The sequence below is a fragment of the Colias philodice genome, chromosome 21 (genome assembly GCF_061535455.1).
Source record: "Colias philodice isolate Cphi_HAF_F1 chromosome 21, ilColPhil1 Martin Lab GWU primary, whole genome shotgun sequence".
Classification (NCBI taxonomy): Eukaryota; Metazoa; Arthropoda; class Insecta; order Lepidoptera; family Pieridae; genus Colias; species Colias philodice.
In genome coordinates this window covers 913043-1057221 of record NC_143106.1, presented here as the reverse complement: position 1 = coordinate 1057221, position 144179 = coordinate 913043, and the positions used below count along the sequence as shown (strand labels likewise).

Here is a 144179-nt window from a genome sequence, read left to right as displayed (position 1 = left end):
CTTACCAGATTTTTTTTAAATAATCCCGCTGTTGCTCAATGCAAGTGCGACATCACCGTAAAAAGTTGTCTTTTAAATGTCTGAATGCCCTTTTATCATTTTTATTATTTCCGGGTTATTTCTTCCAAATTGTGGCATTCTCTCAAGTAGCCGAGGTCTTTTTGGTATAGGTTTAGGTTGAGGGACCGTGGAGGCCAGGCTTTAAGGCAGGCGTCACCGGCGCATGCGCAGGCTGCAACGACCAATCCATCTTTCAAGATATCTTTGCCCTTTAGCCTGGCCTCCACGGTCCCCGGACATAAACCCTATTGATTTTTTTCCGTGGGGATACTACAAAGACGAGAGACTGCCACAATTTGGACGAAATAACCCGGAAATTCATAGTAGCAGAAGAAACCATTAGAAACGATAAAAGGGCATTCAGACATTTAAAAGACAACTTTTTACGGTGATGTCGCACTTGCACTGAGCAACAGCGGCGTCATTTTAAAAATTTCTGGTAATTAAACACCTTTTTATTGGTTTTAATTTGTTTTTATTAATCATCATGTTAATTCAATTTTTGCACTTACCAAATTTAGATTTCAATTTTTCGATTGAAGCCTTCTGAATAAAAAAATTAAATTTTCAGGGTAGCTACCTGATAGATAGAGCAAGTTTTTAAAAGCCAAACGGAAAACTTTTTTTATGTGATTTTATTTTTTTACGGGCCCTTGAAGTGGTGAACATACTGGGTAATTTTATCTTTCTTGGAATTTAATTCTTTTTTTATTCCATTCAAAGATCTAACGATAGTAAATGTTGCCATACTGAATTGGCCTATCTTTCAGCTTAGCACACAAAAAAAATCAAGCATCTTTCGCAATAATTGACGTCACCATAAATAAAAATCTCATCGTACTCAGCGATAGATGAAAAATTGAAAAAAATGTCATAACTCCGAAAATACGAAAAATCGCATAACATACATGGGGGTGATTCGGATAGCCCTCTAGGTCCTCTACCTCCTAGCTTCAGTATATCACTACTTTTTGGGACACCCTGTATATTTATACATAGAAAGATTTACCAAATTAACAAATACAGAGATGATAAATTTTAAAATTGATGTTTGCGGCTTTTCCTAAGGCTAAAATCTTTAATTAAAGCACAATAATCCAACGAATGAGCTACGTCACTTTCGATTGAAAGAATAGCAAGGGCTGAAAGCCGATCTTGTGTCATCGAATTCCTCAAATATGTTTTAATAATTTTAAGCCTCGAAAAACTCCTTTCAGCAGACGCAACTGTCACAGGTGTGGTGGCAATAATTCTCAGGGCTATTTCGATAGTGGGGTAAACTTCAGTTAATTTGTTTTCTATTATGTATTTCAGCACCGAGATAATATCGTCGTTTCCTTCATACACACGCATGAACATACTCAGTACACGCACACATTTTCATTTTTTTAAATTTGCTTGGGTGGTTGCTTGTTGCGCGAGGCCCCTGCAAGAGCGAGGCCCCGGGCGATTGCCCCGTTCGCCACCCCCTAAGGCCGCCTCTGAGCAGGACGATGAGCACGACGAGTGGCATGACGAGTAACGTGGCCACACTACGTCCCTGCCTACTTCCCTCGTCACTTCCCATACCACTCGTCGAGTCGTGTGGCTGGGGCATTAAGTATAAATTATTATAATACTTAAGTAAAAAAATTGGATTTACGTAAGTACATAGGTAAAAAATGTATATTGTAACGATGGAAATTTAATATTTAAATAACTTTACAGCTGTAGGCATGTACTTAGTCGCATTTTAGTTATAGGAGGCTATTCTACTGTTTATGATAAGCCAGCTTTGATAACAAAAAATATTGTGTTAAAAATATATTGTTAAACTGTTCGTATATGCAATTGTTTATGTTGGTATTATTAATACAACCTCTTTCACTTCTTTCTTGGATTTTTTTTATTTTTTTAATAAGCAAGGAATTTTTACATGACGTCCAGTAAAAACTGATAGCCAAGGTGCAAGGTGTCGGCATTGAGGATCATCTTTCATAGTGACCCGAGTAGTGACCTCTCACGGTCATACACTTGGTAGCGGCCATGTTGGAGTGATGCATTTTGGCGCGAAAAGTTCCGTAGGTTAATTTTTTTATTTTTACTTACCTATTGAATATTATTAATTCATGTGATTGTACAATTGTATTTGAGTGTGAAAAGAAAGGACTTTACAACATATAAGTACACGAATATTTATTTTTATTAAGTTTTTTTTTTCGTAAAATAAATGTATAATCGTAAGTAGGTAGGCCAATGCCTATTCATTCTATTCTGGAGTGAGATGTATTGACATCTCACTCCAGAATAGAATGCAGCAACAAAAAGTAGATAATTACGCGATATATTTAAATCAAAAGATTCGTTTAAAAAATAACAATTGAAAAAGCAAATATCTTAGAATTATATTTTAAAACAAACCCTAGAAATTCCACAGATTATATCATAAAAAGAGTATTTAAAATACATACAAATAGAAAAGTAACAAATGACACACGCTATAAAAACAAAGAACGGACGCTGTACCACAATCTTCAATGCGTTAATTTTATTTATCTGCCAAGGAACTCTAATAGCTACGTTTATGGGGACTCGTACAAGTAAATAGTATTTTATTTGTAAATTCAAGGATGGTACATTTCCAGGGTCATCAGGATGGAGGCAGACATGTTTTTAGGAAGAAAGTTTTTTTCTTCTATTATATTGTTGCTGTCGTTAAGTTGAATTGTTGCTGGTAAAAACGAACCATGCTGCTTTATCGTTAAAATAATTAAAAAAAATGTCATAAAGTCCTATAAACAATTAGTCGTTAACAAACCCACTGTATGAAAGCATTGTACTTACATAAATAGGTAATAATAAAAATATATGTAGCTTTATCAAAGGGATAAGTGTACAATCATAGAGGAAGCGCGCCAGAAAACATGTCAAATCGGTTCAAATTTTTACAGATTGACTTTTTTTTTGTGTAGTGTCGCTGTTAACCTTGAAGGGCTTCTACAGCCTAACCGAACTTTTTCGAACATGTGTTGCAGCCTAAGGTTGCGGCTAAGTTTGCGGCGGGCCTAATGCCTCCTGTGCACATAGAGTGTGCTGTCCTCATAGAGAGACAAACATACATAATAATGCAAATAACGATTCTTTGCTATTTTTGTTAATTTTCGTACGCATTTAATATAAATATTCATATTTCATAGTCAGATTCATGAATATAGTATTATGTGATTATACCTACTTAATCTATATCTACTAACTAGTTAGTTATTATTAAATAATAATCATAAATTAAAATATCGCAGAGCTAACCCTAGCAATCTTGAAGTGAATCCATTTGTTTCCCAGACCAAGCTTAGTAAAAGCTAAAATTAGATCTAAAACTTGCATTCCATTATTAGCTACATACCTATTTAAATTACAGACCTTTACTCGAAAACCCACTTGGAAATAATCTTTTTGAGCTGTAGTGTGAGTTAGTGCGTAGTAGGTATCGAAATGAATGAATGCATTTTATTGGGTTCATTATTCTTGTATTTATTTTATTAAAATGTATCGAATCGTCTACGAGTAGATTAAATTAAATATTTTGTAGCAGTTTTCATTTTGTACAAGTAGTAGGTGAGCGTTGGTACAGGATTTTTGGAAATAAAACAATAAATGATAAAAACTAAATAGTGAGGAGCTCAATCGACCCGTCAATTTGAATCCGAACACTTCGAGTCTTGGGCAAAAAGGTAACTATATTACAATTATTATTTATAACAAAAAACCGATTTAAATTAATTATAAAAGATTTGTGAGTGTAGAGATTATATGAGTAACTTAAATTATTATTGGACAAGACAGGTCTTTTCTATTATTTATGTACCCAATTGACAAAATTTTACATCTTGTATTTCTGTACTACAAATGATGAGTTCAACATTCTTAAATACATAACTATTTGTACTTATATAATACATATAGTGTAACGTGTGAATTTATTTCACTTAATCTATGTTTGTTTTTTTAAACGGGCTAATCTCAGGAACTACTGGTCCGATTTGAAAAATTCTTTCGGTGTTAGATAGCCCATTTATCGAGGAAGGCTATAGGCTTTATATAATCACGCTAAGACCAATAGAAGCGGAGCCATGCGGTTGAAACCGCGGAGCGCAGCTAGTATTTAATATAGAACTACCTAACTAATAACCAGGATATTCTGTGTGTGGTGTTTGTAATTTGTATATATAGACTTTGGAATTGTAGTAGGATATGAAAACATTAGTAAATGCGGTCTATTTTTTGTGAATAAATAAACGAAACTTTTTCAATCCTTTTTTTCACCTACCAACATGAATAATTTACAAAACTACACGAAAAACTATAAATTAGAATATGTTTTGTTTATTACCAACATCCTCACGTGTCTAGTAAAAAAGCATATATTGATAACATTTTATTAGGTACTTAAAAAAAATACTTGATCCTGTACTAATAAATACAAATAAGTAAAAAAAGGAGTTCAATATAGTTAACGACTAAAAGCTTGTGCAAAAATCAGTTATGATACAATGATATTATATATAGAAACAAGAGGTAGATACGTCATCAACGCACCAAAACTGATTCCGTGAATTGGTCCTATTTGGGACCAATGCAATCAGTCAGATTGTCACTGGTCCCAGTGAGCGCATGTGCCGATGGGTACATTAAAGTTGTCGAAAATGCCTTCCTGTGTGTTCAGAAAGTGCACGTATTCGTGCAAAAAATAAAGAAAGATAAAGGAATATCATATCACAGCAAAATATATTAAATTATTACAGTTTAAGAGTAAAAATAACAATTTACAATTCTTTATGAATGACACTTGCTTGACACGTGTATTGAAATAATGAAAGGGATAAAACATTGCTTCAATCACTAGTGTGACAAAGCTAGCGTACAGTGTGTTCAAAGATTATCATGTAGATACGATTATTGAAAATAGAACGGTTATTTTATTAATTTCGATTTGGGTAAATACTTGATTATTTTTATATTTAAATCCACACAGTGCATATAATTAACAAATATATCTATTTATTATAAACAATGAAATCGTGATGGCAAAAATGTTTGTTTGCAAAAATGAAGTTGAATATACGTATACATTAAAGAAAAGATTATCGCTACTGACGAAAAATGCTATTTGCTTTTCTGTAAATAGCTATTGAACATAAATTTTATTTGTGTTTTAGATAAAAAAGGCTTATACTTCATCCTTTCTTTTATTTCATCCTTTTTTTTCATCTAGGCACCACTATTATTATAAGGGTAGCAATAAAACGAGTGACTGTAAATTACAGTTCTAAGTGTCAAAATTAATTAATTTGGGTTATAGAATTACTAAGTGAGCGACTGACTTCGAGTGACGAGAAATCAACAGAACAGCAACTTACAAACATTAATTTGAGTTACTTAAAATACAAAATGAGCAGCTTCATAATATTTGAGCGACCTAATATTTGTTTGAGTGTCAACGTTACGTCCTGCATTTTTTTCAATATTTGGCAAATGTATTTTTTATACTGAGCGGCATTTTATCTTAAATGAAGTGTTTCGAATACATAAACCACTTTGAAAAATACACTAATGAGCAGAGTATAATGAGCTCACATTTAAAAAATAAAAATAATATGAAATAACTATTTGAAGAAACACTATTCTATTAGTTGAGCAATTTTATTATTGAAATATAAGGGTAATTAAATAAAACAATGAACTCCGTAAAAATAAAGTAATATGCATGCACGAAATGCGACCATTTTTGTTTGTTTTTTAAAAGCGATTCGCTTCTGGCACTCGCCGGCCGCTGCCGCGGCACGCTCGCTTTGCTCGCTCGGCTCGTGCGTTGTTTATTAAAGTCTAACCTAACCTAACCTAACTGTTTTCTATTGAAAAAAACATTCGCTTCTGGTATTCGCCGGCGCTACCGCGGCACTAACTTAAAATATTCTGAATTTTTAATGTTTTATGGACTCTCTAAGATATTTTATACGATCTGGCCAAATGTCGATGACCAAATCGACGATCAAACTATGTTGGCCATTTCATGAAATGAGCAAATCTACGATATGGCCACGACACATACATATCTATTGAAAAATTCGGGACAGTCGCACGATCCTTTTTGCCAGTCGATTCGTCGCCCCGCGCCCATTCGAATTCGCGCGCATTTAAAAATCTGTAGTTTTCATTAAAAAAGCGTATCAAAATAAAAAACATAAGCCCTCAAATAGAATATCAGTAACCAATAATCATTAATAAAGCAGCTTACAAAACTTTGCTCAAAGTGAATTTTTTAGTAGTTCGCTAAGTATAACCTCACTTAGAAAAATCGAATCTATCTTAATATTGAAGTTGCCCTCTCTGTATTTCCAGTCGCTCACTTAGTAATGAAGTCGCTCGGATAAAATTTTAATATCTGAAATGGATTTATCACAATCCACTTTTTGTAAGCTCGTTCTGGATTTTATTATAAATCAATATTCGTTGTCAGTTTAGTTAATTTTTCGCTTAGTCAAATTCATACCGCTCAAGTTATTAAAACAGTATGTCATCATCAGTCGCAAAGTTTTTTTTTGTTCGCTCGTTTTATAATTCCCCTTATTATAATTATCCTACAAGTTGGAGTGATGACCTTGTACGGGTTTCGGGAACTGCCTTGAAACGAATAGCGTAAGATCGGTCCTTATGGAGTTCTTTAAGGAGCCAAGGAGGACTATGCAGTATGCTCAACAGTGGGTGTTTATCGGGTGAAATGATGATGACTGAAAACGAACACCACAGCTAGTAATAAATACTTAATACAGTTATATCTCCAAAAAAGTTTTTTTTTCATTTTAATACGACATCATAATAATCATAAAATAGTAAATGAAATTGTCACATTTATTTACTTGTGCAGGAAACCTAACATCTATAACATTGAACCTTCTGTGTCGTTAGTCTATGCCAATTACCATGGCAACTATTTGTTTATTTATATTTAATTGGTGAATTCTTATGACTTTTGCTTACACCTGCGCGGAAGTGACAAACTATCTTTGTCTTTTTTGTTTATATCATTTTATTAAAGCCATCTCTCTTATACAGTCTGTCAATGTAATAAATTAAGTAAAATGAAAATTGTATTTGTGTGTGCCTGACACTGCATATGAAGCATTTTTTTTGGATATATTGTGAGTATATAACGTATCTATACATAAAATATCATTGTTATGATATGTCACTTATTCGTGTGTCTATGTTTCTAATTGATTATTTAAATTACTTTAAATTCAAAGTTACCAATTAATTATTAATCAGTACATACATGGTAGATTCTTTAATATTTAATAGATACGTTTATTTCTTTGCATATAATAAACAGATAAAAAATAATTAATAACAACATCAGTGGAAATACTAAAAACATTTTAAATTTTTAATCAACGTCGCACCTGCGGTCATTGACCAATTTTCTCCCTGGCCTTGTAACGATTACAAATTTATTGGTCAGGATGCCAACAACTGGTATGTATGTATGTATGTGTATGTTTTTCGTTTTATAAGTAGCATAATTTATTTTAAAACAACTTGCTTTTATTTGCTGGAAGCTTGTCAAAGGAGCTTACTTAAGCTTAGCTTGTCAGTTATAGGATTATATTTTTAAATCAAGGAGTGTTCAAAATAAGATGTAGGTTCAATGAATTATAGATCTTCATAATTAATACATGGGTACCACTCACAGGTACCACTAGAAGAGAGATATCTGGTCCTTTGGAAGGCTTACGTGGGGAATGGGGATACAGGTCCAAAACGCAGAGGCTCTTTCTAAAATTTGAATGTGTTGTGTTGGCAACCTTTTACTATCTGTTGTAGTCCTTAGTCCTACATGATACATTACAATATGCATGTAAAGTGAAGAAAGCCTGAGGCCAGAGCAAGTGTGCCATAAATCTCTTAATAAATATAATAGTTACTATAAATCAGAAACCCGTTAAAATTGACGCGAAAATTACAGAATGCATTTGGTATTCAGATAATTTATGGTATGGAATGGAATAACAAATAGGTTTTATTTTTTCATCTCGTGCGAGCATAGCCGCAGGTTGAAAGTAATCTATACTAATATTATAAAGCTGAAGAGTTTGTTTGTTTGTTTGTTTGTTTGTTTGAACGCGCTAATCTCGGGAACTACTGGTCCGATTTGAAAAATTATTTCGGTGTTAGATAGCCCATTTATCGAGGAAGGTTATAGGCTATATATCATCACGCTACGACCAACAGGGGTGGAGCCACGGGGGTGAAACCGCACGGAGCAGCTAGTTTAAGATAATTAATGAAGAACTGTATGCATTTATCTATGTATGTAAGTACGTATTACGAACATTAACTACTGGCCAATTACCCCGGTTTGACCTGGTATAAAAAAATAGACAATCTAACTATTTTTTTCTCCAGTTTCATCTTTTTAATCCAGTTTTCATACAAATTTAATATTCAATCACACATAATGCAACTCTATGAGTAAAATGATTTTCGAAATAATTTTTTTACGAGTTCGACTTTCCAAAACTACGATAAAATATCCAACTTACCAAACTATACTTAATTCTACTCATCTATGTGTGTACGTAAGGATCTTCGAAACGCATAGAAATACGAAGAGAAAATTAAAATTATAAAGATCTCAAATTCAATTAAAAATATGGTTCTACTAGTTAAATTGTTAGGAATATGTTTTCAAATCATTATGTATGTATGTATGTATGTAATCGTTATGTATAAAATAATAATTGTACATGGCAGGAATGGTTATAAGTATTCTCTAGTTCATAACACAATAAAAAATCTTAAAGATGCACTCAACTGTTAACGAAGTCAAGGATATTTATATAATTTTATAAGATTATACTAAATTTTCATTTTCCGAGATAAGAAAATAATTATTTCAGTAATTATTAAACTATTGTTTCATTCTTTTGTTCAAATAATTTATTGGAGCGCCAAATAAAAAAATAATCGAATTTCTTCTACTCTTTCTAGTTTTATGTACGTATACTCCACGCCATCTATTGAGATGATTAACAACCATTCCATCTAAATATGAAACATTATTTCGATTTATCGATGGAACGCGGCCGGCGGCGTCTGTAAGGTGAGTCAGTAGTCACAGGTCCGAATCCAGCTGGAGTGTCATGATTATTTTTTTGAAGTGAAACTTCTTTATCGGGGTTGGACAAAAATTTAGTGTAACATTTTTGCGTTACGCCGTACGCGTGACATTTTTGCGTTACGCCGTACGCGTGACATTTTTGCGTTACGCCGTACGCGTGACATTTTTGCGTTACGCCATACTCGTGACATTTTTAAGGTCATAAAGAAGTTTCACTTCTTACGTGTGTACTCTAGTACTCGCATACATTTTTTTCTTTATATGTAAGTAGTTTTTAAAATGATGTCAATATGTTGAGCTTAGATATATTTTAATCACGATTCGTATTAAACATATTTGTATGTATTAGCACAGACTAATAATAATATACTACGTATACAAGTATTAGCATTCCGTTATTCTTCGATGAACTATCCCGTTTTACTTGGATTAGGCCCAAAATAACTGTTACAGCTTATAAATCTAGAATTGTTTGTAAGGAGAAAGTTAATGCTGAATTTGAACTAATATAATACTGTAAAAATAATATACCTATAAAGGAAACGAATAAGAAAAAGTCGTGCCAAATTACTGAATTAGGTGAATAAAATTAATAAAAGTAATTTTATTCACAAATTTCGGCGTACAGTTTAAGGTGCTTTTCCACCAATAATGTGCGAGGATGTGTAGCTACTAGCTTCATTTAGTTTGGAGTTTGAACATTGAGATATACATATGGAGACGACACCACCTACATAACTTATGTTCCACTCAACATAAGCCATATGGCTTTCCTCACTGGTGGAAAAAATCTACTCTATTTTTCTATCATAAGTAACCCTTTACAAGGGCCCTTACTTATTAGAAGAGATGGGTAATTTATGAACCTGAGGTTAGATTGCATATTCAGAATATCTCGAAAGTCGACGGGAAGTCCTTATATAGAAGATAATAATTAATAATTATAATATATATGTATTATTCATTATCTCTAATTATTATAATTCTTTAAATCTTCACCTATCGCTTATGAGAATGCGAGATATGCTCATCCTACATAATAAGAGCAGAAACACATCTTATTTATTAGATACTACAATATAATATCTACTATAGTATTATCACAGACTAATAATAATATACTACGTATACAAGTACATATTATATTATCTGTGAATAATACCTACTTAATCTTTTTCCTAGTCGGAGGTAGCAGTATGTAAAAGGTTTTATGCATGAAGGAGAGTAGATTTTTTAATACTTAACTGATATTTATAGATATTACAGATGAAAAAAAATAAAAATAAAGATGCCTTATTTGTATAATATATGAAATTCAATTAAAATTAGGATTGAGGCACGCAAAAGTTCGTCATATTGTTGTTTACTTCGTAGCCATACTGTTGTGCATGAGCACACAATTCACGTATGGTAAATAAACCATGTTAGTCAAATAAGTGCTAGTTAAATATGAAAGTTGGATGTTATGAGTTATTCACAACACAAGACTAAATGAAGAACTCATGTCAGTTTCAACTTACATGCGTATTAAAATATATACTAGCTGCGCTTCGTGGTTTCACCCGCGTGGCTCACTCCTGTTGGTCGACTTAGCTGATATACCTATAGCCTATACTCTATAGTTTTCCTCGATAAATGGGCTATCTAACACCGAAAGAATTTTTCAAATCGGTTATCGGACCAGTAATCCCTGAGATTAGCGCGTTCAAACAGGTATAGATTTAATGACAAAGTTGTTAGAGAAATATAATACGATAGTGTAAGGTGTTAACACTTAATATTGACATTGGTGTGTTTCCTACAGTAACATGATCCTGGCAACCCTGCGACGAGTAAGGACATGACTTGTAACGTAATTATAATAATACAAGCTTCATGCCCTGGCTACGCCTGGGTTGACGTGGAATTAAAGCTCTATACCAGTAGGTATCACTTAGGATTAAGGAATAATCTAGGTATTTAAGTCTTAGGAATAAGCCATTAGGAAAACACGTATTTATGGAGAAATTTTTATTGAATATAAACATACTTATAGTAGGTATGTATAGAAGTCATATGTAAGAAAAATGAAAAACTCTCGTGTTCTACTAGAGTCAATAAATCCTATGGCGAGATTTTTAATCATAAATGTCCTCGAACATAATGAATATTTTTCGTTTTACTAAAATATACATCTATAATGTATTCCTTTCGTAAACAAATAACTAAGCAGTCAGCCAATAGCTGTTTACGCAATTTTTTTAAAGTTCGCGTTCAAATGCTGCGTCTAGACAACACATAGTATACTCAGTCGTGTAGTAGTAGTTCGTGTGGACTCGTCGTTTTCTTATTCGTCTAGGTTTATAAAAGCTGGATTGGCACCCCCGCAAGTTTATTTACGTTTGCGCGCGAAGATAACCAAGTCGCCATGTACCGGTTAGTGTATTTTTTTTTCAAGTTCATGACCAAGGAACCGGGTTGTGAATATTTAGTGTTTCCTGTGTAAAAATTTAAATTGATTGCGGATTTATTCATTATCTTTTCGTAATTAGATGTGATAAACGGTTAAATAGAATTTGTTACAGATATTTTAATAATTAAATGGGTGAAGAGTGTAAGATATGTGTTCAAGTTATTTAAAAAATAAGGACATTTTTAATCATGAGTAGAATTTTTAATTTTTAATATTTTTATTACATAGAAGATCAGGTTTTATGAGCTTTGATCTTATTTTTTTTAACTCCTACTGGACATGGGCAAACATTTTATTTAAATGATATGTAAATGCAAATGAAAAATAAATATTTCGCCTTTATTGTTTTATGATTTTTAAGCGTAGAGCATATTTTTAGTCATTAAGCCTTCAAATAATAATAACGTGCTTTAAAATTTTTAGGTACCTACCTAAGTAGACTAAACTACGTACCTATTAACAAATTTACAATCTAAATACTTAACAAATCTTATTAAAAACTCAGGGTATAGTACTAGAGTGTTGTTCTGTGCTTCATGTAATAAAACAGTAATTAAATTGTAAGTAGTTAAAAGTTATAACCTACAATAATAACATAAATTTTGTAATTATTATAACCTGGAAATAAACTTTTCTTAGTAGAAAAGTTTCTTTCCAGGCTTTATTTTAAAGTTACGCTATCTCAGAAAGTTCTACATATCACACTTTAGAAGTTTTTTTTAATACAAGTTTACAATTTGCAAAACATAATATTTAATTATAATTACCTAAATGTGCAATTAACTGCGAAACGTGTATAATTAGTAGCGTATGCGTTAAATTAGAATAAAACTCAGTTCCCGTGGCGGCGGCTTTGTTAACAAAACAATGACAATTTTTTCCCAATCTTGTGTTTATCTTACCGGTAGAAGCTATAATATCGTAAAATTATTTAATTATCTATTTAACATACAATTTTTGAATGGCAACTCGCTAACTACCAATGTCAAGGCCGACCAGATAGAAAGCGCGCGAAATATCGCCAAAATATTTACGCGGAATATAACGTAAACAATATTTAAATTAATGATTTATGTTAGACAAATATGCTAATAAGTCATTAATTTTTTAATTAAATATCTCTCAGTTTAAACTTTAAACGAATAACACAATCGTAGCTTCGAAATAATAATAATTCTAATAATTATTATTTTAAGTGAACCTAGGTAATTTTCGAAAATAATAATTGTATAACGCAAGCATTTAGGAACAAATATAATGAATGTCAAACATACTTAAAATTATATCACACGGAAAATCTGTAAATATACAAAAGTTATAACTTATACTTATAATAGTTTACTGAATTGCGTGAATTGTTTAATTAAAAAGAAACAAGGCGTAAGAACGCTATTGTTATTGTGTACAATACTAGCGTCTACCATGACATTAAAAATTAATGATTAGGTACATAATTAATATCCTCTTTTGTATAAAGGATGCTTAAAAACGAAGTTAGAGCTGCTATTTTTTTGTAATCGATTCGAAACTTTAATTTCAAATTTTACCGATAAATAAAAAAAATGTATTTTATTAACTCCATTTTGACCATTTTGAATTTAATGAGTTTTCGATCTACGTCGTCGATATTGAAATAATAATTAATGTAGAGTTTTAATTGTAATTTATGTAAATCTATTCATATGATGGGTATCGTCTTTCTTTTTCAAATTTGAAACTTAAGACGGATGTAGGTCATTTGGCTGGTGGAAATTTTTTGGATTTAATATATCTTTATTAATTGATGATCTAGAAATTAGTATGCATTTCGTCTACTTTCCACCCAAAGAGACAGTAACCAAAAGCTCGAGATAAAAACTAAATTGAAAGCTTCCAGAAATGCAAATAATAAAGAAGAAAGATGGATATAAAACCGGCTCTACAATATTTTGAACCAGCTGCGCTTCGCGGTTTCACCCGAGGGCCTCCGCTCTGTTGATCTTAGCGTAATTATATGTAATATTATGTATATAGCCTAGCCTTCCTCGACGAATGGGCTATCTAACACCGAAAGAATTTTTCAAATCGGACCAGTAGTTCCTGAGATTAGCGCGTTCAAACAAACAAACACTTCAGGTTTATAATATTAGAAGGTACACCTATAGATAAATATTCCGATGTCCAGGAATAAAAGTTTAATCCAGTGTTGCGTGTTAAAAAAATCGTTTAAAAATTCGACGTGTAGAAATTTATTGGGTGCACGTACACGCATGATTTCATTCGATTTGTTCATTTCCTTGAGGAAATAACTCTTAACATATTATGCTGAGGTGTTATGTTGTAACTAATTTTTGAATAACTAACCGTAATGCAGTTTTATTACGAATTTAGGAGTAATTATCAATTATAGATACGGATTAATACGGAGTGATGTAATTTCTTACCGCGACTGGCGTTAGCTCAATTAATAACTAAATTATAAATTAATACATAATGCTGTCGGGTAAGAATACCTACATGCAGACATCCGTGATTTTTGTCATGATATAAAAATGTTAGCCATGATTCCTAAGTATAATAAACTAGCGGTCCGCCCCGGCTTCGCCCGTGGTACATATTTACGTTTTCTCTACATAAAAACCATCCTCGTACTTCAAGGAATATAATAAAAAAAGAATTATCGAAATCGGTTCAGCCGTTCTCGAGTTATGCGCTTACCAACACATTTTGCGATTCATTTTTATATATAAGAAAGATAATAATAGAGCATACATATTCGTCAATTATGCAAATTTTCTTCTAATTATGCAAAGATACGCAGACTCAACGTGATAAATGATTATTATTTGCAATAGACTACTAATGATTTTAATTTATGACCACATTTTTCAAAAACATTTGGTCACAGCCATTATTATTTATTACACACAGGTCATTATGTACCTAACTACTTTTCCCAATGGAAAATGATGGTGGGTAGGTATAGTCAGAGCCTCAAATAAATAAATAAATATATTAAAGGACATTATTACACAAATCGACCTAGTCCCACAGTAAGCTCAATTAAGGCTTTTGTTGTGGGTACTAGGCGACGATAAATATAATCTTATATATAAAAATGAATCGCAAAATGTGTTGGTAAGCGCATAACTCGAGAACGGCCGAACCGATTTCGATAATTCTTTTTTTATTATATTCCTTGAAGTACGAGGATGGTTTTTATGTAGAGAAAACGTAAATATATGTACCACGGGCGAAGCCGGGGCGGACCGCTAGTATTTTATAAATACATATATAACACCCAGACCCAAGAACAAATAATTCAGTTCATCACACAAATATTTGAAAGCCTCAAAGAACGAAATTAACGAATCTTTCAACACAGTATTTAGGTATCTGGTTTCGAAAATAATCTGCTGTATTCAAGTTCTTGCGATGAAATGTCTATAGTTTGTGTCTACAGTATTGGGTTGTCTAATTTCTCTATACTACTCTATATAAATCGCTAAATATCATTTATCTTCAATAATAAGTAATCCTTTTATCATTTCAGGTTATTACTCCCGGTGTTTCTGACATTGAACGCTGTGTCGTCAGCGCCTCAGGATGTTACAGAAAACTCCAACGTTACGTATGTGCAAATACAACCACTAGTCACAAACAACACGCAAGACTCGCCCATACAAGAATCCAGAATCGAAAAAATACCGCTCACAATTCCGGGAGCCGTTGCAGTTGCAATCGAAAATAACGTTTCCCGCCAAAGCAACATTATCACAACAGAGATCGACCAATCAGAAACGACAACGATTACACCGGAAACAACTACGCGATTTATTCCGGTCAGACGAACAACTACTGAAAAAATTACAAGTCCAACAGAAGTTCCAACTACATTATTACCTATAAAACCATCTTTTATCAAACCGAAACCGAAATTTGTGTCCAAATTAAGTTATTACAACAAAGCGAGTTCATTTGATGTTATTGCGGCAAAAAATTTAGTTGAACGCGTCGGTAAAAGGAAGTACAAAACTACATGTAGATGTGAGAAAATTTGGAACTGTCCGAAATTACAAATAACTATACCGAGATGTCCAGATGAATATTTTCTATGTTGCTTATAAATAAGAAGTAATTAGATAGAATATACATTTACGATTTTCCTACAATATAGGTGACATGATTATAAAATAAATTAATAGTCTCGTCCAACCACTCATAATTAATTAATTTAACGTTTAATGCCAAGCAACTTACTATAAAAAAGCTTATAAGGAAAAAGTACTAAGTTCACAGGGTCATCTAAAGAATATAGCAATATTTTTGAAGTGAAACTTCATTGTAAAAATTTAGTGTAACATTTTGCGTTACGCCGTACGCGTGACATTTTTGCGTTACGCCGTACGCGTGACATTTTTGCGTTACGCCATACTCGTGACATTTTTAAGGTCATAAAGAAGTTTCACTTCTTACGTGTGTACACTAGTACACGCACACATTTTTTATTAATTACAATTTTTAGTTAATTTGAATATATAAAATCAATTTGTAGCCTATAAAAAATTGCCTAATTCTTTTATTTTTACAAATTAACATTTTTAAAGCATTTTTATTTACCAATATTAGCTTTTAAGTCGGTCAATACTGTATACTGTAGAGTGTAGAACCATAGTCAGACTTTTGTTTACATTTCATTGAATAATTTCTACAATTCTAGATTTTTTTTCAATATTTTATCGCTTCGTAGAGTATGTCATTGGTTTGAACAAGCGACATATTAATTAATGAGATAATATTTTATTAAAATTTACATTTAACTTATAAGGCACATTATTAATGTTAGTAAATCTTTGTGTACTTTTTATTAGGAATACTATTAAGTATTGAGTAGATACTCTATTTATTTACGGCAGCTATATGTAATCACTTTATTATGTTATAAAATCTCAATCAAAAGAATTGAGCGATGTTAAACGTTATAGTTAGTTATTTAATAATTATTTTCTCGTAACGTAATCGCTCGTTTCTGCAAGTGTTAATAAAAATTTAATAAGTGGGCGCAGTATATTATTTCCACAATTACTTGTATCTACAATATTCGCAATTAATTATTGTAAAAACATAATCCGATAGTTAGAATAAAGTAAATAATTTGTAAAATTGCGTAATTTTCGTCATAAACAACTTTTTTATCTGTAATTGTAACTGTACATGATTGATATAATTTAAAGTATTTATTTTAATAGTTTATCCTCCTGAACGAATTTATAATCAGCAAATACCAACGAGGGCTAGTGTACTGCGAATTTATATTATAGTACACTCCCTAGTCTATACTCTATGGTCCAACAGATTTTCAAATGAATGGAAGATCGCTTCTTGTTTTCAAAAATGTATTGTCTATGTATATAAACGCACATTTTAACTTAATATATCCAATATTATTAGTTTTGATACTTAACCAGGCGAAGCAATATGAGATATGATACAGTTATATAAACATTGCATGATATTGTATAACTTTTGTAAAAACTGTTCCCACCGTGAGTGTCTTTAGTGTTACATTAATTATGTAAGAATTTATTGGAAGACAACAAACTGTATATAATTAGCTTGAATTAATTATAGATTGATGTTTAATATTGTTGTTTTATTTCATGCATTTTTTCGTAGTAGTGTTAATCCTGTGGCTCTGGAGGATGAACGTTGCGAATTCAGGGAAGTAAAAAAGACTGAATTAGAATTCATTATTTTCATATTATATTCACTTGATTGATTCTCACTTATGGCTGGTTTGCACGTATTAAGTAGTAAATTTTAAGTGATTAATTCCCCTCTTTAATCTCTTCTAAAACCTCACTAATAACAAATTTAAGGAATTTACGACTTCTTCGCGTTGTTGATCGTCCATCCTGAGTTAACTAATGAACTTAACTACTAAATACGTTTGGACAGCTACTTAAAGTTTAAACATAAGTCACTTAAAATTTAGTTACCTACTTATCAACTTAATACGTGTAAACCAGCCATTAATGCGTGTGATGACAAGTATTATATTATATGTTTATTGTTTAATCGATAGACGATTAACAAACACAGTTGTGTATGCTGTTACACCTCATATTTCATGGTAGCTTCAATAATTTAAATTTTAATTACAATAAAACAACTTGAAAATACTTAATTCCTTTATTGGCTCATAAAATAGACATTTAACTAAAACAATTCCATTACACATTTATAAACAAAAAATAGGCATTTAACATTTCAATTTACACAACTAAACAAGCAAAATAAATTCTTATAGCTAAGCATTAAGTGATGCATTAAATTGCAATAACATTAGATTATAGAACGAGAGTAAATATTTAGTATCTGTATTTTTAATCTGTACACAGTATGATATGTTACAATAATTATTAATGGCGCGAAAATCAATGGCGAAAATCAATAATTCAGTATACAGTTTCACACTGATAAATATAATTTATTAGAATACGGTAGTAGAACATTTTTTTTTTCCTTGGCACGTAAACATCTATATTATACGGTATTCTTAAATTATTTTTACACAAATAATAACATCTATTTTCTTGTATACAAGGAAGAAAATATATATGTACGCATTTACAAGTAAATAGGAAGATACATTTTTGAAAAAAAAAGAGTAGTTCTTAAGGAAATGTAAGGGTATTAACATTAATTTGTATATAGGAAGAATATATAGATTCGAAAACTAGACATTTAAGATAGAAATTAGTTTTGAGCGTGTTTCCTTCAATATTCTAGTGTAAATTTTTAGTAAACACCTATTAGTCTACATATTTGTATAGAAAAAAATAGAACAGTCTTTAGAAGAGAGGAATCCTAATGTTATTGTCGTAATATTATCAACAAAAAAAAATAAAAATTATTTACTCATATGTGCATTTTGCCCCTTTTGTCATTAATAAAAACGATCAAATCGAATTGTTTTATTTCTTACAATCGCTTTTTAACGAAATTGTTTATAACAATTTAAATATAAAAGAAAAACTATAGATAAACAATAATAAACACAAGGAAGAACACACCAATAGCAATTTGAGATTTCTTCTCTAATACATATAAAAGTTTTTACTGGAACTTTTCAAGAGATTTTTTTTTGGTCTTAAAATTGTGATGACTTTAATATAAGATTTATTTACAAATAAGCTAACATCTTTATTGATGTAAAAACATCCTGCCAACTTATCTTAATATTACCTATTTCTCTAGTAGTTGAGTATTTAATTCCTCTTATCCACCATGACTACTTAGAAGGTATACTACATTAAAATATCCTCTGTTGAAATCTCGTTTTAAACGGATCCCACCAATAATACGGGAAACCGCTTAAGTTATACTTCAAAATTAGGACAATTTAAATTTAGAGCACTAGTATGTTTTGATATGGGCTTCAATTAAATAGTCCCTTAAAATCTAAGTTATATGTATATAGACACAAATTTAATTACTTCTCTTGACTTGATTTTGTCAAATACTACCGCTAGAAAGCTGAAACATAGGTTTTTTTAGCTTTTTGTTAATGTAGAGCCAAGATAATATTGTCATTAGTTGAGTCTTGAGAAATATAACGACTAAGTCGTGTGTAAGAACTAGTACCTATAACAAATAATTTTACACAAAATACACCAAATAAATTACCCTAAAACCGGCCAATTTCGTACCAGCGAAACATTGAGATTTTTTTTATTTAAATATACAGATTACAGACTAATAATTCGAACACGTGCATTTATAAGTTAAAATAGCTTCAGATTCTGATATGAGGTTTTTAATCAGCGAATAGCAGATTCGATTCTCGGCCACAGCGTTCCTGCAAGAAAAGTTTTAACGAATTATAAAAATAATTAAATTGAACTTGACTTTGATGATCAGGCTGAACGAGCTGAATTATGAATGATTTGGGTACGTTTCTAGCGTCTCATTCCTTCGTCGACTTCAAACAGTTTATGGGGCTTGACATGTGAGTTTATATACGAGTGAGTGATGAGTATCGACGAAGAAGTAATGAACGAATGATTGAATGATCTACATTGTACAGGAGTGAACGATAAATAGTGGGAATGACTGAATGAACTGAAGTACAACTGCGTTAATGGCCTGTAATGTAAATAATCAATAGATTGGACTGGTGTATTTCATATTATGCTCATTAATCAAGTGCACAGGTGCAACTTCAACTGCTTCAAGTGCGCAGAACTCACACGGTATGACTAGTTCGACAAGTGAGTTTATAAGCGAATGATTTATTAGAGTAAATGAGTTAAAGATCAGTAGCGTGAATGAATGAAAGAGCTGAATAAGTGATTGAAAAGTATTGTTATTGATTTTGATTTTATTTAATTTGTCTCTGATTTTTTTTTTCGTGTCGTGTTACTGTAAATGGAAGACACAGGCTCCTGAAAAACAGTTCTTACTATCTTAGGAGCCTGGGTCGCTCTAATTTGTTAAATGTTTTAAGTGAAATAAATGATTATTTATTTATTTAATGAGTGCAAGACGAAGTAGTGTGAATGATGAAGAGTGAATGATAAATAGTGTGAATTACTGAATGAATTGAAGTATAAATATAGTGTAAAGCACTGCAATACAATATTATATGTATAAGTTCCATACCTGATGCTCGCTAATCAAGTACACAGGCAGGGATCTCGCGCAGAACTCGCACGGTATGACCGTTTCGGCTGGAGGGCTCGCACTGCGGGGGGCAGCTTGTGCGATGTTACCGCCATATTGGTCGGGGGGGGGACTGGCGCTGCGGGACCGCGGGGGGACACGGGCCAGGTCGGGGCGACAACCCGTCTGGAATTATTATTTATCATCTAAAACAGTGCTAGAAGCGATCCAAAAAATTGTTGAATTAGCCATATATAGCGCCGGTTCGTAGATATTGAAAGTAACAAATACAATAACATTTTATAAAAAAGTGGCACAAGTAAATAAATTTTCAGTCTCAAATATACAATAAAATTCAGTATTACCTCATGCTGCACCAGAACATCTAGAGGCACAGCCTCTCCACAGAACTCGCACGGCAGCCTTACTTCCTCTGGGGACCTGCAGTTGCGGCTGAAATTTTATTAAATTTATAAGTTTTTCATTAGTTAATTGATAATTGTAATAACTCTAAGAAAATCATTTTTGGTAACAAGAAAGTTAACTTTTAACAGAGAAAGTGGCGTGTGTATTTGCACGTATATGTGTGCGTGTATAACCTGATTTTCAATAAAATAAGAAAAAATATTCACTCACTTTTGATTCACATCAGCACTGGCATTATTCGCATTATATGGAGCTGTTACCTGAAATATTATTGACATATAGTAATTAGTCTATACAGTTGACACGTATTTTTATTCATCTCAACTTGACATAGATTCACCAAGTTGAAGTAACAAACCCGAAATTGGTATATTTACCTCATTCAAGTCCCGTCTTAGTACCTTCAGTGACGATTTAATCTGACTAAACCGGTCACCGTTCTTCCTCTGATTTGGCTCCTTCAGTTGCAGTTCATTGAACCGCTCCATAAACTCCTCTGGCGTCATTGGTTTGAGATTCTTGAATTCCTTCTTCCTCCTCTCAACCTCCAGGTCTATTTGCTCTTGTTCTGTATTTCTAGAACTTTCTCCAGAACCAAGCACGTGGCCGGACGGTATGTCTGGCGCCATCCAGATGCGACCGTTGAGACGATTCTTGTAACTTTGGTCGTCTATTTCGCGGTTGTGTAGCGCGTCCATCTTTCTAAGTTTCTCTAGTTTCTCGAGCGGAGTCAGGACTGGTGGAAGACCTAAGATATCATGGTATATTTTAGAATTTAAAAAACGAATGAATGAATATATGTTTAATTTGTTCACTACTTATTTGATCAACACAATATTAATGAAAATAACACAAATAGCATAGCATCCTTTGACTTACTCTAGTCTTTAACCAAATATAACTTAATAGAAGTGATCTTAAATTTGCACTATCTCGCCACTTAGCCATGATAAGTTCTGCACATTCAACTCCAATATGCTTCGCTACTCCCTATAATTAACTTCAAGCAGTGGCTTGTGTTCTGCCACATTTTTTTTTTATTAAAGATAGCCAGGCATTTGACTGCATCCTACCTGATGGTCTCCAGTGTATTAGATATAAGCTTCTTGGGCACATGCATTGAACCAGTTTCTGTAACCGACTCACCCTTGGCCAAGTTCTCCGCGTTCTTCTCCCGCAATGCACGCTGCTCCTCCTGCTGGCGTTGCAGCGCGCGGCGGTAGGGCAGCTCGCGGAGCGGGTCCGCGGGGGGCTTGGGGGCCGGACGCTTCTTTATAGCGCCACGGGACATTGGCCTAACATGAATTAATTTTACTAAATGTCTCTCTGTACCATGTTTTAAGCGAATAAATATTATTTATTTATATTTATTTATTTTAAGAAACGCAAATTATAGTGAGGAGAGAATGAATGAAAGAATAATTTAACTTTCCAAGAGATTAAAAAAGACGTGTTGCACTCGGGGACTGCCGCGGTAAAGCTATTGGATAGTGTGCCTTCAAACCACACCTCCGTGCCCGTCCCCGTGGGGAGCGTGAGGTTTTTTTTCGTTATGGAATTTCTGGATTCGGTCCCCGCGCTCAAGGCCCGCGATGGAAGCTATGCAAAAGCTTAACAAAAGTCTTAACTATAATACTGACATGATAATTGTTTCAATTCAAATAATAAGATGATTACGATAACATAAAGAAGCATTTTATGTATTATTATGATGGTGTCATAACAATTTTATTTATTGGACACACAATAGAACCAGAAAAGAGAGCGAACATAGAAGCGAGTTTATGCCTAAATTACAAACAAATCATGCTACCAAAACAACTAAGAACTTAAGAAGGTACTCAATATCTATAGTGAATAAAGAAAAAACTCACATATTCTTATTAACTTTGTTCGTAGGCGCCACATTGGTATTGATCTGTGGCTGATCATTCGTTCTCTTCGGTCTTGGTACAGCACCGTTAGAACCAGACGCTCTCGGCTCTACATTCGTTTCCTTTATTTGATTCACTGTTCTTTGTTTAACTTCATTCACAGGTCTATGATTCATTTCATTCACTGGTCTATTTTTATTTTCATTCACAATTCTTTGAATCATTTCATTCACTTGTCTTTGTTTATTTTCGTTCACAGGTCTTCGAATCATTTCATTCACTGGTCTCTGATTCTTGGTCCCATTGGAAGATGTACTGGGTTGAAAGTAACGTATCTCGGTCGGTCTCGGTACATTAATGTCTTTAATAATGTCCGGCTTCTTGATCCCGTTCGCTGGTTTCGCCCAGTCGTTGAATATCTTGTTGGGCTTGTCCTTTCTGAACGGTGGCGGATCTGGAATTCGAAGATTAAATGTTTTGTAAAAATAAAATTTAGTATTTTGTGATGGATTCATTTAGATAGTGATGAACATCAATTCAAATTCCAAATTCCATTTTTTTTTTAATTCAAAATTTGTTTATTTATCATATTCATCGTCATAAATCGACATCGGTTTGTAAAGAGCCGAAATTTTTTTTTACCCTTATCCAGAGTTAAAATGCCATTTAGACTTAGGGCCGATTTTTCAATGCTTGGATAAAACTTATTCGTCGAATAATGTATAAAACTACCATTTTAAAAATGTATTCTTTGGCCGAATTTGACAGTTTACGGGTGAAATTTTAATATTATCGTGTAATACTTTATTGGGTGGATAAGTTTTAACCATGGATTGAAAAATCGGCCCTTAAAAGAATATTGTTTCAGTACGGTTCAGAGCAGTAGGTATATATTCAGCTTGAGTTGGCATGACACTTAACCTACTTTTTACCCAGTTATCTAACTATTATTATACCATACCACCTTTCATCCTAGTTCTCCCGTGGAAGTTCCACCAAGGATCACTTACCATCATCCAGCCTCAAGAAGCCATGGTTGGAATCCAGATGCAGTTGCCTGTATCTCATCATGACCCATTCGCCACACTGCTCGCACTGTTCTGTGCGCGCGCCGCAGTAGCGCTCGTGTGCGGGGAGTTCGCCCCGACGGAGCTCCAGGGTACAATACCTATATGTACAAAATAAGAACTATGTATACCACATAATATAGTACAAATGCATAAGTAAAATTGAAATTCACATAAAAAAATTAGTTGTCTGTAAAGTCGGTTTACTGACGATAGTTGAACGTGACAACGTCCGATTGTGCTTCATTGTCGCTCGTTCCGCGCTCTCGCTTGCACTTCAAGGCTTGAACGCCTCAGAGCGAGGTAACGCCGCATGAGTCATGTTTTTTCGTACGTGCAGCCGGCTCTATCGAATTATAAGACGTTGTCACGTCAAAAATTTAGGATAATTTTCTGATGAATACACAATTTGAAACTAAGGTTGCAACATTTTATTACATTTTTTAAATTCAACTATGTGTGTGCATAGCTCTTACTTGCAAGTCTGCATGGTGTGTGCGCACGAGTCCCTAATGTGGTCCTCCAAGTCCGTCCCGCAGACGCTCTCGCCGCATTGCTTGCACGGCACTAGAGGCATAATAAATGAATGATAATTGAAAATATTTTTTTTATCTTTATTTAATAATTTAAATTATAAAAATTATTGGAAATTGCCTAGATCGAAAATAAGTTTATGTCACAGTAGAAAATATTTTTTGTTATCAATATACTGTACTAGCTGCGTCTCGCGGTTTCACCCGCGTGGCTCAGCACCTGTCGATCTTAGTGTAATAATACCTATACCCTTCCTCGATAAATCAGCTATCTAACACCGAAACAATTTTTCAAATTGGACCAGTAGTTCCTGAGATTAGCGTTTTCAATCAAACAAACTCTTCAGTTTTATAATATTACTAGCTTACCGCCCGCGGCTTCGCCCGCTTTGTCTAAAACCTTATAAATTATATATTAAAAGTTAAAACCTTCCGCTTGAATCACTCTATCTATCAAAAAAACCGCATCAAAATCCGTTCCGTAGTTTTAAAGATATATATACATAGGGACAGAGAAAGCGACTTTGTTTTATACTATGTAGTGATAGTATCAATAAAAAAATCCCTGAATACATACATAATTTATGCATCTTCTCATGATGTTCCTGTAGCTCCGCGTGAGGGAATGGCTCCTTGCACACAGGACACATCCGGATGTTTCTAGCACAGTGGATGCTGTGGATCGTGAAGTTGTCTGCCGGGATGTCCCGCTTGCTGTGTGTGAAAGTTAATAATAGTAAATTTATGGAATTAACTGTTTAAATTGACTGTCTGGCTGTTTTTTGTTAGTTTAAAGACATAAATACAACAAAAAAATCATAAAAATTAATTTTTATGAGATATTACTTTTTGATTTATACGTTGAGGAAAATTTCCTCATGTTAATAACAATATATTGTGGAAAGAACACAACTTTTTACATTGTTAAGAATAAAGTTAATCAACTAAAGAAAGTGTGACATAGTAAAAATTCAATGTATGTTGTATTGTTGCATGTGAACTATGTCCCTTGCTAATAACACTAGTGTTGGTCTGAAGTATTCATCTATCAGAAAGTTTTATGGCATGACACTTGTTTTGCTGATAATTTTTTATAAATTCAGATTTAGATGTTTCACATGTTCATACACAGTATACCATTAAGCCCATTATCACAATTACTAAGTTCCATTTATTACATTTCTTATGAGAGAAACTGAACAATAAAGTCCACATTTCAAAAAGCAAAAGCGATACACCTCTTTACCTAAGTATATAAAAAGGCAAAACATTGTTCTTATTGATTTAATTTGTTTTATTTAAATAAACTTGCTCAGTTATTTTGTTGATAAAACATTATTTCATGCTGTATAAATAAGTTTATTGATTAAAATATTTATATAATTCAACAGTACAAAGGTATCTTGCCTTGGAATTACAGATTTGGCAACAGATCTTAATCCCAAATGTATGCAATTATCAAATTGTTGCATAAATACCAACTTTTCCTGTAAAACTGTAGATATTTCTAGTCTATTATATTTACCGTTACAGTACGAAGCAGGGCTTATAATGGAATGACGGTAGTTAGAAAAATCGAACGAACAATTTACGGGAAATCATTTCACAATAAAAAACAACGCAAGAAATCACCGGTTATTACTTCAAATTCGGTTAAAAGGTAAACAACCGAGTAAACGTCCAACACATGTAAGATTTGCTCCAATTGTCCAAAAATAAACTAACAACGTAGGATTACCAAAATAGAAATTATATTGACACAACATCAGCCACCTTTGTGACCAAACTTACCAGTTCTCGCACGTCTTCGTCTCGACCTCGTCCATTTTCCCAGAGGATTTACGATAAATTAAATAATATTACGGGATATGAACTTCCACCGTATATAAAAAGGAAGCCAGTTTATATGTGGGTAGTATAATTACAAACTAAGACTACCAAGCATTCATTACTGTTTGACCTTATCACTTCATGGAACACTTTGTATGGTTGTAATTGTTTATGAAAATTATTACTTTTGTTTATAATTCAGTAAATCCCCGTTTATAATAAATAGAGCAATTGTTTTGTGTAGGTACCTAGCTAGATGACATTAGAAGAAATCAGCTGAAGTATTGAGCTGTCAAACGTCACATTTCGATTGAAATTGTATGGAATTTAATATTGGACGCGTTCTTTATATTATGTACAACTTAAATAAATACAAGTAATGCGGTCTAGTATTTATATTAATTTAAACGTAACAACTATATTTTTAGCCTTCTAGCGGTTCGCCCGTGGTGCATGTTTACGTTTTCTCTCCAAGAGAACCATCCTCGTAGGTACTTCAAGGAATATTATAAAAAAGAATGAACGAAATCGGTTCAGCCGTCCTCGAGATTTTAGCAACACATTTAGCGTTTCATTTTTATATTATAGAGAACACTGAATAATGTAGGTTTAACTTGGTAAAAGATTTTTTTTAATTGTCTCAGTAGATCCAAAAATTACTCCTTACGTCACAAACTGTGGTCACAAACTTTAACTCTATGCCGCTTAGCGCTTGTAATTAATGATTCATGCTATAAATTTTCATCAAGCTAAAATGTACCTACTAGCAGTCAATTATCGAAAAAAGGCAAAAGTAAATTGAATACCTATTCTATTCGTCGTTTAATAGAAACAGTTCGTTTTTTTATAATATTGCTTCGGTATAAATAAAAAACAACAATCGCTTGGCAATAATAACTTTATTCAGATAAACAAAAAAGTAGTAATCACTGCATACAATTACAAAATACAACTCTTACTCTTAGACTACAGGCCCATGTTGAAAAAATTATGGGTCATTTGACCCACCACCTGACTTATCTAGAATGATATAAGAGCATAAAATAAAAAGATTCAGCACTATGACGTCACTTGTAAGCTGTCCACCTGAGTGCAGATGAGAATTCGAAGGTTCAGGTAGAGATTTTCTCCCCTTGTCTCCATGATTTTTGTACGGCGTTGCGGAATAATGGTTTAAAAGCAGTATAGAAATAGTATGACACAGATGCCGTACAAAAATGGTGGTCCACAAAGTCGGAATTTATTTTTATTTTTCGACAGTTGCCGGGGTAAATTTGGTCATTTGATTTTGTACGGCATCTGTGTCATACTATTTCTATACTTCTTTTAATCAATTATTCCGCAACGCCGTACAAAAATCATGGAGACAAGGGGAGAAAATCTCTACCTGAACCTTCGAATTCTCATCTGCACTCAGGTGGACAGCTTACAAGTGACGTCATAGTGCTGAATCTTATTATTTTATGCTCTTATATCATTCTAGATAGGTCAGGTGGTGGGTCAAATGACCCATAATTTTTTCAACACGGGCCTGTAGTCTATCTAACTTAACCTAAGTTAATTATTAATAAACACAATGCTTACTACTTTTTAATTTGATAATTATCACACAGCCCCTATAGCTTCATTACAGAGTTCATATAGGTAAAAAAATACATAACATAAACCACCAAAACTCAAATGTTCACTGTAATAATTCCAAATAATAGTTAAAAGTTTATTTTTCACATTTCATAAATACCAAAGAAACATTCCAATAATTACTGTTATACTGTTACTGCCCTTTGAGATACAGGTAATTACCTAGTTCAGGGGCCGTATCGCACTGACTGGCAAATTCATATTATGATCGCAATAACCAGCCATGGTTAATCATGGTATTATATGAATTTGCCAGTCAGTTAAATTCACGGCGTTAACTGTCGTAAGAGGTCGTAATACGGCCCCAGAAGGCAGAGCAATATTGTAATCTTATATTTGAAGTTGCTGATAAATTTTTTATTTTTATTTTACACATTTTATTGTATGCTTGTATTACAATAATTTTTTTAAAACTAAGGATTGTTAAAAGCATTTTAATTCTTGAAAAATAAATATTTACAAGATAATTCATTACCAATTATCATTAGTTTATTTTTTATTTTTGAATCTCTTTATAGACCGGGAGATACTGACACAAAATTTCGAGTCATTTGTAACAAGGATGGCGGTTCTACAGGGGTCTTAGTACGCAATGACAAAAAGAAAAATGATGGTGTGAACGCTGGTACCGGTGGCTTAGTCGCGTGGGCGTTTGTCGAACTCGTCGGAAAAATAGCGAAAGTCAAACGATTTGTAACACAAAAATTTTAGAATTTACCGATAGCCCATAAAAAAGTAGTAGGCGGTAGTGTCATGCCATACTTTTCCGGTGTGACTTACAGCCCGCCATACCGACGCGAATGTGTTGATTTAAATAAAACAATCATTCAACCATTTGTACCAGGCTAACTTTTGCACAGGTAACTATCGTCGTGCAGCCATTTACGAAAATCGCCATGCCATACTTTTCGGACGATTCCAAATGGTCGCCATACCGCCGAAAATCTGCAAAAAAATTTTATTTCGCCAAACTTTTTGTACCAGTATTGCATTTGGATTTTTGGAGAGTATTTGATAAAATGTGACCATTATTATATTTGCCATACTTCTAGTAGGGGGAAAAAGTGCTGTCATACTTGAAAACTTAATTTATTATTAATTTATATAAGTGAAGATTTCCAACACATAGATCTTTGAAATTTTGTATTTATATTTGTTGATCCTCAAACTTACAGGAAAAATAAGTGCCATACTGTTACAAATCGTTTGACTTTCGCTATTTTCCGACGAGTTCGACTAACGCCCACGCGACTAAGCCGCCGGTACCAGCGTTCACGCCATCGTTTTTCTTTTTGTCATTGCGTACTAAGACCCCTGTAGAACCGCCATCCTGTTACAAATGACTCGAAATTTTGTGTCAGTATCTCCCGGTCTATTAGTTGATGTTTGCAACAATTTTTTTTCAATTTGAGAGAAAATAATACACATACATGCAATATGTATACAATATGACAAATCCCTTCACTACATACAATTCATGTTATTTATATTATAATCAACACTAAACACTGCACAGTCCATAGCATATTATATTAATTCAACACAAAACCCTATCTTAATAAAAATGGAAGTGCAATTGACTAAATTTACTTCATCATAGGAAAATACTAGATTCTAATTTTTTAGTCATATTCTTAAAACTTCATTACCAGACAAAGGCCGGAATTTATAATATACAATAGATACTATACAATAGGTATTCTTCTTATTATTTACCTCTTTTTTATGACACAGCTGTTCATCTTACTAAGATATCAAGATCTTCTAGCCCTCCATCATAAAGAATATAAAGCAGTATTTCAAAGGACATATTTTCTTCTTTCATAACACTCACTTGTTAGCTTAGTGTTTCATAAATAAGACCTCTTCCGCTTTTTAGTTCATCACTTATTTAGACTTCAGTATATTATCTATTTTGCAATACAATCCTGCCCTTTTTATTCCCCCAACAAGCCTCAGCAGACCTTGTTTCCCGGTATTTATTGTGATGTAGTGGCCACAAGGTGTCCTCACTGCCCAGTGTATAGAACTGTAGCCAACTTAAACCTGCCCCCACTAGCTCCCACTGCCAATAGCCTTTTGAAGTGAAAACTTCTTTAGCGGCGTTGAGCACTTTTTCTGTAATGGGTATAAAATCTTAAACTCGCGTCAGAACACGTGACCTGATCGAAAAAGCGTAAGACGGATACCATTCCAAAATATCAAACATGCTCAACGTTAATAATCAAGTTTTCACTTCTGCCGACACTCCCGGAGTGCAACCCGTCTTTTTTAGTGCATGTAGTGCATAAATAACTTATATGTCTGCGGAAATTGGTTTATTTTATTGCACAATACACACTTTAAGTCTTCCACACTGTCCTCCTTGAAAACCAAGGCTCACACCACACTTTAAGTCTTCTAAACTGTCCCCTTTTGGAAACCAAGGCTCACATCACACTTTAATGTCTTCAGAACTGTCCTCCTTCGAAACCAAGGCTCATACAGCACTTTAATGTCTTCAGAACTGTCCCCGCTGAAAACCAAGCCCTACACCACGCATGGTGTGTGTAGTGGCTCTCGCCACTTCGTATTGCGCTTGCATCGCTTTGAACAATTCCTCTTGTTTCTGGTTCGGATCTGCACCTTCTGCCGCTGGGCTCTTTACTGCATCTGTGGAACAAGTATTAGTTGTTATGCTATGTGTAAAGTTTTAATGCAATTGCTGTTTCTAAATCAAAATAGAAATAGTACTAAGGTTATATTATTATAAGATATTTTTTGTATAATGTGTAGTAGTTTAATCTATATCAGTAGGTTTTATGCAAGATAATTCACTTAAAAATCACATCAATATTGACGATTTAAAAAATCTTTTGTTCCAGCATCCAAACATTTTTGACCAAACTACTTCCTATGTAACTTTATTAGTGTTTTAGCTTGTTCTATGTCCACCTTAAAACCTTCATCAGACTAATTTTTGTTGTCAATGGCAAGTTTGTTAGATAAGTTACAACTATGTATAGTAATAGAAACACACAATTCACTAGTTCCACTTTATTTATATTTTTAGTACAATAAACTACGACACGTTGCAATGATGTTTCGATCCCCAGGTGGATACCATGGATGGATGATGTTTCGAAACCGGTCGTAGTTTATTGTAATAATAATAATAGTTTAAAAAAACTAAAAAACACGCTTTTTTATAGAAAACCGAACTAAAAAATAGAAAATTTTTATCAAATTAGATTAAATTTTTATTGTCATCGGTCCTCAATAAATCTACAAAGTTTGAACGAAATCTGGCCGTTTAAAGTGGGTCAAAATCGCGCCCAAAGAAGTCGGTTACAAACATACAGGTGAAGCTAATATAAAGCGTGTAAAAATATAAATAAAGTGGCACTAGTGAATTGTGTGTTTCTATTACTATAAAATGCAGTTCCATCAAGAAGTAACAATACAAAGTATAAACTCAAACTCAAACATTCATTTATTCAATTAGACTACTATTTAGTAGCACTTTCGAATCATCATTACATAAGTATTTTTAACATTTACCAACACCTCTTTTTTAACATCTACCTAAATAAACAACTAACCGGGGTCCCGTATGCCCATGAGCCGCATGAACTTGGACACCTGTCGGCCGTCATTGTCCTGCGCGAACCGAGCTCCACTCCACTTGGCCGCCTCTTCTTCTGCCGGTTTGCCCTTGTTCGCCCACAGGAGTTTGCGCTTCTGCACCTGGAATAACAAATATTTTATTACATGTAGTTTATTTATGTTTTATGATAAATCAAATTACTGGATAGTTCATTACTAGACAACTCGGCAGCAGATTCCAGCTACTCACCTACCTGCAGCAGGGGCAATAGAATTGGACCCTAAATCGGCTCCTTAATTGTGATGTGTATAAGCAAGCAGGGGCAATTTAGAGAATAGTTAAAATTGCTCCGACCGCCGTGCAACCGAGATTGTTCCAATATTGCACCTGCAGCAGGTTTGTGAGTAGCCGGCTTTAATTGAATAATAGTCGAATGACAGAATCAAAGAAAAACATGAAATACAGCCAGATCGTCATTGATAAATTGGTCTTTGATGCTATAGATTGACTGCTTCGGTATGATTGTAACATCATACCGAAGCAGTCAATCTATACAGGGTGTCCCACTGTTGGTATACTAAGCTCAAAGGAGGTTATAGTTTTGCATACGCTGAGTATGTAAAAAATACTTAAAAAAATCCAGACGCATTTTTTTTTTCAAATAGATGAATTCTTAAAACTCTATGTGTACACCCATAACAAGCAACCCACCCATTTTTGCCACTAGCACGTGAGCTATCGTTTAAGATTATGTTTTCATAGACAAAATGCTCACATTAGAGAAGCGGTATATGACGGCTGCGCGAAGCTAGAGAAGAAAACATGGATTTTCAGGAAAAAATTATCAAAAAAAATTTAACGTAATTTCGTTGTTTATGTATTTTTTACGTGATCAGTGTATGCAAAACTACAAGTTCCTTCGCGCTTAGTATACCAATAGCGGGACACCCTGTATATCTTCTTCTTCTTATATATAAAAATGAATCGCAAAATGTGTTGGTAAGCGCATAACTTGAGAACGGCTGAACCGATTTCGATAATTCTTTTTTTATTATATTCCTTGAAGTACAAGGATGGTTCTTATGTAGAGAAAACGTAAATATGTTCCACGGGCGAAGCCGGGGCGGACCGCTAGTTATATATAGATATTTTGCAATTTTTTAATCAGTTGACGAATTAAGATGAATAATTACAAATATTAATGAAATAACTTATCTTCTTATCATTAGCTTATTTTAATTTAATTAAACTAAACTAGATGCGCGGTTTTACCTGAGTGCAAAAGCGATTATTTCTATAACTTATGTGTTATTCCCATACATAAGCTACATCATCACTGCCAAGTATCATCAAATAACTTTCTTTGATTTTGCCGTGAAAGAGTAACATCCATACATTGTTAAGAACCGTTTATAAAATTAGTAGGATAATTAAAGTTTTACCTGATCAAGTATCTTAGAAGCGTGTAGCGAGCCTGAACAGTAATTTGGCAAACCGGACGGATTCTCGCCGGCAGCCGCTCGTAACTGCTGTGCTGTGGCCATAGACCCGTCTGGGGTTTTTATTTGGAGACCTGCAAAATTATATATTTGTTGGAGTAATTTTATTGATACAAATGGAATTATATCTTAAATTTTAAATTTATAAGGTAAAGGTGAATTATTTCGTGTAGTCAGTGCAGTTATCATTAAATATGAAAATTAGTTTTTATTCAATTCATCTGCAAAAAAATACAATGTAATGTGTGTGTTTGTTTGCGTAGTAAAAATTTAAGGTTAAAATTAAGTTACAATAACAATAAGATAAATGTCTTTGTTAAAAATATTTTACAATATTAAAGTATAAGTTTTTGTAGTAAATTTTTATTTTAAACCCCAAGAAACTAACTACTTATACATTAAGAATAGCCTATATAAAGCTAGTGAAACTTACCCATTTTTTCCATAACTTCCAATTTCTTGTTTACTTTATATGAGGACGGTCTGTACTCTCCCGATGTGGGCGATCTCTTTTCTCTCTCATTTGTCCTATAAATAAAAACATTTATTATAAGTTGTATCAATAATTTTATACGAGTAAATAATATCTACTTCAGAAAATGTTATTGACGTGACAACGTCTTATAATTCGATAGCGCCGGCTGCACGCACGAAAAAACATGAGTCATGCGGCGTTACCTCGCTCTGAGGCGTTCCATAAGCTCCGGCTTGAAGTGCAAGCGAGAGCGCGGAACGAGCGACAAAGAAGCACAATCGAACGTTGTCACGTTCAACTATTTTTCACACACAACCAATTTTTTTTTTCAACAATTACTGTACATGATATTCATATGCATATTCTAATAGACTAGCTGATTACGCACGGCTTCGCTCGCATTGACACAATGATAAATATAGCTGAAAAGCTTATTTTACTCCATAATAAGCAGTTCTCTAATAGCACATGAATTTTTAAAATCGATTGAGTAGTTTATGAGCAGATAAAATATTTTCATTCTTATTTATAAGTAAACTAGCGGTCCGCCCCGGCTTCGCCCGTGGTACCTACATGTTTAAACTATCCTATCTCTCAAGTTGGATCGAACTGCACATGGTGTGCGAATTTTATTATAATCGGTTAAGTGGTTTAGGAGTCCATTGAGGACAAACATTGTGACACGAGATTTATATACAGGGTGTCCCACTATTGGTATACTAAGCGCGAAGGGACTTATAGTTTTGTATACACTGATCACGTAAAAAATACTTAAACAACAAAATAACGGCAAAAAAATTTTGCTAAATTTTTCCTGAAAATTCATGTTTTCTTCTCTAGCTTAGCGCAGCCGGCATATACCGTTTCTCTGGTATGAGCATTTTGTCTATGAAAACATAATCTTAAACGATAGCTCACGTGCGGGTGGCAAAGTTGGGCGGGGAGCTTGTTATGGGTGTACAACATAGTGTTTTAAAAATACATCTATTTGAAAAAAAATGCGTCTGGAATTTTATAAGTATTTTTTACGTACTCAGCGTATGCAAAACTATAACCTCCTTTGAGCTTAGTATACCAACAGTGGGACACCCTGTATATTAAAATATAAGTAACTCACATTGTGTGTGGTGGTGGATAGGCGTGACCACGAGATCTTGATCTTTCATTGCCTCGCTCGCGACCAGATGATCTGTTAAGATAAAAAATAACCTATAAAAGCTTTGACTACGATAATAAGCTTCAATTAACATCTTATACATTATTTTGAAGTGTGAGTAAGTAGGATATTTTATAAACATTATAAATTACAGATTTCTACAAGTAATTTAAAATGTTAAATAATTTCTATTGTATAGCATAACAAACCTCCTATCTTCAGATCGCCTGTTGGGTCGGTTGTCGCGATCTCTCTCACGATCACGGTCATTGTCACGACCACGGTCATTGTCACGACCACGGTCACGGTCATTATCACGGCCACGGTCACGGTCATTGTCACGGCCACGGTCCTGGTCGCGGTCGCGGTCTCGGTCACGGTCGCGACGATCCCGGTCTACAAATCTGAAAATAATACACATATAAGTTATGATATTTAGGGCCGATTTTTCAATGCCCAGATAAACAGCTAGATAGACTTTATTCTTCAGTTAACAAAATATTCAATTTTTCAATAGACGAATAGGACTTATCTATCGAATAACTACGTTATTTGAGGAATAAATCTATTTGCCGCTCCAACGGCCAGATAGCGCGCTATTCGACGGTTAGGCGTTTGAGTTGACAACTGATTGAAACTGAAATAATTTTATTCAATAAAATGAAGAAATATATCGAAACAATTTTAATTAATGAATGTCTATTGTTTATTATGATCAACAAGCCGATCCCCGCGGTTTTACACGCATTGCTCCGCTCTTATTGCTCTAAGCTCTATAGCCTTCCTCAATAAGTATAAAAAAAAATTGTTACACTTTATTTCATGCATATTGTAAACTAGCTTCCCACCCACAGCTTCGCCCGCGCAGTCAAAGAAAAACCCGCATAGTTCCCGTTCCCGTGGGATTTCCGGGATAAAACCTATCCTATTTCCCGGGGTAAAAAGTAGCCTATGTCCTTTCTCGGGTATCAAAATATCTCTTTACCAAATTTCATGCAAATTGGTTCAGTAGTTAAGGCGTGATTGAGTAACAGACAGACAGACAGAGTTACTTTCGTATTTATAATATTATTATGGATGTAAAATAACATACCTAGGTGACACAGCGTCTCTTGCATCTTGTGACTTCAGTGGCAACGGCGGGACATCTCCGCCAAATGGTTTCAAATCCATAAGCGCAGGCATCTGAAATTAGTTTAAGTTTTTAGAAAAGAGAATTACATTAATATTTATTATATTAATCATTCTGTAATATTTTTATCTAAATAGGGCAATTTGGAATAATTTTTCTTTAATAAATCTCAAATAATTTTGAAAGTAAACAAATTTAAGTTATTGTGGTAAATGATACCCATTGATTACGACAATATAAAACGCTCTTATGGAAGTTTTAAAAGTTACTTAGGGCCGATTTTTCAATGCTTGGACAAAACTTATCCGTCCAATAAAGTATTACACGATAATATTAAAATGTCACATAAACTGTCAAATACGGGCAATTAGAATACGTTTTTAAAATGGTAGTTTTATACATAATTCGATGAATAAGTTTTAACCAAGCATTGAAAAATCAGCCCTAAATCGAGTTTCGTGTACCTTGCTATCAGTGGAGGGTCGTCTATCATCAGGCCTGTCTCCGAGCAGGCCTCGACGCGGCGGCTCGCGGTGACGATCGCTACGTTCTGGCCTGTAAATTATTACAATATACAGATTAATAACTCAGGCCCCGGAATCACAGACACAACAGAAAATCTCCTAGTGTGGAGATTAGTGCATTGTATTATCTACAAAATGTTTATGCAACAATAAAGATTTTTGTATTTTTGTATTTTTTTTGTATCTATTGTGTTGTGGACCGATCGGGCCGTTCGGGGCTCAATAGGTTAATATCCAATTAGACGGTTATATTTGCAACACAATGAATTGCTTATGGAATTATAAATGCTATGTTAGAAAAAAGCCTGCAAAATTCAGATAGTGTGCAATTTTTAAAGAACATTGAATATTTGTGTACTAAAGTTTTTGAATAAAATTACAATAATTATTAATTGACATACTCGCCAATTTACTCATTTATACCTTGTGTATATGTTTGTCACTAAACTACTTTTAAAAGGCTGTACCGATTTTGGTTGAGGTGGATTCAAGAATTATTTAGACTTTACATTTACAATTCAAACACAAGTGAAGCGAAATTTTCACATTTATATGTTTTGACATAAATATTTGTTCATCTATCTAACAAGAACTTCAAAAGTGATTGAATTTCAACACCATTGCAAGCTGGCAAGTTAATCCCATAAAAAAAAATTGGTTGTCTGTAAAGTTGGTTTACTGACGATAGTTGAATGTGACAACGTCTTAAGGCCGATTGTGCTTCTTTGTCGCTCGTTCTGCGCTCTCGCTTGCACTTCAAGGCTTACATGGAACGCCTCAGAGCGAGGTAACGCCGCATGAGTCATGTTTTTTCGTGCGTGCAGCTGGCTCTATCGAATTATAAGACGTTGTCACGTCAAAAACCAGTAATATACCTGTGTCTTTCATCCCTCCGTGGTGATCGACGGTCCCTGTCCCTGCGCGGTGAGTCACGCCGTTTGTCCCGCTTGTCGTCACGGTCACGGTCGCGATCACGTTGGCGGTCACGGTCACGATCGCGGTCACGGTCGCGATCTTTGCCGCTGTCACGGGCGCGCTCGTGTTCACGGCTGTCATCTAAAAATATTTAAGTATTAAATTAGTGAAGCAAGTAACAATGTATGAAAAATGTATTAAATGTATAAAATATGGCTTCAAGCTAAACCCTTTAGCACTTAAATGTTTCTAACATACCCACTTTTAACCACTATAAAATGGAAAATATTAATTATGTGAATATTAAATATTTGAGATATTACTTATTAGTGATTAAAGTGTATGATCAATTATTTTTAATAGTTGTATGGAATAGTCACGACATTAACCTTTTGGTTTGTGTCACTATTATTAATCTAAATCACAAAAACTACATACTTGAGCTTCGCCGATCCTCCTTAGACGTGTGTCGCGAACTGTAGGTCTCCGCCTGCGGCAGCTCCGGCTCCGACTCGCCTTGAGATTCCTGCGACAAACATTCACTCGTCAATTATTATATGTATTGTATCAGCTTCTTAAGCATTGCTTAGATGTTTGGATTTAATATTTGCAAAATGAACCATATTTATAATACAGTTACCTCAACCAACTACTATTGTCGAGCCAATTTAATAGGCAACATTTGACGTCTATCAATTTTATCTTCGAAGAGAGGTAACCTGCTTAAAAACATCGATTAAAGTGAATTAATCGATACGGACTTGAAACATTTGTCAATCGAACTTGAAACACATTTATTAATTTATGATGATTTTTATTCACAAGTAATCAATGCATTCGATTCTAGATGTCAAATTTCGATTTTTAGAGTAACGTCTCTGGTATTTAAAAAGAAAAAAAGTTTATTGACACAAAATTGTAGTGACGTCAGTTCTTTAATTCAGAAATTGTTTATTAAGTTTAAAATGGTTTATCAGTAAAATGAAATCTTAAAATTACTTGTATCGGTCATTATTATTATAAATATGTAATCGTAATTGAAAAAAGTTATGCAAATGTGCAGTTCAAACAAAACGAAATATCATGTTATTCTATGTCGTCGTTACTAGGTTACATTGTTGAATTTTGTTGAACTGTCAAATGTTGCCTATTAAAATGGCTCTACTACTTATAGAACTTACGAATTATGATGTCATTGAAAATGCCAACATCAGTAATATTTAAAATAATTCTTTCTTTCTTTAATATTACGAAACTTTTTTTTTTTACATTTTTTCTTCAAACTATACATTTAATCTATATAATTATATCACTCTTATCATTTACCATTCCCCTGAATTGTATGAATCATAATTTCGTAAAATTACTCAACATTGCAAATTATCCGAATTAGTACTATTTTGTTCACAAATACCTTACAATGTTTTCAATAACATCATTTCATATACATTAGACAATATTCAGTGTATATTACCTTTCACCACTGTTAAAAGTAAATGCAAAGATGGGCTTATCTCTTATTTCTATGTACTTACATGTTACAGTTGTAAGGGGAAAGCCAAACTGGGAGTCATCTTGAGGCCACGCAGATCGTTTTTGACTTTTTTTGTCAATTTACAAATGGGTAACATATAAAATAATAAAAGTGTTAATATCATCGCTGACAAGATTTCAATAGATGACATACTAACAATGAGTTTGGAAAAACTATCATGATTGTGTATTTTTAATTTTATGTATAATGCTTTGAGGAAATAGTAAGAATACTCTATCTATGTGTAGATAAAAGATGCTTTTTGTTTAAAAATTATTTTTGACCAATACAATTAAACCTTATATTGTCCAACAAATAATTTGAAGGAAAAGTTTTAGTACAAATTCAATATATTATTTTAAGTACCTACTAAATTCTACTTTATTATGACACTAGCAATATATAATGTGAATTTATAATGTTTTACATAGACTAAGTTAGAGAAAGGTTAAAAAGTTGATACCAACCTCGCTCAAGTCCATGTTGACCTGGTCGTAGTTTGTGTCATCTTCTTTCTTGCGGCTCCCACTCGCCACCACCTATAATATCAGTCTATTGTCAAGCAGAGAAATAAATTAATATCAAATTCTTTCAAATGTAACATAATATGTAGGGAATTTATTTTTAATTGTACATAATTAAGATAAGCAGATGTAGCCTCGTGACTGTTAGGAACAGTCAATTAATTTAATAAATTTCATCATATACTATGTAACATAGGCCTACACATATGTCAATTGCATGTTAAAAATTATCCCGATTGTGAAAAAAATCCAAGGCAAGCACTAATGATTAGTTACTACCGTTAAACTTCATCAGTGAGATTAAATAAAAAATAAACATATTGTTATTTTTAGAAGAAACAGTATGTGCTAATTTTTCTCATTTATTGATATAAAATCAAAATGGACATTACCCAAGGACACTTACCAATGGCTGTTGTCCGTATCGTTCAGATTCATTATCGTCATCACTTTCATAACCAACGAGGGAATCCATTATGAATATTTGATTTTCACAATCCTAATTCTTTGTAGAATTAATTTAATCTAAATTTAAATCAAATATCTGTGGTAGAAATTTCGATGCTTGACTTTTAAAACAATATGGCCGCCGGCATGAAAACGATAACGAAAAAGATAATAAAAATCGAATCAATCGAGTCTTGATCGACTTTTAAAAAGTTTTGATGAGACCATAGACAATTAAAATTATATTTTTCATTTTTATTTATATTTATTAAATATTACATTATAGTTGAGCCCAAGAAGCTTATATCTAATACACTGGAGATTGCACTATGACCATTAACTTGTCACAAGAAAATATAACCTTGAATGACGTCAGTGTTGTTTTTTGTCTCTTTCTGTGGGTGACCACACTGGTTTGTATATTCAGGATTTTTCGAAATAAAAAAAACTAAAAATCATGGTCTATAAATAATAACGACATACATATATTTTTAACAGTATTTATAATTTATATTATAATACTAGTGGTCCGCCCCGGCTTCGCCCGTGGTACCTACATGTTTAAACTATCCTATCTCTCAAGTTGGATCGAACTGCACATGGTGTGCGAATTTTATTATAATCGGTTATGTGGTTTAGGAGTCCATTGAGGACAAACATTGTGACACGAGATTTATATACATATATTAAACTAGCGGTCCGCCCCGGCTTCGCCCGTGGTACATAATATTTACGTTTTCTCTACATAAGAACCATCCTTGTACTTCAAGGAATATAATAAAAAAAGAATTATCGAAATCGGTTCAGCCGTTCTCGAGTTATGCGCTTACCAACACATTTTGCGATTCATTTTTATATATAAGAAGATTACTGGTCAACTTACATGAATAATTATCATCTTTATAGGTACATACCATTTTAATTGGTAGAGAATGATAGTTTTAAATAACGCTTGATAACTTTTGATCTCATACTACGATTTTTTAATTAAAATGAGTGCTACATATATTAAAACATCGTTTTGGTTACTCAAGCTTCAGTCTAAAACTTTTCAATATTCCAAAGGGAGAGTTGCATCGCTAGTGTTGATGTGTGGTAACGAACAGTTCTCAGAAATTCGTATGTCTTTCAGGAGCTGTACTTACGGTTACTAATGGTTTCATGGTGGTTAATTATAATATAATTAAAATTACTTTATCAGTTGAGACGCAGTAACAAGAATGTGGTAAATAAAAAGGTATAGCACTTTTCAAAAGGTATTTTTTTTCTGGACCGTAATCCTCAGGCTTAAAATGCAAACTGCATATTCTGGCATGTTGATAAATTTTACCCTTGATAGGCACTATGGACAGCCATTTATTTCTTTTTATTTCATTTTTGGAAAGCTGAAATACGTAAAACAAAAAAATATTAGGTTAAAAAGTATAAATTTCAATGTAAAAAAAAAATGTTGTGTGGTTTTATGAAACCATGGTAAAAGTGAAACTGTTCGAATGGTTCCGAACACTGCTTTGTGTAGCGCATGTCGCGTGACGGTCGGCTGCCGAGTAGGTATACCTACTCGGCAGCCGCGATACACGCGACATGCGCTACACAGACCAAAAAGTTTGAGACGATGTAATAAAAGTTTCACTTTAAAAGAACAAACCACAATATGTGAGTGCAATACCGATGTCGTGTGTTGTTTCATTACTAGTATAAAAAAATTTAAAATGGTGTTCTAAATGTTCATCATAATATTGTTTAGCAATATATTATCGTCGCTATCCGTAAAAACCCATCATCATGGTTACCTTACTTGTTAAATTTGTTTGTTGAAAACTTGTTGAAAAATGATGAAAGTATTAGGAAAAGAACTTATTTAACATGATTGCTTAGTAAAATGATGATAAATTTGACGATTTTTGCCATTAAAATGATTCTAAACAGGTAAATGCATGAGTATTGAGGAATATTGTAAATAACGTAAATATACACTTGCCTGTGAAATTATAGGCCAGAATTTGGTGTCCAAAAACTTCTGCAATTTTTCACAATGCAATACATTATTAATATTCGGAAAATATTTATTAAATACGCAACAATATTAACTTAAATATTCGAAGCGACGCAATTTTTTTGACACTTATGTCATATTGTCAAAGTGAGAGTTGCTACAAATTTATTATGGTAACTACCCATAATCAGGGAATATCGCTTTTTAATAATTCGTTCAGATACTCATTTTATTTAGCATAAATAATAATTGTCTCATCCAACAATGCTTCTGAATGACGTTGTTGGCAATTTATCAACAAACTCATGTACAAAAACTAACCTTTTGCACAGAATATTACAGCATACATAGTAGCCTTGGGAAAACTTCGTATTAACAGTGGCAATACCAAGTTAGGTGTGAAAGTGATAGAACACAACAATTTTCTTGTTACACGTCAAATGTTCATACCGAAATCTCCAGTGTATTAGATATAAGCTTCAATACTATCTTGGAAAAGTTCAATAGTAAATAGATCGTTCGGTCTTAAATTGGAATTTAGTTAATGCAAACCAGGACACTTAGAAACACACATTTGTACATTGATCTACTATTACTACGTTTTAGTATTATTATTTTAGCTCAATGCATTTGTAAGTTTAAACTTTAATCATGACTTTAAAAGATATGTAATGTAAGATATGTATTTCGCATTTATATTAATTAGAAATTATTGCGGTGACTAATTAATTTCTAAAAAATTTGTTTATCGATTAAAGCGTCTTATTTACGGTCCATCTTGACGTACGTCCCGCCAAGGTCATACACGATGCACGACGCAAAACGACAGTGAATAGCGTTGACGTACGTCAATAATTATTATTATTATCTTGCTGGATGTGCACGACCAACTTTTCATCCAGCAAGCACCCCCACCACCGCGAACGTCGTGCAGATGGACAGTGAATAGCGCGGACGTACAGCAGATTAGTGTTGCCAACAGAAATTAATGTAAACGTAGTGATTATATCCTCTTTGGTAAATACTTGGAAACGTGGCCTATTGATATGATTTTTTTGTGATAACTTATGCGCTGATTACACCTAACAAGTACAGTGGCGAGTCAGTAAATACGCTCTCGGCCGAGACAGTTGCCGAACCGAGTGGGTGTTTACACGTATTTCACTAGTGGCGAGTCAGTTCAGTTTTGATCACGACGCGGACGTCTGCAATGGATCGAAAAAAAAAAAAGAATTTAAACGGGTTTTAAATCGGCTGTTTCCAGATATTATTAACGAATTGTGGGATTTATTAGAAATAATAAATAAAAATAATAATTCTTTGAAAAAATACAATGACGAAACGAACGAGTGGCGAGTGGCCGAGTGACGCGACGAGTGCGTGTTTATACCTGCCGAGCGGGATAGCGAGTGGGTACTCGGCCGAGTAAACAAATTGGGATTCTAGTGACTGTCTCGCCGCTCTTCTCGGCCGAGTACTCGGCCGAGCACTCGTTGAAGTGTTTATACCAACCGAGCACTCGGCCGAGGACACTGACTCGCCACTGTACTCGTTAGGTGTAATCAGCGCATTAGTGAGTACATGAGCAAGCAAGAAACGGTTATTTTTGATTTTTATGTACACAGGAAATCCCAATTATCATTACTTTTGGATCAACCTTGTACACATGGACAGTTTATATTCAGAAGTTATTATTTTAAAAGAACTCCAAGGCGAATTGTTGAATAACACAGATTTTATGCAAAAGTCCACTGCAGAAAAATGGCAATTTATTTAAAAAAAATATCTTGACGAATTTGTTTGTTTAAAAAAAAATGATTAACTATATACTCTCTGTTCCCGCCACTTTAGCATTTACTGAAAGAGTCTTTTCGGTCATGAATGTGAAGTGGCGGGAAGAGAGAAACCGAGCTTCATTAAAAATTAATTAAAAATGAGCTCTTGAAATATATAAATTTAGATTTGGAATGTTTGGATTCATATACATTCATTTAAAAATAATGAAAAATTCTTAGTTACTGCAAAAAGTACAAAAAAATACATTTTTTAAAATATTTATTTACTCTTTATTTACCTCCTTTAAAATCAGATATACTTTATTTCTTCAAATAAAAGTTGGCAACCCTAGCCATGCTTGATGCGCGCACGATCGTCAGTAGGATACATCCAGCACCGCGGCCTTGAGCCGACGTACGTCGGGGATTGACCGTGAATAAGACGCTTAAGAAAAATGTATATCGATTTTACGTTCGGATACGTAAAGGGACAAGTAGTAAGTTTCTGTTACATTTAAGAATAAAAGTGAACATAGTTTCTATTTCCAAGAAAAATTGCTTTTTAATAAATATTGAATGCTTTCAAATATTTACGTGAATAGTAGAAAATTATAATAATTGAAAGTTTTTCAATGATAACACTGCAATCTTCGCTGTATCCGAACGTCCAACTGTACAAAATTCTTTTATCTTTGACAAATTTTTAATATGGCGGAAGCATTGACCGCCGTCAGGTCGTCTGGTTTTTAAAACGTGTGAATTGACGAATTTTTACGTGTTTATTTCGCGCGAGTGATTTAATAAAAAAGTTTATATTTTGTATACGATCTGTTATCAGAAAAAAATCTTATTAGACGAGCTACATCCAATTAAATCCAAAATAAAAATGGTAATGATAGTTTTTTGTTTTGATACTTTTTTACGAACTTTACTTTGTTCCCTAAACATGACTTTTGTATAATTTTGGTGTTTTGAAAGTGATTTATAGATAAAAATATAGTTAGAATATTTAACGACCTCGTGAAGAATTCAAAAGTAGCATTTTTTAATAATTTTTTCCTTGTTTTTAAGGTTTATAACCAAAAAAATGTGTCATGAGGTAATGGATGTTTCTCATGTGTTAAAATTTCAAGTGATTCCTCTTAAATTTTAGTGAATCTAAGTACGCGACGCATTAATTATGCAAGTTGGGTGTGGCTGTATTGATTTTCTTGGAAGGTTCTAGGTCTAGCATTAGAATACATCCTAATAACTGCACTCAAGACTTGTGCAAAGTACAATAGTGCAATGCGGTATAGACTCACTGAAGCGATGTTTTCTTTGATTTAGCACATTCGGTTTTACTATTCGACGAAGAAAGATTAAAATGCTATTCGAGAATTGCATAAAAATCTACGAATGCAAATATTTTTGACATTGTTTCTTGAGACATGTGCATTAAGGTGCAATTTCATAGTTTTGATTAAAAATTCATTTTTCGATAAGTAGTAGATTGAAATGGTAGTTAAATTGAGTCTTAAACCTTCGTTATCAGTTATATAAGTGTTCACGAGAATTGTTCTCATGCCAGATTCAGAAATGTTGAAATTACATGTGTGCCAAGATAGTTTTTTGTTGTTACGATTTTATGAATCATAAAAAATATATCAAATGGAAATGTTTTTACTTTTACTATATTGTATGAATGTTAGCATTTGTCTTGAATAGTTTTTTAAAGCTTGGAATAATTTGTTTCATCTAAAGCATAATAAAACACATTCAAAAATGAATGATAGTGAATCAATTTGAGAATTTCGAAGTTGCACATTAAAACATTGCTATGAACACTGAAATACTGCTACATTGTTGATGTTAATTTAAATGTAAGAGAAGTGATATCAGTATGATAAAATGAACCGATGGAATGTACAATAAGTACCCAGTAATATGGTGTAACAATGAAACCTTGTTATGCAAAAATATTATCATTATTATCAATTTAAAATAAAATATGGTGTCCTATGGATTTCATGAATGAACAAACAAATTCTAACTCCCACATGGTCTTATCACATGTCCATGCGGAAAAAATATTAGAAAAATAGGATGAATAATTATTTTTAGTAATAAATGATAATAGAAATTACTTATAAGTAAAATAAATGATAAAATTGTTTATGACTACTTTTGACCATTTTTGACTTCGTTAGTCATTTATAAGTGTAATATGTTTGAAAGGTATACTGAAAGATATTTTCTTTGTGTTCATAATTATTGTTGTTTATCTAAATAGATAGAGAATTGTAAAAATAAATATTTTACATAGATTATAATTTTGTCATTATTAATAAAATTGCTAGGAATGAAGAAAAGCCCTTGTAAATAACAAATATTACATTTTTATAGTATGTGAATAATTCAAGTAATTTTTATAGTTAATTTTAATTTAAAACACCATGTTAAATTGTTTTTCCAACTTTGCAGTCAAAACGTAATGGTGATAATCCACCCTCAGATGATGATTCCGATTTCGATGATGATGAGGATCCAGACAATTTGGAAGTGCCAGGTATGATTAACTACCATATTTGGTTAATATTTTCGGAGTATTATATCTGTAGAACGACCGGCTCTGCTGTATTGTAAACAATTTGAATAGGTAACTGTATCCACATCTGGCACGGTATAATAGTCAATGGCTATTATCGTAAAAGTAATCAAAGTTTAGGGTCTTTTGTAATTCTTAGAAACAAAGCACATGCATGCAGTAGCCTGAAGGCCTGCTTCGTCATATCTCTTTCTCTTAAGTCAGTTTGTTACTTATCTTTTCACAAGGCACACCAAAACATATTGTTGAGTTAACTGTGAAAATTGTAACATGTCGCAAAAAAGAAAACAATATCGAAGAAAAATCGCGTATTAATTCAAAGCTACCTGGCAAAAGAATATAGTGTATCACACTCGACAATTTTAACCGTTTGGAAAGAAAGGGAGAAAATTCAAATCCGGTTGTTACAACTATCGGTTTTTACGACTCAATATGACTAGTCCCTTCGGTGTTGTTATAACAGATTTTGACTGTATTACTACATGATATTGTCATTTTGTTTGTAATCTGATTATTGGAGTTATATTGTGCAAAAGTGAGATCCACTTTTCCAATATCACATTTAAATGGGATAGATTACATAAAGCCATCTTTTATCACTGAAAACAAAAGACTAAACAATCAGTGTTTACATCAAAACAATGATAAAAAATAGATAAAATATTTAGTGCCTCAATAGTGGTGAACTATAGACATTCATTTACTGCTGTACACGGACTGCTCGAGCAGTCGCAACCTAACACTGAAATAATTTTTCAAACCGGACAATCGAATAGTTCCTGTAGGGTGTTAAATCAAACTAACTTTTCTGTTTTATAATGTTTGTATAGATAAAATTAAAAATTAATAGAAAAATTGTCTTTTTGATTTACAGTTAGTAGATATGGTCACTTACTACAAAAAACTGGTTATGAAATCTAGTCAATTGATTAATACGATTACGAATAGCATAATTTGTATATGAGGAAATAATATTTTTAGGCGGCGGAAAGACGTTGGCTGCAGCGGCGCGTCTGGGCGACAAGAAACCGGCCCCACCCCCTGCTACTGTTAAACCTACCACTAATCCTTTTGCAGGTAATATTATGTTTTCAAAATTTATCTCAGGAATTTGGTGTAGCACAGAATAGAATAGAAGAAAATTGAATTAAAAGATGAACTTTTTAGTAATAAAGTAAAATATTACCACTCTAGTAAGATTTTATGTAATAAAAACTTATATAAAATCGATTTCAAAATATTCGTTGTATTAAGATTTAGTTTAGAAATGAAGGATTGAAAAAAAAATAAGTAAGGTAAGTTGTAGGTAGTAGAAAATACCTATTATCAAATCGCTCATTTGTATATGCTTTAATATCCAATAGCATACTAACATTATTAATCTTTATTACAGCGCCGCTAGGTGTCGCTTTCGGTCACGCGTCAAATGTGAAGCCCATTAGGATACCCGCCAGCTCGCTAACAAAACCAGTCAGTCTTGGGCTGGGCAGAGGAGGTAGGATATCTATTATCTATATTAGTTGCATAAAATAGGAAAAACTATCTTTCGATTGTGAAAAAAACATGGATATATTGCAAATTTCAAGATAATTGTAATAAATTTTAAGTAGTTGTGATTAAAAGGAAACTGGATCATTTTAAAAGTTATACAACAAGTTTTTACTTAATCACAAACAAAAAAATAATAATGTAATGTACGATCCAATTAATAATAGGAATTTCAATGATCACTATGTGAAGTATAATTTAGTTTGAATGAACTTGTCACAATATGGCGCAGAATCGATCTTATTCGTTGCTCTCTATCTTAGTTGGATCGTAAAATACACCCACACTTATTATTATCCACAAGTATAATTGTTTAGTTTTTAATATCATTAAAATCAACTTTAAAATATATGAGAATGGTATTAAAACATAATGTTGTTAGCGGCCGGGATGCCCGGCACCTCCGCGCTCAACACCGCCTCGCTTCTCGCGCAGAGTGAGTAGCCTGTACCCTATGTGTAGATACATACTTATATGTTATATCGCTGTAGATACTAATTTTAAGGAATAATTCTTAAAAAAAATGTTCAATAAAGATCCCTGTGTAGATGGAATGTTTTATATGTTATAGCGATGTAGATACTAATTTTAAGGAAGAATTCCAAAATTTGTTCAAATTGGTCGCTATTGTTTGGTAGAAAAAGAGTAAAATTGCATTCATTTACAGATTATTAGACTTTTACGGGTTTAGAATCTTGATTTATTCAATTTTTGAAGTGAAAACTTCTTTAGCGGCGTTGAGCACTTATTCTGCAATGGGTATAAAATCTTAAACTCGCGTCAGGACACGTGACCTGATCGAAAAAGCGTAAGACGGATACCATTCCAAAATATCAAACATGCTCAACGTTAATAATCAAGTTTTCACTTCTGCCGGCACTCCCGGAGTGCAACCCGTCTTTTTTGTTGATACATTTTCTTTAGACAGTGTGGAAAAATAAACACACAAGTATCAGATTCTAATGAGAATTATTAAAAAAACAATCTTCGTGGCATGTGCGTACGTGCATGCGTGCGCACACGCAATAGTGTAACGTGCAAATGAATATAAGTTTGTGTTTCGAGAAATTCTATTAAATTAAATATTGTAGATTTATAATTATAAAAAATTGGGGTTATAATACTGGATTTATAGAAAATTGTAAAATTTATGACAAAAGTTCTCTAACAAATAGGATATGTTCTAAAATATTCACATTTATTTCAATGTAACTACACTTATAGCAAATATTATTAATTTTCATGACTCTAATAATCATGCATTTTTTTTATAAAGAATAGAGATATGACGTCTTTGACGTCTCATAAAGTATTTTAGTTTTAAATGTACCCTTTGTTATATGCAGATATGGCAACAGGTACATTTTAGAGAAAACCTCTAAAATTAGCAGCTTTTTTTCCTTAGTTTAAAGCTTTTCATATAAACGCATGCGTGCACCCTCCAATGTACACAGCCTTAAAGACCCCCTTTATATTGATTAATGTACTTATTAACAAAAAACAAAGCAAAAAACATTAATTATACAACCATTAACAGTGGAAATGGTGGGCATCCAAGGCATGAACTCGTACCTGCTGCAGAATCTGAATCAAATACTAGCGTCCGGTATGGGCGGGCCGTTAGCCGGTATGCTCGGACAGTTTGCGCAACTACCGGCGTGGCAGAATAAGGCCATGTGGCAGCAAGAGAAGGTAGGATATTACTATTATGAAGATTTTGTTTGTGTTTTTTTCTTTGTGGAAAATAGTAACTAGTGTAATATTTTTTTGGGGCTCTACTAAGGACTTAAATTTAAACTGTTAAAGAGTAATGTAAGAAACATTTCATTCGTCAAATTCATATATCTCACAGATTAATGTTTTTACTTAGGTTACGAAATAGCACATTTTTCCGTCTCGAAGGACCAAAATTCATAAAAGGACATTAAATATTTGAGCATTTGGTTTTGAACGAGAAATAAATAATAATATATTCATTATTATTACAGGGACCTGGTGATGAGGAAGAAGTGGATGACGAGGAAATGGGTGTAGCTGAGACATACGCAGATTATATGCCTACTAAATGTAAGTGACAATAGTTTAATACACAATCTTCTCATTTTGAAAAATATCGCACTTAAAATCTGATGCTCTTGTTCAAAAAGCATTATGCACTTGTTAAAAATATTAAATTGTACATGAGTCAGTTTTCATCCATCTCAAAAGACCACAGTAGAACTGCAGTAAAATTAGCAGTTAAAAACTATTAAGTTATTATACACCAGATTAATTTAGTTCCATTACTTCATGTTGACCATTACTTATTAGCACAAATCCGACTCGAAGGACCACATAACTAATTTCTAAACATACATAAATATAAACAGACTAGATTGCCTATCTCATCTATCCTGGTACTTGTAAATAAGCCATCAATAAGCCAATTTGTTACTAACAAGTGGACCAATGATGATGTTACAATAAATAAATTAATTATCTTAATATATATAAATTTCGTGTCACAATGTTTGTCCTGATTGGACTCCTAAACCACTTAACCGATTATAATAAAATTCGCACACCATGTGCAGTTCGATCCAACTTGAGAGATAGGATAGTTTAAACATGTAGGTACCACGGGCGAAGCCGGGGCGGACCACTAGTAAATATTATAAAACCATATTCACCTAACCCTCTACTTGCAGTGAAACTCGGCCGCAAGCACCCGGACCCAGTGGTAGAAACAGCCTCTCTATCCTCCGTAGAACCGGTCGATGTTTCATATCAGATCGCACTACCTGATGAAACAGTCCGAGGAGGGTTATTGTCAGCTTTGCAGCTAGAGGCAGTCGTGTATGCGTCGCAGGCGCATGGACATATGCTGCCTGATGGCACGAGAGCTGGGTTCCTTATTGGTAAGTAAAAGGGGAGAAAGGGGGGGTGAAACTTGCTTTGGCATAAGCAAGCATGAAGCATGAAGGCAGAAGGTGTGATAAATTATACAGCTGTGTGCACTTGTAACAATATTGTAGATTTATATATTATAATAAGGAAATCTGAAATCTTAACAATTCGACAGCACATTCATAGAAAAGTAATTTCAATCGCAGTCAGCTATTGTTATTAGAAAAAGTAGTAATTAACAGTCAGTTAGTAATTGTTAACTACTTTTTCTGATTATCAAATATAAATTAAAACATATATCTGCGCATTTTCTTAACATAAAAGAAATCGAATAAAATACTTGTAAATAATTATATAAATAGATTATAAAACTATATTATTTCGCAGGTGACGGTGCCGGTGTAGGCAAAGGCCGAACAATAGCGGGTATAATATTCGAGAACTTTCTGCGCGGACGCAAACGGGCCATCTGGGTGTCTGTGTCCAACGACCTCAAGTATGACGCGGAACGGGATCTGAGGGATATTGGAGCGTCGTATATTGAAGTGCACTCTTTGAGTAAGGTGTGTATTGTGTATGTTTTGTTGTGTATGCTATCAATTTTGTGAAATAATTTGAAATTATTACATAAAAAATCCTATCTAGACCAGAAATCAGAAATAAACATATTACGGTATTGGGTAATGATGTAGGATTTTAATAAGAATTTTAAAAGCGATCGAGAAGTTTGTTTGAATCAAATCGTAACAAAAAAAGAAAAAACAAACAAGCCTAAAATCCGTAGCCTTTTTAATTATTCTTATTAATACATATTATAAAATATACAAAATTGTCTGTGTGTTTTTAAAAAGTGTTTTTATTTATTTGTTTTACGTTACCTCGCAATAAACCGATTTTATGAGCTTTGATCTTTGACTAGTTAAACTATTTTTGCGATTTATTTGACGATAGTAAAATAACCTTATTTCCAGTTCAAATATGCGAAAATCTCCTCCGCCATAAACGGCAACGTCAAAAAGGGCGTGGTCTTCTGCACGTACTCGGCGCTGATTGGCGAAACACACGCAAATACCAAATATAGGACAAGACTGAAGCAGCTGCTGCAGTGGTGTGGGGAGGACTTTGACGGACTTGTATCCTTTTTTGTGTAAAAATATAGGTCTACTGTAGTATACTGAGGTGAAAAAATACGTGTGTGGAAAGTATTTGTGGAAAAGCTATGTGTGCGTGCGTGTATGTGTGCGTATGTGCGTGCGTATGTGCGTGCCTTAATATATGATACCTGTCAAAAGCGCTAAAACGTCCAAATAGTGTAAAATTTTTTGACAACCTACTAATATTATAAATGCGAAGTTTGTATGTTGGATTAAAACATAGGGTATTTTTTTATCCCAAGAACTATACAGGTTTTTATTTGACTACGCGGGTGAAGCTGCTGGCGAAGAGTTAGTGATTTTACTAAATTATAGTATATTTATTAGGAGTATATTAAAAATATAGAAATTCAGACAATCCACGAGACCACAATTAAAATTAGAAATATGAGTACTATAAAGAACCACGTAATTTTTACCTATTTCGTCATTTATTTCAACACTAGCACGATTCCCCTAACTCGCAACCCAGATCGTGTTCGACGAGTGTCACAAAGCCAAGAACCTTTGCCCGGTCGGGTCGGGCAAAGCAACGAAAACTGGACTCACTGCCCTCGAGTTACAGAACAAATTGCCTAAAGCGCGTGTTGTGTACGCCTCAGCTACCGGGGCTTCGGAGCCGAGGAACATGGCGTATATGGTGCGGCTCGGGATATGGGGGGAGGGCACACCGTTCCCGACGTTCATGGATTTTATCAATGCTGTGGAGAAGCGGTGAGATATTTATAATTTTGGAGAATCAAGCCTTGCTTGGAAATATTTTTTAATTAATATGAACTAGACCGATTGATCGCCCTCATAATCACGTGCATTTTACATTTTGAATACATGACAAAGTATGATGCTAAATTACAACCAGAAACTATCCAGCCAATCAACATCCATATTACATTTGTCTTAAAAGGTGTAGATAGATTATTAGCGCTCCATGATTGGCACGTCAAAATATGGCTAATTAGTTCACATTTTACTACTGTTTTCTTTTTTTTGCTCACAATAGTTGAATCCAGTAATTTTTTTTATTATTTGTTTTATTTAGTTAAATCAAGCCGTCTCACTTTGCGTGCGTAAAGACAAAAACACACACTTAACGATTAATCTGATATAATAATATAATATTATTTTCCCAGTGGTGTGGGAGCGATGGAAATAGTGGCGATGGACATGAAACTCCGCGGCATGTACATAGCGCGCCAGCTGTCGTTCCACGGCGTCAGCTTCAAGATCGAGGAGGTGCCGCTCAGTGACGCGTTCCGGGATACATACGATAAGGCGGTAGCGCTGGTGGGTATTTACCTTTATATAATTTTAAAAAGAAAAGTAAATTTAGCCTATGCCTTAAGATTTCTGTATCTGTCCTTAGGTGAAAGAATTTTTCGTATTGTATTAGTTTATCTATTATAACCTTATGTTGGCTTATTTAATTAAACGAACGATGATCACCACCTAGGCTATTATACATATAGGTGTATAATAGGTAACAATATAATAGGTATATTGTATGTATACTTTAGAATAAAGCACGGTTCTGCCAGCGGATAAATCTGCGGGCAAAATCAAGTACATATGTAGTTCATGTGTTATTCTTATGTATAACTTATATTTACTGTAAAGTTTATTTTTTGGCTCAAAACCAACCATGGCTGGACATTGCGATCATAATATGAATTTGCCAGTCAGTCCAATTTACGGCGTAAACTGACTGGAAACAAGAGGTCATAATACGGCCCCTGTACTGTTTGAGCCAATTCGTTAAAAAAATAAACACGTATATATCTTTATTTTTTTATTATATTAGTATGTATTATGTATCCTTAGTTACTAATAAAGTTAACGATTACATAACACTAATAAAGATTTTACATGCATCATTTAGGGCCCATTTTTCAATGCTTGGATAAAACTTATTCGTCGAATAATGTATAAAACTACAATTTTAAAAACGTATTCTTATTGCCCGTATTTGACAGTTTACGTGACATTTTAATATTATCGTGTAATACTTTATTGGACGGATAAGTTTTATCCAAGCATTAAAAATTCGGCCTTTAGTAGTTTAAAACTTTATTAAAAAATTTTTGAGTTAAACTACACTTATAAATTTTTTTCGAGTGTATTTTCAAAGTTTATATTGTCCGTAGTGGGTGGAAGCCATGCAGCGTTTCACGGAAGCGGCCGAGCTGATCGACGCGGAGGCGCGCATGCGCAAGACCATGTGGGGGCAGTTCTGGTCCGCGCACCAGAGGTTCTTCAAGTATTTGTGCATTGCTTCCAAGGTGAGGACGGGGTTTGGTGGTATTTGATGGGTTTTAGGCAGGAAAAATGTGTGGTGTCCTCTTGCTTTGGCGTCGACTGACTGGAGGCAGAACGGTGGAAGCGAACAGCCCGCGTGCAATTATTTGCTCATAATTTATAATATATTATTTATTTTTGAATTACTGATATTTTAATTGAAAAATCTACTCCCATACGTCCCTCAAGAATTTAATGTTGCATACGTGGGTAAAGTTTCATTTATATTACTTCAATATTGTCCAAATAAAATTGATTCTCCGTTTAATTTTTAGGCAACTTCACAACGTTTTTCTATCGAGGCAAATTTTCTCAATCGTGTTTCGGTTCCCAAACGTCGCTAAACAAACTCTTTAATTGAATAAATCGATAAATAAAAAAAAACAAAATTGGTAGTTATGAAGAAAAAAATTGAATTGAATTCACCTTAATTTGTAACCACTTAAATGTATTTTCAATTAGTAGAAAAGTGTCGTTATTTTTGTATTCGATAGAAGCCAAGCGCTGTACAAGTGTCAAGTTTATCGTAGCCAAGTGGAACGTTAGTGAATCTATTTTTTTATAGGCCAGTCAATGATGCTATAAAAATTCACTATTGCTATGTCCATTTTAGTTTTTGTGAGTCTATTTGTTCAATGGCCAGTCAATGATGCTATAAAAATTCTCAATTGCCATGTCCATTTTAGTTCAGCCAAGTGGCACTTTTATGAGTCTATTTTTTCATAGACCAGTCATTGGTGCTATAAAAATTCGCTATTGTCATGTCCATTTTAGTTCAGCCAAGTTGCACTTTTGTGAGTCTATTTGTTCATAGGCCAGTCAATGATGCTATAAATATTCTCTATCGCCATGTCTATTATTGTTTAGGTGAATCACGCGGTGGTGACGGCCCGCGAGGCTGTGAAGTGCGGCAAGTGCGTGGTGATCGGTCTGCAGTCCACGGGCGAGGCGCGCACGCTGGAGCAGCTCGAGCGGGACGACGGCGAGCTGAGCGACTTCGTGTCCACCGCCAAGTGAGTGCTGCACCACTACACCACACTACACCACACTACACCACACTACAAGTGCGTGGTGATCGGTCTGCAGTCCACGGGCGAGGCGCGCACGCTGGAGCAGCTCGAGCGGGACGACGGCGAGCTGAGCGACTTCGTGTCCACCGCCAAGTGAGTGCTGCACCACTACACCACACTACACCACACTACACCACACTACAAGTGCGTGGTGATCGGTCTGCAGTCCACGGGCGAGGCGCGCACGCTGGAGCAGCTCGAGCGGGACGACGGCGAGCTGAGCGACTTCGTGTCCACCGCCAAGTGAGTGCTGCACCACTACACCACACTACACCACACTACAAGTGCGTGGTGATCGGGCTGCAGTCCACGGGCGAGGCGCGCACGCTGGAGCAGCTCGAGCGGGACGACGGCGAGCTGAGCGACTTCGTGTCCACCGCCAAGTGAGTGCTGCACCACTACACCACACTACACCACACTACACCACACTACAAGTGCGTGGTGATCGGTCTGCAGTCCACGGGCGAGGCGCGCACGCTGGAGCAGCTCGAGCGGGACGACGGCGAGCTGAGCGACTTCGTGTCCACCGCCAAGTGAGTGCTGCACCACTACACCACACTACACCACACTACACCACACTACAAGTGCGTGGTGATCGGTCTGCAGTCCACGGGCGAGGCGCGCACGCTGGAGCAGCTCGAGCGGGACGACGGCGAGCTGAGCGACTTCGTGTCCACCGCCAAGTGAGTGCTGCACCACTACACCACACTACACCACACTACACCACACTACAAGTGCGTGGTGATCGGTCTGCAGTCCACGGGCGAGGCGCGCACGCTGGAGCAGCTCGAGCGGGACGACGGCGAGCTGAGCGACTTCGTGTCCACCGCCAAGTGAGTGCTGCACCACTACACCACACTACACCACACTACACCACACTACAAGTGCGTGGTGATCGGTCTGCAGTCCACGGGCGAGGCGCGCACGCTGGAGCAGCTCGAGCGGGACGACGGCGAGCTGAGCGACTTCGTGTCCACCGCCAAGTGAGTGCTGCACCACTACACCACACTACACCACACTACACCACACTACAAGTGCGTGGTGATCGGTCTGCAGTCCACGGGCGAGGCGCGCACGCTGGAGCAGCTCGAGCGGGACGACGGCGAGCTGAGCGACTTCGTGTCCACCGCCAAGTGAGTGCTGCACCACTACACCACACTACACCACACTACACCACACTACAAGTGCGTGGTGATCGGTCTGCAGTCCACGGGCGAGGCGCGCACGCTGGAGCAGCTCGAGCGGGACGACGGCGAGCTGAGCGACTTCGTGTCCACCGCCAAGTGAGTGCTGCACCACTACACCACACTACACCACACTACACCACACTACAAGTGCGTGGTGATCGGTCTGCAGTCCACGGGCGAGGCGCGCACGCTGGAGCAGCTCGAGCGGGACGACGGCGAGCTGAGCGACTTCGTGTCCACCGCCAAGTGAGTGCTGCACCACTACACCACACTACACCACACTACACCACACTACAAGTGCGTGGTGATCGGTCTGCAGTCCACGGGCGAGGCGCGCACGCTGGAGCAGCTCGAGCGGGACGACGGCGAGCTGAGCGACTTCGTGTCCACCGCCAAGTGAGTGCTGCACCACTACACCACACTACACCACACTACACCACACTACAAGTGCGTGGTGATCGGTCTGCAGTCCACGGGCGAGGCGCGCACGCTGGAGCAGCTCGAGCGGGACGACGGCGAGCTGAGCGACTTCGTGTCCACCGCCAAGTGAGTGCTGCACCACTACACCACACTACACCACACTACACCACACTACAAGTGCGTGGTGATCGGTCTGCAGTCCACGGGCGAGGCGCGCACGCTGGAGCAGCTCGAGCGGGACGACGGCGAGCTGAGCGACTTCGTGTCCACCGCCAAGTGAGTGCTGCACCACTACACCACACTACACCACACTACACCACACTACAAGTGCGTGGTGATCGGTCTGCAGTCCACGGGCGAGGCGCGCACGCTGGAGCAGCTCGAGCGGGACGACGGCGAGCTGAGCGACTTCGTGTCCACCGCCAAGTGAGTGCTGCACCACTACACCACACTACACCACACTACACCACACTACAAGTGCGTGGTGATCGGTCTGCAGTCCACGGGCGAGGCGCGCACGCTGGAGCAGCTCGAGCGGGACGACGGCGAGCTGAGCGACTTCGTGTCCACCGCCAAGTGAGTGCTGCACCACTACACCACACTACACCACACTACACCACACTACAAGTGCGTGGTGATCGGTCTGCAGTCCACGGGCGAGGCGCGCACGCTGGAGCAGCTCGAGCGGGACGACGGCGAGCTGAGCGACTTCGTGTCCACCGCCAAGTGAGTGCTGCACCACTACACCACACTACACCACACTACACCACACTACAAGTGCGTGGTGATCGGGCTGCAGTCCACGGGCGAGGCGCGCACGCTGGAGCAGCTCGAGCGGGACGACGGCGAGCTGAGCGACTTCGTGTCCACCGCCAAGTGAGTGCTGCACCACTACACCACACTACACCACACTACACCACACTACAAGTGCGTGGTGATCGGGCTGCAGTCCACGGGCGAGGCGCGCACGCTGGAGCAGCTCGAGCGGGACGACGGCGAGCTGAGCGACTTCGTGTCCACCGCCAAGTGAGTGCTGCACCACTACACCACACTACACCACACTACACCACACTACAAGTGCGTGGTGATCGGTCTGCAGTCCACGGGCGAGGCGCGCACGCTGGAGCAGCTCGAGCGGGACGACGGCGAGCTGAGCGACTTCGTGTCCACCGCCAAGTGAGTGCTGCACCACTACACCACACTACACCACACTACACCACACTACAAGTGCGTGGTGATCGGTCTGCAGTCCACGGGCGAGGCGCGCACGCTGGAGCAGCTCGAGCGGGACGACGGCGAGCTGAGCGACTTCGTGTCCACCGCCAAGTGAGTGCTGCACCACTACACCACACTACACCACACTACACCACACTACAAGTGCGTGGTGATCGGTCTGCAGTCCACGGGCGAGGCGCGCACGCTGGAGCAGCTCGAGCGGGACGACGGCGAGCTGAGCGACTTCGTGTCCACCGCCAAGTGAGTGCTGCACCACTACACCACACTACACCACACTACACCACACTACAAGTGCGTGGTGATCGGTCTGCAGTCCACGGGCGAGGCGCGCACGCTGGAGCAGCTCGAGCGGGACGACGGCGAGCTGAGCGACTTCGTGTCCACCGCCAAGTGAGTGCTGCACCACTACACCACACTACACCACACTACACCACACTACAAGTGCGTGGTGATCGGTCTGCAGTCCACGGGCGAGGCGCGCACGCTGGAGCAGCTCGAGCGGGACGACGGCGAGCTGAGCGACTTCGTGTCCACCGCCAAGTGAGTGCCGCGCCGTGTGACGTCACGCCGTGTGACGTCACGCCGTGTGACGTCACGCCGTGTGACGTCACGCCATGCCTTGTCACGCTACACACTGCAGTATACCACACTACACTAGACTACACCACACTGCTCTACACAGTACACTACGCCGTTACTTTCTGTCCTAGGCATCATACGCTATCATACAGTATCACACACCTTGACACGCAGCCACACGCGACCACACGCTTCCACACGCTTCCACACGCATCCACACGCCATCACACGCCACCATACGTCATCACACGCCACAACACGCCACCACACGCTACCACACGCCACGAACGTCAAAGACATTATAAAAAAAAATACGAAAACTTCAAAGACATATTATTATGTCAAAATCAGTTTTATCTTGCAGCTAGGCAGGTAAGCAGGTAAGTTTGTTATGTAAAATCCTGCAAAATTGTCATTGGCTTGGAGAATAAGGGATGTGAGTTAGAGTCTAACCGTTAGACGTTAATCATACCAACAGCTATAGTATAACTGATCTGTATAATGAAGTAGCGGTGGTTAAAAACGTAACAAGTCAGATTTTTTCGTAATAACATCTATCCTTCTTATAAGTAAGTACTGACGGGCCTAATACACCCGTCCGATTAGGGCCCTTCTGGCCTCCTCCACTCAAGCGACAGCTCAAGCCGAGGTTCGTGGTCCCCGTGGCGGGGGGACGCCCTTGTGCATGTCGCTACCAGGGTGAACCTTCAGTTCACCCCCGCGTCCGCGTTCAAATGTAGAAGCCCTTCTGGCTAACATTGAGAGACACCACACAAAAAAAAAAGGGCCTAATACATTAAAATTTAATTCTACTACTAGCTAGTACATTAGATATTTTTACCAAGTTGACGAATTGATCTGCCATCAGATATAGAAATAATTGAATGATGAAATGAGCTCTTTCAGTGATGTGCGTATAAAAATCACAATTCAAATGTGTGGTAGTAAAGGTAAGTTACATTTTGTGTATATTTTAAGGTTTTCTTGTTACAAAAAATTTCATTATACGATGTGTTAAATTCGAAGGAAGAAATTATACACGGTATAAGCGTGAGCATAGCGTAAGCATTACTTCATTTTATGTTTAAGGCTGCAGTCTAGCAAAATTGCGTTTTCAACAAGTTATTTGACAATTTTCTCCCGGCTAATGAAATGATAAACTGAATTTTTTTTTCTTGTTTATCAATTAGTGTTATATACGCAATGCGCGTGAATTTTTTCACATTTATAAAGTTACTTTATGTTACCTTAATCAGGCCTTAAAGATAAGTCTCTTTCCCCCAAAGACATTTCGAGCTAAGTTTGTGCACTCACTACGTTGCAACCGATTACAATTTACACAATCTGATCAGCGCATTATTATCCTTATATAGTCGTTATTAAAAACTGCTGAATACAATTGCCGAAAAACTTATGATTTTCTTAATTAGGACGTTATAAATTCATTAAATTTCCCATTTTTTGCCTTACAAAATCGATTGATAAATACTGCTAAAAGTTATTTTTTCCATTAATTTATTCAAGTTGGTTGAAGACCAATGAGTATTAATCCTTTAAAAATTTTTTTTTTTTGAATTTTGATAATTCTTTAAATATTAAAAAAATATTTAAAATAATAAGTAAAAATCCTAGCGAATTTCTTTAGTCGCGCTCCTTGGGCCGGAGCGTTCTGACGTGTGCTCTACGCTCGATTTTCCTTCATACCGAAGTGAAAGTTGCTCTACTTCATTAAATTTAATATTTTTGTTAATTGATTATTTTTATCTTAGTTTTGTGCAAATATTCGTATTTTTAAACATTTGATTTCGATATGGAAAATAAACGAAAAAAATACGCGTGTAACTACTAGAAAAAAAATTATCTTCGAACATAAAGTTAATGAAACCAAATAGATTGCAAAGGTGATTGGCAACAATTTCTTTATTTTACGGGGTGTCAGTAAAGGGATGTATATTTCTTTAAAACTAAAGTAAGCTCATAAATTTTCTTATAATATAATTTTTTTGAAGTTCCAAAAATGTTTATTTTTCGTTTGAGAAATACGAAATATAATATAAACTTGTATTGAGAACTTGAACTTCCCAAGTTCATCCGGGGAAATCCCCATACGGGGAAAATGATTTGTTTACTCCAAAATTGATCCGAGGTGTTTTAATTTTTTCTTCTAGTCATTTTCAACGTAGCGGCATGTTGTTTGATTATTAATTTTGTAACTTAAATACAGGATGTTGGTTTTATATTCTGATCTTACAGACGCGCTGACAAATTTAGTCCACCATTTCTAGTTTAGTCTACCAACTCTAAGTACCAATATTAAAACGAATGGATTATCATCACATCATCAAAACTCAGATGTAATGGAAGATCACAATAACATAGAAAATTCAGTGGGGTTGAGAACTAAACAAACAGAAGTAACAGAGACGCGAAGAATAAAAAAAGAGGACGAAAACGATAATTCGTTGATGCTTTCCCTTTTCGACGTATTGTTAGGGTACATCACCAATCTGCAAAAAACAAAACTGATAATTCCCAATTGCTGATTAAAAATGAAAAACAAATAATCGACAACAGTGGTGAAAATTTGCTGATCACAATGAAACATCCTTCAGTGGTAGCAGATTTACTCATTTAAAATGTATCGGTGAACAGCGTAAAGGAGAGGAGGACAGGAAAACATTATGAATGTGGATGGTGGATTGTATACAGGGTGTAATCGATAAGTATGTGCAGGCGATTATGACGTTATTATTGCAGGTATCAAAAAACTTAAAACTGATATCGAAATTACTTTACCTAATGAGCAAAATGACAATAATAACTTTTTAAAAGTATATCGAGAAATATCTAAAAAATTTACTTTATACACTCCCATATCAAAAAGGGAAAATGGGACTAGTAGAAGTTAAATGTCTAATTCCGGCAAAAGACATGAATGCGGAAGATGCGGTTAAAAAAATTTAATATTTGAAATACAATGCAAAAAATAACACTTTTGTCATAGATAAGAATCATGACTATTTTTTCAAATTCAGTCACAACTAAACGTTGCAGAAGCAGAAGTCTGCTTATTTGCTGTTTGGACTGGAGTGAATCATTCGTTAAAAATAGAATATATAAAAAAGTATGTAACGTTTAGGCAAAATAAAATGATGGACCATTATCAAGATTTTACATAAATTGCCTACTGTCAGAATTGATTGATTCGAGACTTCAGCATTCGATGCCCATCAAGGACCCATCCTATATCATTCAAGCGATTGAAAAAAAAGAGATTAATCCAGTGCAACCGATAAAGCATCAGAATGCTAGCAAAAGATTTATTAGGTTTATCAATATTAATCTATATATTATACATAATATAATAAATCTGTAGAAGACGCGAAGACTGACATCCGCGCGGACGGAGTCGCGGGCGGAAGCTAGTCAGTAATAAATATCTTTTGTTTTCATTTGCGTATTTTTCTGTTTTATAATTTTTAACACAAACATTACATTTTTTTTATTAAATACAAAATTTGTTTATCCGTTTTATTAGTTAAACTGAATAACTTTCACTAAGAAACTTAGGTCGAAAAAAATGGATAGAGTTATGCATTTTGTATGGAAAGCTTATTTTTTTATATTTCGTCCAAATTTCTTTGTAAAAGTTGATCAGTTATATAAACATGAAGTTGAAGATATCAATAGAAAGTATACGCAAATTTTGTGTACTGATAAAAAAATAAAAACCGGCCAAGTGCGAGTCGGACTCGCGCACCGAGGGTTCCGTATGTGATGTAACTAAAAATTTATGGTTTTCGTAATTTTTCCTTTATCTATGCTATAAGACGTTGCTTCGTACCAAATTTCAAGATTCTTAGTTCACGGGAAGCACCCTGTAGGTTTTGATTCCCTTGCAAGTGTCGAAAATTTGCGGCATAAACGGCTGTATCTTTTGATTGCGTTGGCTTAGAAGTTTGATTTTTTCACAGCTTCAAGGGACAGTAGACCTGAGTAATTGATATAAATTTCAGCTTCATACCTCCACGCGTTCCTGAGAAAATGGGTCTTGACAGACGGACGGACGGACGGACGGACAGACGGACAACAAAGTGATCCTATAAGGGTTCCGTTTTTTGCTTTTGAGGTACGGAACCCTAAAAATCACCCGGTGTAATTTTCACGAAAATTGTTTCAAATTGTCATTTTTGGTACTTATTACGAATATTAAATTATACGAATGATTTAATTTTTAAAAATTAAGTGGAGCAACTTTCCCTTAGTACATTTGTATTATTTACATATAGGATGACAGGATGCATTTGTTTGCACTACTAGACCAAGCCCTTAACGCTTAAAAATTATAATATGTTTATATGGACTCTTTAACATGATATTGCTGGTTCTATTTTTCAAATTTATTATAGTAGAGCCATTTTAATAGGCAACATTTGACAGTTCAACAAAATTCAACAACGTAACCTAGTAACGACGACATAGAATAACATGATATTTCGTTTTGTTAGAATTGCACATTTGCTTAACTCTTTTCAATTACGATTACATATTTATAATAATAATGACCGATACAAGTAATTTGAGGATTTGATTTTACTGATAAACCATTCTAAACATAATAAACAATTTCTGATTTAAAGAACTGACGTCGCTACAATTTTGTGCCAATAAACCTTTTTTCTTTTTAAATAAAAATCGAAATCTGACATCTAGAATCGAATGCATTGATTACTTGTGAATAAAAAGCATCATAAATTAATAAATGCGTTGTGTTTTTTTTAATTATGTATTTATTATACTTGTCTTGTTTTGCTCCTTAAATTTACGAAAGAAAGTATATTACTGGGACAGGGATTCGCCTGATGAATTTTAAAATTGACATGTGTTTCAAGTTCGATTGGCAAATGTTTCAAGTCCGTATCGATTAATTCACTTTAATCGATGTTTTTAAGCAGGTTCCCTCTCTTCGAAGATAAAATTGATAGACCTCAAATGTTGCCTATTAAATTGGCTCGCCTATAAAAATCGAAGATCCTTTAATATAAGCATACAAAAACCACAAAAATTTCACAAGAACGCTCACTATGTTGTTCGTATTTTTGGGCATATGTACACAAGGTCTTATAACATAATATCTTAGTGGAACTCTTCGTTTTGGATGAACAGCTTAAGAGGGGTAATGTTTCCTTAAAAACATTGTGTGCTGATATTTCCCAATGAAGAAGGTTCTAACATAAGGTGATATCGTTTATATCTGGTACGAAATGTTTATATTCAAGGACAATTTTTCGAGCTGACTTGGAGTGTAAAAATACGAAAACAACCAAAAGAAATAAGTTAACTTAAAAAAAACATATAGAAATGTATTTTACATTCCGCATTACAATAAGAATATATCGTTTTATCCAAAAATCAAACTTTTTTTTAAATTTGACAATTTAAATTATATTTAAGATACGAATTATTATAATTGCATTGCGAATGTTAAATATATTTCATCGATGTTTATTTTGCGAATGTGTTTTATAAATTTCTGAATTCGCCCAGCACTTATACTGCGTATTACTGTTAAATCGGCCATGATTAAAATGTAGGTCAATCAATATGCTCCTTTTAAATTTTGTTGATCTAAAGATTTAAACACATTGATAAGTTTTGGTAGCAAATCCTTATTATTCAGTATAATATGTATATTGGGTAGAGAGAATAGATCTATTTTTATACATCTATTTCTTGATATTATGTCAAGCAACCTTCACTAGGTCAGTGAATTTTCTATAAAATTTTAATTACATTCCCTATACAATCAATAGCTTGTCGAAGTGAACTTTACTGTTCTGGGGATATGATGTCTTAAAGCAGTATTATTTCCAGTGTGGGAAACGTCAGAGTAAAACGTTTTTATAATGTCTTGAGTGTTAAATAAATTGATAGTTATGGTTATTTTAACAAAAGTTACAAGACATCATATATTGGAAAAGAAACCTAATATAAATATCATATTATTTCTCAAATGAATCAAACTTTAAATGTTTAGACCTAACTTATTATGTACATACATTTATACTTCGTTATTATCTAGAGGTATTATTATGTATATTAAAATGATTAAATAAAAAATCGCATTGCAAATTTGTTTGTTAAATTATTAAAATCAAATTGCATCAAATCGCTTTGCACATAATGTAATAAAAAATGGCTTTATTTATATGCCACGTGAAATATCTTTTTTTTACATTTGCGGTAACCTTTATCTTTAAATTTAAATTATTAAATCCTTAAGAGTAATAGGGTTTTAATCCTAATTAAAAAGGGATATAAAATAAAACACGGATGACACATTTATAATATTTATTTCCATTCAAAATTCGTAATACAACATTTAACACCGATATTTTTAAGACTTACGTACAAATGTCCTTTGGAGGACGGTTCACAACACATAGTGAGAAAAATAGTTACAAATATTAGAGAAGCGATCACATAAATAAGTTACAGTCACATGTATACAATAACAAGAATATACTTAGTTTTTCATTATTTTATATTATCTACGTAGTTGGAAAATACATCTGCAAAAAATACAATAAAACATCAATTATCATTATCTATCCAGTACTAACAGGTAACTCATTTTTTGTTCTTTTTCTTTAATTCTTCGGTTTTCTTGTATGGGGTCATAAAGGATGAATACATTTTCTTGAAATTATTTGCCAGTTCCTTTATAAGAACCAAGTTGGTACTATTCGGATTCATGAGGAAATTTGTGTGCAGTTTTTGGAAGCGGGTGCTCATTGTAAGGAATTTCTTCTTCACCTCCTTGGAGAGCATGCGTTCTGCGCCAGTATTACGCACTGATGCACTGCAAGTGCCCGGAGCTGTTTTGCGTAAAACGCTTATAATTATCCCAGGGCTTTCGTCCTCGCTCAATAATTCACATTTATCTTTATACTCATGCATACGTCCAGATATCTTCATTAAAAGTTCTATTTCCGGCTTGTTCAACAGAGGCACTACGAGCACCTTTGTCAAGTTCTTGCTGAACATAAGGCCGAGATGGTCGCACAGTATTCCCTCTTTTGCCGAAGTACAGCCGCAGTAAACGGTATCGGTCTGTAGGTAGTACAAATTGGGCGTATTATTGCATTGCACCACGTACGCGTTCACTTTTATTCGGAACGAGTTGTCGTCGAGGCGATTCGTGTCAGATTTGTGAAATATATTCGTATAGCTGGATATTATTGGCATTCCATCGATATATTTTGAAATTAAATTCTTCTGGTAGTCTTCCAACAACTTAGTTACGACGTCAATCATCATGGTGACATCGAAGTTCCTGCATTTACGCATAAAGAACTCCTTGAGGAGGCAAATCCAAGGTTCGGTTAGATCGTGTATTCTGATATCCCTATTCAAGTGCCACTCGTGCGATCTTCGCCACAGAACATCGAGATAGTTGCGCAATTCCGGCTTGGAGATGAACGCTTGGCTTTCGCTCAATTTCTCATAGAACGCCCGCAGATTTTCCGGACGCTTGTACACGAATGTCTTGAATACATACATCAGGCGGTAACGGCGCTGGCTCTCCAGACCGAGCTCGTCACTGCAGAGCCAAGACCATATGTCGCAGCAAATGGACCAGCGCGATATATTTATCTTCGAATACGGAAAGTTTACGGATATAGCTTTCTTCTGGTTCGGAAGATCATTGATGATCAACGTTTTCGGATTGAAATTGGAGTGTACGGTTTCAATTGTGGACTTCAATTCTCGAAAGACAATTTTTAAATTAGTTTTGGTGTCTTCGGTATGAACTGCGCAAGCGACTGGCAGCACTCCAATTTTGTTGGACACATACAAGTATGTTATCACCAGGCCCATCCTTATTACGGTGGTATCTACGAACACGCATTCCATGTTATTGTGAGTTATGACATTTTTCATTAGTGGAGAAATAATCACTATAATTTCGGGACAGCTGGAATATGTCAGAACTCCTCCGCAGGTTCTTATGTAGGCCTTCTTAGCTTCCATAATATCAGTAAAACTGCGTTGGATATCCTTGCTTTGCATTTGATTCCGTAGAAATGTTATGTGTTCTATTGTCGGATTAATAGTAGGATCCTCGAGGCAATGACTTCCATATTTTCCTTGTAATGTTAGTTCGTGGAAAATCTTAGCTGTTTTTATGTCGAATCCGTTATCAAAATACTCAAAAAACAAATTGTCGACATCGGAGTAAGACATAACAGAGGACGGTGCGGGGGAAGAGACGTTGTGAGAATGTTGAGACGTTATAGCAATAAATAAATTAAGATCAGAATTGTCGTTAATAAGTTTAACTTTAAATTCGATTTGGGCCTTACATTTCAACTGTCCGCGGTCCGCGACCCCTTTGCCGGCGAATTGGCAAACGAAAACTTTCTGCAGAAGCAATGTTTTGATTTTCACGCATCGACATTGCGCGATCCACGCGGTGGCGGTAAACTGGGAGAAGTTCATGATCCAATTGTCTATATAGGTGCTGTAAAACTCCAAGGGCTTGTCTTGTTCGATGTCGCATCTTATCTGGGCGATAAAGTTTTCGGCGGATGAAAATTCGAATTTGAGAAACTCGCCGTTGCCGGTGATGTTCATCAGGTAGTTTTTGATTTGCTCTTCGGTAAACATGTTGGGCGATGATAAGTTTTATTTTAGTCAAAAAAAATTAATCACTGATGCGTTGTAATACGGACGGGGTTCGCGTGCGTTTCGCGGCGCGTCTGCTCACGGAGTGCAGCTGTAATGTAACATCGATGCAAACAAAGCAACTGCAATCGATCATAACATGATGCCTTGCATAGCGCATGTCCTGTGCCTAAACACCTCAGCCCGGGAAAACGTATCCGTGAACTATATAACCTATCAGCCCCGCCTCCCAACAAGGACTTACCTACGGAAGCTGTGTTCGAAAATTTTAATTGACGAATTATAAAATGTTGCACATAAACTTCTGTTTTTATAATTAGGCGTTTTAGTTATGTTATTATAAGAATGAAATCAATCGTATAGAAAATAGACCAATAAATTATGAATAGAATATTATAATAGACCACTTACTAAACATTTATTTTCAGCTTCTTAGATATGAATATTTTTTTAGTATTTAGATATTTTTTTAAGACTTACTTCTTACCGATAATTAATTTGAATTGTAACATTTCATTGTGTAACAAGGATATTTTCTTTCGTTAGCTACGCAATTTTGGAAAGTTAATGGAAACGTTTTTTTTTCTTATCTTGCGCGATCTTGTTTATTAAGTAAATAAGAAAGGTTTCCACGAAGCGAATAAATCTTTACGACAATATTTCACAATGAAAACCGAAATTCGAGAAAAAATTGTTAATTAACAAAGTTGAAAGATTTACTTTATGATAAATTTCCAACGGGAACGTTTCGAATACAAAATAATTTTTAATATTTTTCAATAAGTACTTAATATCTATTATTTTTTTTATATTTTATTCATTAAATAAAATATTGACCGCGTTAAGCTTAATTTAAATAATAAATAGTAGAGATAGTACCCCGACAGGTTGTTTTGTTTTGTCCTCTTAAAGAATTTTTGTAGGTATATTTCCGGACAGAATGAGCTTTCGCGAATATTTTTTTACCATTTTCAACTTAATGCTTATACAATAGAATCTATGAAACATGTGGTTCTATTTTTAAGACGTGTTAACGGGTTAAAAATATTTTTTTATGTTTTTGCCGTAAAAAAGTATGCAATGAACATACCGCGTTTAAAATACCTTAAAATGTTTTATTTCTTAATGTTATAATACTCGTCTAAACGAACAGCAAAATACTTTGTATATATCACTAGCTGTGCCCCGCGATTTTACCCGCATTGTTCCGGTCCTGTTACATAGTATAAAACAAAGTCGCGCTCGCTCTACTTCCTTACTTTTTACAAGCGACTTTAGTAATGTGAATTTCCTTTCACCACGCGAAGCTGTGTGTACCAGCTAGTTACTATTTTAACAGGATTTTATATTAAACTAGCGGCCCGCCCCGGCTTCGCCCGTGGTACATATGAAAAATAGATGTTGGCCGATTCTCAGACTTACCCGATATGCACAGAAAATTTCATGAGAATCGGTCCACCCGTTTCGGAGGAGTATGCAGACTAACATTGTGACACGAGAATTTTATATATAAGATTAGCTTCACCTGTAAGTTTTTTATGTAACCGATTCCTTAAGACTCGTTTTTTTCCCACTTCAAACTGAAAAATTCAAACTGTACACTTTTCCATAGTCGGTGACTACAATTCATGAGTTTAGTTTATTATTATTACAATTATTTGCTATCTTCCACCAGGGGCGTGTTCCAAACGCTAGTAGAGAAGCACTTCCCAGCGCCGGACAGGGAGCGAATCAATCGGCTGCTCGGTTTGGAGCCGAAGAGCAAACCGTTGTCCATATTACCGCCGATAGTGAATGGAAAGAACGGCACGGATGATGATGCGAACACTTCTAAGAGGAAATGTGAGTGTTTGGATGTATTATGTGTGTATGTGTTTGATGTATTTATAGTAGTAATTTTTAATAGGCAACATTTGACAGTTCAATAAAATTCAACAACGTAACCTAGTAAAGACGGCATAATTTTTGTTTATATGTTATTTCGTTTTGTTAATATTGCACATTTGCTTACCTTTTTTTCATTTACGATTACATATTTATAATAATGACCGATACGAGTAACTTTAGGATTTGATTTAACTAATAAACCATTCTAAACATAATAAACAATTTCTGATTTAAACAACTAACGACGTTACAATGTTGTGTCAGTTAACCTTTATTATTTTTAAATACTAGACATGTTACTCTTAAAATTTGATTGACTATCTTCATGTCATTTGGAATCGGTTATGATGTTTAGGCATGAATACAGTCCTTACTTATACTAACATCACTTCAAGCCCCAAGCGGCCCGATCGGTCCACGACACAATAGATTTTCTATTGTGTCTGTGGTTCCGGGGCCTGAGTTATTAATCACGCAACATAATATATTATATCTTTATTATTAAAAATTGTATGTGCAGTAACATCACGGCAACAAGCCAACATAGCAGCGAAGCGTTTACGCGGCGGCTCGTCGAGCGACGAGTTCGTGCGCGGCTCCGACGATGAGCTCGACGCGGAGATCGACTCGGAGGAGGAGAGACGGAGTGACTCTGATATGAGCGACTCGAATCCCTTCCGCAGTGGCAGTGATTGTGATGACGGTGAGAGAAATGTTAACACGATAGTAACGTCACTAGCACTAACAACAATAGCACTGACAACACTTACACTGAAGCCGATACAGTGACATCAAAGTACAATCATAGACACCACAGTACTAGTGGCAGACACCAACGAAACTACAACTAATAAAATTGTTACTGACACCATCATCACTTGCATTGACACTAACAACACTAGTACTGACACTACAGCACTGACTATAAAACACAAGTTATGACACTTACAACACTAACAGTGATCACAAATAATACTAGCAGTGACACCAACACTAGCCTTTTGTACATATTACATTAAAACTAGCTGAAATCACCAACACAACCGACAACACTCAAACTATCACCAATGCAAGATTAATATCAAAAGTGACACTTCCCCACATCTATCACAATTATTTACAGAAAAACTAACGACGACATAACAGGTAACGACCATTAATAACACTGAAACCGATAGTTAAACCATTATTATCGTCACCAGATACGGAAAAGAGCCACCAATTATTACAATTTACGGACATTTTCAGTAAACAGTTCTTAATTACTTCATATTTAATTAATTAAAAAAATGTTATAATGTGAACTTATATTATGCTGAAAATAGCTGACCATGTCAGTTATTGCATGTACCAAAGAAGCATACATGAATTTCATCCAATGCTGAAATGTAATCATGCCCGTAACATAATATCCTCTTTCAATGGAAATCTTATTTCGCATAACAAATTGAAAATATCACTGACTACCTGTATCCCGCGGTTTTACTAGCTCACAAAATTTCAGCAAAAACTTTCCCTTATTCAAATCTTAAGGTTGATTTTTAACAAAAAAATTGTCTATTCTGTGATTTTCACCTACTTTCTTTAAACATTTTATGCAAAACGTTCGTTTGTTTTAACCGCGAAAGCTTGACAGACAGACTTGAATTGAATTAAAAGCTTAACGAACAGACGGACAAGACGGACATCAATAATATTAATATGTTGATATATTTATGAAATGCTCGCTAAATAAGCCCCGGGCCGTGGGTGGTGCGTAGGGGCCGTCCGGGGGCCGATATCAGATCGATACGGGCTGGAGCTTGTGAATTCAATGTCTGTAACTATGATATTAAATCGAGGTCTCGTTCCATGATATAATAATTTGTAGGACAGATTGGTTTCTTTTGAAATGTGATATGCGGTTTATATTTAGTTGGGAATACCTTTTCTTGGTATATTAAATGTTAATATGCTGTTGAAAAGTAGTTTTCGGTCGGTTTCATAATTTTTTTTTGAAGATTTGATTTAAACTGTTTTTTTTTCTATAAAAACTGTTTATTTATAAGGATATTTCATTTTTACCTCGTTCTTAATATTTTTCTTTCATGCTCTAGCGATCTCTTAAATATAAATTTTTAGGCAAATTGTAATTTTCTATGTTACCCTCTACTTCTGACACTTAATGGCTGATATATTAATTTTACCCTCCATTCACAGAACCGTGGGTAAACCGCAAGAAGAAGCAGGCGAAAAAGAAGAAGGTGGCCAAGAAGAAAGCGGCGACCACACAAGATAAGATCGAGACGATGTTCGAAAAGAAAAATAGTAATGTGCCGGCCACGCCCACGGTCACAGTGACCACGCCCACGGGCCGATCGCTTACGGGCACACCCGTGGGAACTAATGGACTGTATCTAGGTGAGATGACACACAAACATACACTGTTACATGCACATTATGACGTAGAAACTTCATAGTATCACATACGATCTGACTGCACACTTACAAGTCGCTTCGTCACATAGTAAAACTACTACATTACCGCATTGTCATGTAGCAATCAATTGTGTACGTTGATGGTCATCAGTCATCACACACAATCACAAAACATTGAAGACTAACATGAAACGCCATCACACGCCATCACACGCCATCACACGCTACCACACGCCATCACACGCCCTCACACGCCATCACACGCCATCACACACCATCACACACCATCACACGCCATCACACGCCATCACACGTCATCACACGTCATCACACGTCATCACACGTAATAACACGCGATCATACGCTACCGCACACCACCACATACCGCTACTACATATGCACGGCGCTACATACTCGTACACATTCATTCAAATAATTATAATTGTTTGATTTTACGCAGACACTAAAGTATAACATAATAACAACAGATATTTTCTATATAAATAATAAAACGATTACCCCACTTTATCTACACGCTCTTCAATATAATCTCGTATCATACAACAAAGTGGCGAGACGAATAATAATGATCTCCCGCCCCTCGTTCGCTACTTACACAGTAGCTAGCAACAGGTGTCTCGGCTGTGTTGACAAAACAACCGCTTTATAAGCGCTTAAAATTTTCTACATTGTAACTTTAATGCGAAATAATATATTCATTCGAAGTGTTTTTTAATAAGCTTTTTTTATCTTTTAAATCTTAGTGATTATTATTGTATTGACTTTCATTTGTATCTCTTACTGTTCAAATATATGTATATAAGACTAACAAATCGAACTCAAGGTTCCAAGATACAAGTTTTTCGCTTAGTTTGGGATTCACAGTCGTACTTTAATTGTAAATCATATTTCTGGGCAAATACATTTTTATTACATTACATTTCTACTACCTGTATAAGCTAATAAAGAACATGCAAATATAGAATGGTTCAGTGAAATACGATATTCGCAGAAATCCTTTGTGAACGCTTCAAAGGGAAATTCAATTTTCCCTCTATATTAACAAGTATTTCGAGAACGAATACCTAGAATCTGTATAGCGGCTGCACGAATCAATAAGGATGTACCGGGAGGCAAATTGTGCCACGTGCAGGGTTGCTAGGGCTGCCACCGTGTTGCTATGGGGATGCTCGCTTTGATTTGTGTCCTTTGTTTGGTTATGTATTGTGTTGCGAATTGAGGATTACTAGCGGTAATATGACATGGTAATGATGTGTTCGTACATTTAGAATATACGTGTCAAAGAAATAATACAAACGACGTATAATTTAAATACAAACGATGATGTTTTATAAAACTAACCTCTCCTACATAGAATAATGTAAGATAACAAATATAACTTTGAAACTTAAAATGGCCAAAATACCAATTGGTTACTTTAATTTACAATGAAATTAAGATTAAATAAAAGAGCATATTGTGTGCCGAGCATACGTGTGAGAAGTGAAACTTCAACTTTTTGAAGTGAAAAAATCAAAAAAACCGTCATAGCTCAATAACCATCCATTTTTGACCCCTGGTTAACTGGACTTAATTTGTTGCAAATGACCTCTAGTATACCCCCTTTGAAGAATCATGTCGAATTTCCAGTCACCCTGTATAGTGACCCTAAAGTGGTGGTTACATAACATTAAACAAGCGTGTGGCAACCCTACCGCTGGATCGATGCAGCTCGCCCGGGATCTCACCTGTCCGCTCCGATAGCGGACAGTGCATTAATTCGTTTTCACTGGACGCCGAATTGATGCGAATTCAATATATATTAATTATAGGCTTTATGAGATTTTAGTTTGGTTTTGATTATGAATATCTGTTTGTGTGGAGAAATGTTAGTGGTAGGAAGATATGTACTGAAAATTGTTGGAACAATGTTTGAATACGAAATAGATTTGTTTGTTTTATTTAATTAAATTCTAGCTATGTAACCCGGCTCCGCTTAGGTAGATATGCTATTAATTATAAATATATAATTATAGCCTATGTTACCTCGGGATGAATTAGCTTTCTAACGGTGAAAGATTTTTCGAGTTTTTTTTTTTTTTAATTAGGATAGGTAGACATTTGGCCACAGTCCCACCTGATGGAAAGCGGTGATGCGATCTATGGTGGTAAATCATGTCTACCTAGAAAATGCCTATTTATTCGCCTCTTGAAGGAACCCATATTGTAGTTCTCGGCAAAGACAGACGCTGGCAGGGAGTTCCACTCCTTGGCGGTTCGCACTAAGAATGACGACGCAAAGCGTGAAGGTCCAGTAGTTTCGGAGCCTCTCAATTATACAATTAACCGCATCTTATAAGTACCAGACTAAATATACCTTCTTTTCTTTTTGTGTTCGTTCAGTAAACAAGACATTTATTACGGTCTCAAATAAGCACAAATTGTTTATTTTCCCGTTGGCGCTACCTGTACAATAGGAAGGATTACGCCTCCGCTCGACCCCGAGATGTTTACAAAACAACCTACATGCGCCCTCAATAGATTATTTTTCATTTTAATGATCAGTTCATTAGTGATATCGTTAAAAATACAAAAATAAGCCGAAGAGGGAGTAATTGATTTCTCCGTAGCGTCGTTGTGTTGGCGTTTTTATGGAGTTGTTTATAAAATGAAATTTTCAAACTCAATTATTTATATACGCATAACGCAATAAGATTTTGTTAAAAGCGTCATTTCAATTGTTTTATTTAGTTTTTTTAGAGATTAGCCTTTTTAGTAACATCCATCGACGCAAGTTCGTTTTCGTGATGATCAGATTGACAAAATGAGTATATCATGTTTTCGTTGAGTAGTTACTTGGTTAATCAGTTTAATTGATTTATGTATTGACTTTATTTATATGTTTATGCAGTATTTCAATAATTTTAAGGATTCAGTGTAAAGTTTTGGGTCTGGAAGAAATTGCTGCCAAGCGATTTAACTGCCAGTGCAGTGAGATGAGATGTTTTTTTTTGTGTATTTTTATTAAAAATATGTAAATATGAGATTGAGTTTTTACTATGAAAATTTATCTTTTCCACGCTGTACATTGAATATTTTTTAAATAATACTTGGGTGTTATCTATAATAGATACCGAAGCAAAAAATACAGTTTTTAGAATTCTTCTCTGTCTGTTTATCTGTATGTATGTCCGGGCTAATCTCAAAAAGTACTGCATGGACTTACTTCAAATTTGGAACATAGATAGCTTGAGACCTGAGGAAGGACATAGGATAGGTTTTATCCCGGAAATACCACGGGAACGGGAACTATGCGTATATCTAAACTATAAACGCACCTCTTGCCCATTAACTTTTACTTCCACTGTTTTTCCTTGACCACCAGGTTGTCTGGAAGAGATCGCTGTCTTAGCGATAAGACCGCCTGTTGTGCTCAACTGTGTCTCTTTTTTTATATATTTGCTTTTGTAATTTATGTCCTGGTGCACAATAATGTATTTTTGTTTGTTGTTTGTTTGTTTGTATGTGGGGTTTTCTTTGACTGCGCGGATAAAGCTGGTTACTAATAAATATTGATGTGTCAGGGCCGACTCGCAAGCAGGCCCCGCCGCGCTCGGCGATAGAGCGCGCGTGCAGCATGAAGGAGCAGCTGCTGGCGAGCATCGAGCGGCTCGGCCGCCGCCTGCCGCCCAACACGCTCGACCAGCTCGTGGACGAGCTCGGCGGGACTGATAACGTCGCTGAGGTGAGTTAGTTAGTGATGAGCGATAGACAATTAGCGACAATTCACTAGTCTTCACTAGTAAAAGAATTAATTTCACTTACTATACACTATTATGTATTTCACTAATTATACATCGATACACATCACAACCGTTCATTATCTCTTCACTATTCTTCGACGCATTCCACACTCGCTAACAATCAGCAGATCAAAAAACTCACAAATACCACTAAAAATAAAATATCAGTTATCTAATAAAATACTCTTGCATCAAATAAATATGCATGGCAACTCAGTATTCCAACATTAGTGTATCTTAGCAATATCATGAAAAATATAAAAGTATAATTTTCTATAAATTCTTGGAAATTGATGATATTACTCGTTAATACAGGGATCGACAACGTCGCATATTGGTGATTGAATATAGACGTAATATTGGCAACGTCGCATCGAACAAAATAGTGAAATAATATCGAATAAAAATTATCTATTGCTAATTTGTATGTTTGTACCGACTTATTACATGTGCGTCGCGTTTAAAATCGTGTAAAAAATGATTGAAACAACATGTAGATTTATATCAATTTATTTTATTCTAAAAAAATATCCACAACATTTTCAATCCTATCAAGATGACCAAAGAACTTTCGTAATAATACACATTAATGATTATTTACTATTGTCGAAATAGATTTCCATACGGTACAATTCTCAATAAGAAAGCGTTTTATCGTAGACCAAAGCGGTCTCTACAAAATGTAATTGTAAATCAACATTTAAAGCAATCAGACTCATACCATGCACATTCCCTGCAGATGACAGGCAGAAAAGGTCGCGTAGTACAAACGGAGGACGGTCAAATAGTCTACGAGAGTCGAGCGGAGGCTGATATTCCGTTGGAGACATTGAACCTAGCTGAGAAACGACGCTTCATGGACGGAGAGAAGGATGTGGCTATTATATCTGAAGCGGCTTCAAGTGGTATCTCGCTGCAGAGTGATAGAAGGTAGGATTGAGATATTTAAAATATTTAATTTCTAAATGTATACTCGCGTAAAATCAAACTAGAAAATACTAAGAAGGTAGGATTTTTTTAGGTCGTAAGATTTGGATCTGGGAATGTGCTTAAGGGTGTAGATTGGTCAACAAGGGTGATATGTTCAATTTTAACTTAAAATTTTTATCTTTTTTATTTACAAGAAACAGATATCCTCAATTGAAATAATGAATAACAAGATTGAATTTTATTTAAGTAATAAAAATGGGAACGTTTGCTGGATAGTAATAATAAATGTATGTTTTCAGAGCGAGAAATCAAAGGCGAAGAGTGCATATAACGTTAGAATTACCGTGGTCAGCGGACAGGGCGATACAGCAGTTTGGTGAGTATATTACTTTGGTGAGAAATAATTACCGTGCTTTTTCTTGAAATATTTTTTTCGGTTCTAACTCGACGTTACTACTGTTTAGTAGAATGGTGAAAAAATAAGGATGTGCGATGCTTAGATGAATGGCTTTCTAGGACAAAATACATCGTACAGAAAAATATATACCTACACTTGTAGCTACTTAATGGAATATCACAAGATCACAAATATTTTGTTCCTTCGTGTCTGTAATTTTTTATTTATTACATTTTTACAATTTTGTATATAGGTTTATTAATAGCTGCTAAGGCCAAATGTACAGTTTTTTATAATAATAATAATAAAGCATTTCTTTAATAATAATAATAATGTTTCCCGGCAGGTCGCACGCACCGCTCGAACCAAGTGAACGCGCCGGAGTACATATTCCTGATCTCGGACCTGGCCGGCGAGCGGCGCTTCGCCTCCACCGTGGCGAAGCGCCTCGAGTCGCTCGGAGCCCTGACGCATGGCGACCGGAGGGCTACGGAGACGCGCGATCTGAGCCAGTTCAATATTGATAATAAGTATGGTGAGTGCCGTTTAAAATAAGCACGCACATGTACGCCCACGTACGCAAATATACACGCATAAGCACTTATGCGTACATCAGAGTACAAAACCTCCATTTAGGGTAACACACCTGTCAGAAACTGTGCTATAGGTATTGAGTAAAGTTTAAGGTATACCAAAAGTCTGTTCATCGTGTTATGGTAAAAAAATTAATGCTATTAAGGCGTCGTGATCGTTTTCAATAGTGCCGTAACACGAATTTCGCATTGTAATCTTTTTGTTGTGACCACATCGCGATGGGATATTTCTCTTTTTTACTCAACGAGTGATTTAGCTCCTTGAATGTTACCTATCCAAGATTTTAAACACTATTTTCACTCGCCACAGGTCGAACAGCCCTAGAAGCGGTGATGAAGGCCATAATGAAGTACGAAACACCGCTAGTGGCGCCGCCAAGCGACTACCGCGGGGACTTCTTCCAGGATTTAGCTTCAGCGCTCGTGGGTGTGGGTCTCATAGTCAACAGTGAACACCAGCCTGGTGTGCTGGCTTTGGATAAGGTGGGTATGGGGAAAATCGGGGGGAAGAAGGGGGGAACCCGCATACTTCCCGTTCCCGTGGGATTTCCGGGATAAAACCTATCGTATGTTCTTCCTCAGGTCTCAAGCTACCTCTATCAAATTTGAAGTAAATCCATGCAGTACTTTTTGAGTTTAGCCCGCACATACATACTGTCTGTATGAAAATTCATATAACAGATAATAAATATAACAGATGAAAATTCTAAAATCTATGTATATTTTCGGCTTCGGTATCTATAATTGTAGAACACGCCCCAATTATTCTTTGAAAAAAATATTCAATGTACAGTTCTGAATTTCCTAGGATTTTATCATATATTGTATAGATTAGACTTTTTCTAGAAGCAAAGTGACTTGCTTGGGTCGACAATTTTGACAAAAGAGAAGATGTGCAAAATAAATCCTTTGCGATGTTGTTAAATTAATTGGCTAATTGTACGTGTACAACAAATGTTGTTATATCATATGTGGGAAAATATATTTACTCCGTCACAAAAGTAGTTAAAAATTAAGTAAAGATGGCTTAATTGAAGTATTAAAATTGTTTATTTCTCTTTTAGGACTACAACAACATGTCAAAGTTCCTAAACAGGATATTGGGAATGCCGGTGGATCTGCAGAACAGGCTATTCAAGTATTTCACGGATACCCTCGCTGCTGTTATGGAGCAAGGTTGGTTTCGTCATAATATAACTAATAAATTGTATTGATCGAAAATAAATTAAGAATGTTTCTCCATTTATTGTAGTAGCTAGTTTATTCAAATCCGGCTTGAAGGATCACGGTCCTTCGAGCCGGATTTGAACCGTAGTTAAGCTTAAATTAAATAAACGACAACGGTTTTATTGTTTTTAAATATGTACAGTTTATTTTTAATTTCAATCTACTTAAAGGATTTTCTTAATACGACTATTTTTTTTGGGGTTTATTCAGTACCTCAGAATTTTTGACTGCGCGAACCGATTTTGATGATTCTTTCTTTGTTTGGAATCTTGTGCATTCCGGTTTGTCCATTTAAATTTTGTATAGTTTTGAAAATGTGAAGGCGGTTCAGATTTTTTTTTTGCAAACGTTATTTTTTTGCTAAAAATTATAATTATATTTTTTAATCGAATTTTTCAGCGAAACGCAGCGGCCGCTTCGACCTCGGTATCCTCGATCTCGGCAGTGCGGGCGAGTGCGTGCGGCGCGTGCGCTGTGTGCGCTTCCTGCGGCGACACGCCACCGGCACCGCGCCCGTCGAGCTGCACACCGTGCTGTGCGAGGTGAGCTGCCACAGCTTACGTTCTGCTTTACTTTTTATTTTCTTCGATATGCAAATAAAATTTTCTCTAAAATCCTGGACCAGGCTTTCGGAGACGTATGGGATCGAACATTGTGACACGAGAATGTTATTTTATAATCCATTTTTTTTTTGTTATTATTCTATGCTTAATATTATAAAGCTGAAGAGTTTGTTGGTTTGAACGCGATAATCTCGGGAACTACTGGTCCGATTTGAAAAATTCTTTCGGTGTTAGATAGTCCATTTATCGAGGAAGGCTATAGGCTATATATCATCACGCTAAGACCAACAGGAGAGCCGTCAGGCCACAGCTAATTTTAAATATTGTTTTGTATTTATCATTTTTTTTTTGGTGTTTAATCTATGTATTTGTACGTTTGCAGCGCGGCATGGAGTGGCAGGACGCGGTGGAGCTGAGCGAGCAGTGCCGCGGCGCGGAGGGGTTCTACCTGTCGCTGGCGCCGCGCAACGGCAAGCACACGGCCGTGCTGTGCCGCGCCGCGCACGCCGCACGGGACCGCGCGCTGCCCGACCGCGACCGCGCCTACCAGCTCTACAGGTGACGTGTTTCATCACGACAAAGGGCCATGTGATACGCAGTCATCCATAATTATATTGTTGTGTACTTTATATTTAACTACACTGCCCGACAATATGTCAAAATTTCATATTTCATATCTCACCTTTAGGGCAGCCGTACACGGACCGTTTCAAGCAGTTGACACCGACGGCTTGAAGCCGCGACCCTGCGGTGAACTACAGACATTCATTCACTGCCGTACACGGTCTGCTCGAGCAATCGCGTCCGCTTCAACTGCGCGGTTGGTAGCGACAGCTCGATCAGTCAAGGACCGACCGCTCGCGCCGTCCGTGTACGTTGCTCAGCGGTTAACTGCTCGAGCCGCCCGTGTACAGCCGCTCAAAGGGCTATGTGATACGCAGTCATCCATAATTATAATGTTGTGTACATTATTATTAACTACACTACCCGACAATATGACAATACTTTATTTAAAGTGTTCAATGTGTCGCACTATACACTAAACACGCTGAATTACACTTGCAAAAATTTTGTTTTCCATCGACAGACGAAATTTCCTAAATCGACAGAAAACTTATTTAACTTACCTAATCTATAACAATGTATTTTGTCCAATTCCAGGCCGAACACAGGTCTGCAGCTCAAAGTGGAGACACTAGGCGAGATCCAGAAGAAATACAAGCGTGTTAGTGCCGAAGAGGCGGAGAGTGCGTGGCGCGCACAGCACGCGGCCTCGCTGCGTGTGTGCTCGCACGCGTACTGGAAGGCGGTGTGTAGGAACGCGGGGGACTGCGAGGTGAGCGGGGGGAGGGGGGGGTGTAGTAGTGATGTAGGGAAGGGGAGGGAGGGTGTAGTAGTGGTGTAGGGAGGGGGAGGGGGGTATTAAATCACGAACAAAATGTTATATAAATAATATGTAAAATATACGCTACGATTTCGATACGAACTATTCGTAAAGTGTAATAAACGTTCGCACGTGTTTTGTGCTTTGGTGTGTAAATTTCTCATTAACAACTGAATTAAATTGCGATAACATTCGTTTTGGGTGTTTATTTAAAATTTTAACTGTATAAAATCTGTTTGTAGGTGGTCAGTAATAGGGTGTTTTGTGTTTACTTCAAATTGTAACCGAATAACCGCTGTTTGCAGGTGGGTCTGCGCGTGCGCACGTACCACGTGCTGGCGGGCTCGGTGCTGGCGGTGTGGGCGCGCGTGGAGGCGGCGCTGGCGGCGCGCTCGCACCACAACAAGATGCAAGTGGTGCGCCTTAAGACGGACGCCGGCCTTAAGATCGTGGGTGAGTGTGTGCGTGCCACGTGACACGTGCCACGTGCTGGCGGTGTGGGCGTGGGCGTAAATTCACTTGCAAATTGTCGTAGTAAACATTATTAATTTTCTCAAAAAACAAATTTAACCTCAAAGTAAACGTTTATTTCCAAAACAAAACAAACGAATAATGATACTATTTGCAGATGGTCTTTACCGCTACAAATTTGTATAAATTAACACACTTCTTAAATTGGTCGCATATTCAACTTCAGTTTCGACTTTCGATGTAGTTCCGAATTTGGTTCGTACCTAATTCGTATATCTTCGTAAAAAGACACTGCCTACCTTGTGTGTTTGTGTGCGTGGTTTTATAACATCAGTGTGCCGTGTTTATAGGCACGCACACATATAAAATATGCGTAGACACGCAGAGCACACATATAAAAACTTAGACATCAATAGTTTGTGTCTTTGCCGTCCCGTGACGTACTGAGTCCTGTGGCGGCGCATGAATAGTGACTTGAGCCGAGCGGTGTTATAGAAATTAGATAATAATGCTACCAAAATACCGATAGATGGATCTAAAATATATTTGAAATATATTTTTATTTCATAACTACATGGCGCAATTAATAAAATTTAATGACGCTGTGAATTTCATTTATGCATATTAAATATTGATCAGAGTTTGGTAAATGATAGGGTAGGCAGTGTCTTTATGTCTTTATGGAATGCACGCCACTGACTACGGTTCAGGTTTAAAAGCGACACAGACAGATTCTCATTTATTCACTTTCGCATAGCAATTATTGTCAAAATACGCAAATGGCACAGTTTTTTTTAAAGTTTGTACTATTTATACAGACAGTTAATTCTGAGGGCTATACGTGATCACGTTTTAGTAATTAAATGTTATATTTCCCCCGCAGGTACGCTGATCCCAAAGAATTGCGTGGAGCACCTGAAAGAGACTCTCTCGTCGGACGCGGTCTCTGTGACCGAGCAAAAGTTCGACACGGACGACCTCAAGTGAGCCCGGGGCACTCAGTTCCTTGCGGTACGGGACCACGGCGTGTCTATGGCCATAGATAACCATAGACAACACAACACTACCCTCTATGGACCATAGTTCCTTGTGGTACGGGATCACGGCGCGTCTTTGGCTATAGACAACACTGACACACCCGCTCTACTCTCTATGGGCCATAGTTCCTTGTGGTACGGGACCACGGCGCGTCTTTGGCCATAGACAACCCCGACACACCACTCTACCCTCTATGGGCTATACACGCCGAGCTGTCTATGCGCTGTAGACGACTAATGTAATGTATAGTAATTTATAATTGTTTTCCTACGGTCGATAGTGATGAATTAGCCAAAGGTCTGGCGTAGACTTTGTCTACACCCAGCTCTATGTTGTCGTTGGTAGACTATAGAGTTGTGTGAACTGTGTTTATGATTTACCTGTTGGAGTATTGTGATAAATAATGTAAATTGACCGACAGTACTATGCTCGAGCATAGAGTAAAGAACGGATTGTCTATGCCCCATAGATGTTGACGACCTAGTTTCCGTAGATTATAGAATACTATAATCGCATTTATTTAAGAGTTGTGTATGATGAATCATAGACAATTTTTGCACTATAGTGATACGTTAAAACCACCGGTGTTGTCGTTGAGGCAATCGACTATTAATACAAGTTTTTGTTACGATATTAGTGTAAACAAGATTATATTTTAATCTATTATGATTATAACAGACTGTCTATGGTTCGGTCTATAGGACCATAGATTAAACCAGACAGCATGCATAGCTAATGCATGGTTTTATGATACCAAAATTTTGTCTTTGGATATCATAGACATATAGAATGTACTCAGCATTTTCTTTGTTATAATTGAGATGTGTGAGAGATACAAAAAATATATTTTAGGTATGTATATGTTTCTCACTTTTTGATGTGCGGATGAGTACAAGCTCTATAATTTATGTACATAAAATAATATTACAATATGTTTAAGAGAGACACATCAACACTTAAGAGACATTACAATACATTTAAAAGAGTATTAACATCTTTATTTCACTCAGTCCATTTTGTTTGTCTATGGTATATCTATTAAGATCTATGGTATATTAGAAATAGTATCTCTATGACCATAAATGTTGGCTTAAGTCCTTTTAACGAATACAATTCTATCTATATCATTTCACTCTACATATAAACTTCACACATTAATAAATGTAATGTTTTATCACAATCTTTCTTACGACGATTTCTTAAGAGTGAACGAGACGAAACACTTGTTAGAGATAAAATGTATGAAAAGCTTTCATCTTTTGCGAGATTTGGAAATTAAATATTTTTTAATGTATGAAATAAAGAAGGAATGGTTTCTATGAATTGTAGGAACATATATACCAAGAATGTACGAAACATAAAAAATTAGTGTATTTTAAAATTTATTTTTTAATAAAACATATTATCGTCTCTCGCCAAATGGATATGGAATCTTCAGGCAAGATCTAAAATATTTTTTATTTTTATATTATGACAAAAACTATATCCCTGGTACATATGTTTCATACAATTATAAGAGTAAAGTATGGAGGCCTTAGTCCAAGCACGGACGGAGCCGGGTCCAGACGTAGTGTTACGGACAAGACGCGGGGTTGACTGACATTCGATGTAAGTACTAAGTAGTACCATGTAACACGTATTTTTGTATATCTGAGCAGTTTTGGCGCTATATTTTGACATTCGAATGACATTTTGATTTTTTTTTCTCAAGAAGGCATTGATTCATGACTCGATTTATATTCTGTTTATTATCTATGGACGATATGACGTTTCTTTGACAGATGTTATTGCCAAAATTGAATGGTTAAAAAACGAATTTGATGCTATGTGATTACAACAGGCCAAAAAGGAATTGTAGAATCGTAAAATTGGTAAGTTTTAATTTATAAGTTGTAGTCGCAAATGAATAAATGTAAAAACAGAATACCAAATTGGGTACTTGCCACATTTGAAAAGTGTTACGAATTTATATGTAATTATTTTCACGAATTAGTGCGTTTTAGTGTAGTTGAACTATGAGTTTTAAAATTTGAAAATATTCAAGCGTACTGTGTAACAAGAAATTTGCACCGTGTATATATTTTTAGTAGATTTTTTTAAGATGCAGTGTTTCTATGAACTCGATAGATTCAATGTCAATTGAAACTTGAAGTATACGATGTAAACATTGATATAGTATTAAGTAACTGCTGCACCTTAATGTCAATACATTAAGGTATAATTTGCTATGATTTATTCTGTAACTGTCTAATGTAAATATTTATTTTACGAATGTTTTTTTTTAAACATGCTCTATGGCCAGTTTTAGAACTTCTGTATGTGTTCTCAAGCTTATCTGTCAGTCAAAATATGTGAAAGTATAAGACAAAAAGTTTCAAATAGGCTATCAGCGACTTAATAATTAGGGTGCTTTTCCACCAATAATGTGCGAGGATGAGTAGCGAGGACTGTGTTTGTAAATAACCAATAGTATCGCTTCAAACGCTAAACGCTTCAAAATTCAAACTAAATGAAGCGATATGATTGGTTATTTACAAACACACCTCGTTACACATCCTCACACATTATTAGTGGAAAAACACCTTTAAGCCGTGAAACTGGCCCTAAATGATTTTACTTATACTATATCGATGGGTGTAAGCGAACGGTTATTTTGTACAAAGTTATGTTTAGATGCTGATTTTTAATTTTAATTAAATAAATAACAAATGCTTTAGAGTTTAGTGTTGCCACTATAAATGTTCGATGTTAAAAATGGAAAATAGTTTTAATATGTGCAATGGCGTAATTGATAGCGTTTTTAATTTAGTGTAGAGGGGCTACCATGATGTCTTAAAGCAGTATTAATTGCAGCATGGGAAAGTGATGGCGCTAGACGACCTACATAGCTCTGTCTCCTTTCCACACTGGAATCAATACTGCTATAAGACGTCACGGTAACGCTTCTGATTTGAAAAATTAGATGAACTAGTCTGTTCTGTGAATTCTTGTTTCATTGTTTCGTATTTCTTAAGCGACAACATAAGATGATCTCTGATTTAATGTAACGCAATCGTTCGAAATATAAACATTAAAAACTTTCACTACTATCCTGTGAATGTCTATATGTATGTTTATAAAGACAAATAAATGTATATAATTATACTGGATTTTTTATTTATACCCTGTACACCTCAGGCACATCTATCCCCGTTTTCCAATTACAGCACTAGAGCGCATTATGCGGCGTAAGTAATGCGCGTGAATTGATGCGTGCAATCGATTTATCGTTAGTAATTTATTAATTGTTGGAAAAAAATTTAAAGCTTTCGTTTCATTGTAGTTTTTTTCGAAATAAGTAATCAAAGTTAATTCAAATTGTGTTAAAAAAATAAATATAAGTATGGATGAAGGTACAAACATTGAAAAAAATGTTAATGAAATAATCAAAATCCAAATTACTTAAAATAACCGTAAATAGTTTTCAACCAATTATTATGTATACCACTTTATTTACACATTAATGAGGTTATTGCTAACTCTATGAATTATTGAATATTTTTTTTTTCAACACTGAACTTAGCGCAACCTGCTGGTGCGTTTCACGTTCCAATTAAGCATCAGCATAATTCGGCATTGTGCGCCACTGAGTCGCATTATGCTCTGTAATTGGAAAACAGCCTATGGCTATTTGTCTTGTATTATAAGCGAAAGCAATATTTTGCTTCTAAGTAAATATTCTTGAGTATTTGAGAAAGTAACCTTTGTGATAATTAAGGCATTAATATCTACTTCTAGCAAATTTTATACCTACAGATCCTGTCAACGGTTATGTAAAAATATAGAAACATTCATCCGTAAAAATTATTAAAATTTCATACTTATTAGGACCACAATTAGGACAGTTTACATCGGATAAAATTAAATCGAGAAAAATATATCGTCTTGGGTTTTTAATTCCATCCTTAATCGATTGATGATGAAAGCATTTTAATCGAACTGCTCGAATCTTATCAAACTCGAAGCATGCTCGAACAATGATTCTGACAGTTCTTTTGTTTTCTCAAATTATCTTCTTCTTCTTCTCATAAATAATGGCTCCACCCTTGGCTCCACCCAATAAAAAGGGACTTCGCTTCCGCTTCTCAAATTATAATCTGTTGCCTTCCTTGTGACACCTGTCTAATCGGTCTAATGACATTCCACATTTGACATTCAATTTTATTATTCCTCATTTTTTGTTCAAGGAAAATGGTCGTTTTGCGGTTTCGCCTTTTATTAGTGAAGTCTAGTGAATTATAACTTAAAAAATTAAAATTAACTGTGAAAATGACAGAAAAAGAGATCACAATGGAGGAATTAGACGATTCGGTGAGTTAAGTGGTGATACATCATTAAATCTTTGTTTAATTGCTATGGTTTTATTTAGGTCAGTGCGCCGCTTCCCTATATAAATAATTATTGAAATACTACTTTACTCGCTCTAATTCCCCTTGTAACTTTGAACTTGAGTATGCATTAGTGTTCTACGAATTTAGTTTGAAACAAAACATGCATTTTAATTGCTTTTTTATTTACATAACGGGTGTGCCGCATTTCGTTTGTGTGTTCAGAGGAGATGAGTAATACTTGTTATTAAAAATACAGTATTGTTCAGAGCTGTTTATGGCCTCTTATAAGACTGTATGGAATAACAAACAGCACTAAAATTGAAGACTGAGTTTACTTTGTATTTAGATTTTCTGTTGTATTTTTTGACTTTCTGATGATAACAAATACTTAACAAAGACATGTCATTGATAAGATTTGCATACAACTGCAAAATCAACATCATTTCTTTGCAATTCCTAATTACTTCTCATTTACTTCCTGTATGTACAAATGGGCATGTATTTTCTATAAAAAATACATGCACCTATCTTAATAATTTAACTTTCATTTTAATTTTGGTTTACAAATTATTTCATATTAGTTATACTGACAAACCCAGAACAAATTACAATATTTTACATTATTTACCTTACTATAAAATGAATCTTCTTAAAATAAACAGATAAAACAAACCAATGAACAGCTGGACCTGATGGAATGGAAACTGGATGGAGGTGGAAAGGAGCTGGTGGCTCCGGTAGACCATCAGGATGTCTGCCTCGTTAACTTAATTAAATCTGTCTCAGAGGTGAGATACACTTATTGCTCAACAGTTAATAGTGTAAGGTATTATAGCATATTCTTATTCGAACCTGTTTATAATAATGATGTATGTAAAATCTATGACAAACAATTTGTAATAGTGAATACCAATTGTATAAATATATTTCAAATGTCCTAGAGTTATTTTGTGACATTTTTAATGAACACAGAAATAATAATGAAATGATACTGCTATAGTAATTTTGTGCATGGTGTGCACTCTTTCGTGATATTCAAATGGATATACCTACTAACAAACATAGTATTTCAAGTATTTGTATAACAACTAACACTACATAGCACTAGCTTAACTAAACCCTGCTACTAATATACTAGCTGCAAAGATATTATATAATATTAAATATATCTTAAAAAAGATCCTTTAAATACAAGGAATCACTGAAACTTATGTACATATTATATGTTTTTAGTTAATTCTTATTAGATTTATTAATTGAAGTTACACAGTAAATTACAGTTAGGGATAAGAATATCAATAGGTTCTTATAAAAATACAAACAAATTAAGTCAATATATAAATATACATAATTGTTATCAGCCCTATTATGTAGTTTATTAAAGACCATGTTAGGAGGCCCTTAATCTTATCTATCTTCAAACATGTGCAATCTAATGACTTTGAATATATAAAGGAAGTGCATTTGTCTTTGATTTTTTATCTCTACATCTATTTAAATGAAGAGTCATTCTATTGGTCATTGTGAGCAAAGAATACTCTGGATTAAAAGTAAATTTTAATCATATTTTAAAGTACTTATTCAAAAACACTAAAAAAAATTCATTATCTTTTGTATCATTTATATACGTAAAAATGTAATATTGCATATCGGTTTAACCTATCACGCGTCTGGCGCACAGCCGGCACCGATCCCGATAGTGTCGAGGGAGTTCACGAAATCTAGCTTTTTTATGACTACCGAGTTTGAAAATTTTATTTACCCTATTGTTCTATAATTATATGCCATGTATGATATATTTTTGGAAAGAAGAAGAAACTAGTTATAGCATAAAAATGTAATCATGACGATATATTTTTTCTATATAATTATAGAAATTGATTTAATTTTGTTTTAATTTTAATTGCTTACATACTAACACTTACATGATAATTCTGAGTTATCAAATGATCATATTCACGTTTTCATATCACTACACGATTGCCAAATACATTCACTTATGTTTTCACACATTTAACACAACGTATTTCACTATAAATAATAACAAATCTCCATTATTCACAAACAAGAAAAAAAGTGCCATTTTGCGTCTTCCGCACTGAAAAGTTGAGACACTTTTTCACTGAGTATTCTTCAAATATCCCTAAAACCAATATCATAAACGTATTCTACGTACAATTTCCAGTAATATACGTCTCAATTATCACTCATCTAATTATTCCTCTCGGCATAATTCACAATCCAAATATTCGTTGAACAAGACAAATGTCACAAACTATGGCCGATGACGCAACTCAATCAATGATTCACTTTTTTTTTTATTTTGTGGTTTTGGTCTCTATTGCCTGTCTCGGAGTCGTGTCGATTCGAATTATAAATGTTTAAGGCATAGAGAAATATTTTTTATACTGGAAACATTCACTTGTAAGTCTCTACTGATGACCTTCAATGTCACGGGCCGCGTTAGGCACAGAGTTTGTGCGCAGGACGCTACAGTACAATTTGCGTTACGAGTTACGACACAAATATTGTGCGTAGAACGTGTCACGGGTTAAACACGTATTTAACCGACTTTCCAAAAAAGAACAAAATGTTTTCAAATCATAAAAAATGCCGTTATTAACATCTCATACTTTAATTTAGCATGAACTCGCTAAAATATTATACGCTTACATTCGATTGATATTACTCTGTCTCACAACTCTCACTTATGCGAATTACGCAAAATAATCTATATCTATACATATAATAAATCTGTAGAAGGGTCAATTCTGTACATTGAAAATATTGAAAAAATAAATAGCAGGGGTGTTACTGGATCGATACCAAACCCAAATATGTGATTAAAAAAATTTTTGTCTGTCTGTCTGTCTGTATGTCTGTATGTGAAGGCATCACGTGAAAACTAACGGTTCGATTTCGATGAAACTTGGTATAATTATACCTTATTATCCTGGGCATAAAATAGGATACTTTTTATCCCGGAAAAATACGTAAAAAAAAAATCTTAATTTTTCCGCGCGGACGGAGTCGCGGGCGGAAGCTAGTAAAGAATATAATTTTATTATATTAAAAAATGAATTAAATTTTTACATAGACGTAAAAGTGTAAACACTTAACATACTCATTTATAAATATAGTTCATTCAAAAAGCGTCAATTAATTACGCTTTTCTAAACTAAATTACATGACATTCATGATCCACTGAACATGGCCTTATGTATTAGTCGAAAATAGAAAAGCAATCAGCAGAGCTATTTAAAGAAACATGTTATATACAGCTTGTACTATAATGTAACTTGGCTTGAATCTCAGTTTTATTAGAAACTAGTTGTGCCTCGCGGTTATATCCGCATTGATTTGAGGAAAATAACTATTTGTATATAACCGTGTATGTCGTTTATTTATATGGTTATATCAACGGAAGCTGTAAAAATCGGATCGGAAAAAATAAGTATTTTTTCCCGCTTTTCCAACATTTCTCATGGCTGCTCAGCTCCTTATTGGTCGTAGCCTTCTTCCATTGATGGACTGTCCAACATATACCTAATAATTCTTCTATTCGAACCAAAAGTTCTTGATATTATTATAGCGTATTCGATAAACACTCTTCGGCTTAATAATAAAAAAGTAAATAAAAAAAAACAAATTTCATTTAGTTTTAGATTAGTTACAATCATATCTATTCTAAAAAGCTCCACAAAAACCAAAAATATGTTTATTTTTAGGTACCACTTTCTAGTCGAGTTGAGAGCTTGTGCCTATAAACAAAGTTTAGAATTTTTCGGCACTAGTGTCAGAACTAGGTCAATATTTTAGACCAAGATCTTTAGTAGTTGCATTGGGAGTTGAATATTTCAGTGAACTATTTCTATTCCCACACAACCTAGAAACGAACCGTTTTACGAGATTTCTAAAAACACCAACTAAAGATTTACAGATACATAGATATTAGATACAACATTATAATTTGCAAATATATATCGAAATATATATCAATATATATATCGAGATATTGTACGCGTGTATTAATTAAAGTTTGAAAACGAAATAGCCTCCGTTACACCGAATATAATACCTTTTCAGCAGCACTTCAAGAAATCTCGTTGAAGTTGGTTCAGACGATTATAGGTTTAAATATGGACAAATAGACAAATATGCCGTATATGTTTTCATGGTACATTAAAAAAACACGCAGAATACTGTACTTTTACTATTTAACCCATTGACCACCGAGCGGCCCGATCGGGCCGAGACACAATAGATTTTCTATTGTGTCTGTGATCCGAGGACTGACGGATTAATATACTATTTAATGATCAATAAAATATTTATTGCGAAAAGGCATAATAAAATAGCTCCTATTTGCTACCATACACTGTAATGATAAACATTTAATTAGCATGTATCTGATAAACATTGACGCAAACGAGTATCTATTGAGTCAATATTGCCTTTGTAGTGCTAAATATTATCGGCTGCATTTGTTGTCTGGTATTTATGATAACACTAGCGGTCCGCCCCGGCTTCGTCCGTGGTACATATTTCGCAATAAAAGGTAGCCTATGTCCTTTCTCGGGTATCAAAATATCTCCATACCAAATTTCATGCAAATTGGTTCAGTAGTTTAGGCGTGATTGAGTAACAGACAGACAGACAGAGTTACTTTCGCATTTATAATATTAGTAGGGATTAGTAGGGATATAACACATCTTTGAACATTTTATGGGAGTTAATAGAAAGGAAGAATAGATGAATAAATTATTGGACTGATTACAATTATTTATATTTAATATTTGGTTTTATAGCATTCAAATGAATGAATTTATAGCATAAATAAGAAATTTTTTAAATATGTAATAGAAAAAATTCAAACACGAGTCGCCATTAGAACCCGTGTCTTTCGCCTTGCCGGAGTGACCGAGAGGCTAGGCGTTACCCCGGCATGGCGAAAGAGGCGTGTTCGAATCCCGCCCCGTAATAGATTTTTTTTCTATTCTTAAAACAAATAATAATATTAATTAAGTTAATACTTCGCATCTCCTTTTCTTAAACTGTCTTTTTTACGAAAATCGTAACTGTAAGAAGATTGTTTAAAACGTAAAATATTTATTTTTCAGCCCCTTGCGTTATAATTGATGACAGGTCAGAATTTATTCAGTGTTCCATTGTGTATGCTTATAGCTTGCCATTTTATTTAAATTTAAACATTTATTTATTCAATAAGAATTCTTCTAAAAGCACTTTTGAATCGTCATAACTCATAACAGATTAAATATATATCACCGAGTCGGAAAGTATCTATAGTTGCTCTTGTAAAATCATGCCAATATTACATTTTAATTTTACATACTTAATATTACAAACTAGCTGTGCTCCGCGGTTTTACCCGCAGTGCTTCGCTGCTGTTCGAGATGATTTCATATAGCCTATGGCCTTCCTCGATAATTTGGCTATCAAACACTGAAAGATTTTTTTCAAATCGGACCAGTTGCAGTAGTTTCAGATATTAGCGCGTTCATACAAACAAACTCTTCAGCTTTATAATATTAGTATAGATATCACAATAATCGTTCTTTATTCCAATATCGCGTTGTCTATGAACAATGAAGCGAGATTACAATGTGAATGGAGAATGGAGTATCATAATAGCAGACGTTGAAAGCTTGGACATTGATAACAGTACATTGTAGTTAACCCTTAAAGCTTTTCTGTCACTTTTTTAGTACATGTACTTATAGCCGTGTAAATCTTGAACGTTCCAAAAAATCTAGAAAATTGACTACGTTGGAGAAAGTACGATTACAATCCTTTATTTTTCTCCTACATGCCAATTATAGAGAACATTTGATTCGTGTGCTAGGTGACTGTTGATTTTAGGGATTCCCGGAATTAGTGATGGTTTGTGTTTCTGGTCAATAATAGCTTTAATGAAATAGTTTCCGTGTTTGATTTCTATTGATTTAACTTTCAGGTGAGATAAACTGTTGTTTTTGCTCTAAAGATTATGAAATATTCAAAAAATTCTATGACAAAATATTCGAAATATAGCTGGTCCGTTTTTTCGGACAGTGCCGTAGATACAGGTAACTAATAACCATTTGGAATGTCCCAAGAAACGGACGTTGCCATGATTCGTACTTTAATAAAATATCACTTTTATGGGATTTTCTTGCTTTAGAGTCTTTAATTATATGTAGAATTATTTTTAATTAAGTTCAAAATGACGAATATAATCTAAGATCAGTTAAATCTGTTGGGTCTACAATAGAACCGGGAGTTCCTCGACCTCCACATGCATTTCGTCTAAATGTCCTAATCATCGGCCAAATATCACTTCACATTTAGAAAAACCATTATTATCTGTATTACATGAAACCAAAGGTTGCTTGACACGAAATAATAAATTTTATTTAACATTCCATAAAACTAAATAGTGTGATTGAGCTCGAGAGGGCTCAATTATCATTTGTTAGGTATTTAGTTAAAATTGAAGATTTTTTTGTTATAATAGATAGTGAAAATACTGCGATACAATAAAACAATAAAATGCTACTTGAAATTGTTTTCAATTGTGTTATATTAAGTGAATATTTTTGTTTTTCATTTTTATTTTATAAGCTGTATTACAGCGTTGTCCGTTTTTTGAGACAGCAATGAAGACGGGGTTCTTGGCAAAGGCCGTTTTAACGGACATCCTGAAAAACCTACTTACAGAAAATTTGTTTTATTTTTTTCTCTACTATAGTATTTTTTAATCAATAACTATCACTAAAACCAATTCTGAAATATCTGGGTACATTATTTCAGGGCTTGCCGTGTTAAGGGTTAACTGACATAACAAAACAATGGATGGTTTTTGTCGTGGATTTTTTACTTGAAGATTCATAAAATCTATACTAATATTATAAAGCTGAAGAGTTTGTTTGTTTGTTTGTTTGAACGCGCTAATCTCAGGAACTACTGGTCCGATTTAAAAAATTATTTCGGTGTTAGATAGCCAAATTATCAAGGAAGGCTATAGGCTATATATCATCACGCTAAGACCAAAAGGAGTGGAGCACTGCGGGTAAAACCGCAGGGCACAGCTAGTATCTTATAAAGTAGAACATATTTTATATTATAAAGTAGACGTTGCGTAAAAATATGAAATAAATAAATTAAACTATTATCGAAAGGGTAACGTATCTTATTATTCTGTAAAACAGGAAAATATAATAAGAAAATAATAATGTTGTGATATTTTTGATAGATTTTAAAATCAAGTAAGTACCTATAGACTAGAGTAGATAATTTTTGAAAAAAAAAAAAATCGCAGTCGGATGAAACCCATTAGAAAAGGAGGGGAATATGATAAAAATGTAAGGAAAAATAAATTACGGTCAATCCGAGTTTGGGAAGTGGGAGGGGAGAGCTTTTAAGAGAAAAAAATGGTCTCTCTCGATTTCCGACAAAACTACAAGTCCTACGGAAAAAAGTTCAATGGCAAAGTTGTAGGTAATAAAAGGATCTACAACTTTTGTATTAACTATTTTTTCACATAACCTCAAAACTTAGGTGAAAAATTCAAATAACCAAGTTTTTGGTTTTTTATTTTTATCTACTTCAAAATTTATTGTTTTTCTACGAAATTTGGTGAAAACTTACTTTATTATGTCGCAAATACACTGTAATTTATTTGATTGAAAATATTTATTTTTTCGCCTTATTTTGAATTAATACCAAAAAAACAACCTAATTTTCAATCGAAAAGTCACCCGTCAAAATATCAGCTTTTTTCAAAAACTTGGGGTGCCTTTTATTCATTGAAATCTCTACTTTCATATGGTGTAAAAAAAAATAAACACCACCATAGTAAATGTTCTCAGGAAATGCATACAAACAGTCTGAAAATTAGCTTTTACTAAATCAGACACACTTCTCGAACTACCTGAAATGTTTTTATCGACATCATTTTGCTTTTGAATATGCTGTAAAATACATATTAAACTTAGAACAGACAATTATTTTTCTTTTGAAATATTACCGAAAAGCCGATACAAGAGAAGATATAGAGTTCAAGAAGTGTGCCTGATTTAGTAAAAGCTCATTATCACACTGTTTGTATGCATTTCCTGAGAACATTTACTATGGTGGTGTTTATTTTTTCTTACACCATATGAAAGTAGAGATTTCAATGAATAAAAGGCACCCCAAGTTTTTGAAAAAAGCTGATATTTTCACGGGTGACTTTTCGATTGAAAATTAGGTTGTTTTTTTGGTATTAATTCAAAATAAGGCGAAAAAATAAATATTTTCAATCAAATAAATTACAGTGTATTTGGAACATAATAAAGTAAGTTTCCACCAAATTTCGTAGAAAAAAAATAAATTTTGATGTAGATAGAAATAAAAGACCAAAAACTTGGTTTTTTGAATTTTTCACCTAAATTTTTAGGTTATGTGAAAAAATTGTGAATACAAAAGTTGTAGAACTTTGAATTACCTACAACTTTGCCATTGAACTTTTTTCTATAGGACTTGTAGTTTTGTCGGAAATCGAGAGAAAACATTTTTTTCTCTTAAAAGCTCCCCCCTCCCGCTTCCCGAACTCGGATTGACCGTAATTTATTTTTCCTTACATTTTCATCATATTCCCCTCCTTTTCTAATGGGTTTCATCCGACTGCGATTTTTTTTATCTTTTCATTATTTTCAAAGGCTTCTACCCCAGTCTACTACATCGTTTTAAAATTAGACATTTTTGTCTCCGATAGAAACATGTTTTAATTACAAAATGGCAGACTATAAGCGTTTCGCTTTAATATTAGTTGACGGGCTTAAATTCGATACGAGGTTTAAACCAGGCCCGAAAGTGTATAATATAGTACTAATAATGTACTTTTGCGAAAGCCTGATCAACAGGAGGCAGTGTTGTCGCTTAATATAGGGCTTCTCATTTTTTTGCAGGAGTTGCCATGTCGATAAATAATTGTGGATACGATGTCGTTAAATGGCTGGGTAATTTTTATTAATATAATTTTTTAATTTGTATTTTATTGATAGAAATGACATTGCAAAAGTGGTACCTACATAGTTTCATAATAAAATTTATTAATTATCTTTATCAGTACTTGAAAAGCAAATGAAAAAAATTGGAGAATGAGTTTCAATATTAAAAATGTAATAAAAAAGTGTCAACTCTTATTTTTGTGTGCTTTTAGTTCCTTAACTTATCCAGCCATTTTTAAGCTTAAATTTAATTTTCAACTTCGCAACAACACTCACAAATTACTTCCCATGGGAGACCATGTCCATGTCATTATTTCTACAAATCTATTTGTATTTACAACGATATTTTAGCTCTCTTTCTAATCGCTTATGTGTGAAGAGCATTAGAATATTCGTTTCAGAGATGTCAAACATTTGTGTGCAATGTTGTTATGTATTGCCAGATGTTAAATATTTTCATATTTAAATATTGATAGAATATTTTAATAAAGTAAATCTCATTTAATTATGCAAGAAAGACCAAAAAGTTATATTTAACTAGCGGTCCGCCCCGGCTTCGCCCGTGGTACATATTTACGTTTTCTCTACATAAAAACCATCCTCGTACTTCAAGGAATATAATAAAAAAAGAATTATCGAAATCGGTTCAGCCGTTCTCGAGTTATGCGCTTACCAACACATTTTGCGATTCATTTTTATATATAAAGTAAGATAATTGCAATATGTTATATAATTTAACATCTGGCGCACGTATTGCCAAACAACAACATTGCAAACACAACCAAGGGTCGTTCCACACTTCTTTTTCATCATAAAACCGCAACGTGTGAACCGACCCTAACGCATAGATCGTGTATACAATGTTCGTACACAGGTGCGTTCTGACTATCAGCAGTTGCGTCGTGAACTGATCGAGGTGCAGGCTCTACAGCGGGAACTGTCGACGCGACTGCGTACTCAGCTGCGACTTGTTCACGGCAAGTTCGCGCGACTGCGACAAAGAATCGCAGCCGCGTCGCCGCCACGTTAAACTAACATAACCCACTGCCGATACTAGTCATCGTCTTTTGGAGATCTTTAACTATAAATTTACAGAGGCTTCCGTTACTAGTGAAGTGTAGTAACGTTTGCACGTAGCGGTGAAAACGCTGCGTGTCGAACGCTCGTGCGCCCGTGAAATAGCTGTCAATTATTCCCTTCTCTTCCGATTCCTATTAATTTTACTAGATTACATTGTAAAGTTAGTGCCAACGTAATTTAATAAATGATAATATTCAATGCACTATTAGCAATAATAATTAATCACTAGAATTATAGTGTTATTGATCTCAGTAACTGAGAATTAACTACTTGAATTAATTACAATATAATATGTATAAGAGGGGATAACTACAGTATGGTATGCGGTGTGGAAATATTTTTGTATAACTTATGAATTGTTTGATTTGTTTATGGCTAGTCTTTCTTGGGATTAGTGCAAACGATTATAAATTTACGTGAACTGTTTCGTATGTACTGACCCTAATGTTTATTTAAGAATATGCGAGGTATGTCAATGTCTAAATTAATGAAAGAATGTCGGTGCTATGTATTTGAGTGAAGCAAGGTACAGAAATCTCAGGTCTGAATGTCCCATTCAAATTGATAAAAACATTGTTGATTTTTCAAATTGTCAATTGTAATTCAATCTTCAAATAATGTAGATATTATACGTTTATATGTGAAATTAAAATGTTAAAAGACATCGAATATAAAAGTGGGAATGGTAGATATGGATCGAATTTAAAACAATGTTCAATTTAGTTTGAATAGACCGTAGCGCTTCGTCTGTACCTTACACGTTTATCGTGGCTAGTACTCTAAGGTTTAGAACAAATTTACATTAAACAAAAGTCCTAGAATTTAAATGTTGCATTTATTTTTTCGCATTTTACATTTAGGGAAATTGTAATGTGTCATTACATTGTAGTTATCACATATCGAATATTTGCATGCTTCTACTGTTTATATTATCTGTGCACCGGGCGAGCGGCCATTTCAGATTTTATAGCGCGAAAATGCTACATAGCTTTGACATTTATAAATTCATTTTTCACATATTTTAAACAGGTTTATTTACGAACGTTGCTACTTTTATTAGTGTTGTGATAGGTACTAATGTTGTAAATTAAATTATATGTACTTATCTGAAAAAATTCTTAAATAATATGCCGCAATGTTTTGTCGTCTTCCATGTCATAATTATATTTTCCATTCTGTATATTTTTATATTACATCTGCATGGACATAACTATGTTTTAATTTGTTGAAAATAACCGCTCGCCCATTTAAATCTCACTGTAGTTGTAAGAGAAATACATGTCTGATACTATGTATAAGTCTTAAATTATCGTATACTTCTAGAATAGATTGTAATGTTTAGATGTTTTTAAATTTGTTCAATGTGTTACTTATCGTTTCGTTGTTATATTGTTAAATTTTTATAAATAAAAGAATTTTGGGTAAGACCACACCAGAAAAATCTAAAATTGTATCTTACCTACTTACTAATAATTTTATATCAATATTATATGAATATCCTATGAACAGGAAGGATTGATTTATCGTATTATTATAATAAATGGCGGTCCGCCTCGTCTTCGCCCGTGGTATATATTTCGCAATAAAAGGCAGCCTATGTTCTTTCTCAGGGTCTAAAGATTATCTGTGCCAAATTTCATCAAAATCGGTCCAGTAGTTTATGCGTGAAAACCATACATACATACATACATACAAACCTTTCCTCTTTATAATATTAGTATAGATTTCTCTAGTCTGGTCTTACCCCAATATGTTCAAAATTGTTTTAATTTTGGTTATGAATATGTCTTCTATTCACATCTATAAGCGGAAAAATCATTGTCATTGTATACAATATTCACTGATAATTACCTAATTTAGTAAACATCACAAATCACATTTGTGCACGTATATTTAATAATGATTTAGGCAAATCAATTGAAGAATTAATATCACATCGTCCACATTGCAGCGCACAGACTATTAAAAGTTACTCACATTTATATACTTAACTATAGAAAAGATTAGAAAGTTGATTGATATCACTATCAATAAATGAAGTGCCAAATATGAAACCACTTATTTTTTCTCGAATAATGAAAACTTAATCTTCACGATGTATATTTACTATGAATATAATCATCAATTTTTATTTTCAAAGTGCTTTAATGTTGTGCTTTAATATTTTATTTTTAACTGTAATTTTTAACAACATCTTAAATGATAATGATCATTTAATCTTATGATGTAAGGCGGCCAACTTCCTGGCAATGAATGTGGGACGTTAATTTGAACTGGTGTACTTTGAAAGCCCTTGTTATTTAATTCTGGTATTGTATCCGAACTCCGAATGAAAATTAGAATCAATTTTGTGCTTATGTTATGAAATTCTTATTATATTACTTGAGTTAAAATATCAAAAAGCCTCATCTGAAATCGTTATTATTCTTTTCGTATTTATCACTCTATCTAGTATCTTGTATGTATTGAGAAAAAGGTGATGATTTTTGTTACTGTTCAAAAATTCAAAGAGGCTACATTAGTATTATTTGTCTACTAATTTGGCCGCCTCATTTATAATTATTATTATTATAAAATAAACAACTTCGATGTCCAATTTCGACAATATTTTATTATTCCTATTTTTAATAATTAGTTTATTTTCTATAAACTAGGGGTTCCGTTTAACTATAATTATTATATTGTGTCCGAGACATTTACAACCCATGTTTAGATCAATTTTTTTAATAAATAATATTTTATGGTTGAAATGTGTTTTATTTTATCCTTTTTTAATACCTACTATGCTTAAACAATTTTGGTGAAAAATGAATACAAAGGATTAAAGATTCTTTGGATAATTGAATAAAATGATGGGACCAGTCCAATAGTGAGAAATTAACACACGGTACCTAACTAGTGATTGTTTTCGTAAGTATGCTACGTCAGCCATATAATATTTTCATACACCTACAGTCTGTACGATTGGTACCTACATAAAAGTGAATTAACTAACCTCCGAAGTGGTATTCACAAATTTCTCCGCTTTTTTTACCGCGATACTGATATACAAAAACTACTGGACCCTGTTGATTAGCTGGAACCTGCCCGGGTCAAAAGTAGCATATGTGTTAATCCAGACTGTAATTATTTCTGTACCAAAATGCATACATATGAGCTGTTATTGTGTGGACGTAACAAAAACCACTGGTATTGACCGATTTCAACAATTATTTGTCCATGAAAAGCAAAAAGCTACTATGTGATTCCACAAACCGCCTGTCCACAACCAAGAGCGGCGCAGCATGAGGCGTGGCGGGTGAGCGATGAGCGGAAAAACAAATTGTATACAATCTATGATGTCACAGCTATCGGTGCGGTGTCGCAAAACGCAGCATCGCGTCGTCGAGATTCTCGCAACACGCAGCGGCAACGGTAGCTGCGTGCGGTGCAGTAAGTTGTTCCATTGATTAATTAACTAAATATTTACTAGTATATTACTTGCTCTGTGGTTTCTAGTTGTACGACCTCGTCACTGAAAAGTGTAACAGAAACTATCTCTGTAAATTATTACCTACCCGTGTGGGGTCATTTTGGTATGATTAAGTAGGTACCTATGTTTGAATTTTTTTGATCTGTATAATTTATACCTTTTATACTTTGTATTATTCGAAATGACGATGATGTTTCGAAATCGGTTGTAGTTTATTGTAATAAAAATGTAAATAAAGTGGAATTAGTCGATTGTGTGTTGTTTACTATTTATTGATCTGATTAATTTTTCCCTACCTAATTTTGATTCGAGCCGAGTACGGGTAGGAACGATGTACGAATCAAGCATCAAATAAGCAGTAATTGAAATGAAAAAAGGATTTCTTAATCTTCTCTTTAATAAAACACATAGGTAACGGCCATTGGCATTCCTATTCAACAACGGCAACGAACGATGAGCTAGTATGTTTATGAGTTAAATATCATTTTTTTCCCATATTTTACGGTATGCCATATTTATGATGAGATGTTTAGAGTAATCAAATAGGTAAAGTATAGTAATAAAATACGCTATTATAATAATAAAGAACATAGAAATGGATCAAATAAAAACACAAGTTATTGAATATATCCCTTTATTTTTGTACTTACAAACAGTATAAAGAGTCGGAATGCAAGAAGACGGAACCCTCGTCAAAGGTTAAATTGTTAATTTTGTAAAAATACGAAATAAAGTGTTAATAATTACTATCAAGATCTATAATACTCGTTATTGCAACATTTTACAAACAAAATGTATCACAGACATTATAAAAACTATGAGCACGCTAACATGAGATTACAAATTTAATTCACAAATGCAACGAAATGGGAACATCATAAGCATAGTAATAAAAACTGCTTTCAAATCCTCGACCCATCGTTGCATTAAAAAAAGACATTAAAATAAAACATGGCACCCTGTCACTATATTCCTTAAAATTAAATAAAACTAAATGCGATTAAAAAGTTAATAAATTAATCATGTTAATATTTTTATTAGAACTTAAATAAACGTAAGCCTAATCTTGTCAATTAAGTAAAATAATAAAGTAAATTCAAACAGGCGGGTTTGCGGAATTATTTTTAAAACAATACATATAAAAATAATATCAATAACCAGACATATTTGGAGGTTTTATACAAAATTTATGCTAATTAATATATCGTCAATATATTTTTGGACAAATTAAATTGTATGAAAAATGTTAATGCTTTTCGATTATTATTTGCGTAATTTGCGTAATATAATAAGATATTTACTATAAGTATTGGCACTAGAGGGCATTAAAATTTATTAATTTGCAGCATAAATAATTTTTCTAGAAGACGGAAACAATTCGATAGTGCAAAATTTATTAAATAATTGTTACAATGGCAGTTGTTTTACTTTGCGAATTATTGAGCAAAATATAAAATACTTCGTTAATACTTTGAGAAAATATTGGAAAAATACAGACAATTTAGATTGCTTGTATTACAATTTGTAAATATATTTGTATATTTTAAATAGTTTAGGGGTTAGATTATTTTAGGGGTTAAATTTTAATTGTTTTTCCAATTACCAACATATAAAAGGAAAATATATTTTCAATCGCACGCAATAATATATAAAGCATAACACCTTTGCTTAAAGTAATCAACAGCAAAATAATATAAATACCGTGTGCCTAAAGTACTACAGAAATTTTTTATTAAAAATACATAAAAAGTCTTCATACTTCAGGCGCAGGGTTTTGCCTAACGCTTTCTGGTAGCCATACGCGAAAAGTATCGTTAATTTGCATTGTATGAAAATTTATAGATATCCTTAGTTACTAAGAAAATCTACAGATTTTTTTAAATTTCATCGCAGAAAAAAAGACGTAATATGGATATATTTCATTAATTTTTCAGCAATGAAATTTACTCTTGTTCAAACTACTTGTCATGCCTTCAAAACATCGTGTAGGGCTACCATTATTTCGATGACAAATTGACAGAACAGTCTTGACAAAGGCACACGCAAATGTAAAAGCACGTAACAACTACTTGTGCTAAATCAACGCGTACAAAATCTATGGAATATTGTATATTTATATAAAACTTGAAACGTTTAATAACTGTATCAAAATTTTAAGCTATTTATTATATTACTGTACTTTATTTCGTGGTCGCCATGAAATATGTAGAGACATTATTTAAGATTAACTAGTATTTTTTAAAAATTAATTTACCATCATCAGTTCATAAATGAAATACATCCCTAAAAATGTAAAGGAAATTAAGTAGATATTTCTCACATATATTACGCTAAAAATAAATATTTTCAGAATTGCAAATTTAAATAAATAAACGGCCAATTTAACACTTATTTTTACTACTTCAAAAATCTTAAAAATGTATACTTACCTACATATTTCATAGCGACCACAATTTACGTATAACATAGTATTAAAGATTCTACAAGTACTATATTTTGTTGGCAAGTAAACAACAGAACATTATTCCGTTCCAAGCGTTTTACAATAAGTACTTAACAACTCAACAACTGTATATCTAACTTGGCAAGAGACGACTGTACACCGACTTTATTTAATATTTAAAAAATATCCTTAAAAATTGTATGAAGATAGAATATAAAGACAATATATAATATTTTTTATAACAATTGCTAAAGTTCATTTATTAAGGTAATTTTTTTTGGGATAAATTACCAAATTTCATCGAAATCGGCCCAACAGTTTTTGAGTATAGAGTAACGAACATATAAAAACTTTCACAATATTTTCTATATAAAGAGGACTAAATAAAGTCGGCGTACATACACCGGCGGTCGACATAACAACAATATACTTGTAAATAACATTTAAGCAGAAAATGACATAAATTCTAAAACGATAACATGGAAGGAACAATATAACAATCTGAAGCTTGATACCGACCACCGGTGTAGTGTCTTGTGATTTTAGTCTCGAGGAAAAACGCGTTTTAGCAAAAATCTAATAAAAAAGGTGGGTGCCGAGCACACGTGACAGAAGTGAAACTTCTTTGGCTTATGTTCGACATACCAAAATCGTTCCTGACGTAACGGTATTGCCATGACGCGACCTTGAAATTTTACCCTCAACGTGCCTAAAGTTTCACTTCAAAAATATTGATTATAGATGTCTATTTAACTGTTTTGACTTTTGAGCATTTGAAAAGACAAATCTAAGAAAAAGTCATCGATAGACCAAAAAATACGATCAGGCCAGCCGATCTTTTTTGAAAATTATTTTTTTTTAATCGCCAATTTTAATATAACTTTATTTGCTACTTAAGTACGCAAAATGTTTGGACTTCAGATTTTATATGTCACACACTACATATGCATAGGTACATCTTGTGAATTAGAATGACCAAAAAGTTAAAGATATCCTGAAAAATTATCAATGCAGAAAAAAATATCCTGATTAATTCAGAAAGATTTCTACATCACAACCATTTCACGCGTTTTTTCCTACGACACTAAAAACATCGCACATTAACCTATATAACTCTTTCTACTGGAGATTCTTTAACTTCACTGTCTGGTTTCAGATCTTTGCTAATTTTGAGATTCGCTAGTCTGACGTAATTGCTCCTTGTGATTCCTTCCCTCCTTTTGGGCTTATCATCTTTCTTTTCTAAAACTGGCGTTAAATTCTTAACATTCCGTATCGGTAACTCTATTTTGCGCCTATCCAGTTTGTCTTGGGTTTTATCCCGGTAACTGTATCGACCGTCGAAGTCTTGTCGGTTTTCTAAATGTCGTCTAAATATAGGCGTCATAGGTTTTCCTAAACTGGCCAGTTTTAAGTCACTTTTGAGCACATCCCTATTAATTTTCGGCTCATCGTCACTTGGACGCACTCTGTATGTAGATCGGATAGGAGAAGCAGGTCGTTGAACGAAAAACTTGCTTCTAGACTTTTCCTTGTCTTCCTCCCTTTGCCTAACAACTTCTGTCGTATTTGGCTTGAAAAGTCGACTCAGTTTTGGTGACAACAACTTCTTAGCTAACGAGTTCTTTTCACACTTATCCACTGTTTTTGGAATTTCTTGCTTTTCCGGGATGAATTCTTCGAGACTATCCGGCGAGTCTGTGATGTCGTAACTTGCTTTTTTGGCTAGTAAATTCCCTTTTTTAACAATGTCTGTTAATATTTTGGGGTTGCAGTCAATTTGTATTTCTAGTTCATCGTCGGAGGAGTCTGATTCGTTTTCAGTCTGTATTTCGCAGTGGTCTGGAATGCTTTGGTGTCTGCAAAAGGGCAGGTGTTGGTCGTGATCTTTTTCATCAGTTTCTAGCCCTTCTACTGATTGATTTCTGAGGAAAGCAGGTAAATTGGAATCCTCAATTTTCCTAGTTTTAGTATCGTTTAGCAAGTTATTGAGATGCGAGTCAGGGCTTGTTCGTTTGAGCGGTGGAGGGTCCAGCCATTCGGATATATCATCAACCTGTAAATAAATAATGGTTGGATTATTAAACAATGCTATGATGTGATACTAAAAGGAAATTGTAGGTGTGATTTTACTCTTGTATAAGATGTAGCAGGTAATTTTACTGCAATAAGAGGTGTAGTAGGTAATTTTGCTTATGTAGAAGGTGAAGCAGGTGAATTTTCTGCTGAAGAAGGGGTAACAGATGAATTTGCTGCTGTAGAAGGTGTAACAGGTAATTTAGTTGCATAAGAAGGTGTAGCGGGTAAATTTGCTGCTGTGGAAAGTGAAGCAGGTAAATTTGCAGCTTAAGAAAGTGTAGCAGGTAAATTTGCAGCTGTGGAAGGTGTAGCAGATAATTTTACTTCTGTAGAAGGTGTAGCAAGTAAATTTGCAGCTGTGGAAGGTGTAGCAGGTTAATTTGCTGCTGTAGAAGGTGTAGCAGGTAAATTTGCAGCTGTGGAAGGTGTAACAGGTAATTTTACCGATGTAGAAGGTGTTGCAGATAATTTTACTTCTGCAGAAGGTGTAGCGGGTAAATTTGCCGCTCTAGAAGATGTAGAAGGTAAATTTGCAGCTGTAGAAGGTGTAGCACGTAAATTTGCAGCTGTGGAAGGTGTAGCAGATAAATTTACTGCTGAAGAAGGTGTAGCAGATAAATTTACTGCTGTAGAAGGTGTAGCAGGTAAATTTGCAGCTGTGGAAGGTTTAGCAGGTAATTTTGCAGCTGTGGAAGGTATAACAGTTAATTTTACCGATGTCGAAGGTGTAGCAGATACATTGACTGCTGTAGAAGGTGAAGCAGGTAAATTTGCTGCTTTAGAAGATGTAGCAGGTAAATTTGCAGCTGAGGAAGGTGTAGCAGGTAAAAGATCAGCTTTGGAATGTATAACAGGTAATTTTACCGATATAAGAGGTGTAGCAGATAATTTACCGATGTAGAAGGTGTAGCAGGTAAAATTGTTGCTGCAGAAGGAGTAGCAGATAAATTTACTGCTGTAGATGGTGTAGCAAGTAAATTTACTGCTGTAGTTGGTGTAGCAGGTAAATTTGCAGCTGTAGAAGGTGTAGCAGGTAAATTTGCAGCTGTGGAAGGTGTAGCAGGTAAATTTGCAGCTGTAGAAGGTGAAGCAGGTAAATTTGCATCTGTAGAAGGTGTAGCAGGTAAATTTGCAGCTGTAGAAGGTGTAGCAGGTAAATTTGCAGCTGTAGAAGGTGTAGCAGGTAAATTTGCTGCTGTAGAAGGTGTAGCAGGTAAATTTGCTGCTGTAGAAGGTGTAGCAGGTAAATTTACTGCTGTTGAAGGTATAACAGGTAATTTTACCGATGTAGAAGGTGTAGCAGATAAATTTGCTGCTGTAGAAGGTGTAGCAGGTAAATTTGCAGCTGTAGAAGGTGTAGCAGGTAAATTAGCAGCTGTAGAAGGTGTAGCAGGTAAATTTGCAGCTGTTGAAGGTGTAGCAGGTAAATTTGCAGCTGTGGAAGGTGTAGCAGGTTAATTTGCAGCTGTGGAAGGTGTAGCAGATAAATTTACTGCTGAAGAAGGTGTAGCAGATAAAAGATCAGCTTTGGAATGTATAACAGGTAATTTTACCGATATAAGAGGTGTAGCAGATAATTTACCGATGTAGAAGGTGTAGCAGGTAAAATTGTAGCTGCAGAAGGAGTAGCAGATAAATTTACTGCTGTAGATGGTGTAGCAAGTAAATTTACTGCTGTAGATGGTGTAGCAGGTAAATTTGCAGCTGTAGAAGGTGTAGCAGGTAAATTTGCAGCTGTGGAAGGTGTAGCAGGTTAATATGCAGCTGTAGAAGGTGTAGCAGATAAATTTACTGCTGTAGATGGTGTAGCAAGTAAATTTACTGCTGTAGATGGTGTAGCAGGTAAATTTGCAGCTGTAGAAGGTGTAGCAGGTAAATTTGCAGCTGTGGAAGGTATAGCAGGTTAATTTGCAGCTGTAGAAGGTGAAGCAAGTAAATTTGCTGCTGTAGAAGGTGTAGCAGGTAAATTTGCAGCTGTTGAAGGTGTAGCAGGTAAATTTGCAGCTGTGGAAGGTGTAGCAGGTTAATTAGCAGCTGTGGAAGGTGTAGCAGGTAAATTTACTGCTGAAGGTGTAGCAGATAAATATACTGCTGTAGAAGGTGTAGCAGGTAAATTTGCAGCTGTAGAAGGTGTAGCAGGTAAATTTGCAGCTGTGGAAGGTGTAGCAGATAAATTTACTGCTGAAGAAGGTGTAGCAGATAAATTTGCAGCTGTGGAAGGTGTAGCAGGTTAATTTGCAGCTGTAGAAGGTGTAGCAGGTAAATTTGCAGCTGTAGAAGGTGTAGCAGGTAAATTTGCAGCTGTAGAAGGTATAACAGGTAATTTTACCGATGTAGAAGGTGTAGCAGATAAATTTACTGCTGTAGAAGGTGTAGCAGGTAAATATACTGCTGTAGAAGGTGTAGCAGGTAAATTTGCAGCTGTAGAAGGTGTAGCACGTAAATTTGCAGCTGTGGAAGGTGTAGCAGATAAATTTACTGCTGAAGAAGGTGTAGCAGATAAATTTACTGCCGTAGAAGGTGAAGCAGGTAAATTTGCTGCTTTAGAAGATGTAGCAGGTAAATTTGCAGCTGAGGAAGGTGTAGCAGGTAAAAGATCAGCTTTGGAATGTATAACAGGTAATTTTACCGATATAAGAGGTGTAGCAGATAATTTACCGATGTAGAAGGTGTAGCAGGTAAAATTGTTGCTGCAGAAGGAGTAGCAGATAAATTTACTGCTGTAGATGGTGTAGCAAGTAAATTTACTGCTGTAGATGGTGTAGCAGGTAAATTTGCAGCTGTAGAAGGTGTAGCAGGTAAATTTGCAGCTGTGGAAGGTGTAGCAGGTAAATTTGCAGCTGTAGAAGGTGAAGCAGGTAAATTTGCATCTGTAGAAGGTGTAGCAGGTAAATTTGCAGCTGTAGAAGGTGTAGCAGGTAAATTTGCAGCTGTAGAAGGTGTAACAGGTAAATTTGCTGCTGTAGAAGGTGTAGCAGGTAAATTTGCTGCTGTAGAAGGTGTAGCAGGTAAATTTACTGCTGTTGAAGGAATAACAGGTAATTTTACCGATGTAGAAGGTGTAGCAGATAAATTTGCTGCTGTAGAAGGTGTAGCAGGTAAATTTGCAGCTGTAGAAGGTGTAGCAGGTAAATTAGCAGCTGTAGAAGGTGTAGCAGGTAAATTTGCAGCTGTTGAAGGTGTAGCAGGTAAATTTGCAGCTGTGGAAGGTGTAGCAGGTTAATTTGCAGCTGTGGAAGGTGTAGCAGATAAATTTACTGCTGAAGAAGGTGTAGCAGATAAATTTACTGCTGTAGAAGGTGTAGCAGGTAAATTTGCAGCTGTAAAAGGTGTAGCAGGTAAATTTGCAGCTGTTGAAGGTGTAGCAGGTAAAAGATCAGCTTTGAAATGTATAACAGGTAATTTTACCGATATAAGAGGTGTAGCAGATAATTTACCGATGTAGAAGGTGTAGCAGGTAAAATTGTAGCTGCAGAAGGAGTAGCAGATAAATTTACTGCTGTAGACGGTGTAGCAAGTAAATTTACTGCTGTAGATGGTGTAGCAGGTAAATTTGCAGCTGTAGAAGGTGTAGCAGGTAAATTTGCAGCTGTGGAAGGTGTAGCAGGTTAATATGCAGCTGTAGAAGGTGTAGCAGATTAATTTACTGCTGTAGATGGTGTAGCAAGTAAATTTACTGCTGTAGATGGTGTAGCAGGTAAATTTGCAGCTGTAGAAGGTGTAGCAGGTAAATTTGCAGCTGTGGAAGGTGTAGCAGGTTAATTTGCAGCTGTAGAAGGTGTAGCAAGTAAATTTGCTGCTGTAGAAGGTGTAGCAGGTAAATTTGCAGCTGTTGAAGGTGTAGCAGGTAAATTTGCAGCTGTGGAAGGTGTAGCAGGTTAATTAGCAGCTGTGGAAGGTGTAGCAGGTAAATTTACTGCTGAAGAAGGTGTAGCAGATAAATATACTGCTGTAGAAAGTATAGCAGGTAAATTTGCAGCTGTAGAAGGTGTAGCAGGTAAATTTGCAGCTGTGGAAGGTGTAGCAGATAAATTTACTGCTGAAGAAGGTGTAGCAGATAAATTTGCAGCTGTGGAAGGTGTAGCAGGTTAATTTGCAGCTGTAGAAGGTGTAGCAGGTAAATTTGCAGCTGTAGAAGGTGTAGCAGGTAAATTTGCAGCTGTAGAAGGTATAACAGGTAATTTTACCGATGTAGAAGGTGTAGCAGATAAATTTACTGCTGTAGAAGGTGAAGCAGGTAAATATACTGCTGTAGAAGGTGTAGCAGGTAAATTTGCAGCTGTAGAAGGTGTAGCAGGTAAATTTGCAGCTGTGGAAGGTGAAGCAGGTAAATTTGCATCTGTAGAAGGTGTAGCAGGTAAATTTGCAGCTGTAGAAGGTGTAGCAGGTAAATTTGCAGCTGTAAAAGGTGTAGCAGGTAAATTTGCTGCTGTAGAAGGTGTAGCAGGTAAATTTGCTGTTGTAGAAGGTGTAGCAGGTAAATTTACTGCTGTTGAAGGTATAACAGGTAATTTTACCGATGTAGAAGGTGTAGCAGATAAATTTGCTGCTGTAGAAGGTGTAGCAGGTAAATTTGCAGCTGTAGAAGGTGTAGCAGGTAAATTAGCAGCTGTAGAAGGTGTAGCAGTTAATTTGCAGCTGTTGAAGGTGTAGCAGGTAAATTTGCAGCTGTGGAAGGTGTAGCAGGTAAATTTGCAGCTGTAGAAGGTGTAGCAGGTAAATTTGCAGCTGTAGAAGGTGTAGCAGGTAAATTTGCTACTGTAGAAGGTGTAGCAGGTAAATTTGCTGCTGTAGAAGGTGTAGCAGGTAAATTTACTGCTGTTGAAGGTATAACAGGTAATTTTACCGATGTAGGAGGTGTAGCAGATAAATTTGCTGCTGTAGAAGGTGTAGCAGGTAAATTTGCAGCTGTAGAAGGTGCAGCAGGTAAATAAGCAGCTGTAGAAGGTGTAGCAGGTAAATTTGCAGCTGTTGAAGGTGTAGCAGATAAATTTACTGCTGTAGATGGTGTAGCAAGTAAATTTACTGCTGTAGATGGTGTAGCAGGTAAATTTGCAGCTGTAGAAGGTGTAGCAGGTAAATTTGCAGCTGTGGAAGGTGTAGCAGGTTAATATGCAGCTGTAGAAGGTGTAGCAGATAAATTTACTGCTGTAGATGGTGTAGCAAGTAAATTTACTGCTGTAGATGGTGTAGCAGGTAAATTTGCAGCTGTAGAAGGTGTAGCAGGTAAATTTGCAGCTGTGGAAGGTGTAGCAGGTTAATTTGCAGCTGTAGAAGGTGTAGCAGGTAAATTTGCTGCTGTAGAAGGTGTAGCAGGTAAATTTGCAGCTGTGGAAGGTGTAGCAGGTTAATTTGCAGCTGTAGAAGGTGTAGCAGATTAATTTACTGCTGTAGATGGTGTAGCAGGTAAATTTGCAGCTGTAGAAGGTATAACAGGTAATTTTACCGATGTAGAAGGTGTAGCAGATAAATTTACTGCTGTAGAAGGTGAAGCAGGTAAATATACTGCTGTAGAAGGTGTAGCAGGTAAATTTGCAGCTGTAGAAGGTGTAGCAGGTAAATTTGCAGCTGTGGAAGGTGAAGCAGGTAAATTTGCATCTGTAGAAGGTGTAGCAGGTAAATTTGCAGCTGTAGAAGGTGTAGCAGGTAAATTTGCAGCTGTAGAAGGTGTAGCAGGTAAATTTGCTGCTGTAGAAGGTGTAGCAGGTAAATTTGCTGTTGTAGAAGGTGTAGCAGGTAAATTTACTGCTGTTGAAGGTATAACAGGTAATTTTACCGATGTAGAAGGTGTAGCAGATAAATTTGCTGCTGTAGAAGGTGTAGCAGGTAAATTTGCAGCTGTAGAAGGTGTAGCAGGTAAATTAGCAGCTGTAGAAGGTGTAGCAGTTAATTTGCAGCTGTTGAAGGTGTAGCAGGTAAATTTGCAGCTGTGGAAGGTGTAGCAGGTAAATTTGCAGCTGTAGAAGGTGTAGCAGGTAAATTTGCAGCTGTAGAAGGTGTAGCAGGTAAATTTGCTACTGTAGAAGGTGTAGCAGGTAAATTTGCTGCTGTAGAAGGTGTAGCAGGTAAATTTACTGCTGTTGAAGGTATAACAGGTAATTTTACCGATGTAGGAGGTGTAGCAGATAAATTTGCTGCTGTAGAAGGTGTAGCAGGTAAATTTGCAGCTGTAGAAGGTGTAGCAGGTAAATAAGCAGCTGTAGAAGGTGTAGCAGGTAAATTTGCAGCTGTTGAAGGTGTAGCAGATAAATTTACTGCTGTAGATGGTGTAGCAAGTAAATTTACTGCTGTAGATGGTGTAGCAGGTAAATTTGCAGCTGTAGAAGGTGTAGCAGGTAAATTTGCAGCTGTGGAAGGTGTAGCAGGTTAATATGCAGCTGTAGAAGGTGTAGCAGATAAATTTACTGCTGTAGATGGTGTAGCAAGTAAATTTACTGCTGTAGATGGTGTAGCAGGTAAATTTGCAGCTGTAGAAGGTGTAGCAGGTAAATTTGCAGCTGTGGAAGGTGTAGCAGGTTAATTTGCAGCTGTAGAAGGTGTAGCAGGTAAATTTGCTGCTGTAGAAGGTGTAGCAGGTAAATTTGCAGCTGTTGAAGGTGTAGCAGGTAAATTTGCAGCTGTGGAAGGTGAAGCAGGTAAATTTGCATCTGTAGAAGGTGTAGCAGGTAAATTTGCAGCTGTAGAAGGTGTAGCAGGTAAATTTGCAGCTGTGGAAGGTGTAGCAGGTTAATATGCAGCTGTAGAAGGTGTAGCAGATAAATTTACTGCTGTAGATGGTGTAGCAAGTAAATTTACTGCTGTAGATGGTGTAGCAGGTAAATTTGAAGCTGTGGAAGGTGTAGCAGGTTAATTTGCAGCTGTAGAAGGTGTAGCGGGTAAATTTGCAGCTGTAGAAGGTGTAGCGGGTAAATTTGCAGCTGTAGAAGGTGTAGCAGGTAAATTTGCAGCTGTAGAAGGTATAACAGGTAATTTTACCGATGTAGAAGGTGTAGCAGATAAATTTACTGCTGTAGAAGGTGTAGCAGGTAAATTTGCAGCTGTAGAAGGTGTAGCAGGTAAATTTGCAGCTGTAGAAGGTGAAGCAGGTAAATTTGCATCTGTAGAAGGTGTAGCAGGTAAATTTGCAGCTGTAGAAGGTGTAGCAGGTAAATTTGCAGCTGTAGAAGGTGTAGCAGGTAAATTTGCTGCTGTAGAAGGTGTAGCAGGTAAATTTGCTGCTGTAGAAGGTGTAGCAGGTAAATTTACTGCTGTTGAAGGTATAACAGGTAATTTTACCGATGTAGAAGGTGTAGCAGTTAAATTTGCTGCTGTAGAAGGTGTAGCAGGTAAATTTGCAGCTGTAGAAGGTGTAGCAGGTAAATTAGCAGCTGTAGAAGGTGTAGCAGGTAAATTTGCAGCTGTTGAAGGTGTAGCAGGTAAATTTGCAGCTGTGGAAGGTGTAGCAGGTTAATTCTCTTTGAATCTCTTTGCTATAACTGAATCTGGGTGTAGTCCGTCTATACAAGATAGAGAAATTATTCCCCCCGGATATCAAATTCTACGTTGCGACCGCAATGACGGACGCAAGCAAGGCGGCGTATTTCTCGTGGCCACACAGCGGTTGGAGCTACGTGAGGTGCGCGCGCCCGGCGTCGCGATAGACTCCTGCGTGTTCGAGATGGTTTGTGCAACTGTACATTTAGGTAATAAAATGTTATTTTTATGTTGTGTTGTATATATTCCTCCAAGTAGTTCAGAAAATGAGTATATGGTATTATTTAAGAAAATTGAGGAATTATGTTGTAAATATGAAAAAGTTATTGTGTTAGGTGACTTTAATCTGTATTCTAGTTCAATAAATATAAATAATTATTATGAATATTTTATGACATATTGTCAATTCACTCAAAAAAATTCAACATGTAATTGTTTAGGTCGACAGTTGGATTTGGTTCTGTGCTCGGGTTTTAGCGATGGAATTGAGGTAGTTGCAGCGGATGAAGTTTTAGTGCCTGCGGACGCGTATCATCCACCTCTGACGGTGAGGCTGCGCGCGCGCGCCTCTCCCGCGAGCGCTGCTGCCGCCCCCACCACCCAGGCCGCCTCCGCCGGGTTCACAAATGACCGATTACAATGGAACTTTTATAAGGCTGATTTTCAATTGATGTACGCACTTTTAACGTCTACTGAGTGGGATCCTTTATATAAAATGGAAGGTGTTGAACAGGCGCTAGATTTTTTTTATGCGAAAGTGTATGATATTTTTGATAGATGTGTTCCCAAGAAAAAACAATTCAAAACAAATATGAGATATAAATATCCGGAGTGGTACACGAAAAATATTATACATGACATTAAAGTTAAGGCTAGGTTACATAGAAAATATAAAATATCCAAACTAAAAACCGATTATGATGCATTTGCTGCATATAGATCTAGAATAAAAACAGCAATAGAGACTGCCCATAAACTGCATAGGGATAAAATTCAAAAACAGTTCAAAAGGGATCCGAAATCTTTATGGCAATATATCCGGTCTAAACGAGGCACGCCGAATCAACCAGTCATTATAGAGGATAACAAACATTTAGACGATGGGGAATGTGCTGCACAATTTGCGAAGTTTTTTGAGTCTGTGTATAGCAGCGTACCACCACGATTAGATGCCAAGGCGGCGGCGGCGGCGGCGGCGACCAGTGGAGTATCTTGCGCACGAGTGCATGTGGAGGCTTTTAGCCAAAAAGATGTAAGTGATGCGCTAAAACATTTGAAGCCAAAGCATTCTGCAGGGCCTGATGGTATACCTGCTTTTCTGTTCAAGGATTGCAGCAGAGTGTTAGTCGAACCCCTTCTCTATATATTTAATATTTGTTTAAAATCTGCTACTTTCCCGGTCCGTTGGAAAATAACACGTGTCATCCCGGTTCCCAAAAATAAAACTGGATCCAGTGTAAGAGATTATAGGCCCGTGGCTGTATTGTCGACACCTGCGAAGGTATTTGAGGCAGCCCTCCATAGTCGAATACAGCAGCAAATCAGACCAATGCTTTCGGACGAGCAACATGGGTTCCGGCCAGCGTGCAGCACTGCCACAAACCTCCTAAGTTTCATGACTCAGTTGATCCCGGCGGTGGATGCTGGAGCCCAGGTGGATGTTGCATATTTTGATTTTCGAAAGGCGTTCGACACAGTCGATAATGACATCCTCTTAAAAAAATTTGCTGAAGTAGGATACACCCCAAAGTTATTAGAATTCTTTGTGAGTTACATGAGAGATCGGCAACAATATGTAGATTACAAAGGCTTTCTATCTGAACCATATTACACTTGGTCAGGCGTGAGCCAGGGAAGTAATTTAGGACCTCTTGGATTCTTATTAATGATTAATGATTTACCGGAAGTGATTAAACACGGGACCTGCTTACTATTTGCGGATGACTTAAAATTATTCATGAATGTGAAAAACTATATGGATTGTAAACTTTTACAGAACGACATTAATAGAATTGTTCAATGGGGTCAGAGCAATAAACTTTATTTTAACACAACTAAGTGCTATGTAATGAGTTTCACTCGCACTCGAACACCGCTACTTCACCAATATAATATTGAGTCGAGTTGCATAGAGCGAGTCTCTCAAATACGAGATCTAGGGATATACTTCAACTCTGATTTAACATTCTCTGATCATATTGTAAACATTTGCAAAAAGGCTTATAGGAACCTAGGTTTTATATTGCGACAATCACGGGAATTTACCGATATCGGAACTATCAAATCACTATATAATGCACTGGTAAGAAGCCATCTTGAATATGGTTCAGTTGTATGGGCTCCGTATGAACAAAAAATATATTCGTTTATGTTGGAGCGAATTCAAAATAAATTTTTAAGATATTTATACATGAAACTTTATGCAGTGTACCCATATTATCCTTTGCAGTATCCTACTCTTTTTGTTCTCGGAATGGTAGGATATTACGATTTAAAAGTGCGAAGGGAGTGCCAACTTGCACTGATACTGATACGTATACTACGGGGCAAAGACCAGAACCCGCAAGTTTTACGAAGCATTAGTTTCTGTGTACCGGACGCATATGTATGGAAACGTCGAAGCCCGCCGCTTTTACTTGTTCCCCAGGCCAGAACTAATTTACTGTCTAGAGCCCCTTTGACAAAGGCCATCCATGTTGTCAATGAGGTGCACAGTAAGTCTGACATTTTTTCAAATAATTTGAGTGAATTGACAAAGATTATTTTAAATTTTATTGCTTACTCCTAGTCCCAAAATCTAACATATTATACAGTGTTAGATTTTACAACTTATTTAAATTGTTGAGAAATGAGTGGCTTTATTTAAATTGATGTATTTTTATGGTTTTATTATTTTAATATTGGATTTATAAATGAATTTTATTTTCTGACTATTAATGGAATATTATGTTTTCAATTGGAAATTATCTAAAACTGTATTAAGTGTACTTAAATCAATGTAGTGATACTGTTATATTATATGTACTAATATTGCGTTTTTGAATTAAATTTAGTTTTTAACTTTTAATTTAATATGTTTTAAATTTGACATTATTAAAAAAAGTGAATTATTCAGCTTTATATATAATGTATTAATCATTATAATATTTGACTAGAATATCAAACATAATTGTAGCGGTTGTATATTATAATCTTAATTAATGTAATTTTTTTTTCTTTTTGTATTAATGAATAAATTGTATTGTAAATTTGACCTCCCTATCGCATTGGGTAAACTGTAATGGTAGATATGGTTTTGTATAGATAAATAAATAAATAAATTTGCAGCTGTGGAAGGTGTAGCAGATAAATTTACTGCTGAAGAAGGTTTAGCAGGTAAATTTGCAGCTGTGGAAGGTGTAGCAGGTAAATTTTCAGCTGTAGAAGGTGTAGCAGGTAAATTTGCAGCTGTAGAAGGTGTAGCAGGTAAATTTGCAGCTGGAAAAGGTGTAGCAGATAAATTTACTGCTGTAGAAGGTGTAGCAGGTAAATTTGCAGCTGTAGAAGGTGAAGCAGGTTAATTTGCATCTGTAAAAGGTGTAGCAGGTAAATTTGCAGCTGTAGAAGGTGTAGCAGGTAAATTTGCAGCTGTGGAAGGTGTAGCAGGTAAATTTTCAGCTGTAGAAGGTGGCGCAGGTAAATTTGCAGCTGTAGAAGGTGTAGCAGGTTAATTTGCAGCTGTAGAAGGTGTAGCAGGTTAATTTGCAGCTGTAGAAGGTGTAGCAGGTAAATTTGCTGCTGTAGAAGGTGTAGCAGGTAAATTTACTGCTGTTGAAGGTATAACAGGTAATTTTACCGATATAGAAGGTGTAGCAGTTAAATTTGCAGCTGTGGAAGGTGTAGCAGGTAAATTTGCAGCTGTGGAAGGTGTAGCAGGTTAATTTGCAGCTGTGGAAGGTGTAGCAGATAAATTTACTGCTGAAGAAGGTGTAGCAGATAAATTTACTGCTGTAGAAGGTGTAGCAGGTAAATTTGCAGCTGTGGAAGGTGTAGCAGATAAATTTACTGCTGAAGAAGGTGTAGCAGGTAAATTTGCAGCTGTGGAAGATGTAGCAGGTTAATTTGCAGCTGTAGAAGGTGTAGCAGGTAAATTTGCAGCTGTAGAAGGTGTAGCAGGTAAATTTGCAGCTGTAGAAGGTATAACAGGTAATTTTACCGATGTAGAAGGTGTAGCAGATAAATTTACTGCTGTAGAAGGTGTAGCAGGTAAATTTGCAGCTGTAGAAGGTGTAGCAGGTAAATTAGCAGCTGTAGAAGGTGTAGCAGGTAAATTTGCAGCTGTGGAAGGTGTAGCAGGTTAATTTGCAGCTGTAGAAGGTGTAGCAGTAAAATTTGCTGCTGTAGAAGGTGTAGCAGGTAAATTTGCAGCTGTTGAAGGTGTAGCAGGTAAATTTGCAGCTGTGGAAGGTGTAGCAGGTTAATTTGCAGCTGTGGAAGGTGTAGCAGATAAATTTACTGCTGAAGAAGGTGTAGCAGATAAATTCACTGCTGTGGAAGGTGTAGCAGGTAAATTTGCAGCTGTAGAAGGTATAACAGGTAATTTTACCGATGTAGAAGGTGTAGCAGATAAATTTACTGCTGTAGAAGGTGTAGCAGGTAAATTTGCAGCTGTAGAAGGTGAAGCAGGTAAATTTGCATCTGTAAAAGGTGTAGCAGGTAAATTTGCAGCTGTAGAAGGTGTAGCAGGTAAATTTGCAGCTGTGGAAGGTGTAGCAGGTAGTTTTGCAGCTGTAGAAGGTGTAGCAGGTAAATTTGCTGCTGTAGAAGGTGTAGCAGGTAAATTTACTGCTGTTGAAGGTATAACAGGTAATTTTACCGATATAGAAGGTGTAGCAGTTAAATTTGCAGCTGTGGAAGGTGTAGCAGGTAAATTTGCAGCTGTGGAAGGTGTAGCAGGTTAATTTGCAGCTGTGGAAGGTGTAGCAGATAAATTTACTGCTGAAGAAGGTGTAGCAGATAAATTTACTGCTGTAGAAGGTGTAGCAGGTAAATTTGCAGCTGTGGAAGGTGTAGCAGATAAATTTACTGCTGAAGAAGGTGTAGCAGGTTAATTTGCAGCTGTAGAAGGTGTAGCAGGTTAATTTGCAGCTGTAGAAGGTGTAGCAGGTAAATTTGCTGCTGTAGAAGGTGTAGCAGGTAAATTTACTGCTGTTGAAGGTATAACAGGTAATTTTACCGATATAGAAGGTGTAGCAGTTAAATTTGCAGCTGTGGAAGGTGTAGCAGGTAAATTTGCAGCTGTGGAAGGTGTAGCAGGTTAATTTGCAGCTGTGGAAGGTGTAGCAGATAAATTTACTGCTGAAGAAGGTGTAGCAGATAAATTTACTGCTGTAGAAGGTGTAGCAGGTAAATTTGCAGCTGTGGAAGGTGTAGCAGATAAATTTACTGCTGAAGAAGGTGTAGCAGGTAAATTTGCAGCTGTGGAAGGTGTAGCAGGTTAATTTGCAGCTGTGGAAGGTGTAGCAGATAAATTTACTGCTGAAGAAGGTGTAGCAGATAAATTCACTGCTGTGGAAGGTGTAGCAGGTAAATTTGCAGCTGTAGAAGGTATAACAGGTAATTTTACCGATGTAGAAGGTGTAGCAGATAAATTTACTGCTGTAGAAGGTGTAGCAGGTAAATTTGCAGCTGTAGAAGGTGAAGCAGGTAAATTTGCATCTGTAAAAGGTGTAGCAGGTAAATTTGCAGCTGTAGAAGGTGTAGCAGGTAAATTTGCAGCTGTGGAAGGTGTAGCAGGTAGTTTTGCAGCTGTAGAAGGTGTAGCAGGTAAATTTGCTGCTGTAGAAGGTGTAGCAGGTAAATTTACTGCTGTTGAAGGTATAACAGGTAATTTTACCGATATAGAAGGTGTAGCAGTTAAATTTGCAGCTGTGGAAGGTGTAGCAGGTAAATTTGCAGCTGTGGAAGGTGTAGCAGGTTAATTTGCAGCTGTGGAAGGTGTAGCAGATAAATTTACTGCTGAAGAAGGTGTAGCAGATAAATTTACTGCTGTAGAAGGTGTAGCAGGTAAATTTGCAGCTGTGGAAGGTGTAGCAGATAAATTTACTGCTGAAGAAGGTGTAGCAGGTAAATTTGCAGCTGTGGAAGATGTAGCAGGTTAATTTGCAGCTGTAGAAGGTGTAGCAGGTAAATTTGCAGCTGTAGAAGGTGTAGCAGGTAAATTTGCAGCTGTAGAAGGTATAACAGGTAATTTTACCGATGTAGAAGGTGTAGCAGATAAATTTACTGCTGTAGAAGGTGTAGCAGGTAAATTTGCAGCTGTAGAAGGTGTAGCAGGTAAATTAGCAGCTGTAGAAGGTGTAGCAGGTAAATTTGCAGCTGTGGAAGGTGTAGCAGGTTAATTTGCAGCTGTAGAAGGTGTAGCAGTAAAATTTGCAGCTGTGGAAGGTGTAGCAGGTAAATTTGCAGCTGTGGAAGGTGTAGCAGGTTAATTTGCAGCTGTGGAAGGTGTAGCAGATAAATTTACTGCTGAAGAAGGTGTAGCAGATAAATTTACTGCTGTAGAAGGTGTAGCAGGTAAATTTGCAGCTGTGGAAGGTGTAGCAGATAAATTTACTGCTGAAGAAGGTGTAGCAGGTAAATTTGCAGCTGTGGAAGATGTAGCAGGTTAATTTGCAGCTGTAGAAGGTGTAGCAGGTAAATTTGCAGCTGTAGAAGGTGTAGCAGGTAAATTTGCAGCTGTAGAAGGTATAACAGGTAATTTTACCGATGTAGAAGGTGTAGCAGATAAATTTACTGCTGTAGAAGGTGTAGCAGGTAAATTTGCAGCTGTAGAAGGTGTAGCAGGTAAATTAGCAGCTGTAGAAGGTGTAGCAGGTAAATTTGCAGCTGTGGAAGGTGTAGCAGGTTAATTTGCAGCTGTAGAAGGTGTAGCAGTAAAATTTGCTGCTGTAGAAGGTGTAGCAGGTAAATTTGCAGCTGTTGAAGGTGTAGCAGGTAAATTTGCAGCTGTGGAAGGTGTAGCAGGTTAATTTGCAGCTGTGGAAGGTGTAGCAGATAAATTTACTGCTGAAGAAGGTGTAGCAGATAAATTCACTGCTGTGGAAGGTGTAGCAGGTAAATTTGCAGCTGTAGAAGGTATAACAGGTAATTTTACCGATGTAGAAGGTGTAGCAGATAAATTTACTGCTGTAGAAGGTGTAGCAGGTAAATTTGCAGCTGTAGAAGGTGAAGCAGGTAAATTTGCATCTGTAAAAGGTGTAGCAGGTAAATTTGCAGCTGTAGAAGGTGTAGCAGGTAAATTTGCAGCTGTGGAAGGTGTAGCAGGTAAATTTTCAGCTGTAGAAGGTGTAGCAGGTAAATTTGCAGCTGTAGAAGGTGTAGCAGGTTAATTTGCAGCTGTAGAAGGTGTAGCAGGTTAATTTGCAGCTGTAGAAGGTGTAGCAGGTAAATTTGCTGCTGTAGAAGGTGTAGCAGGTAAATTTACTGCTGTTGAAGGTATAACAGGTAATTTTACCGATATAGAAGGTGTAGCAGTTAAATTTGCAGCTGTGGAAGGTGTAGCAGGTAAATTTGCAGCTGTGGAAGGTGAAGCAGGTTAATTTGCAGCTGTGGAAGGTGTAGCAGATAAATTTACTGCTGAAGAAGGTGTAGCAGATAAATTTACTGCTGTAGAAGGTGTAGCAGGTAAATTTGCAGCTGTAGAAGGTGTAGCAGGTAAATTTGCAGCTGTGGAAGGTGTAGCAGATAAATTTACTGCTGAAGAAGGTGTAGCAGGTAAATTTGCAGCTGTGGAAGATGTAGCAGGTTAATTTGCAGCTGTAGAAGGTGTAGCAGGTAAATTTGCAGCTGTAGAAGGTGTAGCAGGTAAATTTGCAGCTGTAGAAGGTATAACAGGTAATTTTACCGATGTAGAAGGTGTAGCAGATAAATTTACTGCTGTAGAAGGTGTAGCAGGTAAATTTGCAGCTGTAGAAGGTGTAGCAGGTAAATTAGCAGCTGTAGAAGGTGTAGCAGGTAAATTTGCAGCTGTGGAAGGTGTAGCAGGTTAATTTGCAGCTGTAGAAGGTGTAGCAGTAAAATTTGCTGCTGTAGAAGGTGTAGCAGGTAAATTTGCAGCTGTTGAAGGTGTAGCAGGTAAATTTGCAGCTGTGGAAGGTGTAGCAGGTTAATTTGCAGCTGTGGAAGGTGTAGCAGATAAATTTACTGCTGAAGAAGGTGTAGCAGATAAATTCACTGCTGTGGAAGGTGTAGCAGGTTAATTTGCAGCTGTAGAAGGTGTAGCAGGTAAATTTGCAGCTGTGGAAGGTGAAGCAGGTAAATTTACAGCTGTAGAAGGTGTAGCAGGTAAATTTGCTGCTGTAGAAGGTGTAGCAGGTAAATTTTCTGCTGTAGAAGATGTAGCAGATAAATTTACTGCTGTAGAAGGTGTAGCAGATACATTTACTACTGTAGAAGGTTTAGCAGGTAAATTTGCAGCTGTGGAAGGTGTAGCAGGTAAATTTGCAGCTGTAGAAGGTGTAGCAGGTAAATTTGCTGCTGTAGAAGGTGTAGCAGGTAAATTTGCTGCTGTAGAAGGTGTAGCAGGTAAATTTACTGCTGTTGAAGGTATAACAGGTAATTTTACCGATGTAGAAGGTGTAGCAGATAAATTTGCTGCTGTAGAAGGTGTAGCAGGTAAATTTGCTGCTGTAGAAGATGTAGCAGGTAAATTTGCAGCTGTAGAAGGTGTAGCAGGTAAATTTGCTGCTGTAGAAGGTGTAGCAGGTAAATTTACTGCTATTGAAGGTATAACAGGTAATTTTACCGATGTAGAAGGTGTAGCAGATAATTTTGCTGCTGTAGAAGGTGTAGCAGGTAAATTTGCTGCTGTTGAAGGTATAACGGGTAATTTTACCGATGTAGAAGGTGTAGCAGATAAATTTACTTCTGTAGAAGGTGTAGCAGGTAAATTTACTGCTGTAGAAGGTGAAGCAGGTAAATTTGCAGCTGTAGAAGGTGTAGCAGGTAAATTTGCAGCTGTAGAAGGTGTAGCAGGTAAATTTGCAGCTGTAGAAGATGTAGCAGGTAAATTTGCAGCTGTAGAAGGTGAAGCAGGTAAATTTGCTGCAGTAGAAGGTGTAGCAGGTAAATTTACTGCTGTTGAAGGTATAACAGGTAATTTTACCGATGTAGAAGGTGTAGCAGATAAATTTGCTGCTGTAGAAGGTGTAGCAGGTAAATTTGCTGCTGTAGAAGGTGTAGCAGGTAAATTTACTGCTGTTGAAGGTATAACAGGTAATTTTACCGATGAAGAAGGTGTAGCAGATAAATTTGCTGCTGTAGAAGGTGTAGCAGGTAAATTTGCTGCTGTTGAAGGTATAACGGGTAATTTTACCGATGTAGAAGGTGTAGCAGATAAATTTACTTCTGTAGAAGGTGTAGCAGGTAAATTTACTGCTGTTGAAGGTATAACAGGTAATTTTACCGATATAGAAGGTGTAGCAGTTAAATTTGCAGCTGTGGAAGGTGTAGCAGGTAAATTTGCAGCTGTGGAAGGTGTAGCAGGTTAATTTGCAGCTGTGGAAGGTGTAGCAGATAAATTTACTGCTGAAGAAGGTGTAGCAGATAAATTTACTGCTGTAGAAGGTGTAGCAGGTAAATTTGCAGCTGTAGAAGGTGTAGCAGGTAAATTTGCAGCTGTGGAAGGTGTAGCAGATAAATTTACTGCTGAAGAAGGTGTAGCAGGTAAATTTGCAGCTGTGGAAGGTGTAGCAGGTAAATTTGCAGCTGAAGAAGGTGTAGCAGGTAAATTTGCAGCTGTAGAAGGTATAATAGGTAATTTTACCGATGTAGAAGGTGTAGCAGATAAATTTACTGCTGTAGAAGGTGTAGCAGGTAAATTTGCAGCTGTAGAAGGTGTAGCAGGTAAATTAGCAGCTGTAGAAGGTGTAGCAGGTAAATTTGCAGCTGTGGAAGGTGTAGCAGGTAAATTTACTGCTGTAGATGGTGTAGCAGGTAAATTTGCAGCTGTAGAAGGTGTAGCAGGTAAATTTGCAGCTGTGGAAGGTGTAGCAGGTTAATTTGCAGCTGTAGAAGGTGTAGCAGGTAAATTTGCTGCTGTAGAAGGTGTAGCAGGTAAATTTGCAGCTGTTGAAGGTGTAGCAGGTAAATTTGCAGCTGTGGAAGGTGTAGCAGGTTAATTTGCAGCTGTTGAAGGTATAACAGGTAATTTTACCGATGTAGAAGGTGTAGCAGATAAATTTGCTGCTGTAGAAGGTGTAGCAGGTAAATTTGCTGCTGTAGAAGATGTAGCAGGTAAATTTGCAGCTGTAGAAGGTGTAGCAGGTAAATTTGCTGCTGTAGAAGGTGTAGCAGGTAAATTTACTGCTGTTGAAGGTATAACAGGTACTTTTACCGATGTAGAAGGTGTAGCAGATAAATTTGCTGCTGTAGAAGGTGTAGCAGGTAAATTTGCTGCTGTAGAAGGTGTAGCAGATAAATTTGCTGCTGTAGAAGGTGTAGCAGGTAAATTTGCTGCTGTTGAAGGTATAACGGGTAATTTTACCGATGTAGAAGGTGTAGCAGATAAATTTACTTCTGTAGAAGGTGTAGCAGGTAAATTTACTGCTGTAGAAGGTGAAGCAGGTAAATTTGCAGCTGTAGAAGGTGTAGCAGGTAAATTTGCAGCTGTAGAAGGTGTAGCAGGTAAATTTGCAGCTGTAGAAGGTGTAGCAGGTAAATTTGCTGCTGTAGAAAGTGTAGCAGGTAAATTTGCAGCTGTTGAAGGTATAACGGGTAATTTTACCGATGTAGAAGGTGTAGCAGATAAATTTACTGCTGTAGAAGGTGTAGCAGGTAAATTTACTGCTGTAGAAGGTGTAGCAGGTAAATTTGCTGCTGTGGAAGGTATAACAGGTAATTTTACAGATGTAGAAGGTGTTGCAGATAAATTTACTGCTGTAGAAGATGTAGCAGGTAAATTTGCTGCTGTAGAAGATGTAGCAGGTAAATTTGCAGCTGTAGAAGGTGTAGCAGGTAAATTTGCAGCTGTAGAAGGTGTAGCAGATAAATTTGCTGCTGTAGAAAGTGTAGCAGGTAAATTTGCAGCTATTGAAGGTATAACGGGTAATTTTACCGATGTAGAAGGTGTAGCATATAAATTTACTGCTGTAGAAGGTGAAGCAGGTAAATTTGCAGCTGTAGAAGGTGTAACAGGTAAATTTGCAGCTGTAGAAGGTGTAGCAGATACATTTACTGCTGTAGAAGGGGTAGCAGGTAAATTTGCAGCTGTAGAAGGTGTAGCAGGTAAATTTACTGCTGTAGAAGGCAGATAATTTTACCAATGTAAAAGGTATAGAACTTATTGTGAGTAATGTTAGTGTTGTTGACAGTGTTGATTTGACTTAACCCATTATACAAACACCAAATAACCTTAGTGATGTCTATATTCTTGCCGTCCGCCCGCAGTATGTACCCCGGCGCTAGCGCGTGGTGTGACCGGGAGCGGGCAGCGGGGCGCGGCTCGGAGTGTGTGACCCGACGTGCTGTGAGTTGGCTGGCGGAAACGCACTTGCCTAGTGCACTCCAGCGGACACATTCGGGGGGCTGAAAGGGTGGAAATATTTTGTTAATTATTGTAGGTTTTGGCTTGAGAAAGGGGATAGTAATAACATTTTGTAATTTTAAGGATAATTTATATTAATTATGCAGATGTTTAGGGGAAAAATGACAAAAGTTCGAGATGAAAATAAACAGCAAAAAAATTGATTTATGGCACCGATTTCATCTGGGCCTGACATCACCACATATGATCATTTAAAGAACATGAAAACTAAGGCCTTTCCCATAGTAATATGGGAAAATCTGTGTAAGAGAACAAGTGGCACAATAAATCAACAGATTTCACCTCCCGCAGCTCCTCGCGGCTGCGCGTGTTGGCGCAGAAGATGCCGTTGTCAGTGTGCGCGCGGCGCTCGGGCGTGGCGGTCGTGCGCGCGGTGCTGCGGCGCGCGTACTGCTCCACGTCCGCTAGTAGTGTGGCGGGCAGGGGCAACGGTTGGGACAGGTGCAGCACGAGCGACTCCAGCCAGATCTCCATCACTTCGAATGGTGGTCTGGAATTCAGATTATTGCGTGTCAGCTTGTCACATGCATTTATGTGTAGAGTTGTAAGAGATTTATCAATCAAATTAACGAATAAAATATTAGAAAGAATGTAGAATTGAATAGAATGCGTACAACAGATACAAGAATGTCTAAATAACGATAACCTATATATGGATTTTACTAAGGCATTCGATAAAGTGAATCACTTGCTGACACTTAAAAAATTTGTAGCGGTTGGTATTCATACACTTCTAAATTGGTCTGCAAGATATATAGGAAGAAGAAGGTTAAAAGTTACAATTAAATGTTTCGACTGGAAGTAAACTCATACCAACGTCGCTTTGTAACAACTTCAGGTGTTCCGCAAGGCTCGTAGCTGGGACCTATTTTGTTTTGTATCTACCTAAAATTTATCATTAAAACTTTTGAAATAAACAAAAACCACTATTTTCTGATTCGAAAAAAAAATAAAAAATTAAAATTTATAACATCTCAAACATAAGTCAAAATCGAACGTTGTATGTGCTTGTTATTGTAACTAAAAAAAAATTACACTACTCACTTTTGCAATAATAAAATATCATCTACCTCAATCATTGCTAGTTAACTGACACTTTCTACAAACCATACCTATCGTCAGGCTCCAGATTGCACGCCAGGAAGGCTATCCGATAGAAAGGTTCTGGGCACGTGCGACAGAACTTATCCAGGAACTGCGCCTCGTTCAGACCGAAGTCAGACCGCCGCGGGAGGAAGTCCGGGTCTGCTGATACACGACCTATAATCTGCGGAATATTTTGTTTTGTTTTATTTTTTTCATTTGACACAATTCGTTAACAAAGATTAATATCCTGAACATTATAACGTATAGGAATCTAGTAGATCTTTAAAGCTTGGGTCTTTTTTTGACCTATTATTTCTGGAAATGTATTTAGGTTCAGATAAAGTCATCTACGGATGACCTAAGGTTCAAAAATTTGTCTATTTTGTCATGGGTAAATGAAATATGTTTTGTTATTTCTTAAAAATATTGATAATTTGTATTGATTTATACATTTTAAACTTATTTTAAAGAACTCATTGACTTGCCAACGAATTGACGGAGTCGCACAAAAAACGGTACGAACGGTAGAAATTGCATTAGTAAGCCATTGATATAAGTAGGTTTTTTGACAATGTAATTAGACATCATTTAAAAAAAAACATTTGATAAGTTCCAATTTGCCTATTGATTTAGGGCGTCGTTACGGTAAAACGAAAGGTGTGGGTTCAAATCCTGCAAATATTTTTACAATGCGGATAAAATACTGTCACACAATAAAAATTTTAACTCTACATATTATTTACCAACAAAACCAAATCCGTTATCATCAGACAAACGAACAGATATAAATTTATAAAGAATTGAAAAAATTCGATCACGAGGCGGGACTCGAACCCGCATCCTTTCGCGCCATTCCATGTTAATCATCTCAATAGATGGCGCGCGGTGTGTCCCTTAGACACATAAAACTGAAAGAATAGAATAAATTCGATCGCTCTGGCGGGTCACGAGTGGCTGAATTGGTCAGGCATCCGCCCCGGAATGGCGCGAAAGGATGCGGGTTCGAGTCCCGCCTCGTGACCGAATTTTTTTTATTCTTTATAAATTTATAAATTTATATTTATAAAGCATTTGAATGCCATAAAACAAAAAAAAAATATCAATTTCAAACGAACAGATGATGAACTCATACAGAAATAAACTCACCTCGCACAAAATAATGCCAAATGAGAACACATCCACCTTCTCATCATACAGGTTGCCGTTCATCATTTCTGGCGCCATCCAGTATGGGTTCCCCACCACCTGGAATGGGAAACATCCAATCCTTTTAATACTTTTCCCCTTTTTATTATTAGAGCCCATGTTTTCTTTTATTCAGTTCTTCCGGCACATTGAGACAGTTTTAAGTGAACGCGACTTCATATGATAAAAGGTAGCCTATGTTCTTTCTCAGGGTCTAAAGATTGTCTGTGTCAAATTTCATCAAAGTCGGTTTATGAGAGGTTTAAGCGGGAAAGCGTAACAGACAGACAGACAGAGTTACTTTCGCATTTATAATATTATAGTAGGGATGATCCTGAAATATATATTCACCATTTTTTGACTAATTATATCTCTTTGTCAAATTAGCGTCATAACTGACGTGACAACGCTCGCTGTAAAGTGTACGAAACTTGTAAATCCCTAAAAAACTAGTTTAAACTTTTCTGAATCACCTAGATATATTGGAGTTTTGGGAATCCACCCATAAAAAACATCTTCCAAATTTTGATTTTTGAACACAACCGGTAGATGGCGCTGAAATAATTATTTTAAAAAGTAATAATACTTTACACATAGGCCAGAGGAATACCGAAAAAAAACACAAAATAAATATTGCACTCAACAAATCTCTTTTCAAAGTCAGTTAAAAACTTACCGTGTACCGTTTCCGTCGTAACGAGGAGTGTGTGTGCGCGCTGCTAGCTGTGCGCTGCACTATACGGGCCAAGCCGAAGTCTGCCACTATCACTGTCATTTCCTGCAATTATTGAAGTGAAACTTCTTTATCGGGGTTGGAAAAAAATTTATTGTAACACTAGCTTCCGCCCACGACTTTGTACGTGCATCCCTGTTTTTCCCCGTTCCCGCAAGAATTTCGGGAAATCCTTTCTTAGCGGATGCCTACGTCCTAATATCTACCTGCATGCCAAATTTCAGCCCGATACGTCCAGTGGTTTGGGCTGTGCGTTGATAGATCACTATATCAGTCACCTTTGAGTTTTATATATATAGATTTTTTCGTTACGCGCCATCTTGTTTTTATCCCTACCACGCGTGATTGACGTATTTCTGTAAAGTTGCATATAGTAAATTATTTTTTGAAAAATAAGGTCATAAAGAAGTGTCACTTCTTACGTGTGTACACTAGTACACGCACACATTTTTTTAGTTTATATTATACTAGCTTTCAACCAGCGGTTTCGCTCGCGTGGTCAACGAAACCCCGCGCAATTCCAGTGCCCGTGGGATTTTCGGGATAAAACCTATCCTTTATTCTTTCTCAGGTCTCAAGCTATCTCTGTACCGAATTTGAAGTAAATCTATGCAGTACTTTTTGAGATTAGACCGGATATACATACAAACAGATAAAAATTCTAAAAACTATATTTTTGGCCTCGATATCCATTGTAGTCTCACGCCCCAAGTATTCTTTTAACAAAATGTTCAATGTACAGTTTTGACTTTCCGATTTCAGATTGCGTTGGCTCTGAAGTTAGAGGTTAGTTAAAAGTTTTTCACAGCTTCAATCATATGTGTGTGTGTGTGTGTGTGGGAGTATATATTTATTGTATTTTAAGGTTTAAAATTTTTAATGTGTTATTAAAAGTGTTATAAGTGATTAATTGTAGAAGTATTTATGATTAAACGTATTTTCTTTCTTTCTTTCAAATTACTTACCTGATCAGCTCGTACAAGACAATTGTGCGAATTAAGATCTCGATGTATAACATTCATGCGATGCAAGTATCCCACCCCGGCGGCCACGTCACGGGCGAGCTTAGCACGAGCGCACCAACTTAGCGGACGGCTTGTGTTCTGTGGAAAAAATTACACATGGGATCAGATCGTGCCGTGTGTGAAAAAAAGTCCTGAAATATTTATTTATTTATCTTATAATTTATCCCAACTCCGAACAGCCACACTGGTACAGATGAGCCAACAATTTCCGTGAGTGTCTCCTGGGCTGGGCTGGGACGAGGTGCAGCTGCCGGTCGCGGTACAGCACGCCGATGGACCGCAGTACAGTGTCTCCCGGGCTACGCACCTGCAGCAGGTCGTGCAGCGTGCCGCCGGCCACGTACTCGGTGACGAGGTGCAGCCGCCGGTCGCGGTACAGCACGCCGATGGACCGCAGTACAGTGTCTCCCGGGCTACGCACCTGCAGCAGGTCGTGCAGCGTGCCGCCGGCCACGTACTCGGTGACGAGGTGCAGCCGCCGGTCGCGGTACAGCACGCCGATGGACCGCAGTACAGTGTCTCCCGGGCTACGCACCTGCAGCAGGTCGTGCAGCGTGCCGCCGGCCACGTACTCGGTGACGAGGTGCAGCCGCCGGTCGCGGTACAGCACGCCGATGGACCGCAGTACAGTGTCTCCCGGGCTACGCACCTGCAGCAGGTCGTGCAGCGTGCCGCCGGCCACGTACTCGGTGACGAGGTGCAGCCGCCGGTCGCGGTACAGCACGCCGATGAAGCGCAGCACGTTGCGGTGCCGCAGCGAACGGAGCACTGCTACCTCCTGCGAGATAGATAACGATTGTTATCTCATATTACGCATTTATACTTGCTGCGTCACGTAAAGAATGCACCAGCTTCCCAATGTAAAGCAAGATATAACAATAACACACGCTACCAACAGCTGTCAATATAACATAAATTACACTTTGTACCCACTGCACGTAACATAAATTAAGATTTGTACCTAATGTCAGGTAACGTTAATTACAAATTGTACCTACTGCTTACAGTATATATTAGAGCACTTGCCACTATTACGTTCATATAAGCGTATATTTCATCATGCACCGCTCTTCCTTAACGTACACAATCAGTAAAAATAATACGCGTCACATTAAATCGACGATTGGTGACATGTGCGATGCCATGTTGTAAAAATTATTCCCATAAGCAAAGTAAAAGAAAAAATAACATTTCTTTTCTACGGTGAATAGTAATTAATTAAAAAATTTATTGCTTCTGAATATTATGAAGGGTCTGAAAGGAGGTTGCGACTTGCGAGAGAGAGTTTACGAGAATGAGAGTTGGTGCAAAAATTTTTAGAGATAAGAATGAAAAATCTTAAACAAATGCAATAATATGACAACGAAACCACAGGTTTTAAATAAAATAACCCTTTTTATCGGAATGGGACACCAACAATCTCATAAATAAAAACTTTTATAAGTTTAAGCTAGGTACTATCTTTCAATGTTTTTTTTTTAATATTCTTTGTTATTATAATTATTAAGTTCTAGAACAATCCATACGTTACACATTTTTCATCATCATTTTCCAAATGCCAATATTTTCCTATATGAAGCATGGAACGTCACTATCAGTCATTAACCTATTGACCACCGAGCGCCCCGATCGGGGCGCGACACAATAGATTATCTATTGTGTCTGTGATTCCGGGGACTGATGGATTAAGACAGATAAATGTTTTCAGATGTGACATCCGCGCTCGGCACTGTATATCTTGCTAATATATACTCTAAGAACTACTGTCACGTAACATAAATTACAATTTGTACCTACTGTAACGTAACATAAATTACAATTTGTACCTACTGTAACGTTACATAAATTACAATTTGTACCTACTGTAACGTAACATAAATTACAATTTGTACCTATTGTCACGTAACATAAATTACAATTTGTACCTACTGTAACGTAACATAAATTACAATTTTTGTAACTACTGTTAAGTAACATAAATTAAAATTTGTACCTAATGTCACCTAACATAAATTACACTTTGTACATATACTGTCATGTAACATAGTCTATACGCACTACTTTCTGTCACAAGATAGATTCCAGATGTTACATCCCGTGTGTATAAAAAAATCGACGATAGAAGTTTTTTTATATTCTTTAAATCCTATCCTAATAACTATAAACGCGAAAGCTTGTAAGAATCTATGGATTTAACTTTATAAATGCACCTCTTGCCCATAAACTAATACTTACATTGTTTTTCCTTGACCACCAGGTTGTCTGGAAGAGATCGCTGTCTTAGCGATAAGACCGCCTGTTGTGCTCAACTGTGTCTATTTATTTTATATATTTACTTTTGTAATTTTTATTTATTGGTGCACAATAAAGTATTTTTGTTTGTTTGATTTATGTTTGTGACTCTTTCACACGAAAACCACAGAACTGATTTTTATGATACTTGGCAGGTAGCTTATTTACTAGAATTACACATTATCTAAAGAAATGTTTACTTTTGTCTGCGGGTTAATTGCGCAACACATTGCTATTAATTCATTAATTAAAATATACATCTACACTAATATTATAAAGAGGAAAACTTTGTTTGTTTGTTTGATTGTAACGAATAGGCTCATAAACTACTGGACCGATTTTGATGAAATTTGGCACAGATAATCTTTAGACCCTCAGAAAGAACATAGGCTACCTTTTATTGCGAAATATGTACCACGGGCGAAGCCGGGGCGGACCGCTAGTTTAAAGATATAAATAAACAATACCTTCAAGAAGTTCCTCTGAGCCTCTTCATCGACTCGGTACAGCTGTTTCAGCACCATCACCTCGTTAGTGGCTCGATGCGTCACTTTGTACACGTGCCCGAAAAAACCTGTGCCTAATAGTTCACCCTAGAAAAATAAAACGTTTTAAGCATTTTTTTTTAAATATTACCAAAAGAAACCATGCCATGACATAACACTTCCTTAATTGCAACATATTTTTGCCACCGACCTTTGTTTTTATTTGCTTGTTTTAAGTGACCATATAGACATTTGATAAGTCATTTGTTTTTCATAAGTGCGAAAAATTTATAGGCATAAGTTGAGGTTAAAGTTATCAGTCAAGTTTTTTAGTCTATGAATTTATACCCCAAAAATCAACAGCATAAAAATTTCAAAATTATAACAAATAACAAAAACTCGGAAAAGTTATGCTATTACGAATTAGACCAAACATATTAGTTACCTGTAATAAATCAGAAGCTCTGAACACCTTCTGTCCGGGCGCCGGCTCAGCCCGGAACGACCTCGCTCGGCTCAGATCACATAACACACCACTTGATTCTTCCCCATCCACACTACAATTAAGATTTTCTTCTATATATATCGACTGGCCGGTTGGCTTGGTTGGTAGTGGCCCTGCCTTCCAAGCCAGATGTCGTGGGTTCGATTCCCAACCGGGGTAAATATTTGTGTGATGAACATAGATGTTTGCTCTGTGTCTGGGTGTTAATTATCTATATAAGTATTTATTTAAAAATTATATATGTACCTATGTTTATCAGCCATCTGGTTTCCATAACACAAGCGAAAGCTGGGATGGATGGATGGATGGGATCAGATTGTGTTTTAATATAAAAAAATTAAATATAAGAATTTACAAAGTTGTATATATTTATTTTATAGTTGTGTAGTGATAAACTTTTGTAACTTTTCAGAACGGATAGAGATCGAAAAGAATTACCGTTGAAATCTTTATTGGCTGCAAGATACATTGTGTAGTAGACTGTAGTTCAAATTTGTTATAGTATTAGATATAACCACTCACCTCACCAATCTTAGTGCATTCTATCATTAAATAGTTACCCTAAGAAAAACGAAACAACACTTACACATCAAGCAACTTCGACATACTGCTACTCCTCTCCTTGTCCCCAAGCAACGGCGAAGCGGGTGTCTGCCTCCTCTTTATAACCCGTACCTTCCCCCCCTCCTCCCCTTTCCTTTTAAACAATCTCTCCTTTTTAACTCCCTCCTCTTCTGCCTTTTTGGGCACTTTAGTATCTTCCTTTATTTTCCTTTCTACTGGTGATTTGTCGTGTTTATGTTTGTCATCGTTTGGTGTACTGATGCCGCGTTTTGCGTTTATTGTGTCCGGATTGTGTTCTATTGTAAGCTATAAAATATATACTTACATGAATATTTCATTTGTTGAACACGAGAACACTTAATTCGTTTTTGTAGAATTTAAGTACTTATCGATTTTAACTTACATTGCTATTACATGAGCCAATAAATACGTTCATAAAATAATATAGTGCACAATACTGAAAACCATATTGTATTGATTGATAAAAATTTGTTAGTACGTACATTATATTCCATTTTTTTTTAGAGAATATATCATTGCATAATAGTTAAGTCATAAAGGGAGAGAGACATATAACGAATTAACATTATATCAGTGTAATATGTAGATTAAGTAAAATACTGCTTATACTTTTTTGAAAACAATATTATTTTCAAAAGTAAATATGTTACCTGTATAACATCAGGCCTAGCCAGCACCCGCTCTATTTCAGCCAAAGGCCTGTTCCTCACGGGTGACCCGTTTACTTCTAGCACACGGTCACCAATATGCAATGTGAGCATACCACAGCTTGAGTCTATCCTGTATGCGGAAGAAAGATATTTTTTTGGGGTGGCTGTTTAAAAATATGTAAAATGGCTGGTTTCACAGCTTCTGTTAAGTTAATGCGGCAGGTAGAATAGAAAAAAATTATATGAAAATTGTAAATATAATATGTACGTCATAGTTTTAGATAGACAAAAAGTAGACCTTGAAGAGCTTTTCAGAGATATGGTCAACCAGTGAAACCAACCTTTGATGATAAAAATACAAGTAATGATTCGTTTTGAACCTTTGAGATTCGAATCTAATTTTATTTCGGTGTTTTATTCAATTTCGATGTCGATAAGGTAGTGTCTAGTAGGCCATAAGGATTTTGGTATTTATAAATAATTTAAGTTAATACAGGCCTTAAAATTAAAGAAAACGAATCATTTCTTGCCAATGGTAATTGATAACATACTAAGAATTAAAAAAAAAACATGCGAAGTGCAATAAGTTTTGATTTCAACACACTACATAAAAATAAAAACCAAAGCACAAACATACATATACATTGTTCAAATAATAGTAACACAAGTAAAGCCGTATCAGGTACTAACATGAAAGAAGTAGCTTTTACATATAGTATAGAGCAGGCCACACACTACACCGAAAAGACACACTACCACAAAAAAAAATACAGCACCATGTTACAAATTACACAATACAATCTCACGTACCTATATAACGTCGTATCGCTTCGAAGGGTACTCAATACGAAGCAAACGTCCCATTATACATTTATGCATACATCTATGGCACTATGTTAGCTTTGTACCCTATATCACGTGACGAAAGGTACCCTATATGGATCATGCATTCAATGATACATTTATACATACACCTATGGTATTATGTTAACTTTGAACACTATATCACGTAACGAAAGGTACCCTAGATGAACCACTCGTCAAACTATATTGTTCAATTATAAATACACCTATAACACTATTATGTACCCTTCATCACGTGACGAAATGTACCCTATATGGACCATGCATCAAATTATACATTTATACATACAACTATGGCACTGTATTAATTTTGTACCCCATATCACATGATATGAATCATGCATTCAATGATACATTTATACATACACCTATGGTATTATGTTAACTTTGTACCCTATAGGGTATATATATGTATCGTGATATATCACGTGACGAAAGGTACCTAATATGAATGATGCGTGGAATTATACATTTATAAATACATCTATGGCACTGTTAACGTTGTACCCTAAAATAATAACGTAATGACATTTCATTTGCATCCATGTCTGCTTTTGTTTCTTTTTATTTTTCATTGGTACCGACAAAACAGGTTACGAGTCTAATCTTTTCTTGGTTCAAATTAAATGTAATTTACTAACGATTTGTACGAATTAGAACTGTATGTTGGTAAGTAATAAACATTTTTTACATTTGCTTTTGTCACGTGACGAAAGGTACCCTATGCGTCAAATTATACATAAACCATATCATATCAACCAAGCGTCAAACTACACAGCCCAAGCACATATACCCTGAAACCACACATATACCTATGGCACGTGAGATGCACGCACGCCTGCAGCGCGGCGCGGAGTAAAGATCGCACGAGTGCGGACAGCTTGCCCGCGCAACGCTCGCTGCGAACGTTGTTGTTAATGTTTTATGTTACATCGGTAGTTTTAATGTTTTTTGCGTGGGGAATTTATTATTTTAATATGGATTTTAAAGTGTAAATTACTAAGAAAGTTTTAAGGACATTTTTACAACTTCTTTATTATGAAAAGCAAGAGAAAATACAAATGTAAGTCAAGTATTAAATAGGAATTCATTGACTTTTTCAATAAGTCGTAAAAACTGTCCCCAGGGCTTTTTACTCTCAAGGAATTTTTAATTCGTATTATTGTATTTTTTCATAGTTTGAAAATTTAAAACATCGCACTGGATTGAATACGCATTTTTTTTAATTTAATTTTACCGATGTAACATAAAGTGGTTAAAATGTACATGATCGTTAAAAATATTATAGATTACAGTGAGATTGCAGTTGTCAGAGATTTTGGTATTTTATTAGATAAAATGGTATAATTTATGATAACTTTTGGCTTTTAAAATATATTACCCATAAGACAATTGCAATCTTTACGTGGGTGATAATTAGTAGTTACGCATTAATTTTTTTTTGTCTAGCACATTAATAAACCCTTTATTACTGCACTGAGCGGACATAAACTAGTCTGCCTGCGATTTCACTCGCCCAGTAAAAGTATTTGACTGATACATTTATTTGTACAATAAAAAATACTAGCTTACCGCCCGCGACTTCGCCCGCTTTGTCTAAAACCTAATAAATTATATACTAAAACCTTCCTCTTGAATCACTTTATCTATTAAAAAAAACCGCATCAAAATCCGTTGCGTAGTTTTAAAGATTTAAGCATACAAAGGGACATAGGGAAATAGGGACAGAGAAAGCGACTTTGTTTTATACTATGTAGTGATAACTGATAAGTAACATCTTGTACCGTACAAATCCTAAAAATATGCACAAAAGTACCCAGGTATTTAAAACAGCGTATATATTTCAATATGATATTAGACAAAGTTTCACAACTTCTAGATATGTTCCAGTTAGCTTATCTGACAATAAACAATGAATTATGTATTAAAGTATGCGACAAAAAGTGTTAAATAGGCTATGTGTGACTTTATTAGCAAGTGGTGAATCGGCCCTTAAATAAACTTTAACTATAGTTTTAGTGACACTAAGCCACTATAGTCCTTTCAACCTAAGATGATTTCTGTGACACATCATCATATGTCACAGGATACATCATATGTGAAAAGGACTATAAGCAATATAAAAAGTCCATATAGGTAGTTATTTATGTGTTATTCACTTTTATATAACGCCAATAATTGTTAACACAAATTCACACTCTTACATAATTGATGTTTTCTTCATAACACAAGCTGTAGAGAAAATAATTTCAAGTGAACACAACTATACACAACACTGATATACGGCGTAAAACTGTGTTTTTGATTTCATTTTTAATATAATTAGGTTATACTAATGCATCACACCTCTATTAAGGTAATACTAATGACTTTTTAATTAATTTATGTTTGTGGAATGTGTGCCTATCTATTTCTTGTAATATTAAAAATATAAAATTACTTTTTTAAGAAATGTTTGAAACAACTGCCGTCTGCCTGTGCCTTTATTATGGTAACACTATAAAAATAACACATAAGACATAGTGTACAATACAAAAGTGTAAAATGTGTGTATATACATTACGTAGGGTAGTGTGATAATATCTACATGTGTACACGTGTGTAAAAATGTGTAGTACGTATACTCACTGCGCAAACGAGCGCCTTGTTGAGTACGTATTTTTTGGGTGTATCTACTTGTGTAATATAATAGTGTAAATTATAGTGTGTTCGTATAATGGTGAAAATCGAATTGTGTGTACATTTAAATAATTAGACTAATTTGCTTTCTCTTTTATTTTAATATTTGCACACCCAATGTGTAGAATGTATTAGCCACATAATATTGTAATTAATACATCTGTTATTTGTAACTACATTCTTGCAAATAAATATAATTTGAATTTGTACTCGTGTGCATGTATAGCCGCCATGTATGTATTGTGTATCTCAGTGCATATATGTACACCAATGTGTGTCTGTGTGCGTGTATGTACATGTGTATATATGTATGTGCGTATATACTCACTGGGCAATAGAAAGCGCGCCACGTGTAGAGGCGAGACGCAGTGCTCGCGCCGGGAGTCGAACCACGCGGATCGCGTGTCTCTCGGTACTCACACAGCAAGTGTAGCACGCACCACTATGTAAAAATGTATGTTTGTTTTTACACTTATAGAAGAGTATTAATATGGACGAGGGGATGAAAACTCAGAAATTATTGAAGTGAAACTTCTCTAGGCGCTTTGAGAGTAAAAATTGAAGGTCATGTCATGGCAATATCATCACGTCATGGAGTAAGGCGACAATTTTGGTATTTTTGAATATTGCCAAAAAAGTTTAATTTCAGACGCGCGTGCTCGGCACACACGCTATTTTTTAATTTAATTACTCCTTTTATAGCACTCAAATGGTAAGAAATAAGACAATTTTATAAAAATAAATTATTAAGAACAGCGTAAAATTCTATTTTGATTCGAGCGCAGGTGCAGCACGCACGCTTCGCTCGGCTCATGCGATTAAAATTATTTTGGTGTTCATTAACTTCCGGCATTTTACATTAATTAAACAATCAAACAAAAACATTTCCCAATAAAATTTCTACATAACCAAATGTTTTCCCAACGAAACACCCACCCAAACCATTCAGTAACTACAGTAATAAAAAAAAAACACAAAAAATGCGGGTACTCCACTAACCAGTACAAGTGCGATCTATCAAGTAACGCGTAAGTCGCGGTGTCGTCAATGTGCGCGCCGCACGCCTCGCACGCGAAGCACTCCGGGTGGAAGCGGTGCTCGCCCGCCGCCATCACCGGGCCAGTTATTATCTGTGACATATTTACATGTACATAAATAATAAAAAAGCAACTATGGAGTAAACTATGGAGTTTCTTGCCAGTTCTTCTCCATAGATACTGCTTTCCGAATCGATGGTAAATATTACAAAATGCCTTAACGATACAAAAGTGCTTCTAGAAGAAGTCTAATTGAATTTGAGTTTGAATAAATACTCAAGACAATTTTCACACACGGCACGATCTGATCCCATACTAAGCTTTCGCTTGTGTTTTGGAAACCAGATGGCTGATAAACATACATATATTATTTTAAATAAATACTTATACAATATACAGATAATTTACAACTAGAGCAAACATTTATGTTCATCACACAAATATTTGCTCCGGATGGGAAACGAACCCACGATCTCTGGCTTGGAAGGCAGGGTCATTACCAACTAAGCCAACTGGTCAGTCAAATAAGTTACACTACTAACTACTAGATATCAAAATCTTTCAAATACTAACAAAAAATGTGAATTTTTTAAAAGTCGGGTCCCCAAAGGGACACTTGATTTTGAAACTTTGTTGCCTAGTATTTTGACACAGCAGAATAAACTAATATATTTTCAAATTTAATGATTGTTCCAGATTTAGTTTTCCTTTATAATATCTATTTTAACAACTTATAGAACTATAAACATAAGATATATCTTTCTATTTTTCGAAGTAAATTATAAAGTGCGTTCTATGCGTAGGTATAACTGACCTCTGAACATTGCTGACAAATATCCCCAAATCGCGCCCAGTAATCTGCCTGGCAAAACAAAAGCCCGCCCTTCTCGAAGTACCACGTCGTCAGCTGAGCATCGCATACTGAGCACCTAGAAAATATAATGAAAAATTATATATTTTTCCGAGTAATAGTTTGTCACAAAACGCAGTAAAACTTTATGAGAGTACCAAGAGTACATACAGAACTTCTGATAACCCATATAACTATCTCATGAGGTAAACTACCCAGCCCAGCCTAGTACAGGATGCTCCCAACGCTTCTAATCGACAGAAATGTACCTAGGATTCATTGTTAGATAAGAAACATAGAAAAAAGAGACGAATGCATACAACAAGATTAAACGAAAATCACGACCACTTATTTCCAACAGTGTATCAAGAAATAACTGACCTAAAACAGTCTTTGTGCCAATCCTGCCCAAGCGCGGATACGTAGTCTTCATCTCCCAAATCATTTAAGCACCCGGCACAGCTGTGGCTTTCTGTAACAATAACATTTTAATAATTTTTTTATATCATCGTCGGCAAAAGTTTGTGGGGGCTTGATGGTGAAAGCTACAACCGCCTATGAATGCAGAGACTCTACAAATGGATTTCCTTTTTTAAAGGGGGATATCCCTAATAAAGAAAGGATTGATGAAAGGAACAAAAGTTGGTAACAGTAAGAAGAAGGGAACTGAATGATACACAGGATCATTCCCATACTACCATTTCACGGCCTTAAGCCTTTCATATGCTAGAGCTGGCAAAACCAGCTGGTGGTAAGTCTGAACAGCGTATACCAGCGCCCGCCAGAGGCATTACCTCTGTAAATGGATTGGAACTGGCCAGCTTATGGCAGAAAATATGACAGGAAAACATTAACTCTTATTCGGTAAATCCGAAACAAAAATAGCATATTATATTATAATGTTGATGAAACCAAGCCCAAATCCGACTCGCACTTGGTCTGTGTTTTTATTTATTAGATACCTACTGGGGAAAACCTTTACAAATATTATTTTACAAGTCACATGCTAATTATTTCGTTTTAAATGATAAAAATGCTTTGATTTAATCTGAGATTACCACTAATGATAAGTTCGGAAATCAAAGTAAATTATGTTTTATCTGTTAAAACATAATTAAGACGATTATATTGTTGTTTAAACAATACAGTGAAGGAAGTATACATATACATTTTTTCTTGAGGATGTAATTAATTAATTTAATATACAATATAAAATAATTAAAGATAATTTTATTACCGTTTTACATTTAAAATTATTCCCGAAGCAAGAATGGCATACCTACTATTGCATGTTTCCTACTTGAAAACTGATTCTCTTTCATAATCCGAACGTTATTTATTTCCTCAAAAAGATTCAAGATCCTCAAGAAGATATCAAGAAGATATCCTTTAGAAGTCGCAGAAAAAAAAACATAATTACTAATATTATAAATGTGAAAGTTTGAGGATGGATGGATATTTGTTACTCATTCATGCAAATACTACTGAACCGATAACAATGAAATTTATTATGTAGGTAGCTGAAGGCCCAGATAGGCTATCCCGGAGATCTCACCGGAACGGGAATTATTCGGGATTTTCTTTGAAAACGCGGGCGAAGCTGCGGGTGGAAATGTAGTAAAAAATATTCATACGACATAAATATAAATCCAGATACAAACAATAATACCAAGTATATATAAGATCAAGGCCATCGCTATTACACATATTCAAGAAACGCGCGTCGTACGTGTTGTATCTTCAAACGTTTTCCTAGAAACAAGTGGAAGAAACATGTTGACTGTAACGAATATGATGATGTTTTGTTAAATTGCGAACGATAACATCTAATGATATTACTGATTGCCCGTATACTGATAATAAAAGGCGCCGACAAAAAACCCCGTTTGATGATTCATTTTAATATAGAAACGATTTAGTGTTTCTAACCTACCTTACCTAAAATAACACCCATCTTGTCTTATAGAAGAATAGCTGTGCCCTGCGGTTTTACAAACATTGCTCCGCTCTTATTGGTCTTAGAGTGATGCTATATCGATAAATGGGCTATCTAACACCGAAAGAATTTTTCAAATCGGACCAGTAGTTCCTGAGATTAGCGCTTATTTAATTTCACTTGTAAGTGAACTATTAAAAATATTTATAATCTTCTTTATAAGAGCAATAACTTATCTAAATTCCACATAGAAACAGTTTACAATACGTACAATGCCAAAATTTTAAATCGAATGTCGGATTTAAGATTAAGCTCTTTTGCTATAAATCATACTGTAGCCAAGTCAGACAAGTTATAAATGCCATATTTTATGTAGGTACTAAAATTTGTACCATCCTTTACTCCACACTACACACGTATCAAACCTAATTAAGTCAATTATCGGATACACAACACACATTATAAGATACACGTAAACATTATAGATTGTCTTACAAATTATCAGACCTGTACAATTTAAAGTCCACATACACAACAAAAAAAAAACACCCTGTAGCAACAAGCAAGCAATTACCGATTAACATACCTTATCCACGATATCAATGTAACATTAAAACAATCACTAGTTGCACATAATATGCAGAGAGAATAACGTATTCTAACCATGCTGTGCTTGATACTAAATCTAGGTAATTGCTAGGTGCAACGTGCAAAGCGCATGTGCATAGCCCGGGATAAAATTCGCTCGTAGGCCCTTCTACCGGCTATCGGAAATATTAAACACTACCTTTACTTTAATAGAAAGGTTATAAAGTAATAATTAATTTTGAATACATGTACATATGCAATTTTTGAAACAAATAATATTAACCCATTGAGCCCCGAACGGCCCGATCGGGCCACGACACAATAGATTTTCTATTGTGTCTGTGATTCCGGGGCCTGATGGATAATAACATTTCCATCTCTATATTTTTATGGTTGCCTGGAAGAGATTGCTTTATGCAATAAGGCCGCCTATTTTGCATTTACCATATTCATGTTTTCATGTAAAATTATGTTTTTATTACTGGTATACTGTACAATAGGTGTCATAAATAAAATAAATCATAAATATTTTTTACAATTTAAAATATTAACAACATCAGAAAGCTTAGTCGATTGTCCAAAAAGTAGGAGGATATCTATAATATTCTTTCGTGTTTTTTTTTTGTTCATGTCATCGATAATTTTTAAAATTTTTTGAACATCCTGTGTTATGTATACCGAGATAAGTAATTTTTATCATTTCCGCGTTACTAAGCATAACATCGCATATCATTGCGATTCTCAGAAACTATAAATCGTTGGAAATTATTCAATTTGCATAGTAACAAATTTTTTATTATTATTGTAAGGTTGTAGAGCTGTGGTAATGTTTAGTTTTTGGAATTCCCTACTTTAAAAGGAAAAATATCGTAGTACAGTATTTATAATAAATTATTGAGCGACTAGTGACAATTATTTATTTCTTAGTTTAACTTAAATACCGGATGCGTAAAAAATTTTAAATTTTCCTTTAAATAAATAAAAAAATATTAATATTCATTAAAAAGTTTTAAAATAACTAAATCACATGTAACAATAACATCAATTCGATTATATTATAGGCACGCCGCGCCGCGGCCGCGCAGTACAGTCACGCACGAAAACTAAAAAAAAAAACCTCATAGTACCTAAACATTGGCGGGAAAATCCTGTATGAACCCATTCATGTACACACGGCAGAAAAGACTCGTCATGTTAAAGGATGTGCGTCATTTATTACGCAAATAAAATCGTTTGCTACATATCCTTCCAATGTCCTTTCTAATGCAGCGCATGCTTAGAAAAATATGCAACAAATACAATGTTTACATTTTTTTTCTTATTAATACGCTGTTATAAGCGTAATTTGTATGTAACCGACTCCTATATACTCGATTTTGATAGGCAGGTTTCATCCAAATTTTATACGCTTATCATTACGAGTTTTTTTTTAATTGTATTAATTGTTATTTTTGTTTTATGAACGGCCAGCTTTAATAATAAGTCACTCATTTTAGGTTTTTTCACTAGCAATATGTTGTTTTATTTCGCAGAAATATCGTTTATGAAGTGTAACAGAATAAAAAAGAATAAGGTATTGAATTTGGAATCTTGAAAGAGAAAGAAACTATAACTACATGTACATTAGTTTATGACTGACTCATTGTGAAACGGGATGAGATAATAAGAACCCTGGCGCCGATTTTCTGTAAGGGTGACCTAATTTTACAGAAACATTTTTGTTATATAGGTATATTTTATCAGAGACACAACTTTTTGCCCATATACAAGTTTTCATTACATTATTTATTATTCAATTCTATGTAATTTTTTTTAACTATTTCCTCCCTTATAAGCTTATAATTTTTACATTATAGCTTATTTCGTTTAGGAATTAATAGTGATAGTGAAAATCCACCTTACTAATATTATAAAATGTGAAAGTTTGTGAGCATGGATGGATGGATGTTTTTCTTTCATGCAAATATTACTGAACCGTTTACATTGAAATTTGGTATGTAGGTAGCTGAAGACCCAGAACAAGTCATAGGCTACTCTTTATACCGGAATTCCCCAGGAACGGGAACTATGAGGGTTTTTCTCATAAATCGAGTATATCATATATCAAAACCGGCCATTCCATACTATGGGGACACCCTTTGGGCTTTGATATTTAAGTTTTAGTATTTGTCGTTATAGCGGCAACAGAAATACAGCCTGGAGACAGAAAGGCAGACAACAAAGTCCCATTTTATCCTTTCAGTGTGGAACCCTAAAAATCGTATTAGCGCACATTCATTGTGATAAGGATTATAAATATAAAACATACCAAACAATGATATTATTTATGTATTTATTAATTACTAGAGGTCCGCCCCGGCTTCGCCCGTGGTACATATTTCGCAATAAAAGGTAGCCTATGTCCTTTCTCGGGTATCAAGATACCAAATTACATACCAAATTACATGCAAATTGGTTCAGTAGTTTAGGCGTGATTGAGTACCAGACAGACAGACAGAGTTACTTTCGTATTTATAATATTAGTATGGATAGCTTGTCTCATAAGTAACTATGTGATTAATCTAATATAGCCATAAATTGCAATCATCCCATTATATGTATAAGGAATCTATAGTCATTGTGTAATACAAACCACATGTTTTTATTTACATTTTCTTTAGGGATTACTGTCGATTGTATATTAATAGATCAATCAAGAAAAATGTAATATTTGTGACACCTTAAATAAATTGGAAGAAAGTTTATTTAACCTCAGGTATAAAAATTTAATAAAGAATAGAATTAGAAAAAAATATACTATATAAAAATGAATACAGTAGTAGAAGAACAAAGTGCATGCAGCGGAACATAGAAACTCTCTTTTATTATTTAAAACTAGCGGTCCGCCCCGGCTTCACCCGTGGTACATATTTACGTTTTCTCTAGATAAGAACCATCCTCATACTTCAAGGAATATAATAAAAAAAATAATTATCGAAATTGGTTCAGCCATTCACACGTGATGCCGTGACAGAGATAATATTTGATAGACTTGATATAGAGATAATACAAATTTTTAAATATCTGCAAAGTTAAATAGACATTTTCAGATATTATAAGTATTAAATTTTTGAAATATAGATCATACTTAATACGCATAATCAAGATACAGAAGCAAAACATTATGAATGAATTTAAAAACAGTAATTATCTTGTTTTGCATTATTAAAGTATATATTATCAACCTTGATCTTAACATTTTCCTGTTCAAATCAATCAATCTTAATCTTAATCTTAATCTTATCTTTCTTAATACTATTATAAAGGCGAAAGTTTGTAAGGATGTATGGATGTATGGATGTATGGATGTATGGATGTTTGTTACTCTTTCACGTAAAAACTACTGAACCGATTACAATGAAATTTAGCACACATATAGAGGGTAACTTGGATTAACACATAGGATAGGTTTTATCCCGGAAATCCCACGGGAACGGGAACTATGCGGGTTTTCCTTTGAAAACGCGGGCGAAGCCGCGGGCGGAAATCTAGTAATTATATAATATGAGAATTATCATTATTGCTTACTATTCCATATCTAAAATCTGATATGTATGAATATTGCAAAAAAAAAACGAAAAACCTTCAAGTAGGAACAAATTTTAAAATTCAAGCTTTTTAAATAAAGGAACATTTTTAATTTTAAACATTATTCTAATAAGAATCTACGTAAAGTTTTTCGATAGAATCTACGTAAAGTTTTTCGATAGAATGGAATCATTTGCAGATTTACTTGTGCGAAGGCACGGAAATATATCTCATTTAAATTCAATAAATTTTATATCCTTTTGATTACTAAGCCACAACAAAAGATAATTTAAACGCAAAACAAGAATCGCCCACACAAGCCCAATGTCACGATACAAAACATTTGATTATTTCCAAACGGAGTTGTCTAAGGTCAAAAATAGTTCATGGATATTTTGAAAACACTCACCTTTTGTATCAGAACCCTCCATGGCATTGCTGGAATATATTTTTCATAAAAAAATAAATGGAAAAGCACTTAAATCGCACGCTAAAGGTCCATAATTCCTACGATTGACGTGAATGACTAATAAGCATAGACAATACAGTAGTGAGATATTGACATCTGTCAAATGTTTGTCAGATCACTTTTTCAATATCTGGATACTAGATTCTCGCTTAGCTTTACTCTATGGTAAACTTTTAATATTCAGGTTATTATTTTTGAAACTAGCGGTCCGCCCCGGCTACTCCTGTGGTACATTCTGCGTTTTCTCTCCATTAGAACTATCCTCGTACTTCAAGGCATATAAAAAAGAATTAACGAAATCGGTTCAGCCGTTCTCTAGTTTTGCGCTTATTTACATTACATTTGGTGATTCATTTTTATTATAATATAGAATAGATTTGAATTTTATTACTTGACATTATGCAAGCAGAAATGCTCATATTTTCAAATACGATTTTAGTAGTTTTTTCGTAACCTCTAGTTTAAAAATTGTAATGAGTTAAAAGACAATCGTTTTTTTTGGATAAGGTGGCAATGAAAAATATTGATAAAATTTTGCCAGCTAAAAA

At 35.6% G+C, this 144179-nt stretch overlaps 7 protein-coding genes across 10 annotated transcripts; 4 read left to right on the top strand and 3 right to left on the bottom strand.

The window, feature by feature from the left end:
- Window positions 1-11491: 11491 nt before the first annotated feature.
- LOC149478633 (uncharacterized) lies at window positions 11492-15886 on the top strand. The gene is made up of 2 exons (XM_089708690.1): window positions 11492-11632; window positions 15202-15886. Exons 1-2 carry the CDS (start codon window positions 11625-11627, stop codon window positions 15773-15775), a joined length of 582 nt encoding a protein of 193 aa, XP_089564816.1. The 5' UTR covers window positions 11492-11624; the 3' UTR covers window positions 15776-15886.
- A 3323-nt stretch (window positions 15887-19209) lies between these two features.
- On the bottom strand, window positions 19210-26311 carry LOC149478632 (uncharacterized). Of its 2 annotated transcripts, none has more exons than XM_089709129.1 (11): window positions 26004-26311; window positions 24790-24926; window positions 24156-24246; window positions 23623-23780; window positions 22613-23066; window positions 21885-22033; window positions 21116-21486; window positions 20949-20998; window positions 20678-20765; window positions 20313-20498; window positions 19210-19509 (listed from the first exon to the last, which is right to left on the bottom strand). In XM_089709129.1, the coding sequence occupies exons 1-11, from the start codon at window positions 26036-26038 to the stop codon at window positions 19468-19470; spliced, it is 1761 nt and encodes a 586-aa protein (XP_089565255.1). In that variant the 5' UTR covers window positions 26039-26311; the 3' UTR covers window positions 19210-19467. The 2 variants fall into 2 exon arrangements, with proteins under 2 accessions (XP_089565255.1, XP_089565256.1); XM_089709130.1 differs by lacking the exon at window positions 26004-26311 and adding an exon at window positions 25738-25955.
- Window positions 26312-29064: 2753 nt separating this feature from the next.
- Window positions 29065-39638, bottom strand: LOC149478631 (uncharacterized). Of its 2 annotated transcripts, none has more exons than XM_089708979.1 (12): window positions 39435-39638; window positions 38972-39043; window positions 37409-37496; window positions 36931-37111; window positions 35996-36086; window positions 35493-35584; window positions 34609-34803; window positions 34361-34432; window positions 33202-33296; window positions 32712-32842; window positions 31265-31409; window positions 29065-30335 (listed from the first exon to the last, which is right to left on the bottom strand). In XM_089708979.1, the coding sequence occupies exons 1-12, from the start codon at window positions 39501-39503 to the stop codon at window positions 30184-30186; spliced, it is 1383 nt and encodes a 460-aa protein (XP_089565105.1). In that variant the 5' UTR covers window positions 39504-39638; the 3' UTR covers window positions 29065-30183. The 2 variants fall into 2 exon arrangements, with proteins under 2 accessions (XP_089565105.1, XP_089565106.1); XM_089708980.1 differs by having other exon boundaries at window positions 38972-39056; window positions 39435-39585.
- Window positions 39639-44061: 4423 nt separating this feature from the next.
- On the top strand, window positions 44062-54761 carry LOC149478630 (protein strawberry notch-like). The gene is made up of 14 exons (XM_089708529.1): window positions 44062-44135; window positions 45710-45794; window positions 46815-46910; window positions 47227-47328; window positions 47764-47817; window positions 48919-49073; window positions 49370-49448; window positions 50069-50278; window positions 50655-50830; window positions 51239-51400; window positions 51894-52135; window positions 52552-52705; window positions 53563-53697; window positions 54581-54761. The coding sequence occupies exons 1-14, from the start codon at window positions 44133-44135 to the stop codon at window positions 54728-54730; spliced, it is 1803 nt and encodes a 600-aa protein (XP_089564655.1). The 5' UTR covers window positions 44062-44132; the 3' UTR covers window positions 54731-54761.
- Window positions 54762-69032: 14271 nt separating this feature from the next.
- LOC149478629 (protein strawberry notch-like) lies at window positions 69033-84748 on the top strand. The gene is made up of 14 exons (XM_089709075.1): window positions 69033-69039; window positions 69301-69483; window positions 70980-71180; window positions 74783-74943; window positions 75741-75931; window positions 76231-76307; window positions 76675-76863; window positions 77232-77404; window positions 77986-78097; window positions 78548-78690; window positions 79094-79269; window positions 79873-80047; window positions 80401-80548; window positions 81450-84748. Exons 1-14 carry the CDS (start codon window positions 69033-69035, stop codon window positions 81551-81553), a joined length of 2040 nt encoding a protein of 679 aa, XP_089565201.1. The 3' UTR covers window positions 81554-84748.
- Window positions 84749-85816: 1068 nt separating this feature from the next.
- On the top strand, window positions 85817-98794 carry LOC149478628 (uncharacterized). The gene is made up of 3 exons (XM_089709029.1): window positions 85817-85954; window positions 86637-86762; window positions 95839-98794. Exons 1-3 carry the CDS (start codon window positions 85913-85915, stop codon window positions 95992-95994), a joined length of 324 nt encoding a protein of 107 aa, XP_089565155.1. The 5' UTR covers window positions 85817-85912; the 3' UTR covers window positions 95995-98794.
- A 1345-nt stretch (window positions 98795-100139) lies between these two features.
- LIMK1 (LIM domain kinase 1) lies at window positions 100140-143683 on the bottom strand. 2 transcript variants are annotated; one of them, XM_089708997.1, is made up of 18 exons: window positions 143572-143683; window positions 137453-137543; window positions 137036-137150; window positions 136184-136314; window positions 135513-135626; window positions 133318-133404; window positions 131642-131771; window positions 130993-131276; window positions 130347-130458; window positions 129884-130009; window positions 127432-127902; window positions 127065-127202; window positions 126043-126144; window positions 125328-125426; window positions 124208-124362; window positions 123378-123585; window positions 122903-123076; window positions 100140-104015 (listed from the first exon to the last, which is right to left on the bottom strand). In XM_089708997.1, exons 1-18 carry the CDS (start codon window positions 143591-143593, stop codon window positions 103065-103067), a joined length of 3510 nt encoding a protein of 1169 aa, XP_089565123.1. In that variant the 5' UTR covers window positions 143594-143683; the 3' UTR covers window positions 100140-103064. The 2 variants fall into 2 exon arrangements, with proteins under 2 accessions (XP_089565123.1, XP_089565125.1); XM_089708999.1 differs by lacking the exon at window positions 133318-133404.
- Window positions 143684-144179: the final 496 nt, after the last annotated feature.

Coding starts and splice junctions, on each gene's coding strand:
- LOC149478632 (XM_089709129.1), bottom strand. CDS start 26,038: ATGGACGAGGTCGAGACGAAGACGTGCGAGAACTG. Junction 23,781..24,155: donor CACACCATGCAGACTTGCAA/GTAAGAGCTATG, acceptor TTGTACATATAG/GTATTGTACCCTGGAGCTCC. Junction 21,487..21,884: donor CGCGGAGAACTTGGCCAAGG/GTGAGTCGGTTA, acceptor ATGATATCTTAG/GTCTTCCACCAGTCCTGACT.
- LOC149478631 (XM_089708979.1), bottom strand. CDS start 39,503: ATGGATTCCCTCGTTGGTTATGAAAGTGATGACGATAATGAATCTGAA. Junction 36,087..36,930: donor CGGAGGGATGAAAGACACAG/GTATATTACTGG, acceptor AATAATTTACAG/GCCAGAACGTAGCGATCGTC. Junction 34,804..35,492: donor AGAGACGCTGTGTCACCTAG/GTATGTTATTTT, acceptor TATTATTTTCAG/ATTTGTAGACCGGGATCGTC.
- LOC149478630 (XM_089708529.1), top strand. Junction 46,911..47,226: donor TACCACTAATCCTTTTGCAG/GTAATATTATGT, acceptor TCTTTATTACAG/CGCCGCTAGGTGTCGCTTTC. Junction 49,449..50,068: donor AGATTATATGCCTACTAAAT/GTAAGTGACAAT, acceptor CTCTACTTGCAG/TGAAACTCGGCCGCAAGCAC.
- LOC149478629 (XM_089709075.1), top strand. Junction 76,308..76,674: donor CAGGGCGATACAGCAGTTTG/GTGAGTATATTA, acceptor GTTTCCCGGCAG/GTCGCACGCACCGCTCGAAC. Junction 80,048..80,400: donor GGAACGCGGGGGACTGCGAG/GTGAGCGGGGGG, acceptor CGCTGTTTGCAG/GTGGGTCTGCGCGTGCGCAC.
- LOC149478628 (XM_089709029.1), top strand. CDS start 85,913: ATGACAGAAAAAGAGATCACAATGGAGGAATTAGACGATTCG. Junction 85,955..86,636: donor TGGAGGAATTAGACGATTCG/GTGAGTTAAGTG, acceptor TAAAATAAACAG/ATAAAACAAACCAATGAACA. Junction 86,763..95,838: donor TAATTAAATCTGTCTCAGAG/GTGAGATACACT, acceptor GTTCGTACACAG/GTGCGTTCTGACTATCAGCA.
- LIMK1 (XM_089708997.1), bottom strand. CDS start 143,593: ATGGAGGGTTCTGATACAAAAG. Junction 137,151..137,452: donor TGGCACAAAGACTGTTTTAG/GTCAGTTATTTC, acceptor TATATTTTCTAG/GTGCTCAGTATGCGATGCTC. Junction 127,203..127,431: donor CGCTGCACGACCTGCTGCAG/GTGCGTAGCCCG, acceptor TTTTTTCCACAG/AACACAAGCCGTCCGCTAAG.